At 40.4% G+C, this 143,281-nt stretch overlaps 9 protein-coding genes and 1 non-coding gene across 13 annotated transcripts in view; 6 read left to right on the top strand and 4 right to left on the bottom strand.

Annotated features, from left to right (window-relative positions):
* thsd7ab (thrombospondin, type I, domain containing 7Ab) overlaps positions 1–58,164 on the top strand; it is a 66,563-nt gene extending 8,399 nt beyond the window's left edge. The window contains exons 2-30 of the mRNA XM_030782186.1: positions 16,270–17,086; positions 20,090–20,338; positions 21,837–22,018; positions 26,472–26,540; positions 28,160–28,315; positions 28,900–29,107; positions 30,091–30,095; positions 31,073–31,258; positions 34,225–34,477; positions 37,627–37,742; positions 38,565–38,700; positions 38,895–38,998; positions 40,628–40,822; positions 41,096–41,359; positions 46,182–46,360; positions 46,864–46,869; positions 47,329–47,462; positions 47,779–47,932; positions 49,201–49,342; positions 50,197–50,312; positions 51,033–51,150; positions 53,824–53,969; positions 54,683–54,857; positions 54,990–55,163; positions 55,384–55,479; positions 55,830–55,912; positions 56,168–56,381; positions 56,764–56,851; positions 58,077–58,164. Coding sequence (XP_030638046.1) covers positions 16,270–17,086; positions 20,090–20,338; positions 21,837–22,018; positions 26,472–26,540; positions 28,160–28,315; positions 28,900–29,107; positions 30,091–30,095; positions 31,073–31,258; positions 34,225–34,477; positions 37,627–37,742; positions 38,565–38,700; positions 38,895–38,998; positions 40,628–40,822; positions 41,096–41,359; positions 46,182–46,360; positions 46,864–46,869; positions 47,329–47,462; positions 47,779–47,932; positions 49,201–49,342; positions 50,197–50,312; positions 51,033–51,150; positions 53,824–53,969; positions 54,683–54,857; positions 54,990–55,163; positions 55,384–55,479; positions 55,830–55,912; positions 56,168–56,381; positions 56,764–56,851; positions 58,077–58,164 — 4,853 coding nt within the window. The remainder of the gene's footprint in view (positions 1–16,269; positions 17,087–20,089; positions 20,339–21,836; positions 22,019–26,471; positions 26,541–28,159; positions 28,316–28,899; positions 29,108–30,090; positions 30,096–31,072; positions 31,259–34,224; positions 34,478–37,626; positions 37,743–38,564; positions 38,701–38,894; positions 38,999–40,627; positions 40,823–41,095; positions 41,360–46,181; positions 46,361–46,863; positions 46,870–47,328; positions 47,463–47,778; positions 47,933–49,200; positions 49,343–50,196; positions 50,313–51,032; positions 51,151–53,823; positions 53,970–54,682; positions 54,858–54,989; positions 55,164–55,383; positions 55,480–55,829; positions 55,913–56,167; positions 56,382–56,763; positions 56,852–58,076) is intronic.
* Positions 58,165–61,773: 3,609 nt separating this feature from the next.
* LOC115819675 (neurexophilin-1) lies at positions 61,774–64,739 on the top strand. The gene is made up of 3 exons (XM_030783177.1): positions 61,774–61,858; positions 62,284–62,300; positions 63,981–64,739. Exons 1-3 carry the CDS (start codon positions 61,774–61,776, stop codon positions 64,737–64,739), a joined length of 861 nt encoding a protein of 286 aa, XP_030639037.1.
* Positions 64,740–70,414: 5,675 nt separating this feature from the next.
* ica1 (islet cell autoantigen 1) lies at positions 70,415–74,722 on the top strand. 2 transcript variants are annotated; one of them, XM_030782595.1, is made up of 12 exons: positions 70,415–70,431; positions 70,529–70,700; positions 71,077–71,149; positions 71,343–71,466; positions 71,773–71,971; positions 72,322–72,447; positions 72,800–72,898; positions 73,192–73,295; positions 73,389–73,438; positions 73,669–73,920; positions 74,192–74,281; positions 74,601–74,722. In XM_030782595.1, exons 1-12 carry the CDS (start codon positions 70,415–70,417, stop codon positions 74,720–74,722), a joined length of 1,428 nt encoding a protein of 475 aa, XP_030638455.1. The 2 variants fall into 2 exon arrangements, with proteins under 2 accessions (XP_030638455.1, XP_030638454.1); XM_030782594.1 differs by having other exon boundaries at positions 73,183–73,295; positions 73,675–73,920.
* A 3,396-nt stretch (positions 74,723–78,118) lies between these two features.
* glcci1b (glucocorticoid induced 1b) lies at positions 78,119–89,133 on the bottom strand. Its single transcript, XM_030783175.1, has 8 exons — positions 88,785–89,133; positions 84,432–84,583; positions 81,537–81,620; positions 80,348–80,449; positions 79,717–79,857; positions 79,053–79,272; positions 78,585–78,705; positions 78,119–78,398 (listed from the first exon to the last, which is right to left on the bottom strand). Exons 1-8 carry the CDS (start codon positions 89,131–89,133, stop codon positions 78,119–78,121), a joined length of 1,449 nt encoding a protein of 482 aa, XP_030639035.1.
* A 1,925-nt stretch (positions 89,134–91,058) lies between these two features.
* mios (missing oocyte, meiosis regulator, homolog (Drosophila)) lies at positions 91,059–97,931 on the bottom strand. The gene is made up of 11 exons (XM_030782066.1): positions 97,894–97,931; positions 95,737–97,078; positions 95,425–95,523; positions 94,965–95,219; positions 94,165–94,334; positions 93,760–93,825; positions 93,381–93,539; positions 92,879–93,031; positions 92,475–92,679; positions 92,198–92,321; positions 91,059–91,959 (listed from the first exon to the last, which is right to left on the bottom strand). The coding sequence occupies exons 2-11, from the start codon at positions 97,034–97,036 to the stop codon at positions 91,869–91,871; spliced, it is 2,622 nt and encodes an 873-aa protein (XP_030637926.1). The 5' UTR covers positions 97,037–97,078; positions 97,894–97,931; the 3' UTR covers positions 91,059–91,868.
* A 3,784-nt stretch (positions 97,932–101,715) lies between these two features.
* prelid3a (PRELI domain containing 3A) lies at positions 101,716–105,177 on the top strand. Its single transcript, XM_030782677.1, has 6 exons — positions 101,716–101,747; positions 102,479–102,647; positions 103,346–103,435; positions 103,713–103,783; positions 103,982–104,084; positions 105,115–105,177. Exons 1-6 carry the CDS (start codon positions 101,716–101,718, stop codon positions 105,175–105,177), a joined length of 528 nt encoding a protein of 175 aa, XP_030638537.1.
* A 3,907-nt stretch (positions 105,178–109,084) lies between these two features.
* On the top strand, positions 109,085–109,166 carry trnas-aga (transfer RNA serine (anticodon AGA)). The gene has a single exon. It is a non-coding gene; the product is annotated as a tRNA-Ser (tRNA).
* Positions 109,167–110,506: 1,340 nt separating this feature from the next.
* On the bottom strand, positions 110,507–115,870 carry fbxo32 (F-box protein 32). 3 transcript variants are annotated; one of them, XM_030782152.1, is made up of 9 exons: positions 115,739–115,870; positions 115,030–115,142; positions 114,871–114,920; positions 114,678–114,770; positions 112,616–112,709; positions 111,696–111,880; positions 111,217–111,399; positions 110,751–110,894; positions 110,507–110,596 (listed from the first exon to the last, which is right to left on the bottom strand). In XM_030782152.1, exons 1-9 carry the CDS (start codon positions 115,852–115,854, stop codon positions 110,507–110,509), a joined length of 1,068 nt encoding a protein of 355 aa, XP_030638012.1. In that variant the 5' UTR covers positions 115,855–115,870. The 3 variants fall into 3 exon arrangements, with proteins under 3 accessions (XP_030638012.1, XP_030638013.1, XP_030638014.1); XM_030782153.1 differs by having other exon boundaries at positions 115,030–115,136; XM_030782154.1 differs by lacking the exons at positions 111,696–111,880; positions 112,616–112,709.
* A 5,336-nt stretch (positions 115,871–121,206) lies between these two features.
* On the bottom strand, positions 121,207–123,334 carry klhl38b (kelch-like family member 38b). The gene is made up of 3 exons (XM_030783316.1): positions 121,982–123,334; positions 121,759–121,864; positions 121,207–121,496 (listed from the first exon to the last, which is right to left on the bottom strand). Exons 1-3 carry the CDS (start codon positions 123,332–123,334, stop codon positions 121,207–121,209), a joined length of 1,749 nt encoding a protein of 582 aa, XP_030639176.1.
* A 7,519-nt stretch (positions 123,335–130,853) lies between these two features.
* lratd2b (LRAT domain containing 2b) lies at positions 130,854–132,215 on the top strand. Its single transcript, XM_030782722.1, has one exon. It carries the CDS (start codon positions 131,193–131,195, stop codon positions 132,015–132,017), a length of 825 nt encoding a protein of 274 aa, XP_030638582.1. The 5' UTR covers positions 130,854–131,192; the 3' UTR covers positions 132,018–132,215.
* Positions 132,216–143,281: the final 11,066 nt, after the last annotated feature.

Here is a 143,281-nt window from a genome sequence, read left to right as displayed (position 1 = left end):
ATATATAAAATAAAATAATAACACTCTGTTAAAGTGTGATGAATTATCGAATAAGAAAACACAAGTATAATTCAATGAACTTTTTCTCAAACTTTTTGTTTATGCAGCAGTATGCCACAATATTCTAAACCTGTCCCCATTTTAAGCTACGCAGCACGTCTCCACCCTGTAGCTATTCACCAGATCACATCTCTCGTTTTTTTTTGGGGGGGGGGGGGGGGGGGGGGGGGGGGGTGGTGCCAAATGTTTGGGATGTGAAATGCTCTGCTGTCAGTGCATTACAATCTGATGTGGGCAACCTTCCATTGCACAGCCCACAGCAGCCATCCCACTCAGTTCATACAGAGCATCCCTCTCTGTGTACCCCTTGCTCTTGATGGCAGTGCAGCTGGGCTTTAATGAAGATTGTGTTTTCCAGAGAACGGATTGGATTACATTGCTGTCACAGCTGTCAGTCATGCACAAACCCTTTTGCCATGCTGACAGCTGCATCCATAGCAACCGCAATATGATGGCTGTGTTATATTAAGCACTGCATCTTTTGCTCTCTCTCTCTCTCTCTCTCTCTCTCTGTCCTGTTCCATCTCTCCCTCTCTCCCTTTTCCACTCCTACCTACCTCTGAAAGACTATTGACAATCAGCAAATCTGCATGATAACAGCCCCCCATTATACTGTTACCAGTGCCAATATGTGTTGGAAGCACAGTTTTACGCATTACATATGGTAGTTAATGTTCACAAGATCTCTACACTTCTGCAGCTTTTCCATGGCAACCATTCACATATAGTAGTTTATATGTGTGACTGTCTCAGTCACTGCACACATTATTATGTGTGTGCATATGTGTGTGTGTGTGTGTGTGTGTAGTATGTAGGTCAGTCAGCGTCCCTGCTGCTGTTTTGCTGGCTGGTATACCTGCTCTTTGTTGCTAGTGCAACGGAGAAGGAATAGCTTTCTTTGGCCGGTGGCAAATTGAAGGGGGATTGGCGTTATTAAGGCTTCCTCTGTCTTTTCTTGTCTGTGAACGTGTGTGCATGTTGGTGTTATTGTGGCCCAGGGATACGAGGCAGCTGGTATTTACATGACCGCAGAGAGACCATGTGGATGAGCAAGAGAAAAGATCTACTGAGTGTGAAGCTCAGCTTGTTCATTTAGCCATTGCTGTGAAGGCTCCACCAACAAAGTCCTAGGAACCCTTGCATCACAATAAAAAACTCTCCACTTTGAGTAGAGGTTGATACAAGCTTTGAATTTCTTTATGTGCTGGTATATAGCTTCTTGCATGTCACTGAATTATTTCTTGGATATACTGGTTTTCCAATATTGAAAAAGAAATATATTATTTCATCAGACCAAGCTGTCACCATAGCCAGTGATTAATTAAGTAAGAGGATGCCTCTTTATTAAATCCAGTCTTCTGCTGCATTGCTCCTGGTTCAAAAATGATTAGCAACGCTCACTGCGAGAGGATATTTATAGACATCATTGGAGATGGAGTAGAGAAAAAAATGAAATATTGCTCATATATGTGCAACCAAGCCGATATTACAATCTGTCTGCTCATGAAAGTAGCCTTGCTTCTAAAAGGTTCATGTGGAAATGGACTCATTTGTTGATAACTACTATATGACTGAATCATGGAAAGGACAGCATGTTGCAGACAGCACATTGCAAAACTTAACAGTAAAATCTTTACTGTTGCATCGCTGCAAGTTTCTCTTGCTTTCATGGAGACAGCATGGGGTCTGCCAGTGTGTGATCCAGAGGAAATATGCTCTTTGGATGGTACTGATATTGAAACTGTTTGATTCTTCTTCTGCCCAATTGATCTTTAAACACTTTCCTTTGGGTTCCAGTAGCCTCTGACCCCACAGAGTTCAGACCAGAGTTCACAAACAAGCTTCTCTTAAAAAATACATTTTTCTGACCTGCCCTGTCTGACCATATTTGTACAGTTTTGTTAAAATCTAGAAAGCTTCACTGTGGTCAAGCCCTCCATTGTGAATATCTGTCATTGCAACAAATTTGTTTCTAGAAAAGAATATAGTAAAACACATCTGTAGTTCTGGGTTTTTATAACCATTGCATTTGTTGTAGCCTACATGTAGTTTGAAAGAGTGTAGCTTGATCAGAGGTGTTTAATATTTAAGTCTGATAGTCAGAGTGAAAAAAACATCTACACTGGTAATATAATAATATCTTCTCCACATGTCGGTAGATAATGACTCCCATTGACATATTAATATACAGACCAGTTATTGCATTTTCTAATGGGAATGGATTCTTGTGTCCTTGACCTCATTATCAATATTATCTAGTTCCTCCAGTACAGATTTTGGCTGGCGCCAATGAACGTAAAGTCCAGCATGAGGAACATTTGGTGATCTGCCTGCCTGGGCTCTGCACTTCGACACCATCATGTTGTTTAGCAGGTACTTGGTCACTCCCACCCCCCACCCCCCAGCCTCCCCCACCCCTAGCCCCCTTTTCTGATTACGGCTTTAATCCAAATGGAACTCCCTCAACCCTAACGTGACGTGATTAAATCTAAAATGGGGGAAAGGTCCAGATGTTGCGATGACTGGAGGACTGGGTAGGTGTGTTTGTGTGCCTCCATTTACAGAGATAAATCCCTGATTTCGCTCTCTGGCTGAGAAACTCCCCTTTCCTGCTTTCACGTGGAAAGCGCAAGGACATCCAATATATTCAGCTCCACAGGAACTATAAAACAACATGAGGATCTTAAAGGAAGTTTTTTTTTTCTTTCTCTTCATGTGATGAGTCCATCTTATGAAACCATCCCTGCACCTGGGAATCCACACAGCAAGTATTTAGTGTGGCTCAGTAAAGGAAAAATAGCCCACGTGTGATGAGAAATATGTGCGGGAGAGAGCTGGTATTTCTCATTAAACTGTGAAACCTTACCACTTGCCCATTGCGTTTGCTATTTTCTGCCCTACTTTGATCCAGAAATAAGGAAACAAACTAGAGAACCTGTATGTGACAAACAAGCCTATTATCTGTGAGAGGATGCAGAGCAAGGATTTTTCTGTGCTCTGTTGTTTACTCAGCCTAGCAGAGTGGTGAAATCAAAGGGCAGAAAAAAGAGAAAGGTACATTCATTCATCTCACCCCTGCAAATGGAGGATGGCAGCCTTTATTGAGCCCCATCCTGCTACGATTGCAGTACAGCAGCCTTGTCATCTCTTAAGAGAGCTGTGCCGTTCTCAAGGCAGCCAGCAGTCTAGAACTGCTGGGATCATGTCTCAAATATGGGAGGTCTGAATAGGGACTATTGGATAGCTGTTCAGAGAGCGGGTACACACAATGTCAACATTTCATGGCCTGATAAGTGGCTTTGGCGTGGTGCAACACACTGTAGCGAACAGATGTGTAGCCATGTAGGTAATTGGAAAATGATTAATGAAACTCTCTTTGCTGCGATAATGTAATTAAAAAATGTAAGATTAATTTCAGTGCAAATACAAATGGTCCCCAAATACAAAGTTCAACCTCTTTAAATTATGAGTAAAATTATAATCTTGTGCTAAATTAATGCTAAATGCTGATTATACTGATAGGGAAGCATTGTGAAAAGTTTCACATCAATAACCTCAATAAGTCAAATTAAGTAATTATATTACATGTGATGGGAAGCTTTGTTATTCCCTGTCTTTAATTTTGATATCCGTCATAAATTAGGATTTTCCTCTGTCTTGTTGTTCAGCTTTACGTGTAAAGATATGTATAGCTTTCATCATCAAGGATACATAGTCATCTATAGTTTGCGATGTGGAGCTGGCGAGGTACATCAAAATGATGAAAACCAAAAATATGCTGAAATCCATGATCTGATGTTCACAGATACTGTTCTCAGGCAGGCTGTGAATAGCATCAGTTATGTACGATCATGTCTCAAAGTCCATGTGAAATGCCTGCCTGAACCCACAGTCTAATTTTAATATTTCTTAAATCCCTCATGTTTCAGCACGACAGCTGATAGGTAAGGGACACAGGACTAGCAAGAGATAATTATGTACAGTAGAACTGTTGCATCCAAAACTATGGATCCAAAGAGATATATAAAAATATATATATGGGGCAATATATTTAAATACAGCGCTGACTTGGGCTGATTACAGAATAAAACATGGTTTTCGAGGCAGAGTTTCTCAATAACTCGTTGATCATTCTACAGATGATAAGACTAATGGTCCTATCTATTAAAATCTTTCATGGAACTTTCTTCATAGTGTACATAATTTCATCAAATTTTCACCATTTAATGAATAATTCATGGCTTGCTGGTGCATTATTAGCACCTAAAATAGAAATAAAAGAGTTTGAAGACATTATGTATACATGAGCGAATACTAATTTTGGTCATTAGCAATAATTCATCTGTGTTACATTCGCTCATGTTCTCAAAAAACAATTCTGAATTCTTCAAATGAATGTTACAAGGGATGGAATCAGTAGCAAAATATTCATTGCATTATTAATACAGTTTGACATCATAGAGATTCAAACCAGAGGGAAAAAGTAAACTGTAAAATTGTGCTTGTATGTATGTGTACTGTAGTTCACAGACTAAGCAAGATACCCACTGGCTAAAAGAACAACAGGGCATTCAGTGCCTTAACAGCATTGTTTAGGGAAGGTACTATTTAATGGTAAACCTAAATATTGTTGTTCTTACCCTAGATTGACAATGAGGATCTTAATATACTTCATTCTAATATTGTAATGAGACCAGCCCCAACAGTGAACCTGGCTAGCCACATTGACACTAGAGTCAGCCAGACCACATTATTATGTGGTAAATGGTTCAGGGATGTGGTTAGGTAGGTGGTACTGACAGTGATGGTGGGATCCTGGGATAAATCACCTCTAACAAAGGTCCAACATGCATGGATCTTTTGCTGCATATTTCACATATTCATGCCAGATTTCACCATTGCTCTACCTGCCCCATGTGTTTGACCTCTGAAACAATTGTGATACAGGAGAAGCAATGTACACGCTGCTCTCCAAATGCAAGAGGTTTGTAAGCAGACCTAAGATCTTTGAAAACAGATCCAACCCTATGTGTAACACTCTACAAACATTTATTTCTCCTCAGCCTGATCACAACTTCTTTTAAGTCATTCGGCATTCAGGCTTGCTCCAAAGTTCATGAAAGATTAATGATGGAATGTAAATAATATAAATGCAAAGCTCAGTTTTTTAAAAGTCTAATTAACATCAATTTGCTAAAGGTCTCTGACAGTGTGTAACACAGGATCAGAAAACACAATCAGAGAGCATCTGTCATGGCACAGTATTGGGCCCTTGGTTGTTCGCTAGCATAGCTGCCAAAACATTCCAGGAAATCACCTAAAACATACCAGGAAAATCCCTGAAAAGCATTTGGCAGACACAGGTGGAAGGCGAACTGAGCTTAGACATGGCAAAGGGAACTGAAACGTGATCTCCAGAACCATTGCCTCAAACAATAGAGATAAGTAATAAGATTTGTCTGTAGCCCCACGCTTCCTGATAAACACCCTCTATATCGGTGGTGATAGGACCATCTGGTCAAATAACAGAGAGTAGAGGTGTCGCAGGCTAAGCCTTGGAACATGCACTCTCAAAATCTCCGTCTCTCTCAGTTTTATCACCAGTCACATGCCTGCTATTTTTAGCTCCTCTTCTTATTAGAAGGTTCTGTTTTTTTCCTGTCAAGAACCTCAAATTTATTTCAAGAGAACTCCTGGGAGGGCCTTTTTTCTCTTCTTTTATTTCTAGATGAGGTTCTGACATCTTAATTTAGCACAAGTCATCAGATTCACACTCATCTGACACCCGAGAGAAATTTCGATGTGAGAAATATACTTGAACATTTCATTCCCCTTATTGCAGATGATCTTGTTTGCGTATTCTCCATTTTCTCAAGAAGTTATATGTAAACTAAGTTATATGTTTTACCAGATCCTCACAGAAAACTTGTTTGTATTTTACTGTTCAGTATAACCAAGGGTCGTAATCAGGAGTTCAAAGAGGATTGTAGGGGTGGGGATATGACCTACATATGTGCGACTTTGTGTAGAAACTCCACATCATATGAGTAATCTCTGCGTTACTATCCTGTTATCAGGATTGATCATGTTTCTTTCTGACACTTTTCTAGCTCTCATTTATGTATGTGTAAGCTTCTTGCTCAGTTTGCTCACAATACAATGAAAGCATTGATGAATTATTCATTAGTTTTGCTTCCAGTTATTGTGCTTGACACTGAGCTGATAATATCATTGGTTGCTGATGTCATTTAGTTCACATGGAAGTAAAGGCTTGCAGGACTTTTGCTCGACTAACATAATGTTGTCACAATGGCAGTCAGATCAGATTTCGTGTTTACAGATATCGAGTGATATTTTGATGTGCTTTGTTGCTCAAGCGAAAGAACAGACTGAAAGACCTCTACAACCCATATCTGTTTCTGCTGGTGCTAGAAGCAATCGCTTATGAAATTCATTGACAATTTGAACTGCTAAGTCATTGCCGCTCACCTGATCACAGTTGCTTGAGTTAATGAGGGGGAAACACTTTCTGACTGGACTTCCTGTACCTGCTATTGAAAACTCTTACAGATTTTTCTTTTTTTTTACTGTAACTACTACTACCAGTAGTAGTACTACTACTATTATTGCTACTGCTACTACTATTACCACAAATTATTATTATTGCTGTTATTATTATTATCATCATTATTATTATTGTTTGGTTCTAACATTCATCGGTGCACTGCAGGCTGATCTGAAGGTGAATGTATCTGGGTCTAACTAGTGTCTGGCCTCTCAACACATGGCTCGCTGGCACAAAGGTATTAAAGTATTTCTGCTAATCCCTGTCGGAGTCCCTTATGGATGGAGTTATTGTCTCTTCGTGGGAGCAAATCTTCACAAATGTCTTATCATCTTGAGACATGTGACTCAGTCCCTTATCCTTAAATCTTCCCAAAGTCAGAGTCTTAGTATTCATCGTCAGAGTATGATAAAGTCCAAGAAGTTCACATCACATAATGAATGTTGACTGTAATTATGTTACACAATGCAATGTTGTTTATTAGAAGTTCATTAATTGACCATGATTGGTGTGTCATGCACGCACTCCATTTTTCCAGTTCTCTTTTCAGTATTATAAGTAAGCGGAATTATATTAGCAAACAGATATTTATCTCACTAGAAATCTGTAAACAGCTTTTTGTGACTGTTCCACGACAGCAGACTTGGATGTCATTATCACAACAGGATTAGTCTGAATATTTTAATGTTGAAAAATGGAAGGAAATGAATTCACTGTGCTAGTTCAGAAAACATTCCCTGTAAATGCTGTCGCAGTGTGAAGTTTCAGCAGGTCTAAAATAAACCTGCCTTGAGCTATGTTTGGGCAAGTCTAATTGTATGAGATCAGTATGTCCGTGTTGGCCCACATTTAACACTGTGTATTCGGTGCACCAGTCCTGATTCACTCCCACCTCTAATACCCCCTCTTCTGCTCTTCCTGGGCTTTAGAGACATCCCCAGATCAGATCACATAATTCGGAACTGGTAGAGGATTTGTGTTTTGTTTCAGTCATCTGTGCCCTCCTATGAATGAGTTTATGTTTGTCCTAATGTAGACACTCCAGCCCTTAAATTGAATTTACTCTTGTCAGCTTGCTTTCAATTTACCACCTTATTTGTGGATACTATGCTTTACTTTTATTTATCAGTCAAAAGACAAAGGCATGGAGATCGACATGGCTGGCTGATTTTGTTTTAAATTTATGGTTTGTTTTTTGTTTAGTTTAGTTTTGTTTTTGTTTTTTTGCACAAAACAGTCCAGTGCTTTGACACAACTCTCAAAAATCTCAAGGCTGAGTGTCTCTGTTAAGCTAGTCCTCTGACAGACAATAGACCTCTGGTCATTTAACCTCCTGTGGCTGGCACCGCCTGCACCACCCAAAGCTAAGTGTTAGACCAATCAGGGCTGGGCAGAGAATAAACATTTTTTGTATGTGTGAATATGTTTTTATGCATTTACATTAATGTAACTGTGACGAATATGACAACAATACGCACACACATGCACACATACACACATACTCACACGATGTTGCAAGGCCAAAATGAAGGGTGTTGCATTTATACATCATTCAAGACATTTTAATGAATGAGCAAGTAAGAATAGAATACACTTTCCAAGAAAAATTGATCAAAAAATGGGGCGTGTATTGGATAAGATTACATTTTTCATGAAAAAAATGTATAAGAAATGTTAGAGCCCCTTGACCAATTTTCAACTCTAGCAGGTCTGTCCTGATGCATTTTAAAGGTGGCCCGCCCTAAAACACCAACAAGAATAAACTGGAAAGCACGTCTTGGATCAGCCACTGACCCTTCTTGTGCAAAAGAAGGCCTTAACTCACCTTTGATATTATCTAACCTTTGTGATTAGCCGGTTCCTAATTGGACTTATTGGAACGTATTCCCTCGGAGATTTAAAATTCACTTCTCTCTCTCTTCAGTAAGCCAAAAGCCGCTTGTGACAGCTGTTTCTAGAGTTTAAGGTGAGCTGCCTTTTGGATCGTAGGCATTCCATATGCTGCTTCTGTATTTACTTCTTTGTGTAAACTACAACTTCCTAGAGGCCGCACATCTAAATTATTTTTCTTCTGGTGCAATTACTTTCAGGTAAATCATGACCCCTGATAAAGAGATAAATGAACCAAATACCATTACTTTTAGAGGTAGGCATATTATACATGATACTATCAGTAAAATATTGAATACAGTATCGGTATGAAATTGACTTCCAGAGTGTTCTAGAGCTACAAACCTCCAAGATCCCAAATAAGTACTTAAGAAGGTGGCCGGCTCTCTGGTTTGATTCAACAATTTATCTCGGTAAAGTAAAGAGCGAGCTGTCAAATCTGTCACTGAAGCACTTTGTGACCCAGCATTTGCATTAACTCTTAAGAGATTCACTACAGCCTTTCTCTTATTACTTTTATGTTTAAGTGTAGGATTGAAGCCACTCTTGCTTTGCTAAAATACAAAGTCTCTCAATATGCGTTAGAGAGCTGCACAGTAATGCAGACAGGGTTAATACTACTGCGTTCCATGGTAATCTGCAGGTGTGGGGATAAATTTTTAAAAATAGCTGGATATTGGGAATCAGGGCTGGACTTTCCGGTATTCCCAAAGGAACGGTAATGAAGTGTATGACAGTTGCCATTTTCATTAACTGGTAGCTTTAAAAAAAAGACATACTTGAAGCGGAGAGTTCGCTTGAGTTTAGAAAATGTAAAACAGTGAATTACATGCATCTAACGTACATGTGAAAAAAAGACAGTGGTCCTGCTTCTTTCCCGGCACAGTATGGTTTAGCTCTGAATTATAAATATAAAACTACACAAATTTTATTGTAGTTGCACTATATCTGTTTAAACAAATGACACAAATAAGTAAACAAAAAGTCTGTTTTGTTACAAATAGCATTTTAATCAGCTATATTTCAATTTGGCTTTTAAGAATAGCAGCATATCTACATTTTGTTACAGTAGACTGATTTGGAGTTTACCACCAGGTCTGAACACAAGTTCTGAAGGATCTGAAGCCATGGGGATGCAAAGATACTTCTTTGCTAGCTCTCCCAGTGCACAAAATCTCTCGCCATTAAATTTGATCAAGATTAGTTATATATAGTTGTTTGTTTGTTTGTGTTGTGTGTTGTGTGTGTGCACGCGCGTATGTGTGTGTTCACGGTTAACCGTATAAAGATGTCTGCCTTAGGCGACTCCGTGATTGGTTCAAGACAGTGACCACTCTTAGCCGCTGCTACTTAGGACTTCAGGCCAGTGAGCTATGTGTTTTTTTGTTGTTGTCGTTTCCGTTTGTTGTTGTTTACTATGTCAGCCAAAATGCCCATCCCTAGTGAGATAGAGATGGGGTGCTGGGGGCAGTTGGGGATGGGGACAGAATTTTGTCCCTATGCAACCCTCAAGCATACATGTCACAGTATTTATAAAAAATTTAAGGGCTCGCTTTTTGAGAACATGAGTCATATTCCCATTTTCTCTCTGATCAACAAAATTTCACTCAGCTGTGACTAAATCAATCCATTTCAAGATGTTTCATTATCAGTTTCTATTACCAGTGAGAGGCTATTTTGAAAAAAAAAAGAAAAAAAAAAGTATGGAAATCAATTTCAATTTGGCATTGCGGATACAAATTTAAATTTTTCCGCGATGAAAGTACCATAATGTCTTAATCCCTGTCCTTTGTTGGACCATTGTTTTGCGCTCTGTGAGAGCTGTTTTAGTCTTGTCGCTGGTTAAACCTGGGTCTTGCTGGACACTGTGTTCTCCCCTGGAGCACCATCACACTGTGTTTACCAGCCAAAGCCACTCATGTAAAGCTTGTCACTCCGGGCCGCGCACAAACTAATGCCTTTTATCTAAAGGGCAGATTGGCTGAGTCTCACTCCTCTGTAGTGGTAAAAGGCAGCCCCCCCCCCCCCTACCTCCCCACAGAGCCCTTCTACCCCCTCGGGGAAGCCTTTCATGGAAGTGCCTTGTCAGATTGGCATCAACAACGTGCAGCACACTGGCACCATATTAATATTTATTGCTTTACCATGGGTCATATGGACCTGCTGAGATTTATTATTGCATCCATAAAAAAAAAAAAGGGAAAACAAGATAATGTGTGATGATGTTTATGCTTGAAACACATTTACTCTAATAGAACTGCTGCTTCCCCCAGCTGCAATGTTTTCTTTTTCAAGATACGCTCCAAAATATGTCATTGTTTCCACCAAATACCAAAAATACTGAGAAACGTTGTTTACTTCAAAAAGTATTACAGGAAAAAATTATACATGTACCATTATACATGTACCTCCTACTGATCTTTTCTTCATGCCCAAAGGTCAGACAGCTCTTTAAGCCTTTTACGTGTTGGTTTTATCAAAGATGTATTTCAATCCAGCCAGAAGCTTAATTTCTCTTCAACCTTAAAATTCATTCCCAGAAGCAACGAATGAGCCCACAATTAAGAAGCATCGTACCAAACAACAATATAGTGAGTTCTAATTGATCAATCCCACCATCTTCATCAGTTTATAACTGCTTCTCTTTTCACCCATTCATCATCCAAACTATATTTCTCTGTTTCTCACTCTCATCTGTCATCTCTCCCTCTCATCTGTTCACTCTTTCCTCTTCTGTCCCCCTCATATGCCCTGGCTTCACTAGCCTGAATACTGGAGTTGCTGATGGTCATCAGAAGACAGGTCCCCCAGCAGGAGGGCGAACTTTATTTCTCCCCGTGTTATTTCAAGCCCAGTGACTGCCCTAGTGCCCTGCCTCACACTGGCAACAGCATGTGCTACTGTAAACACATGTCTGGGCTGGCAGGGAACAGTACATCTGGTGTTTGTATAAATCTTTCATTGGGACCACAGCAATCTGGCTCATGTTCATTTGTTGGTGCTGCTCACCAGGCAGCCTCACTGCGGTGTTTGTAAGCCACTGATGCATGTTCCTTTTATTTTGTTTGCTTACCCAGAGCCGTTGCTTTTGTCTACCGCTTTAATTACATTCAGGACGGTGGAATACAAGCCTTTAAATAAGTGGTTACAAAGATAGTTGGGAAAGCATTGCTAACTTATCATGTTGACTGATTTTGTGGTTGCTGAAGCATTTTATCAATTTGTAGTGTACATAATTGCTGGCGGTGTATTCAGAGTCTGGAACAAAATTGGCGCTAGGTGTTCATATTTGAGGGAACATATGAGCACACAGGTTGAGTCAGACATTGCACATTAAAACACATTTGTAACCTCAAGAGCTTTAGCAGCAAGTGTGAAATTTTGAGTCTCAAACAGCTTAAGTGATCTAATTCTAACTTCACAACCTATGCCTGGAATGGTTTGAATGGTTGAATGGTTTGAACACTCGGGTAAATAGTGGAAACACAAGAGATGTCGTCCTGCTTACGGTCGCGTATTGAAATGGTGGAAGTGAGGGTGATTGATGGGGTATATGTGGTACAGGCTTCAGAGATGAAGATTGCACAACTAAGCTTTCTCATCAGGAACAGTGCCTACAGTGATTCTGACATGTACGCCTGAATGGATGATCATCAGCTCTGGTCAGCTGTAGTTGAAAGCATGTAATCCTTGACTGTGTTGTCAGTGCATTGGTTCAGAATGTAAGGCAAAATAGACAAGCATTTCTGACTGCACATATAAATCTAGGGTGTGATGAGAATGTCCCAGCAAGAACTGTTTGTCGATAACTTCACAGAGATGCATGCGTTGCTGAAGCTGTAGTTAGATATCTATGGGAAGGCTGTGGTATAGACGCCTTAAGCCTAAAAATTGTACATATGTGATTTAAGTGATTAATGCAGGTCTCCTGAGCATTAGACAAAGTTGTATGGTCATCAGATAAATCATCTGGCTCCATGTTCTGAACAAGCAGACAGGTACAACAATAGCCAAATGAAACTTCCAATTTTTCTCATCATTAATTGCTTTGAAAACTATGGATGAGTATGAAAGCAATGTAACCCACATGCTACGGTTCACAAAATTGTCAGCCACAAAATTGTCTGAGGACCTAGCTGAGAACTAATAGGAGGTTCTGGAACAATGCCTAAATCAGCAGTCTTCACAACCACAAAAAAAAACCCAACAACAACAACAAAAAAAACCTATAAGATGAAAAACATCATAATTTTTATTCGGAAATGGTGTTCCATCCATCTAGCTAAGATTCAGACACTTGCGTGCTCCAGGCCATGGCACATTGAGGCATTTCTGGTGATTCACTGTCGCCCCGTACTCCATTAGAACACATTATGCTATTATTTCATTTATTTTGGCAGTAACCCGCGTGTGCCTTGGCTTTTTCAAAAACTTCTTCAAAGCTTATTCTTCCCTCAGTAACATTTGTTCATGATCTACTTTACAAGGTATTCAACATATTATGTTGACTCTTTTAGTCTGTAAAAGTAAGAGTGTGGTTTTTTTTTTTTTCACCGCCAGTTCAAACTTGCATCCTATTACAGTACCCATGAGAAAAGCAACAGCACATCTAGGTCTTTTCAAAACATTTCATTTAGACGCCCAGCCATGCATTCAATAAAGCAGAAGTTCAGGGTAAAGTGTTTTGTGTTTTAGAATTGAGACTGGGGCAATTCAGCCTGGGTTACAGGGTGTATGTAACAGCAAAAAAAAAAGGAGAGCCTTTTCAGTTTTGAAAAACCAAATCCCATTTCATTATTGTTTATTACACCACATTTTATTGAAACATTGTAATATGAGATTTATCACTGTTTGGCTAACAGGTAGTATTGGTATGGGATAGAAATGAACATTATAGAAATGAGATTTCACATCAAGTATTTTCACAAGGTCAGCGTTTCAAAAATATATTACCACAGTTTGTACATAAGTGTTACCAAATCGTTTTGATCGTACAATCATGCCACGACGACACAGTCCGGTCACGGAATGCTAGTGTGGTCAGAGCATGGAAATGTCAGTTGTACTGTAGGCGACCAGAGCACATTAGCGCGGTCTACGGCCGGACGAACTTGAAGGGGCTCAGGTTTGCCCCTGACTGAGAACCCAGTGTCTGACAGCTGCCTCCCTGTGCACTCTGTCTGCTCTCACCTCAAGTACCTGTCAGCCAGCGAGAGCTTCGCACTTTGTCAGCCCAAATTACCCTTAACCTTGACAGCTGGCTGCGTGTTTGCTGCAAGAACGGGAAAGGAAAAAAGTACGGCAGGCTGTGATCGATACTAAGCCTCTGCAGCCATGACCACATGCGGCGTGACCCCCGGCAAAGGCCTCAGCATTTGGTGAAACTAAACCCAGAGGCTCAATGAGAATGGCTGCTCATTAAAAGAGTCCAGAGAAAGCAAAAGATCAGTGGCTTTCTTAGACAGTGGAAACGCTATACTTCTGACTCAGTCTTAATCTCTGGCTTAGGAACAATGAGTGCTGTGACAGCAACCCAGAGAGGGTCAGTCTCAGACCCTTAGGGAAGTATGGTGCTGGACTGGCTAATGTTATTACAAGGCGTTTGTCTATCCACTCCCACACTTGTCCTGTGTTTGTTTGGTTATTTGTAACACCCGTACAGAAACAAAAGAGTAAAAACTCTCCATTACTTTGTGGAAATAGTGACAGACTTTACTCCACTTGGAGGCATTATCTCTCCTCTAATTAGTTATATCTTTGCCAATTAATCTTTATGGAAAACTAATTCAATCTGTAATATTTCTGAGAGTATGGATATGAGAATGATATAGCAAGTCTATCCATAGGAGCATATGTCTTAAGAAAACTTAAAACTTAAGAAAACTGAGAATCGTAACACATTTAGCTGTTAATTGCTTTTTATGCTGTCATATATTGCCATTTCATCTCTGTTTGCAAAATCATTTGGTGCACATCTGTTTACAGCCTGCTTTCCAATTTGATAATAATTACAATAAAAAAGAAAAGAAAAAAAAAAACAGCAACGGACATCACAGGGGAAGAGACTTTAAAGTGAAAATCTAGCCGTTGCTGAGGCGATTGGGTGAGGATTGTATTGACTCAGGCTTTCCACAGTGAAGATTAGCCCCAGGAAGGCTACACTTATTTAGCTCCCCTTCTCTCTTTGGACAAACAGATTTCACAGAGCCATTAAGTCCATGTCCTTGTCTTATTTGTGCAGACATGGATGTCCCAACACCCCAACATCCCTTGGATTTCTGCCTCTCACATAGGCATCTATGGCACCAAATCCCTAGCCATTCTATTGATTCGTCGTGGGATAAATCGGGGTAGCTATGCGCATTGCTAAGTTAGACTTCACAAACTTTCTTTTCACATGATATGCCTTGCTTTTCCATCAGTAAAAATTAGAACCAATCTGCAGGGCCCCCACGCGTTCATGCAGCTGCTACACTCAAACACTTTTCATCAGAAAGAGGAGATGATCGGGTCTTGGAGGAAATATTGATCAAATAATGTGTGTATCTCTTCCTCTCTCGTTCTTTGCTTCATTATCAGTGACCCGTGGATAACCGTGTCAGTGTACAGCGTGGACATACATTATGAATGAGAACACTCTGCATTGCCCCATGTACTTGTATAACCTTTTATAGTGTAATGTAATGTCTTTAAAAGTGAACAGCTGCTCAGATGAACTACAAAGTCTCATTAATAATAACTACTATAATAACATAAATGTAGTTATTAGAGCATAAAATGCTGAATATGGGAAATGCCAAACGGAAAGGGCCATCATGAAATAGCTGATGTAATCCTGTAGTAATTTAGGTAATAAAGCCTGTAAGTGTGTGATGTGTTTGGAGCCCAGGCGCAGTCAGAGTTTTGTGGATAGTATTTGTGGATAGTATTGATTTCTATCGGTCTGGCCCTGGCGCCTGTGGATAAAGGCTAAATCTACTCACTGCCTCATCAGTTGACATATTTATTGTTTTAGATTGCTTTTCTGTAATCTTTGACTGGCGCCCTAATGCAAAACGAATGTGTTACCTTACACGTCAGATTGAACACCTAATGCTTTTCAGATATCCACTTCAAGAAGTATCATTGTTTGATTATGCCTCTCAGTGTCCTGGTTTGCAGCATTAGTAGTGTGCAGTCTGGCTGTATAGGCTGCGACTGCAGTTGTGTTAGGGCCCTTTGTTGTCAGTAAGCTGTACATCTCACTATCTCCTCATTTGAAATCTTATGCACGTTGCTGCTATTCTGGCAGTTGCACTAATCACCAGGTAATGAGCCGTGATTTAGCAATGACTAATTTCAATGGCTTACCAGCTCCACAGTCAAGCAGCTTAATGAAAAAACAGCATTGAGGTAATTATTAATAAGCAAGCAGCAAACACCTTTTCTTCTCATCAGAACAAGGTGGAGTTTTTTTCCTGATTAATTTTGGAAGCTAAGCTCTGGAATTTGTAATGTCATTTCTTTATTATCAAGCTCCCCAATAACACAGCATATGGGAAACTGATGTAAGGCTAGCTGTACTGTCCATGTGAACCATATCTTGGTGAATCTATGAACTGATATGAACTGATGAAACTCTCGGGCAAAAACTGTTTTTCATATGTCCTTTTTAGATGTTGCCATGGTTCTCTGACATTCCTTTTAAAATGAATCCTGTTGTAAATATATACTTAAGCTCTATGCTCAGATGTGCTGTATGTGTTTGTTTGCAGGGCCATGGGGCAGGTGTATGGGGAGTGAATGTGGGCCAGGAGGAAGTCAAAGCAGAGCAGTATGGTGTGCTCATGTAGAGGGTTGGACCACCCTACATACCAACTGCCTCCAGGCAGAGCGGCCTGCCAACCAGCAGAGCTGCTTTCGCGTCTGCGACTGGCACAAGGACCTATATGACTGGAAACTGGGTCCGTGGAACCAGTGTTTTCCAGTATCTTATAGGACTGGTGGGCGTGGGAGTGTGTGCACGCGGGGCGAGGAGGGTATCCAGACGCGGGAGGTGAGCTGTGTGCTTAAGGCAGACGGTACGCCTGCTGACGACGCCATCTGCGAATACTTTGAGCCCAAACCTCGGCTGGAGCAGGCTTGTCTGATCCCCTGCCCACAGGACTGTGTGGTGTCCCAGTTTTCTCCCTGGACTTCCTGTTCCAAGACCTGTGGCCTGGGCCTGCAGAATCGCTTCCGCAGCGTCCTAGCACCTCCCATGTTTGGAGGTTCGGCTTGTCCCAACTTGACCGAGTTCCAAACATGTGCGCCCAGGCCATGCGAGGGACGTGAGACCGTGTACAGCCTTCGAGTGGGAGCTTGGACCGGTTGCAACTCGCCCCCTGTCCGGACCACCAGACAGGCAAGGCGCAGGAAAGCCAAGGATAGGAAGGGTAGCATAAAAGACCCCGAGACACGTGAGCTCATCAAGAACAAACGCACGCGGAACAGGTTGAACCGACAGGAGAGTAACTTCTGGGACATCCAGCTGGGCTACCAGGCCCGGCAGGTGGTCTGCGTTCACAGAAATGGAAGCTCTGTGGCACTGAGGTGAGTTCAGCCGTATCACAATAGCATTTTCAGTTGAAGACGTGTCAGGCGACGGAGACGTCAGATTTCTTACGTAAACGCTGAAAGAAACAAAAAAAAAAATGTTAAAGCATTTAATTGGAGGAGGGCAATGTTTTTCATGCCCCACTTGTTGCTGTGCTGTGGCGCTGAAGGTTCATCTGTAAACGGCAGCTAAACGAGCTTCTAAAGTTGTTCTCCCCTCTTCCCTCTTGTCGTGAACTGACAAGCATGGAACGATGCTAACGCTTTGTGTCTGTGGGTCTGCAGTGTTGTCAGAACGATGGAGCACTCACAGTTTTTCATGTCTATATTTATGGCGGAGATGAATACTCTATATTCACCAGCACAGTTGGGTTTTTTTTGTGGCATGGCTTAAATCTTAGCCGACACCTAAAAAAAGAATCTTCTGTGTTTCTTAGTCTCTAACAAGAGTCATGATATCGGTCTCTTATTTTATGCGTCTAGCGTCTGAATTGTGCCACATACACAGGATTAGGATGAAGGGACAAATAAAAAAGACAACTCTAGAACATTTTTCAGGGATCCTTCAATAAAGGAGCCACAGTTTTTGTCTTTGCAGGAAAAAGACTATGAGAGTGAATCTGCTAAGCCTGCCATTGACCTGATATACTAAATCCTTGCAAACGTGCAGATTTATTTTTCAGTTTGTGCAAACTATGTATACACTGGCCAACATATTTGCACTTCATCAATCATTGATCATGATATTTGGACCTAAAATCAAGTGATATTTCATTGTGTTAATAGCATCACAGGCAAAAATAAATCAGAGGACACACCCCACACTAAAATACAATCAAACTAATTTCACCTTTCATTAAAACTGCATGTTCCCATTCTATCAATTATGCACAAAATCCATTCATTAATTCGTAGTTGACGCTAGTTTCTCTGCAGTGGCTCAAATATAATATTTCAAAGGATTTGTGAAAACAGCTCACATGCCCTCAGGAATATAAATATTAATCTTTGACTTGTTTATTTCTGGTTTTTAAAATATTCATGGTTGCTTTTGCGACTTTGTGAAAGTGGAACAAACTTTCCTCTGAAGTGATTGCTAGGTGACTCCTGCCAAAAGTCTGAGCATCTTGCTCTCTCATTTGCCATTTTTTTTGAAGTGTTGCTCTCTGTATTTACTTTACACGTTTTTTTTTTTTTATTTCTCTATTCCTCTATAGGGAACCTTATCAACTACAAGTATACTCAGCAATATTTCAGATTCTGTGTTGAAAGGCATTTCTGAAGAAATTGTATGTTCGTGTGATGTTTCTTTCATTTTTTTCACTAGAAAAAACTTAGGGTCATAGAGCATAGGGCATTTAGAACAGAAAAAGAAAACAGAAACAGAAAACATAACACAGGATTTCTGATATTTTGATTTTGCTTTTTCTTAGAAGTGTCCAATCAGCTATCACAGAGGCTACAGCTAAGTCTCCTTCCCTAGATTGCTTGAGAAACAGTGACTTCATACATTAGGTTGGGCTTCCTCATGGTCTCCTGATTATACAGAGCACCTACTGAAAAGCCACCCACAACTCACATATTCTGTATGATTTTTAAGAGCATTATTGCTATTTAAATGGAAATGGTTGTGTTTGTCCTCATTCTGTCAGAGAGATGAAAACGTGAGAACGTTTCTGTCTTCAGAGGCACAACAAAAGCAATAATGCATAGGGTGTAAGCCAACCCGCCAAAGAATAACACTTTTTTGAGGCAAATATTGCTGGAAAATTAGGTCAATAGCACCACTGGGCAACATTCCATATTTTTTTAAGAATAATGTCAGCATAAACTGACACATCCCCTTTTTACACATTCTTTTGTACAAAGTATTAAAAGACATCATTTTAAGTACACTCAAGTGTGACACTTCACAGTGTCAGAAGCACAATGCCAAGACATGAAATTATTATGTTGTCAGATTTCAGTGCATTTTTTTTGGAAATGTCTTAATCTGAGGGGGGTGAAAGTGGGCTAAAAGTGGTAAATACTTTGAAGTTGTGTGTTTAGGATTTGGATTAGCCTGAGGTGAGTGCAGCGGTAACAGCAGCTAAATGAGAGGCTGCTAAATGATGCTGAGCAGGAATGGAAGCAGGGTGTAATTAGCTCTAATGGCTTGTCAGCTGTGTTGCCTCAGGAGAAATGAGAGGCCAGACAAAGAGAAAATGCTATATTTTACACTTTTCAGCATCAAATTACTGGTCATTTATGAGGCTTAAAGATTGCAAGACTCACACGGTTATTATCCTTAATTGTAATTCTAGTGGCAGGAAATTCTGATTACTTTTGTCAATTGATCAGGATTTTGAGTGGAACGTATAATTACGAACTTATCATTGGAGACTGCAAGAGCACGGTCTAATTTTTTTGCATTAAAGTTAAACTAAGCTGGTTTGTATCCCAGAAGCGGTGCTTCCAGCTTGGCTGCCCTTCCACACTAATATAGTTGGCAGTTGTCGCAGGTGGGAATCCAGCGAGGAATTGTCTTCCCCATCACGGCAATAGCAACTCCCACTGGTAGGTCAGGGGCACCAGATTAGTGCTGGACAGAGCTGGGGCGCATAGCGTTAACCTCCGTACGCATTACAGCTTCCCAGAAAAGTCCTCCTACTCAAAAGTTCTGGTGAAAAGAAGCAGTCAGCGACTCCATATGTAATGGAGGAAACAAGTGGTAGTATATGCCCTTTCTGGTCTGCCTGGATGTTGTGCAAACAACAGGGTAAAGAAAAGAAAAAAGGAACTGGTGACAGCTACACTGGCGACTACACAAAAGGGGAAAAAATGGACTAAACCAACTCCAATGTTTTATACAAATGGGCTATAGTCATCAAGTTATCATGGCAGCCGTTATCTAAAGGCTATTATTGCTTTAAAAGCTGTTGTAATGATATATGTTGCTATTAATGGCATTAGTTGACTGATTAGCATTGCTGTAATACTTGTCCTCTGTGTCTGTGACAGTATGTGCCCTCACTGGACTTTGCCAGAAGTGTTCCAATCATGTCTGATGCCCAAAGACTGTCTTGTCAGTGAATGGGGGGAGTGGGGTCCGTGTTCTAAGAACTGCGTGGACCCGAGCCTCCCGAAGGGCAACCGCCTCCGGACTAGACAAGTTCAGCAGTTTGCAGTGGGTGGAGGAGCTGAATGTCCTGAACTGGAAGAGAGTGAGTCCTGTGATCCTCAAGGGGATGAGGCTCCACCCTGTGCCATGTAAGTGTCCTTCACACCCAACATCACCACTATCCTACCAATACCACTCCAGTTCCATCTGTACCAGTACTATCCTATCACTACCACTACTGTCCTGCCAATGCTACTAGTGTCAGAAAAAGCATATGCTAGCCACAGAAGATCGCTAGTTCCTTACATCCTTGAAAAAAAAATTACAATATAGGAACAACATCTAAATTCTAAAATTGAATTTCTTCCTCTTACATTACACTTTTAAGTTCCTCGGTAGAAAGAGAAATACTGTGGGAATGCTTTAGCCCGTATGCCTACATTAGCAATGGAGTAAGTATGCAGACGACATGAGGTAGATTACTGGCTCCTGCTGAGAGGAGGTTAACCCAGGCTGAGTGGGTGAAAAGGGTGCAGGTGAGAGTGAGGGTTAGAGCATATGGACAGAGATTGAAAGTGAGCGGCCTAATGTCTGGAATGGCACCAAAGGAGGAGCAAGGACAAATGAAGCTAGCCTTAGGGGAACTGTTTCTCTCCTCTAATCTCATCCTCACACAGATGGCCCTAAGTGACGTGTGTGCTTTTCCCTCCAATGAAATGCTGCTTTCTCTCTCCTACGCTTTATCTACACTAAAGACAAACGGTTATTTAAGGGTATGTACATTATGCCTGTTTGTCTGTTGTTTATCATTGGCCTAAACAGAAAAATTTTAAATTTCCCATGGCTCTTTAGCCCCCCCCCCCCCCCCACTCCCACTCCCACCCCACCCCACACTTAAATGTATAATTATCCCTGATCTCATAAGACTCCCCAAACAGCACCCACCTCAGTCAAAATAAATTAGGTTAGCACGCCCTTCCTTTGACACACGTAAAAACAAACCCTGAATTTTTTTTTGTCACACTGTAAGTGGTGTACCGTCATTGAGCATTAAGTACACTACACAGACATCTGGCCACTTGTGAGTGAAGCTGAGCAACAAGAAGGAGATCCTGGTTAACACACATACACAAACCAGACACCTAGCCATAGCCTGGATTCACACTATACCTCTGCACTAAATGAAAATACCTTAGCTGTGTGCACCGCATGGAAGGCCTATCATTAAGTCTTTTGACAACAGATGCAGTTTCTCCTTTTCTGAGTTTAGCCGTTGAAAATCATCACTTCCCAAACATCAGTCAGATTTCCTTTATCAAGGCCAGCATATTGCAGTACTTTGAGAGAAAAACAACTGATGGTATCATTTAAGTTTTTGTATAATTCATGCAGTCAGCTATAAATGGAAAAAAGTAAAATATAAGATGCTGTGACAGGCATATAGAGCATAAAGTTTGGCAGTGTTTTCATAATCACTGTTTCTGATGGAGAACGCGAAATGGAGGAAATCGCTTATCGTGAACACCTTTGTCCTTGACAGTCACAGTCGCATGAACCAGTACAAAAAGAAACAGACCATAATGAAAATGATAAAGACTTCCTAAGGTTCATAAAAATTTTTTTCTTCTTTTTTTTTCTCAATCACAGTTACACGTGGAGGACCACGGAATGGGGCGACTGCCGTGTGGAGCCGTTGTTAAGTCAACAGGACCGACGGCGCAGCAACCAGACTGGACTCTGTGGAGGTGGTCTGCAGAGCAGAGAAGTGTACTGTGTCCAGGCCAATGCCGAACTTCTCTCCTACCTCAGCAATATCAAAAACAAAACAGGTACAGCAACAGAACTGTTTGTGAATTCATGGTGGAGAGAAGCGCTCTAATGGTTTCAATAACCACATAAACAACACAGAGAAAACCGCAGAATTAAAGAAACGACCCCCGTTTCACCCCAATTTAAAATGTCTAATTCAGCATTGCATGTGACCTGCGTAAGTGAAGGAGGTGAGGGCTAGCCCTATGTTCTCCGATACGTGACAAGCCAGGTATTATTTCTTTTCACCTGCCAGTTTTTGCTCATTTTCCACATAGCATGTATGAAGACCCCATGCTATGCCCCTGTATTTTGCTGCAGACGCCCCACTGACACTAGCGGTTGCTTGCATGGTGCGCTGGCGGAGAGAGTGCTCTATCCTTCTGACTCTCTAAGGGCACAGCCAGTTTATCCTTTGAAACACCCAACCCATGCATTTCTAGCACTGAAATTCAAATGCACAACCTCAGCTTTGGTACACAGGGTAATATACTACTGCACCACCCAGATATTACATACAGGGTTTTAAAAGGCTATTGGACCACTATGTTAAAGGTTGGACCACTACAGCCGGCAGAAGAACTTCAGTGCAGCTTAGCACGGATTTAGTAGGTGTCCAGGGCTCTACTGAAGGGATTAACAGATTTGTCCATGAGAAATTATTTTATTTGGTGTTGATGGTGGTAGATAAGAATGTCTCAGGGATCCTTTCATAGCCTCTAATGGGTGTTCAGATCCATAAACAGAGACCACCAAGGCACATGGTTTACGTCATTGTCATGCACACTGAAGCATTCAGTGACCATTTGCGACCTGTCAATGGGGGCACTGTCCTTCTGGGAGAGACCACTCCAATCAGGAAGGAAATACTTCACCATTGCATGAAGATGTTCATCGAGCATATCTGTGCAATTTTTGGCGTTTACCCTGCATTCTCAAAGGGCTGGATGAATGTAAGCCATGCAGAGAAAATACGCTCCAAATCATAAGGAATCCACTAGATGCCTTTACCAAGTATTAAGTAGCAGGAGAAAGGAAAAGCCTAGCAACGACGTTGAACTGCCTAAATAATCCATCTGATAAAGTACTCCAACATATTTATTTTGTAGAGACATGCTATGGTGCAGCTGCTGCGAGATTTATAATCGACTTGTTTATTCACATACCCTCCAGAGACCAGTTATCATCCGTGTTATTATAGCAATACAGTCCTCAGAAATATCACCACACACAGCTGTTCTCGTTGAGTCCCAGAAAATGTCTCTCCTCTAGTGACAGGTATGAAATAATCTTTGTAAACAGCTCACATGATGGCATGAGTTTGATATGACTACTGAATTCATTGAAAAATAGACCATAAGCACTCAGGATTATTAGCTTCTGGTGCAAAAGGACTTAATACATTTAAAAGATATGAACTCTGCTGAGGACTATGTTATGAATTAAATATTCATGTAGAATAAGGTTCTGTTGATAATCCTAGTGTTCAACTACTTTGCATGTGTGTCCTACACTGACAAACTTTAGTATGTCACAAGGCACTAGTCCGATCTTACAATGTAACCTGAAAAATAAGTCATTTGACATTTGCCACAAAAACATTTATCTGATTCTTAAGAGTAGAGTTAGGAATGAAGTATCTAGCCATATGATGGATTTCTACTGCTCAGCAGCTCAGTGCCTGCTCTTTTTTCTTTCTTTTTTTTCCCTTTTTTTTTAAACAGCACTTCACTTTCAAATGTGTGTTTTGGGAGATAATAAGTGGTTTATGCTCTGCAATCCAACCTTAGTTTTTCTCTCTCTGAAACTCTCAATGGACTGTTATTGATAGTGCCTGCTCACGCCCCTTGACTGGCATTCACATTCCGCTGATTCTGAGTTGCTCTTCTTCTTTTTTTTTTGGATTCTGGTTGACCCAAGTTCATTTTCTTAAAGTTGTATGCCAACATCACACTGTTTCTCAGGAACAAACGATAATCTGAGCAGTTTTTGTAACTGAGTTTCCTTCTAGACATGCCCCAACAATACAATAACTCCTCCTTTAGCTCCACTGAGATCGTTTTCTCCAGCCACAATAACCAGAATAATGGGATGGGATGATATTTGCACACATAACTCACGAAAAACACCTGTGTGGAAGCAGCGCCTTTCAACATGCTTTTTATCCCTCATTTATTCATGTTGTCTCCACTTTGGCAGCTATCTACAGGCTTCTGTTAGGCCATACTTTGTACTGCAGCTTCACTTTGATTGTGTTTACTTTATATCAAAAGAGGCATGTTTTGATAAGTCCTCTGGAAAAATAAAATTGTATAAGTATGATGATGTATTTTGTGAATACTGTTTATACATGTAGTGAATAGCGGTATTGATTGGAGTTTGTTTAAGTGACTATGTGGGAATGTTCAGTTGCTTGCATGCAAAGATGTTGTGTGCATCTGATAGGATGTCAAGGATTAGTAATTCAATGGTGACATTATCTCAGCAATCCAAGAATGAGAGGATTAGTGCCCTACTTCATCACCAGTAGGGCACTGGGCAATGGATAAACACACAGACGGATGCAGACGTGTGTACATGCACGCACACGCACAGAAGACGAGCATTTACTTGGATATTCATAAATATAACATTCGAATTTTTCTGCACGCATACTGCATGAGCACATCTCTATACAGCATACATTTTACAAACAAAATTCTGTTCTCTCTCTTAAACTCAGGGCTCCATCACACGCATCTGTTCAAAAGCAGCACAGTGCAGAATCCTATCAAAACCCACGTGTTTAAACCCCACATTACTGCAGGAGATGAGCATAAATGATGGATGAATGAATGGAGAGAGTGGTGTATAAAACGCTGTTGAGAGGGGCTGCTGGTGGGAGTGGCCGGGATGTGGGGAGTAGGGATGCCGGGTCCTTATCAGAGTAGTGCAGGAATCCTCTCAGTTCATCAGAGGCTAAGCTGCACTGGCTGCCAGTTGGGGAGCGAAAGGCAAAGGGGAGGGGAAAAGAGGAGAGGAGGATATTTAGTAAGTTGTGCTGTGATGCATAAAAACAAGCACTGCAGGACTAGCGGGCGCGTGTAGCCCAGTGGAAGATGCTGTCTACTGAAACCTGATGGAGACAGGCATCTTCGGTGTAATGTACGAAGCGCAATTGCAAAGCTTCATTACTGAAGGTTGAGCGGCGCACTCACCCGGAGGATGCTTTGTCAGTGTTGCTAATTTATTTATACAGGGCTTCCCGACAAACTTTTGGCCTTTTTTTCAGTCAGCTGGCCATAAATTTGCCACAGTGACAAATATATATGAACACCCTGCCAGATTAAAAAAAAAAAAGTGCGGCAGCTTTTTTCCCCCCACAGCATTTCGTAACAAAGAAACCACTTGTGACAGCGATTTTTGGAAATTATGGTTTATTGGTCCTATTTTCTGGCAAATACAAAACCCTTGAATGCTTTTAGCTTGAACAAAAGACACTATACAGGGCTGCTCAATCGAGGCCCTTCAAACTCTGGTGCCTGTCATGATTGTGATGGTCGAATGAACGGCTGGAGAGATAACCTATTTATAATCAAGGGGGGATGATCCAAGAGACGGTGGACCAAGAGACAAGATTTTTTTAAAGAATGTTTAGACAACACATAACTACTATATACACGGGAAACGGTCTGGATGCCTTGCTGGCTTAAAATGTAACGCGTTACTGTATTTGGTGATGGTCAAAGGAGGGGGCAGCTCTGTTAGAACCTGTATGCTGGGTTGCTCGCTCTTGGTTATGCTATTGCAATCATTCACATCTTTAATCTCTGCAATCTATATAGATTGCAGTATACCAATCAGTATATTAAATGAGAAGTGCCCTATTACCTGCTCTAGCCTGTGGAAGGCTAGCTGGCCCACTGATCGCTGTCCTGTCTGATTGTACGCTGTGCGCTTTAAATGCTTTCCTGCCCCTCGTACGCTAGTGTTAGCTCAAAATAGCAAATAAAACCATTGCCTGCCGCTAGAATAGGCTATAGTTAATACTGTCATGACCACGATTTTCAACTCTTGCTTAACAACGTCACGTTATCTAACAGTTTCCAGATCTGGAAATTTCTCTGTCCTCAAAGAGTCATTCGATACTTCCAAAACATTCACGACTATTCTTTAAATCTTTGTTCATATTATGACACACATACAATTGGCCTGTTTAACAGAATATGTCAAAGAATATGTCAAAATGCAATCTGGCTGATTCATTCTTGGGAATTGCTTTGCCTCTGGAATTTCACTCCTGGAACTGTACTCCTATGTGTTCCCTCCCAATTCCACTCCTGTTCCAAAAGGAGTTTAGGCCTCCTATACCAATCTAGAATCCCCTGGAATTGTTAAGGTAGTATTAGGACCCCAGTTGTGTCGAAACCTTATCTTTGTTATAGCAGTTTTAGTTGTGTTTGTTAGAAATAGCAGTGTTTGTCTGTTTTGTAGAAGGACAGTCTCAGAGCAACCAGAAGCCAAGTGTCCCACCTTTTCTCTCTATCACATTTGAAATTACAGGTAAGGTCTAGTCAACCTCTTCTGTTCTGTTCTGTGCTGTTCTCTTCTCTTCTCTTCCCTTCTCTTCTCTTCTCTTCTCTTCCTCTTCTCTTCTCTTCTCTTCTCTTCTCTTCTCTTCTCCTTTGACGTTAAAGTGAATTATGTATTTAGGCATCATTGTGTGAACTCCCATTTTCCACGCACCAGTGACATTGTGGTGCAACCCTCCTGTATCTCTTTGAACAAATGCCTACCCACAGTGGCTTATTAACATATGTGAGATTTGCTCCCATGTGTATGTATGTGTGTGTATGTGTTTGTTTGTGCATATTTGTTAGTCCATAGAGAGCTCATTACATCTGTATTAACTGAAGCTCCTTCCTTTGCTTAAGCCGTTGTTCCCCCTGAGTGTAAGGCAACAGGTCGGAAGCATGATTAAGACCGATGCATAAGTGACTGTTCAACTCCAAGTTTGTGTCTTTAAAAGAAAGGATTAGAAGCTTTTTTTTTCCTTTGCATCTTAGCAAGTTTCCCTACATCAAAGATATTTTTTGTGTACATTTTATTATCCTTGACATGATCTCCATGATTGCTTAGACAGAATTTAAATTTTACATGACGATGGAACAATGCGCTAGTGATGGGACTATTTTTTTCTTTCAACCACAGGGAATAGTGAAAGATAGGAAAACAAGAAAATGTGTGTCTTGTTCATTATGCTTATATTCTCACTAAAATTTCCTCAAAAAGCACTCATGGTGTTTAATCCTACGTTGTCAGACTGGTGTATCATAAGGTCAGGTTGCTAATCCAGAAAAATCAAAGCCTGCACAGTATACTTATGTTCAGTTTAATATGTTAGGAGGGGCCTCTATGCTTTTGATGTTGAAACAAAACATCCATCCTACTGTTTGATTCTATATGCATTGGCACTATACTGTGTGTGTGTGTGTGTGTGTGTGTGTGTGTGTGTGTGTGTGTGTGTGTGTGTGTGAGTGAGTGCATGTGTGCATGCATGCGTGTGTGTGTGTGTGTGTGTGTGTGTGTGTGTGTCAGACTCCTGAGTTCTGCTCTGACAAGGAGGATAGACCATCTGGCAAATAAACAAACACAACCTGTGAAGTGGTTTGTTAATCTAGCTTTTGATCTGCCAGTCTTTAAATGGTGTGTACCTCTTTCATTTCAGGTCCATTAATTTGAACAACATTCAGCTCAAGTTTAATCAGGAGCTTCACTGGTGTCATTTGGTGCATTGATTTCCCCGTAGAGTGATATACTTATTTTGTCAAAGCAGGACACTGAGGCATTCAGTTGGGATTAGTTGTTTCATGCTTCTTCATTGTTTATGTAGTGACTATGAGTGCGTTATTATTTTGATTAGAAAGCTCATGAGAGATGGCATGTCTCATGTCAGTGCTACAGAGATCTATCTTTGGTGGTAGGAGATGATACTTCTTTGAAGTGAAATTGATCGTCATGTCAACTGTCAGTTAAACACTACAGCTTTCAAGCATGAGTAACATTTTTCCCTTCTGACTGGTTCTGTTGTCTCTGATGAAAGACTCCATGTTCTTAAGCTTTGTCTCTCTGCTGTTGGTACGTAGTGTGTTCTGAATGCAATGTTTTGTTTTGGCCTGCAGCATCACAACCAGTGGACAACCAGCTATGTTTGGGTCCAGTGCCAAATACGACTCAGCTGTGCCACATTCCCTGTCCCATTGAGTGTGAGCTCTCCCCCTGGGGTGCATGGGGGCCTTGCACATTTGAGAACTGTGATGACCAAGTTGGCAAGAAAGGTAAAGATCCCTTTGAGATCATTCTCTCAAAAGATTATGCTACATATGTAGAACACAACACAGCTATGTAATACAGGGGTACGCTCAGATGCTCAAAAGAAGCTATAAAAAGCGGATATCATATCTCTTTTTACGTAGGTTTGTTCTAATAGTGTCCCATGAGTCTGGAATTATAGGAAAACTTAAAAAAAAAAAAGCCGGGGATACGAATGCTTTAATTCGCAGAATGTACTCAATGTGTCCAGCATTATTTCTGATATATAAATCCAGACGGTTAGCAAGCACGTGTCAGGAGAAATGATGTCACATGTGCCAACAATGTACTGCTGCAAATGTTCAGCGTGCTTAATTTTCTCTGTGTAGACTAGCGCTTTCAAGTGACCCTAGAGATTCTGATTTTCTAGGGAGAATTGTCCGGAATTATCCGGAATCATTCATCCTTAGTTAGAAACATCATGGGCCTGCAAAAATAGGAAAAAAAAAATCGAATTAATTATTTTTCTCTGCGGTTCCCGACTCATGGGATACATTGTATAACTCTATATGCAGAGTGCCTACAGAGAATCCTCATCCATGTTCTCCAGGTTTCAAGTTTCGAAAACGGAAGATCACTAACTACCCCACTGGCGGAGAAGGAAACTGCCCCCACTTGGTTGAGTCCATGCCCTGTGATGTCCCTGGCTGCTATGACTGGCAACTGGTCCAGCTGGAGGAGTGTATCCCTGATGATGACATGGAGTGTGGACCAGGGACACAGATTCCCCAAGTCCGCTGCGTCAACAGTGATGGCAAGTAGTACACTGAAATTACAATATAAGATAACACTGAAGACTACACGCTCACTATTACAGTATGGAAGTTTAAGAACTAAAGAAGATTTTTTTTTTCTCTTTTTTTTCCAAGATATCAGTAATCAGCGTATTTCGAAATCAAAATATAGGTGGATAGGATGTTTATCCACTGGGACTGAGTGTGCGTGGCGTATTGCTATTTAAGATAGTCCTCCTCAGGCTTCCTGAGTCATTTCCATAAGTGGGGAGTGTAAAACATGTGTTCCTGAAGGTGACCAGGTCCATTAAAGGCCTCTCTGCCGTGCCAGTGTAATGCGTGCGATAATGGAGAAAGCAGCTCAGTTCTACCGTTGTTCATCAGGGTTGTTAGAGACTCCCCTTATAGACGACATCCATCCCTCAGCTCCATCATTAACGTTCTCCTGCCTCAGCAGACGCACGCGCTGCCCTCTGTCCTGCACACTGCAATTTAACACGTCTCGCTTTAAATCAAACTGTCCTTCTTTTAGCTCAGCTAGGCACACGGGCCCTGTTCACAGTGCACCCAATCAAACACACCTCATTAGTTCTCAGAGGACCCCTGCTTGCTGTATCACTTACTCGCTCTGTGGTAATAACTTGGTACCATGTACTAGGGCTGGTGTGTGTTCTTATGAAAAGAGAACTATGAGTAGAAAAATTAGACAAGAGCGATGTTTTTTTCATTTCTGGGTGAATGTCACTGTCCTATTTTGGTCCTTTAGGTGCATTGGTGGTCAGTTCAGATGACTTCTGTTTGAACTGGTTTGCAATTATATCTTAGTACAAAAACACGTGGTTAAGCTGCTCAATTCATTCAGTCAAATTTGAGAATTTGAATTTTCATCTCATTAAAGTTCTCATCAGATATGAAGTATGGCCTGATTAGTAACACAAAGGAAAACCTTAATCTGCTCTGCATCAGTCTCCTCAAGAGTTTTCTTCAATAGCGACCGGCAAACGTAGAGAACGTATGGGCTTCATGGTCGATATGTTACCCGTGACAAATCATCTGCAATTGGCAAGATATTACATAGTCAAGTGAGCATCAGCAGCGTCTCTCAGCGGAATACAAATATTTTCCTAATGAAGAGATATCGCCATGTGCTGGAGTGTCTGTGACGTAAGGCACGGGCGGCCTCCCTCTCCCACACTCTCTTTCTACCCCTGTGTTGATGGGAGCAGATTGATTCCATGTCATATGTTGATGAAAATTGATTTTTTTTTTTTTTGTTTGTTTGTTTCTGATCTGAGGATCTGATTCTCACTCCCTGACTTGCAACAGGGGCATCTCTAAAACAGACTTACAAAAGGTGACACTGCAGCTGCAGATCAATGTAAATATTGCGTGACCGTCTATTGTCAATAATGCGGACTTGGACTCTCAGTCTTTTGTATTGATTTTTATTCCTCATGTAGAAACAAACAAGCGGATAAATGAATAGAGGCAATATTTTTGCAAAGGTTTTTCATTTTTTTCCAATCCATTTAAAAGGCAAAATTGGTCCTTTGAGGAGGTACCAAAAAGGTAAACATCCTACAAATACAAGAGCAGCATTGTCTCTTCAAGTTAATCAGAGACGCATTGTACAGTACCGTCTGAGGCTGGAACTCACATATGGTCCATGTTAAAACGTCATTGATATGCAAATGTAAAATGCTTTGGACCCCTGGGACTCTCCAGTCTGTCTTATTCTATTTTAAGCTGATGTTTAAGCATTTCATTTATTCCAGAACGCACAGCCGGACTGAATAGAGATTGTTTTTATTCATTCATGTTTTTTGTTTCAGGTGGACAGCTCATCTTGGTAGCTTTCCTGTTCTTTGCGCATTCTGTGCTTCAAGTCATGTTGTCTTTTCAGTATTCAATGTGCAAATTAACAAAGACTGTCAGTGATGTCATAGATGACTCACTGTATGGTGTTTTATGTTTGCTTAGGTGACATAGTGGACAAAGAGCTGTGTAGTGATGCCATCTTCCCTGCTCCGATTCCCTGTGACGTGCCCTGCCCTAAGGATTGTGCTCTCAGTCCCTGGACCCCATGGTCCTCCTGCTCCCAGACCTGCTCCAGCAAAACCGCAGAGGGCAAGCAGATGAGAACGCGCTCCATCCTGGCGTATAACGCTGGAGAAGGTAATAAACATATGACATTTATGTGTTAAGTCTGCATACACAGTTCCTTGTCATTTCTCGGATTATGACTTTCTTTGGTTCCATACCGGCTTGCTGGTCAGATATTCTTAATCTGTCTTAAAAGACACCAAACAACTTGGTGAAAACGTTGCTTGTGTTTGTCCCCACAGTTACCTCAATGATAGTGGCATGGATAACAGTCATGGAGGGTAACTGTTTATCAAAACGTGGTGCTTTTTTTTTTTTAGAGACAATTAGGTTAGTGTCCTTGTAGCAGTAGCAATGTATTGACATAAAAATGTTTATCCATCCATCTGTCTGCCTTTCTAACTGCCTTTGTTTTCTGTTTGACGTGGAGTCATAGCTCGCTGAGTGCCATTCATGTGCCAAGAATGTCATAGACCCTGATTAGAGATATTAGTATTAGAGTTTAGTTGTCTTTAATTTGGTTGTGAATTGCTGTTAGCCGTGAATTCCCGCTCCCATTGTTTTAATTTTGTAGGCCAAGATGTACGCCATGATTTTAATGTCTGTTTATTCTGTCTGAAGGTCTTTCGAGGGTTCCAAAGTTCCCAGAGCTCTATGGTATTTTTTTTCCCTCTTCTTTCCAATTGAATTGGTGTGTAGATGATGTGGAGAGACATACATATGCAGATATCAATAAACTGTGTCTTTAGATGTGCAAATAGTCAGTAATAATAGCTGATAGTGTCCAGAGGACACTGTATCACACTCCGATGCACAAATTTAGTCTAGGCATCAGCCCAGATATGACTACAAGCAATTTTCCAGTCAGTTTACTTGTTTGAGCAAGTCTGTTTTCAGGAACAGAAATTTTCACAAAGTGACTGTCTACGTGTACGGAATAATGCCCACCAGAGGCAAGCTGGGTTTTTTTTTTTTCACCATTAGAACACGCTTTCTGTTAGTTTTCCTCAGCAGATGTCTGTATGTTTCCAAGTGTAAGAGGCATACTAAATGAACCCATCCATGCAGAGAGAGTCTTCATACATAATTGATCATTTTCAGGGTAGATTTGTAAGTAAGTCAAAAGAGTGAGGAAATTCATACGGATAACATAAAAGACTTTTTTTTTTCAACCGATGGAGTTGGGGTCCCTGGGTGACCCTAAAATGCTTCTGCGTACCATGCTAAGATGTTTGGACCTTGGTACTGAACCTCTGGAAATACAGCAATATTTGAACTTTGATTTCGGTGCCAGTGGAGTCAGACTCTAGATTTAGACAGAAGAGAGGTTCAGCACCTCAGGAAAATGTAGCACAGACATATGTTCTTACTATTTAACTTTTGGACAGCCTTTTTTTTAATGTGTTTTTTGAATTGTAATTTTTTGTTACTGAATAAGAGACACAAAGGCACCTTCAATAATCAGTTTTACTCTCACCCTTGATAAATAGCCATGTAAATTACAATTTGTGCATCACTCCTCCGTTGATCTAGTTAAGATCATATGATGAGTTGGAAAAGCTGTGGACACTCTGTAAAAAAAATACTGAAAAACTGAAGTGATTTACTGGCAATAATTTCACCAGTAGCATACTGTTTATTTACAATAATGGATTGTGTTGTAAAAGTGGACCACTTTAACAAATTCGTTACTGTATTTGAACAGGTTTTCTTCCTCTCTTGCCCCCCCCCCCCCCCCCCCCCCCCCGTGTCTGTAATATGCAAATCATAGCTTTACTTTTAATGTATAGTTACAGTATTAAAGTCCCTCATTGCAGCGCAAAATTTTTGAATCTACACCTTCCCCCAGCTCAGCTTAGTCGTGGCCACATTCCTTGTTTCGGTATTCCCCGTTACTTATGCAATTCTCAAAACGGCCAGTGAACTTGGAGATTACCACATGCAGCTGGCAACTCCACACGCGTTCTCTGAGGCATGTGGAGTCACCTGCCGTGTCTTTTTACCACAACACAGAGGCTTTTTCCAGCAAACGTCATGCTGCGCCCGCCGGAACCGTCCGGCTCTAATCCGGCAGATCCGCCGCCTCCGGGACACGAACCCGGGTCTCTACTGCGGTGGGCTAGCATCTTTTCTGCTGTGCCATGGTGTTTATTAATGCTTGCGTGGTTAGTAAATTACTCTTGGAGTTCCTAATAGGCTTTGCAAATAACAGCTAATTACTGTAAAGAAAAGATGTTTTGACAACTTCAACAATGAGCTTGATTTTGATCTCCCAGAATGAACCATTTTTCCCCCCTGAAATCTGGTGTATATAAGAAATGCTGTAGATTACAGTAAGAATTTAGCTGTATAATTTTTTTTTTTTTTGCTGTGCAGATTCACACCGTGTGAGTATATTGTCATGAAATATCATGAAAATTTCATTTCAGTTACATCACTGGCACTGTACTTGTGTAGTCACTGAAGTACAAAAACTAACAGTAGCAGTATTTTGCGATTTTTTTTTCACCTTATAAGCTGCCAAACAAGTCCTAAAGGAGTTGTGTCAGGCTGGGTTTTTTTTTTTTTCTTCTTTTCTTTTGAGGACACTCGGGTTGTCTGTATTCCATGCGTTTTTTTTGACTCAGGAGCAAACTTCTCCTCATTAGAGGAACTGCTTTCTTCTCAGGATGAGCAAGCTTAGGTTCACAGGCCTGCTGGGCCCCTCCATCATTCCAGAAACCTGTAAATGTCAGCAATTATTCACAGACTCTACGGGCTCCTGAATTCATCGTATTGACTGCCTGCCTTTTTTTGAGTAATGAGAGAGCAAGCGCAATGCTGAGTTACTGATTTCCATGAATTTAGGAGGGGGGGGGGGGGGGGGGTAGAGGAACCATCGCCGTAGGACTGATGTGAAAGTGTAGAAAATACACACTTGACATGTCTGACTTAAAGACCGATACAAAAAGCCGCGACCGATGGGATAACTCAAGGGCTCTTCCTGTATCCAATAAACATGTGTGTGTGTGTGTGTGTGTGTGTGTGTGCTCTTTCAGGAGGTGCTCCTTGTCCAAACACCACAGTTCTTCAGGAGGTGAGGAACTGTAATGAGCAGACGTGTACAGTGTACCACTGGCAGACGGGCCCATGGGGGCCTTGCATGGAGGACATCTCCGTTTCCGCCACCAACACCACCATGAGCACCAGCTCAGACAGCGCTACCACCGTCAAATCCTCCTGTGTCATGGGCATGCAGACACGCAAGGTCATCTGTGTAAAGGTCAACGTGGGACAAGTGCCCCCAAAGAAGTAAGCCCACTTAACGCTTCTTCATTAAAGCTGACAGAGCGGTCGGTCTGCTTGGTGTCATGCAATCAATAGAATATATTATAAATATTGCCGGTTCAGCTGAAGGATTTTTTTTTTTTTTTTTAAATGTATCAGAGAGCCTCATAGCTAGTGAAGATGGACACTTGTGTGTGTTTTGGGCTCCAATGCTTGAGAATGACTGACAAGCTGAGATTGCTTTAGAGAGACTGCCATTCAAACGCAAGACCTATCTCTTCACCGCAGGCAAACATGATGGGGGGGGGGGAGTAAATAGAGAGTCACAAATAGAATAATTAGCACTGGCTCAGTTAATGTGAGACGGTACATTTTTCCTTGATGACTGTGGCAGTAGTTAAGTAGGTTTGATTCTTAAATGCAAATTAATCACTGCAAGATGAGAGCTCCCCTATGCTCTACTCAAATAAAACATGACCAAATTTACATGAGGATTTAGTCTCATGTTTTGTTCAAGCAATTTGGATTTCTGTTGCAACTCTTATATCTGAAATACTTTATGAATGGGGCCCTTAGTACATTTGAACTGTTGCCCATGTCTGTATGGTGTGCAGTTATATAATGGTTGAATCAGACTTGAATGAAATATATCAATAATATTTTTCAATGTTTTGCAAAGCATTTGAATATTTCTGAAATTTGTGAATGTAACGCAGCTCTCATTAGTCATTCATTCCAGCGCTTGAATTCTCAAAACGTACTCTCCTGCACTGCGTGCGTGCGTGTGCGCGCGCGCGCTTCCAAATGCCTCTCAGACATGTTTTTGACATCAGGCGTGAGGCGTGGAGGGCCAGGTTCACTTTGAACTGTCTCAGGCAGGGCTGCGGGGCGGTAACTCCACTCTGTCACTCATGAAGGCAGATTGAGAGGGAGAGTCCCAAACAAACAGACAGCACGTCAAACCTCCCGGCCCAGACCTTTGATGCTTTTCGCAGAAAATGACGAACGAAGTTAGAGTCTTATTTTTTTTTTTTCCCCTTTCCGTTTGTGTCAGTCTTGACAGCTTGCTTGGCAGTAGCTCCTTGTTATAGTTTTTTTTTTCTTGTTTTTATGATTTGTTCCCTTCATCTACCCAGCCAAGTTCTCGTAGGAGATTATAACATTAAGAATGAGTAAGCGAGTATTGATGGCGTTCCTGTCTCTCTTTTTCTCACTGGCACTACTAATGATCTGCTTTTGAAAAACCCCCAAGTCAATGCGCCGGGTTCTTTTTCACATCAACAATTATGACATTTCCCAGAAATGGAAATATAATGATTGCATGAATGAATAGACGCAATTAGATTATCCTAATTATTTGTCGAAAGAAACATTTTTTTTTTTAAGCTGTAATGAAATATTTGTCCTCCTGGCAAATGAGTTTGGATGTAATTTTTGAGAAATGAACTCTAATTTGGATCATGTCACTACTAGGTACCATTAGCATGATTGAGAATCTCAAACGAAAGTGAATTTTGTCTTGAAACTTTGTATGTCTTCAATAACTCAAAAGAAAAAAGAATCCTGTGATTGATGTGAACGGAACCACAAGATGGATATAAAAAATTCCATAGAGATGTTTGTCATTTGTTCAAGGATGTCTTGGTTTGACATGCCGTAGTTTTACATTTTTGTTTTTGTTTTTTTTTCCTTTGCTTTTGTTTTGTTTTGCACAAATACGCAATATATTTCTAAGGTAAGACACCCAGAGCTTATACATTGATTGTGTAAATAGAGCTAAAAAGCTCAGCTCTCTCTGTCGTGCCCCGAGCCTGGCTCATCCTCCGTCTCACACAAAGTTCATAGTCTCCTGAGACAGCTTTGCACTAATGCACATAGAGGAAGAGAGACGCCACTGTGGCACCGTGGCCCTGGATTTGTTTCTCTGACAGAGATTTCCTGCTACTACTGGTATTAAAAATAAATCTGCCTCAAATACACTGTAGCAGCGTCATACCATATCTCTTCCGCTAGAAACACGATGTTAATGAGTGCCCGTGTACCAGGGCGCCAGGCTCTGTGACACAGCGTGAAAACCAACGCCGCTCGGCTGTGGAGGTCTTTCCGACGAGATGAAGAAACGGAGCCGCAAAAAGCACCAAAAGCTTAGACGGATGGGGTCAGAGATTACTGGGGTATCTCTCGTCTGGACAATTTGACTCTCTTTATCCAGTTGAATTTATAAAAGAAATAGATCCGTGATTAAAACACAGCTGCAGATTACTGCAGCCCTTGTTCGTAAATTGTGAGATGCACTTGAACTGATAAAGGAGATTATGGCTCAAATCAATAGAACCTGTTGGGGGAGAGAGTGAGTTTTATTCTGTGTCCGTTTCTACTGCTGTCAGTTTACTTTACCCCAGAGCAAAGGAGCAGGAAGACATTTATAGTGTGTGTGTGTGTGTGTGTGTGTGTACACACACACACACACACACACAAACACACACACACATATATATATATATATATATATATGTGTGTGTGTGTGTGTGTGTGTATATATATATATACACAGACAGAAAGAGAGGGAGAGAAAAAGAGTACCCGTTTTTAGGGTTCTCTCTCATCTGAGACACCACAGGTCACATGGTTTGCAATGGTTAGAGCAAAAACCCAAAACTGAACATTTTAATAAGTTGCTGTTCTGACTTGTCGCAAATACTGTCAAAATGTTATAACCGCATTTTAAATGTAATCTCTGTCATCCCTGTTTGTTGTTCAAAAAAAGAAAAAATGTGAGATGTTTGTTTAAAGCACACATACAACATTATTAGTCATTGACATTCACACTGCAACTTTTCCAGAGGGTTTTCCCAATCCAGCTTAAGTGCAAAGTTTCTCTTGCCTCCACCAGGTGACACACAGCACCTAAGCCTGATAATTAATCCTATTTGGATAATTAGGGCTTCAGATGGAGCACAATCTGCAGGCATCTCCGCTCCCTGAAGTGTTATGCTTCTGTCTGCTCTTTGTTTTGAGATTAAACAGCTTAATACTCATTGTCAAATTATTTACTTTTGATTATGTGTTTCATCTACAATTAGTATCACTTATCACTTAATAATATTTGTGTGGAGTCACAGTTTGTGTGTGTGTGTGTGTGTGTGTGTGTTTGTGTGTGTGTCTGTGTGTAGATGCCCAGACAGTCCACGGCCAGAGACGGTACGGTCTTGTGTCTTGCCGTGCAGGAGAGACTGCATAGTCACGCCATTCAGTGAATGGACGGCGTGCCCACAGTCCTGTGATACAGGTACAGTCTTTCATCTCCAACCAGAAAAGACAATTCTATTCTCTGCTTTTCTCCACAAAATAAACATATGTCTGCTTTTCAGTTCATGACATCATTATATCTTTCATTCGATAAACACTATTGCTGAGTAATTTGAATAATTTATACAATTATAGAATATTATCATTACAGAGACTGTACAGTTAAATACGCCATCTTAAAACACACGATACTGAAATATCATCGATGTAATGACTGTGAAGAATTCCCAGTCTTCCTTTCACACTCTGATATTTATGCTTTAATGAAGAGAAAACATTTTACTAGGTCACCTTCCAACAGCAAATTTGTTAAAACATCTAAAAGTGGAGGACACTGTAGAATACATAATATAGATTTATGGCATAATATCATCATCCGTCATATACTGATGACCTCTTGTGCCACACAGGCATATAAATCTCTTTCTCGTCCGCTCATAGTCTTGATTAGAGATTTATTCTCTCAGTAACTGGCATTACGTATGTACTGCCCAGATTTAACCCTGTGGTCAAGGACACATTTTCAAATGAATATATTTGTGTAGGCGTGTTTAGAATGCACAGTTCTCAGGGACAAGAAAAGATACAACTATCAGTCTTAGGTCATTGGAGAATGAGCCCTGTATTTGAAAGTTATTGATTGTAAAAGTACACCAAATGTGTTTATACTACATCACACGGAGATATCATGACAGCCGTAAGAACTGACTTTCCTTATTTGACTTTTAATTAAAAATTAAACCGTCACACCTCTAGGTGTCAGTTGGGTTCCTCAGCTGATGTGATATTTTTACACTAACAGGTGCTAATGCACAAAGGAGGAAGCAGTCTCGTTTTCGCGTCATCATCCAGCTGCCAGCCAATGGGGGCCAGGAGTGTCCTGCAGTGCTGTATGAGGAGAAAGACTGCGAGGCTCCAATGATCTGCCCTGGTTACAGGTACGTCAACCCCGCTCAGTGGTCGCTTCTGATGTACGCACAGCCTCTTTTTCTCGGTTTTATTGGTGTGAAACCGAATACTAACCACAGGAGAAATACTTTGTCTCCTCAGAGTGTGGTGTCACACTGAACATTAATGCTGCTGTCAGCTTTGTCTGAATGAAAAGAGGGCATTTTTGGTGACGATATTGCAGGTGGAAGACCCATAAGTGGAGGAAGTGTCAGTTGGTGCCTTGGACCATTCGGCAGGACAGTGCTGGGGCACAGGAGATGTGTGGACCAGGACTCCAGACCAGAGGTATGTTCCTTTTTGTAAACCTCTAATATACGTTAATCATTAGCATACAAGACATCATCACATATCAACTTACTGATATAAATAAAACCGTCAATAAAATGAGATAGCAAAACTGGCATTTTTTTTTGTGTAATTTTTGGATATTTTTATACCGTTAACCACCACGCAGCAAAAAGAACGGAAGAAGATGTGGGTTTTTTTTGTTCTGAGGCTTTATTTTAGAGGGTAAAAAAACCCCAGCTCTGATAGCTCTCTCAGCTGAATAGACCCACACACTCTCCCATGCTCTTTGGTTTGTACCGTGCATACATCATTAACCACTCTCATATGCTCTCTCTTCATTTTGTTACTGTCTATCAGTGTTACTGTTCTCACATGCCCCTCTTTCATGTAGCTACAGCCATTAAAACAAACTTCCATCACGACCTGTTGGGTGGTAGGCCGTCTTTTGTATTTGTCTGTGCTATTGAGTTAAACAACAAATAAGACTGTTTACCCCTTTGAGGTTTTTTTTTTGGTTTACCGTGCTTGGACTTTAGAAAGGGTTCATGGCTACGAATCTTGAGAACTTCTCGAGTTTATTGACGGTTTGACTTTTTCAGATGTCTGTAACCTTGAGGCTCTTTTGGGCAAGCTTTTATCCATGTTCAGAACTTTTTGAAGAAGTGTTGAAGTCACCTGCAGGATAACGAAATGGAACTCATGTGTGGGAATTTTCTGGTTTTTTTTTTTATATATTAAAGAAATTCGTATCCACCCACAAGACACGAAACAGATTATTCTTTGCTTGTGCCGAGCAAGGGCCTGCACAGTCATCAAATCATCAGAGTCTGCGTACTCATCATTGTTGAGTGGGAATGAAAATTGATTTATGCAAATAAGAAAAAGTATTTTACCTCAGGAATGGCATTTATTTCAAAGCCGTAATGAAATGTATTATCTACGTTATTATTTTCAGCCATAAAAGTAATATATTGTAGCAAGCGAGGTCCTTTAAAATGGTCAGAAACACGGTGAGGTCTGGCATTCTTATCCTCATCACCTCTTAGCACAGGCCCGCAGACTGAAGTGTTATTTGATAGGCTGTGAATGTGTCTATAGGTTACTGCATCTTTGCATCAGCCTCATAAGCACTGGCATTGGACTCAATGCTCCTTCCAGAATGACCTCACTGTCAGCAACTTGCATAGGTCTCAACTCTCAACGTGACACTGTATTTTAGCAGCTTACTTACAAAGTCCTAACCACAGAATGCCTGTACAGCCCCTAATAGGCTCACAGTCACCAACAGACCCTCGCTGTTCAGAAACCCTGGGTCATGCGGGGACACATTTGCACATCTTATCTGCCCCACAAAACACCCATTGTCCTTCATTTAATTGCGGGTATTTGAACAGGAAATTCACGTATGGAGTTTCCTGTATTTACAATATGATTAAGGTTTGTTAGCTGTCCTCGTCCTTTTCCTCGTAAACCTTTCACTCTTGGCAGCCATCCACCGATACCTGGAACTTTTGCTCCTTTCAGATGGCGTAATGCCACTGTCTGGATGTAGTCTGTTTGATCTGCTTGTGTCTCATTGTAATATTGTGTGTGTGTGTGTGTTTTTGTGTGTGGGGGATCCCGTAGCCGTCTCATGTCGGAAGCTGGACGGAACCGTGGCAGATGTGAGCCAATGTCTGAAGTTTGCCAACTCCATGCCCCCCATCAACCAGCCCTGCCAATTACCATGCAAGGATGACTGCCAGCTTACCAAATGGTCCAAGTTCTCTCCTTGCTCATCTGACTGTGTTGGCGTGAGGACCCGAAAAAGGACTCTCATAGGTGAGCAAACTCATTAGAAAATGAAAACTAGTTTGTCTAACAAAGAATAATGCAGTTAAATCTGTCTGGTGAATTTAAGAGTAAGAGACATTTTCTGATTTAAGGTATGGCTTGGCTAATAACTCATAGCAAAAGTAGATTGATTCATTAGCTGTATGAACAGCAGTATGCAGTCTAGGAGACACTGGATTTCAGACGCATAGTGCTAAGGTTACCTCAGTGTTTATGAGATGTCCTTCTTCTCTTATGAGATGTCTTCTTCCCGAATTACAGGAAAGAGTAAGAAAAATGATAAATGTAAGAACAGTCAGATGTACCCACTCAGCGAGACCCAGTACTGCCCGTGTGACAAATACAATGCCCAGCCTGTGGGCAACTGGTCTGACTGCATCCTGCCAGAAGGCCGTGTGGAGAGCATTCTGGGCATGAGGGTACAAGGGGATATAAAGGAATGTGGGCAGGGATACCGCTACCAGGCCATGGTTTGCTACGACCAGAACAACCGCCTGGTGGAGACTTCCCGCTGCAACAGCCACGGTGGGTCGCTCATGTCTGCAAACCCCCCCCCCCATCACTTCAACGCTCCTTCCATTCATACATCTGTCTGTACCTCGACCTTCTTTTCCCGTCTTCTCCCTGTTGTGTCCCCCCTGTCCGTCCGCTATGTCCCGTTACCTGTCCGTTCCTCCGCTAATCCCTTCTTTAGCCTAGGAGCGTGGTTGTAATAGCATCAAGTGGTGATCAGTTGGCGTTGACCTCTGACCCTGGTCCTTGTGGAGACCGCTGATCTGCAGGCAGAAATCCCCAGCTTGTTAAGTCTGGAGTGTATTTTGGAGGACTTGGCCTAATCAAATCTGACGTTGAGAACTACTCATTTAGATTATATAGAGTGCTTTTTATGCATTTGAATCAATAAATGTTTCAGCTAAAATGAAAGTTATGACACCGGTAACACGGCTGCATCTCATTCCATTGATTATGAATTTTGGAATCCCACATCATCTTAAGTGCAGGGCGCTAGAATAACATTTTTTTTTTTCGAGTGGCGGCATTGGTACATGCTAACCTTTTAAGCTGGTGGCAGCAGCACACAGTATGGTTACACAGAAACTTTGTTACTGCATATTCACTAATATAGTGTATTCTACTGAAGTGTTGATGTGTGTCTGTCTGATGCCTTGTAATACTTAAAGTTATGCATCTAAAGTTATGCATCATGTTTTCCGTGTTCTACATGGTTTTCCTTTCACAGAAACTGAGAGATGATTTTTTCAACCCATCTATTAAGACTTAGAGCACCTTCATTTGTTTTAGAAACCTGTGAGAGCAGCAGTCACACCTCAGTAAACACAGAAAGCCGCAAAGTATTATCGATCCTGTCGCGCCTCCGTCAATCAAACTCCTGAGGCCACAAGGAGCAGGAGTCAATACTCCTGCTTTTTTTTTTTTTTTTTTTGGCTGGTTGATGCTTTCTTGCCAGGGGCTTGTGTATAGAATATTTTGGTGCTCAGTGGCACAGGTGGCACTGGCACGGACATGGTATCAGGTGGTGAATTATGTTTTTTTGGAAGAAACCAGTCAATAATGTGCTTAAAGCTACTCTTGTCCAACTGAGCAGTCTCTGTATCTATCTCCATTGGGTTTCTGAGCACGGAGGATGTTGGCATTCCCGTTAGTGGAGAGAAGGAGTGGGCTGACTAGCTTACACAAAAGTAAGCGGTCCCAGAAGGAGCGCAGAGAGAAATTCACAATATATTTGTGAGATGATAATGGATACAGGCAACACAACTCCGTTTGTTTGTACATCTGAGTGAAGATTGGACGGAAATATATATTTTGCTTCTCTCCGTAGCTGTATCAGTACATGTTCTATACATAAAAGCTAGACTTTGCACCGATGGGACTAGATAGACTCTCTAAAAGCTTTCCTTTTCCATCCCAAAGGGAAATGAAAGCGTTGAAAATGTAACCAAATTGGTTGTAGTCTACACTCTGGAGCCCTTCTCCCTTTGAAAAATGAGGCAATTGATCTCTTCGTTTCAGTTACCTTAGTCAATTGATCTTCTGGTGGTTAGGTGCCAACATTTCTATAGCACCTCTGGCATGCATTTTTGGTGGTCCTGACCTTTTGACTTAAGAGGAATAGAATCCAATAGATCACTGAGTGTATTAGTCCATTTAGTGATTCTGTTAATTACAGATGACCGGACTCGCTTACTGAAACTTGCCAACTCCTGTTTCATGTGGCCTGTTTGAAGAAAGTGGCTTCACCTCCACATGTTTTCAATGCTTGGACTATTATATAGTGTCTAGTATTAAATGGCTTCAAAATGGATGTCTGGATTTAAAATGTTCATCTGTCTACTGCTGTTTTAAAAGTGTTTTTCCGATGCATCCATCTACTGTTCCTTTTGAATGCATGATATAACCACTCACTCAGAAAGTCAAGATGGAAGAATGTAAAACAGTTCACTTTTCTGATGTCTCTCTCCCTCCCATTCACCTCATTGGTTAGACAGCTTATGAAATTGTCCTCCAGACTTTACATCAGAGCACACACAGCGAGAGAGAGAGAGAGAGAGAGAGAGAGAGACAGGGAGAGAGAGAGAGAGAGAGAGAGAGAGAGGGAGGGAGGGAGGGAGGGATGATGTCATCAGCACGCTGCACCCCCGCTATGAGTCGCTGATGCATTGGCATGTCAGAACAGCAGAATGTGGGCGGGATTCTAACATGGCCCTTCGATCTTCACAGCAAGCCTCTTTCTTTTTCTCTTTCCTTCATACCTTTCATCCTCTCATCCTTTCCTCTTCACCTCTCCCCTTTCCCCCACCCGTATTCTTCTCCCTGCTCTTTCTCTTCTGCTCCTTTCTTGCTCAATCTCTTCTGGGTTTATTTTTTTCAGCATCCCTATGGCCCCCCCCCTCTCTCTCTCTCTTTCTCTCTCTCCCTCTCTTTCTCTCTCTCCCTCTCTTTCTCTCTCTCCCTCTCTTTCTCTCTTTCCCTCTCTTTCTCTCTCTCCCTCTCTTTCTCTCTCTCCCTCTCTTTGTCTCCCCACCCTGTCCCATCGTCTGGGTTAATCTTAATAGTTCATCTTAATGGGATGCTCTGTCTGACACGTTGCCTGGGGCTGTAGTGGAAATCAGCGAACACTCTTATCTCCTCTCATTCCCACACATCAAGGGAAAGAGAAAAGCCACTGTTTTATTCAGTATATCATGTGTAAAGCTCACCTTTTTTATTTATTGGCTTTAACTTTCAAGAGATATTCATTTCCGCTTATAAAAATTCATAAGATATCTGACTATATTTCAAAAGCATTATATCTGGTGTATGCAACAGGGTAGAATGCAATGTTCATGACATCAGTGTTCTTATGATGACGCCAATCGCAAGCATTACCCATTGTATCTGGTGTATGCAACAGGATAGAATGCAATGTTCATGACACCAGCGTTCTTATGATTACCCAAATCATAGGCATTACCCATTGATATTTTGTCTCCAATACCCAGGCACATTTGGAGAAGCTGCAAAGAAGATAGTAGTCCATGCAAGGCAGTGGAGTTGCAGCAAATCTTCACAAATATTCCCAGCGTAGTTTTTTTTTTTTTTTTCTTCTGTAAAGACACCCATAGCGAAGAGATGTAGCTTTGCATAGCTCACTCCGTCGTGCTTTCATGTCCCACTCTTTGTTGATCTACTAAGAGAGGACTCCCAGGGTCAGGATGAGACATTGAAAGGAGGAAGATGATGGTGATGGAATGAGGCCATGTCGATGAGCCGGTCTCTGAGGGACGCCGTGAGCATGGACCTTGTAGTGAAGGGCAGAAAACTTGGGGGGGGGGGGGTGGTGTAGTCACTGACTACTGAGCCTGACTGCGTGGTTTCAGAACGGCACACATGCTGGGCCAGTAGATCAAGGCCTGGGCATTTGGGAGGACGTTTGTTATATTAGAAGGGATACGCTGAGTGAGTGCTGTGAGTGAGTTTTCGCAGCTGGGCGGATGGGGGTTGTAAGAAGTAATGCTCAGAGACACTGTGTGTTTGTGTAATGGGATGTGTAGGCACCGCTGGGGTCTGCTCAGCACTACTCAGAGGGGGCACACACTGTCGACTTTCCTCTGCTCCGCTGTCACAGTGGAACATGATCTCATTAATCAGTGGGTCGGCTGCTCACAAACAGGAAAGGCCATGAATCTTGGCCTATACCAGAGCCTGGACTTAATTGCTTCGATTTTTCAATTAGAGCAACTGCCCAGAGACCCTTAAAGGAATCTGTCATGCTGCCGCATTCTGTTTACATACTACCTCCAGTCTGATTGGCCAAACTTTTAAATGTCAATTTAAAAGGACACCTCCAAGCACCTTTTGACCCCATTTAGGGGTGGGGTGGGGGGGGCAGTTTACTGGTGAAGTACTGTTTAAGGAAAGATTTGATGTGCCTCTGATTAAGGTGGATTAAGTTTCTTCTCAGACTTGTATTTTAGAAAGGAAGTTGAGGAAGCACCCATATATAAGTAATGAGGAATTACAGTTGCGTAGCTTCTTTGCTTCAAAAAGAAGCTCATGTCCAGGGATAAAGAGGTCTCTGCCATGCAGATTAAACCAAAAATCCAGGTACTTTGAACACATTCTTAACGCTCGTGTACGCAGGCCTGGTTCCCTGGTGGTTCCTCTGACGTTCAGCGATCTGCTGGAAACCTTGACCATGCCGTGACCTTAGTATTCTTAGAAACAGGAGATCCTCTTGATTCGGATGGAAAGAGATCAACTCGGGAATGGATCAGAAGCAGTAATACATACTGTGTTAAATTCTTAAGGCTGACCCATTCACATGTGTGCTCTGTTTCTAAGCCATGTTATACGTTTATTGTAAAATCCTACTATGTAGGTTTTTATTGTCTTATTAAATGTGCTTCACATGGCCTGGTGTATTTCTATTTTTACTGGGTCAAAAACCTATAGCCACAGTGCATTTAAGAGTTTCTTTCACACATATTGTACCACAATGAAAAAAGCTATTGGAAAGTAAAAAGAATGTAAGGGATGTTTCTTTTTTTTAACACACTACATACTATATGGGCACAGAGATTCAAAGAAATTGCAGCTCTAAAGAACCACAAAAAAGACCCCATTAAATTCAATTCAATTAATTCAGTTAGATTCATTAGTGAGTCGTTATATGGTGGATTCATTTTGATTCTATTCACAAAAATGAACATGATGCTAAACATAAGTTCATTGCTACGCAGTGATTCAGAGGGACTTTGTATGAGTCTAGATGAATACACTCCACAGTGTATTTATGCCCTTTATAAACACAGTTCTGATGTTACTCTCTCCTGGCATTCCTGTTCAGGATACATAGAGGAAGCCTGCATCATTCCCTGTCCTTCAGACTGTAAGCTCAGTGAATGGTCCAACTGGTCACGCTGCAGCAAGTCCTGCGGCAGCGGGGTCAAAGTTCGATCAAAGTGGCTCAGAGAGAAGCCTTACAACGGTGGACGACCCTGTCCCAAACTTGACCACATCAACCAGGTAAAATGCACCTTTTTTTACCACGCAGTCCACACGTTTGTTAAAGTAAAAAAGTTCATAGGACAGTTAATTATTTCGTATAAAGTTTGCTAGCAGCCAATTCTGTGTAACGGAAATGAATCAGCGATTAAAATCAGAGAATCAACAAGTAAGAAATGAATGAATTACGGTAAAGAATCCAGGTGAATACTGAAATACTCAATGGTTCTCAAGTTCTTTTTCACTGTCTGTAACCAGATTATCAGGGCTAGATTGAGGTCATGATGATCTGCATTTGAAATCTGTACTCACCCAAGTCTCATACCGATGTTTGACCAGGTCATTCACAGCATGGTTATCCGCCTAAAACTGGATGGACCCAGTCAGCTATTGCCTCTGTACAGAAAATTGTTGTGGTTGCAAAATTCTTGCATGATGTATGAAATGTATTACTTCATACTCCTTGAGAACATATTTGTGTATTTTTGCTTTTCCAACATGCTGGAAATGATGGTTTACCACAGGCACAGGTAAGAGACCCCAGTCCTCATCCTCACCCTATTCATTCTCACCGATTGACATTTATACATTTTTTTATCAATTTAATAGTTAGTCAAAGGAGATTTGCGGTCATGGTTTAGATAGACAGAGAATCATATAATGAATGTTATCATTTCTCATTTATTCTGTCTGAAAAATGTATGGTTTTGTAAATTATTAGCTTTCTTTTGAGTCACTTTGCTGACCTGCATTTCTCTGCTGTAAAGCTGTGGTTTGTTTTCATTTTGGGTTACATGATAAATTAAGACACATAAAGTATATTGTCTCATCAATTGTATGGTAGTTCCACTTGACTGACACAGGAATATATTGTATATGTTAAAGTAAAGGCAAGTTATAAGAAGATAGTTCCCTAAAAAAAAAACGTATTGCTTTTATGTCTGCTGCATCTTCCCACCAGTTTATGTGTATCTCCCAAATGGATGCAGGTATATGAGGTGGTTCCCTGTGTAAGTGACTGCAGTCAGTATGTGTGGGTGGCTGAGCCCTGGAGTGCCTGGAAAGTCAGCAGCGTCGACCTGAAGGAGAACTGTGGAGTTGGGGTCCAGACCAGGAAAGTCAGGTAGACCATCAGCATCACCCGATTAGACTGCGCAGTCATAATGTCTGCGTGGGTTCAGTGAATCTCATTTCTAGAATGCTTATACGGACTGTTTCACCTACGAAAAATCTAAATAGACCATTTCAGCTACTGAATACTTAAATGGGATGTATTTTCCATTCTTAAAGGTAATTGTTTCCTACCGTTGTTTCCTCTGCACATTTAGTACGGTTCAAGTTTGTGCTTGATCAAACGCTGTGTTTTATAAGCCTAAAGAACATCTCCTCTCTATTTGCCCACTGAGCTAACAGCATTGTCTTTGATGTCTTTCTTACAGATGTATGCTTAACACAGTCGACGGCCCAACAGACGCAGTGGAGGACTATCTGTGTGACCCAGAGGACATGCCTTTAGGAGCGAGGGAGAGCCGATTGCCCTGCCCTGAAGACTGTGTGCTGTCTGATTGGAGCCCGTGGACTCCCTGCACCCTGGTGAGAACTTTCCTTTAATTTATGTGCTTTTCATCTACTTCACGGGGTTACTGACTGAATTAGTACCACAGGGAGATTCAAACAGTCAAAAAGGATCATGCCCTGAATCTGAAAAAGAAATTGGATTAAGTGCATACATTTTTTGGAATCAGAATGGAAAAGTGTCACACTGACCACACAATGTGCCAAGCATTTGAAGATGACCTTACTGCACCCTCCACTCTCGATTGCTTTTAAATCTTTCACAGCTACTAGACTTTGAATCCTAAATTGGAGTTACATCAGTCAAATACGGGCAATGAAGGCTAGTCCAGAACACGAGAAAAGTGAGTTGGTATTTGGAGGGGTGTCTGTTGAATTCTCTGACATAGGGGCACTGCCAAGATACCCACGAGAAAAGCACTTATGCCCACGAGAGTTGCTTCCTGTCTCTCAGAACCCTCAATATCTCTTTAAAAGTGTGAAATTAGTTCCCAGCGAATTTGCCCGACTCAGTGAAGAGCTTAGTGTGTGGTAGGTTCCACGCCCGATTAATATCCTCTGAACTTTGAAGAGAGCCGTAATAGACACAGCAGGACGAGTTTGTCGGTTAAGAACAATCCTTCTTCGGTCTGAATCCCCCGTTTGTTCAGTCAAACACGTGGGTATTCCAATGGTCTTATTCTGACGTTTTACCCCTTTAGCACATGGCACAAAAAAAAAAATGTAAAAAAAATCTGGACTTCATCTGATCTTTTTCCTTTTCCTCCTGAGCCATTATTAATCATGCACCATTCACTTTGAGGGCCTGACACACTGACTTTCCACCAATTTCCATCTCGCCGTGCAGTCCAGGCAGCACCTGCAGAGTCTGCCTGATGTGTTATTCATGCTGGGCTGTGGGCAGAGGAGGGAGGAGGTGCTTACTTAAGGCTGCGGCCAACGCTTGTTTAAAATCTTCCTTTTATCCTACAGAATGCCTCTCGTTTGGGTTGTGCCAAAGGGGGAGTTTGTAATTTTGGGAATGAAACATGATTCCCGGGTGAAAAGATGCGCGGCACTAGGTCTCGAGAACAACAGTCAGAGCGGCGCGTTCTCTTATTCACACATAGTTCTCCAGCACACGTGACCGGCTTGAAGGCAGAGTAGAGTTTTTTCTTGGATGTGTCAGTGCTGAAATGTTATCATCCATTTCCTTATGTCTTTGCGAGTCGATTCAGATATGAGTAGGCTCAGTAGCATGTGTGTACGGCATCTGTGCTTGTAAGTGAACGATGTTTCCGTTTTAGCCGTGCACTGGAAGAGGCGATCGAGAGAGGACAGCCTACGCCATACGCCTGCCCGCGGGAGGAAAAGACTGTCCAAACAGCATGCAGACAGAACCATGCCTTTTAAACAGGAACTGCTTCCATTACAGCTACAACATCACAGGTACACAGAATACTAAATGGGCCACACTTCAGCTGAATAACGAGTCTTGGTTTAATACTACATCATTCTTTCAAAACATCGGTTTAATATGAACTATGGATGTGCCATATGCCTCCACAAACGCTGTATTTCTTAAATACTTAACGGCGCCCACTTGACCCAGATTACCTACGACTGTGTTGAACTGTTCTGGTTTTCTGGTTGTCTTAATCTGTTCCCTGCACAGACAGCGTTTCTGTTTCTCTCTCTCTTTCTCTCTCTCTCTCTCTCTATCTCTCTCTGTCTCTCTCTCTCTGTCTGGTTTTAGCATTGTTCTCTTCCCACAGGCACTGGGGAGTTTCAGGCAATATGTACATAATGCAGGAGCAGAGATCATTACTGGAAAGACTTTTTAATGTTGGTTGTCCCCTCAGTGTTTCTCAATTCAGCTCCCTGGGGGAGTTCTAAATAGAAAATTGCATTCAGTAAACAGAGCTAAAGCTTTGCTATAAAACCACTTTGTCATGGGGTTAGAGGCAGGAGATGATGAAGTATGTGTGCAAGGCCAACAATTGAACCATAGCCTCTTTATGACATGTACTGTTACCATAGAGTCAAACTGTTCTTGGAGCCAATCTGAATAGCCTCTTTATCTGAAATTATCACACATGTGCCTTTGTGCATTCAAATCTTCCTTTATAGCTGCTGGGGGGGTCCAGTGAGTGCTATATTCTTGCCTTCGCTGGTGGTTGGTTTCCATCATTTTTTCTTTGTACACTGCGCCAGCATTGCATTTATGTGTGTATGTGTGTGTGTGTGTGTGCGTGTGTGCGTGTGCATGTGCGTGTGTGTGTGTGTGTGTGTGTTCTTTTCAGACTGGAGCACATGCCAGTTAAGTGCCAATGCTGTGTGCGGTTATGGTTTTAAGACCAGGATGCTGGACTGTGTGCGGAGTGATGGCAAGTCTGTTGATCTCAAGTTCTGTGAGGAGGTGTGTTTGTGTGTGTTATGTTCTTCTCTTTAGTATTCTCAGAAAACCTTCAGAAAATTGCAATCCATGACTTACTCCTTCCACAACTAAGAAATAAAGAAAGTTCCACTTTGTTCATGTTTTTTTAATAAATGTCATGGAGGCCTGGGGCCTGAAAGTGTTACATGCTAATGTCAAAGAATTCATGGATATATCATGTTCATAGACATGAAAATAAAAGGAACTGAAAGTAAACTATTTGGTAGATGTAGCCTCTCATGCTCTTCCTGACCGACATATAGTGATGATTGAATCAAAGGAAAAAGAAGTTATTCTTAGACATGTTAAATGGCGGGTTAATGTGGCCACTGTGACAGAACTGGTAGAAGATCAGTCAAATGTGCACATTTCTGGCCATTTTTAATTGGACCCTTTGGGCAATGCAGAAGAGTCAGCCTCACTGCAAATTAACCCCTTAACCCACTTTTTAGCTGGTCTCATTCATTTGCGCGGTGACAAGCACTCTCAGCGTCTAGACCGTCCTTGGCTGTGGTGCAGGTTTCTCACCGCTGAACGCTCTTGTAATGTCATGTAATAAAGCACAGTGTTCGAATGAAACTGATTTTCAGCGGTTCACGTCCGACCGCCCAAAATTTCTCCAGATGAAGGAATGAATGAATGAAAAAAATGAATTGCGATGTCGTTGTGAAACTAATAGGCGCTAATTGTTTCTTGCTGCAGTTGCGCCTGGAGAAGAAATGGCAGATGAACTCGTCCTGTATGGTGGAGTGCCCAGTCAACTGTCAGCTCTCTGACTGGTCATCGTGGTCAGAGTGCTCTCAAACGTGTGGCTTGGAAGGTAAAGGCTTAAGTCATGAAATTTCATCACCGGACATCTTTAACATGTCAGATTTCTTCACACAACTAGGCTTCATAGTTTCTATCAGGGCATTTATTGATAATATTGGAAAAATGTCTCTGTGTTTGTGACGCCTGCTCTGTCCTGCATTTGAATTCTCCTCGCACGAGAGACACGGGGGGATGTCTCTACCTGTTGTTCGGTGAGATTGATCCCCGTGTGCAGTGAAAAATAAGACTCATCAGTTCTGACACTCTGATGGAAACACGGGGGGGAAACAGTGATTAATCAAATGCTTTTAAGTGGAGGGTACGCTCATCCTGCATGTCAAACCTTCCCTCCTGCATAACGGAAACTGCCTAATGAATACAAATACCTCAAGCCAGAGCCAAGGGCTGACAACCTGCCTGCTGTGAAACCGCAATGAAGGAGTGAGAGATAAAAGAGAAAAGGAGCGGAGAGCGAGAGAAAATCTATTGCGCAGTTTTATCCTAAACACATGCAGGCTAAACAGAATAAATGGCCTAGCTGTCAGATATTTTAAGTCGGCTTTGCCGGGAGTTGGAGGCTATTGTGTGTAAGTGAAAGAGCAAGAGTGTGTGTGTGTGTCTGTGTGTGTGTGTGTGTGTGTGTGTTGGTTGTTTTTGTGGCATTGTTTGGACCAAATATCCCTGTATATATATATATTAGTATCCAAAAAAAAACAAACAAACATCTTTTTAAAGATGTTTTTTATTAATACAAAAAGGTGACAAAATGTTTCTCTAGGTCAGTGTGAAGTCAGGGTTAGTTATAGTTATAGTAAAATTTGACGGTAACTGGGAATTCCGGGTGTAATATGGGAATATGTATGTGTATGCAAAGAGGATGGACAAAAATGGAAACATCCATCAGTTTATGAATATTTAGTGAGTAGTGAGAGGTTGGGCCAAACCTTACCCTCAGGACAGCTCAGCACTTCTCCGAATGCTGTTATACACATTTCAAAGTGTTTCTCTTGAGATATCAGACCGTTCCTGAAGAAAGAGAATCTCCATTTCTTTGAGGGAGATCTACTCTTTGCTCTAGAACTTTCCATAAAGGTTCAGCAGTGTTACGTGCTGATTATGGTCGCCTTGGAGGACATTTGATTCTAACGGTCATGAAACCAGTTTTGAATCCGTTTAGCAGTATATATGGGGATGTGGTTTTCTTGGAATACGGAAATATTTGGATTTAGCAGTGTTTACTCCATAGGGTGCGCTTGGTCATCTGACATGGCTTCTTCTTCCTTGCTCATTATTCTGCTGTGCAGAGCTATCACTGGACACAATAATTCCCATGAGACGACTGTCCATACCATTACTGATCCACCACCATGTTTATACCTGGTAACGGGCAGTGTAGGTCGAATACATTATTTGGCTTTGTCCAGAAATAAACCTCATTTAAGAAAAAGAGCTAAAAAATTGACTCAACAGAACACATGTTTTTTTCCATTATTCATGGATCCAGTGCACATAACACCAAGTAATATTTTCTTTTTGCGCATTGGGTTTGGTTTCAAGATGTTTCTGTTTGACTTGCCTACAATAAATGCCAGCTTCTTCTCAGACCATTGTTTCTTGGCATTTTGCACCTCGTTAAGCATCCAACTAGTCCCACCACTGAGCTTAGATGTGCATTCATTGTTCCTGTGGATTTTTCTGGTTTGACATATACTGTCAAAGATTATCCGCATTGGTCTCTTGGCCCGTTAATTAATTTCGCAATGTTTGTGACAGATGCACCTGTAATTCATAAACATACCATTTGACCTCTATTGAACTCAGCTAACATCTCATGTTTTGAAACGTAGATCTCTTTTACAGCAAACACATATTCTCGATTAATATTCAGTATACTGGGGTTTCAGTCGTTTTTGTCCATCCATTGCATGGACAGCCATATACTTCTATGTGAGGTGTGGGAAGGGTCTTTGAATTGGAGCCCATGCCCTGTGGTATGTTTCGTGGATTTGGGCATGGCACTCCTGTGGATTGGGGATGACACTGCTTCCTCACAGACAGCGCTCTGCACACTGTACTGCTGCTTCTTCCACTGCCTCTAGCTGGAGACCTCAGAGGGCCTTCTGATCAGACCTGTTCCACACAGAGCGGGTGCGAGGAGGGAGGTTATATAAATAGAGAGACGTTGGCACCGAGAGAGAGTCAGAGAAACTCATTTTCCTTCCAAGCAAAAGCAAATCTTGCCCTGTTTGCAGATATTTCTCAGTCTTGTTAAGATGTTTTGAAGGTCACACTCTGTATTATATAATGATGTAGCATGGGCTTGGATCCAAAGTCATTATGGCAGAGTGTGTGAGCAAACAGACAGTAGCTCAAGACAGCTTTCACTTAAGTCTCTCAGCTAATAGCACTTTTTGAGGAAATGTCACATATGTCCAACCAACAACTCTCCAAAAGCACTCTGAAAACACTCCCTCAGAAAGCATTTTATTCCGAATACTAAATCAGTATGACAGAGTAGGTGGCACAAAAAACGACAAATGCTACTTTTTTCTTTCTTGGCTTTACGTGCCATATGGTTCACTGAGGCTTCAATGGAGAACCCCTCCATCAATGTTTTCATTCTAACCATTTCCACCCAAATGTGTGTGTGTGTGTGTGTGTGTGTGTGTTTGTTTCTCTCCAGGGAAAATGTGGCGGAGGCGCACAGTGGTCCAGGCTCCTCAGGGGGATGGCAGACCCTGCTCTCCACAGATGGAGCAGTGGAAACCATGCCCTGTCCGGCCATGCTACAGATGGCAGTACAGCCCCTGGTCAGAGTGTCGTGTTGAGGTAGGTTCCTCCGATTGTCTTTTTTTCCCTCTATTTCTCTCTCTCTTTTTGTTCTCTGTGCCTCAGACCGAACCTATGTATTGCTCTATGGGGTTTGTGAACATACAGTAAAAAAAAAAAAAAAAAATGTAAGAACATAAGTGATATTGTGAATACAAGATTGCGATGTGAGTTGCATTTTGAAGGGAGAATAAAAGAATAGTTCAAAAATATCTGTATTTTGATGGGAGAATAAAAGAAAAGTTCAGATATATCTGTATTTTGATGGGAGAATAAAAGCGAAGTTCAGATATGTCCGTATTTGACGGGAGACTGTGTGAATTTACAGTGTATTTGACAGCGGGGCAGCACCAAAGTGTGTGAGTGAACCATCATGTCAGAATTCACGATCTGAGCAGGTGCTAAACTATTCATAAGTCACTGGGCACAGATGAGGAAAAAAGGGGGAGGAAAAAAACCCCCCAAAAACTTAACACCCTTCACACAACAGTAACACTCTGCACCAAGCCAAATACAGCAATACAATAGCGGCTCACCACTTTGTCCTTTTGATCTGGTATTCTGACTTTCTCAGTCTCTTTATCACTTCTTCATTCTCTCGCTTCCTCTCCCACTCCGCCTCCCAGTTTCTCTCACTCTCTTTCTCACCCCCTCCCACGTTGACTTTAATTGTTGTGTATCTGACTCCTGGCTGAGGCTGTATTATGCTGTAGGAGGTGGTGTGCGGTGAGGGCCTGCGTTTCCGGAACCTGACTTGCTTTGTGTCGGACGGCTCCAGAGAGGGCGAGAGCAGCCTAGTGGAAGAGGAGCTCTGCAGTGGCCTGGAGCAGGCTGTGGACGGAGACAAGGACATTGTTCTGGAAGAGACCTGCACTCTACCTTGTCCAGGTAAAAGAACAGTTCATGTGTGTGTGTGTGCGCTTCAGTGAAAAGGAACCATGGGCGATGCGGGAAATCCCACAACAGGACCAACCCGATTCTCACTCCACCACTGCTAACACAGCTTTGCGCCCTTTCCAGGCGACTGTTATCTGATGGAGTGGTCGGACTGGAGCCCGTGTCAGAGCGTGTGTGTGAAAGCCGAGCGCCTGGACTTCGGCCCCGTGCAAGTCCGGTCTCGGGCGGTCGTTGCTCAAGAGCCAGAGAATCTTGCCCAGTGTCCCGAACAGGAGTGGCAGACCCGAGCTTGCACCGGTGAGACGCGCGGCCGTCGTCCCTTATGACATCATCATAAATAATGCTGTCTGTAGAACATCACGTAATTCCAGTAAAGAACAGACATGTCCTTGAAGGAACGCGTGGTTTCTTTGGCACATTTGTAACGTAGCACTTTTAAATCAGCAAGGTCATGTCACCAGTCACTTGACTACTGATACCTACTCCTCACACTCTTGGCCTGTCCTGCCGTTTTTAGATGGGGACTGTTTCGAATACATGTGGATGAGCAACTTCCAATCGGGATCGTCTCGCGTGGTTTGGTGTGAACGTTCTGATGGAACGAATGTCACAGGTATCATCCTATACTCTTGTTGTCTGTCTGCTGTTCCTCTACTAACTAGATGTCACGTTACTGACACTGACACACAGTGTCAAGAAACACTTGAAGATTTGATGCGGTTAAAAGTTTTCTCTGCACATGTTGTCACTTCGACAACATGACGTATTAGTGAGAATATATAGTGCTTAATGGGCTTTCAGAGGGTTTTTTTTAAGTCACGGATTTTTCACAGAAACTGAGATCCCTTTAGATTAATACCTTCTTAATACCTACTTAATACCCTCTAATTTATGGGGCTGCCTGCGGAGCTCAGGGTTGTGTTGCCCAGGTCATTAGGAAGACCTTTGATCTCTGACCTGTAGGTGGATGCCCACCCACCAGCCCCCCAGGGTTAGGAGGATCATGTGACCAACTCTGTGACAAACCAAAGTCGTTCTGTTCTGAGGTAAGACGAAAGAACTTTGGAACATTGTTCTTTGGATCAGTGAATGGTTGATTATCCATAGCAGGAATTGGAAGACACCCAAAATTCAGTCAGAATTGCTTAAAATGAGCAAACACAGTTCATAAGATTGATAGGTTACCATAACCTCAGACATATCATCATCCTCTACCCTCTGCATTCAGACGTTTTGCATTCTCAAGCATGTTTGGTCAGAGATTGCTGGTGACGACTGTGTGCCTCTGTTGCCCCCTGCAGGACGGCCTGTGTATGTGTGAGGAGGGATACACACAAATACTCTCAGCAGAGGGACTACTGGAGCAGTGTGCAGAGATCCCTGTGCTAGAGATCCCCACTGCTGGGGACAAGAAAGCTGATGTAAAGACCAGTCGAGCCATTGACCCCACCCTGTCGACCACCGCCCAACCAGGCTGGACCGGACGAGCCTGGTACCTTCAGCCCTTTGGACCTGGTATGCGTGCTTTATCAGGCTAAAAGAGTAAAGACAATCCAATCGCATTTTTTTTAAAACATCAATACAGTTTTATTTATAGGTATCATACAGTATCTGCCAAGAGCGTGTTCTCATTGATAATACACTTATGAACTTTTTTTGAGGTCAAACTGAGATGTTAGGGTTTGTTTTATTTCATCAGTTGAAATTTGAAAGGTGAAGGGCAATCATCGTTGATAATCTTGTTCTCTTTAAGTCACTGCCTTTCCAAAACAGATGGGTCTCCCTAAACGTGGATCTGAATCTGTTCGCACTGAATAAATGCAGCACATTAAATATTCAGACAATCAGTTCCTGAGCAGTGTAATAATAGGGTAATGCTATGCTCTCTTTCCTGTAGATGGCAAACTGAAGACGTGGGTGTATGGTGTTGCTGCAGGAGTTTTAGTGCTCCTCATTTTCATAGTGTCAATTATCTACTTGGCATGGTAAGCAGGCTCTTGTTTTCACCCCAGTCTTGGCATCATCATTATTCATAGCTATTTGTTTTATCGTTTTCCTTTTGTTTTCTTTTACCCACCCCTCCCCACCCCCCCCACCACCACCTACGTCTTTCTTCTGTTCCTTCACCTCATCCATGATGAGCAGCAGTTATTGTGCCATCCGCCACTCCCTTGCAACTCCTGACTCTGCCAATGGGACGGTGGTCTGGATGGGACAAAATGCACATGAAATGACTTATACTTGCCCAGAGTGCCAGCAGCCCGCCGAGACTGCCACTTAAAGGCCAAAGGCGGCAAAGCAGCAGCCGTCGAACGCTTGACCCCTCCCCTCCCCCCGCCAGTGTCTCATCTCCTGCCTGGCCAGCTGCATGGTGCTGCCGGAGCAGGTGAGCCTCTGATTGGTTGGAAGATCTAGGCTCATTTGCATTGTCTAATCAGAGTGTGGTCAAATATAGGAAAACATAGTGTGCTACTGTGTTTGGCCGCCATCAGATGGCTTTGAAATATATGCAGCCTAATGACAAGAACGTCACAGTCTACATTCAAATTTCAGAGATATTAAAATACGTAACTTTCCACTGTGATGACTGGCTCACATGGCAGGTATCATCACTTGTATTAAGATGAGGTTTTCATCATAAATTTTATGATTTTTTTTTTTCAAGCTGCATTCTTTTGTCAGACATTTTACCATTCAAATCTACTGAATTCTTTCATAAATCACTGTACGAAATTCCATAATCATCCCTTCTTTTTTATTTTTTTATCATTTTTGTTGCAGTTTCATTATCCATCAGTCCTATTTCTGTTAATATAGTCTTCTAAACATACTGATGTAGCATAAAGATATCTTTTAAACGTGTTGATATAGCATAAAGATATATCTTTATATACAGCATGTATATACAGCATGATATGGTTCTGAGTATGAATTCAAAGCTGTAATGTTTAGAACAGAAGTGCCTTTTTTTTTATAATAGTCATCAAAACTAAAGACTACAGAACCCTCATGAGGCCATTGTTTCTTCTGGAAAATATTTTAAGCTTCTTAAATAGATGTTTTAGACCAGTCCCCAAGCAAAGAAAATGTAAAAGCGTCTGGCAATACATTAGAAATTCCATTCCACTCAAACAAAAAATGTTATGAGCAAATATTGGAACAACATGTTATAAATGATGATGTGATGCAAATTCATTCTTTTGTCCTCAGTAAAAAGCCAAAGAAACCCCAGAGAAGACAGAACAATAACAGACTGAAACCTCTAACCCTGGCCTATGATGGGGATGCTGACATGTAGCCCTCTTGGAAAGGCTGTTGTCATAGAGACCCTGTGAGGATTTCATAAACCAACCATATGCCCAGAGCCCACACACCCGCCATCTCTGGGTAAACAGAAACTTTTTTTTTTCCAGAAGAAGCTCCGTGGACATGACAAGCTGAGGATTTCGTTTTTTCCGTCTCCTTTTTTTAAAAAAAAAAAAAAGAATTTCGTCTCAAAGAGCCTTGACAGTCTCATAAAAGTGAAAGAAAATGCCTTTGTTTTGTTGATTATTTTATTTATCTGTAGACAATACTCAAAAAGATATCGTTTCGATAACTCTGTCTCCAAACGTGTTCCACGAGTAACACGTCGAGTGGTTAGTGTGTGGGGCTTGAATTACACAATGCCAAACATTGCAATAGACAGCAGTAAGAGTTTAACAGAGAAAAGCACGGACGTCATTACTCAGTGTTTAAATGGATTTCTATTCACTGTCTTGGAAGCAAACGAGATTTGCTCGTAGGAGTTTCTGGGTAGCCGCGATTCTGTGGAAGGGCAATGTACAGGTCTGGAACGAAGTCAGATGTTAGTGGAGCTACTGCCTGCTTCCTGTGTCTTGATACCAGGCGCTAATTTTGCACTATATTAGTGCAGCATGATATGCACTTAAGTCCAGTTTTGCCATAGAAAATTGCCTTCAGGCAGAGGGGTATGTAGTTGTATGGTTAAAAAGAATTTAAAAAAAAAATAAGAATAAAGAGGGGAAACAGAAGATATTTTCTATGGAGCACACCAATGATGACAAACGATTATTGGATATTGTAAAAGAAAAAAAAAGAAGAAGAGGAAGAAGAAGAAGAAGAAGACATTCTATCACAGAATTGGACTCTGTTTACAAAAAAGTGTAAAGCTATTTTGTTTGTCACAAATATATATTTTTAGTTCCTTGTGGGGTATACTTTGTCTGATGTGTTTCTTTCCTCTGCGGAACAGATTTTGAATTGTAATTTTTGCTATCGCTTCTCATGTTGACATTTTTAATTATTACTTGTTGATATACAGACACATGTGAAATAAGGTTTAATTGGTTGTATGATATATTGTGGAAGGCCCTATATGGTTTGTACTTACATGATTGTTTTGTGTGATCAAAAAGTTTGTTACATGCAAAGACCAGCAGTATCTGCCTTATTGTGTATTAGAAGACAATGGAAAATGTTTAAAAACTGATATCAAATATTGCCAATTCCACAAAAGAAAGAGCAGATGTTGTTATGGTATAAATGTGATTTTTAGTACAATATCAGTTCTGCTGGGACAATTGGGCTTGATAGTTTATATGTTTGGGTTTTTTTAACATGGCTCAAACAGCAGTATGAAAATGACAAAATCAGCTAAAACTGTAATTAGCTTTTTTCATTCCAGCAACTAATACAACTACTGTTCATTAGTTTTTGAAGTCAAATATGTACACATCATATCTGCTGACTAGGTTCATGAAACAAACCAAGAAGACTGATAAAAATTAACTTAAAAAAAAAACAGTAAGGAATTAGATTTTAAGTAAATGACCCATATCGTAAGCACCCACCAAAGCAGACAATTACTGATAAGGTTATTCATCACACATAGGAATGCTAGATCTCCATTAATGCTTTGGTAGCTTTTGAACAAATTTACTTCAGTTTCTTCCTATTATCCCCTCAATTACTGAAGCTGCTGTTAGCATAAATTAATTTCATTAGATCATCTCATGCTTGCAGTTGAGGAAATGAATGTTTACTTTTTTTGTTGGTTTGACTGGTAAATAATGACTTTTTTATTTTTTTAAACATGAATATGAAATGTGTACATTTCTTTTATATTGCACAAAACTGTTTAGTATAAATTGCAAAGTGGTATTGCTTATCTTTGTTCACAATGGTTAAGTTGACGTTGTAAAAAAAAAAAAAGTAACAAGTTTAAGTCATTTTTGTACAGATTGTTTATGTATCTGAATAATATTAAATAATAAATGACAATAATTACAGATGAATTAAAGGTGAGCTACTTCCATTTAGTTACTATATATAAATCGTGTATGTTTGAGTCCATTCCTATTTTAGGGTGATAAACTACAGGTTCAGGTTCTTGGATTGGAGGCTCAGGTTGTTTCCAAACAATAGGCACTAGAGATCACAAAATCCAAAGAGATCTTAATTTTCGAGTTACCTTGTAAGAAGTATAATCTATAAAAATGTGAGACAAATGTGATTCTTCTTCACACACCATGATACTGAGGAGATGTGCTGCATTGATGTACACTGATGCGCAGATGTGATTATACGTTTAAAACCCTGCATTCATGCGGTGACCGGACAACAGAACAGCTGACTGTGCAAGATACTTCTGTAGAAGCTCGTGTTTGACCTAAGTGCTAACTGGTTTCCCATGGTTGATTCGACACTTGAAATGCATAATGTTTTCAAGGTGGTTCGCTCTTTGACATCATCTCAACTCACCTAGCACGGTCCTCTTTTGTTCTAAGTTATCCAGCATCCCTAATGTAGCATTTCTTTACAAAATTCACGTTAACATTCTAGAGATTCAAGATCCTACTTTACAGATAAAAATTGCAGTACACACTTGGGGAGGGCGATACGCAATTATGGCTCAATTTCACTCCGTACCACCAGTACTTAATTATATCCCCCTCCCTCCCTCAAGTGTGATGAGCTCAGTTTCGGGGCACGCGCTGTTCGCGTGACCATACAACGACGCTGTGTTAAATCATCCTTCCTCTTCAGGTATCAGGACAACCATACGTAATTATGCACTTCCAGTGAAGATTTTCGAGAAGCAATATACAGTTAGCATACATCACCTAGTAGTTTCACAAGAGTTTTCCATTATTTTGTTATAATGGAGGAAAGAGGAAGAAAAGTTATGAACGCAGAAGCCGTCGTAAAACTGTTTTTAACGTGTTGGTTTACGTTTTTCATGGCATCGCATATCACACACGGGGTAAGATATGTTGTTCTAACTCGATGTAGTTTATAACTGACAGGAAATGCATGATATCTAACAAATATGGGCTTGAATAATCTATGTGGCCGACTACGTTTGCAAAAAATGTATCATTTCAATGTATTGGCGGAGAATGAATCATTCTTACGTTTCGAATGAAATTTCAAATACGGTTGAGTGCATTATGACTTCTTGCAAACCAAAAGAGACATTTTGTCATGTTTGATCGTTTGGATTTGTTGAATTTTTTTAAAATTGCCACCTTTCATGACCACTAACCATTCTCGTCAGAAGGCTTTCAGCACCTTGGATAGCTCCACGTGACGCGTCTTCACCAGTGTTCGTCGTTTTAGGACCTAACTTTGAGTTTCTGAGTTTTAATTCTGTAACAAGAAGTAGGTATATTCTAAACAACTGAATTTAGCACAGTACTTAAAACTGTTTTGTCACAGAATTGCTTATCAACGTTTTATCAGCTTTGTGTAGACCTGACGAACTGTACCAGTTATTATTGCAAAGTATCCCATATGGACACGACTACAAAAAGGTAAATAGAGTGGATGGGTATTCCAGAATTCTCTAAACCAATTTAACTTCTCTTAGAGTTTTTTTTTCATTAGATATAGCTCACAGCTCAGGATGGCCATCGATTTTCTTTTAACAGAATTGAGGTGCGACAGGGTGCCAGTGACGATTACTCGCTCTTTGGGTTTAGATAGTGCAAGTCAGTCTCCTGAGATATGATTGCACTTTAGTGCAATTGAATGCCTGTTCTAAAATGACAGCGCTGTTGCTTTTAGAAAAGCTCTGTGCTGTATCTTTCTCAAACTATATGTCATCTCTTCTTCCTTCTTCATCCCCATGCCAAAATAATTCTGTATTTCCTCTACTTTTGCCAGTTATTTGACTTTTCATACCTTATTGTTATTTGATTATAAATGTGGCATATCTAATTGATTCTTTAATTGCACACTTCAAATTTCATTTAGGCCACTGAAAATCAAATTTCCCATTTCACTTTTTCCCATTTTACCTTGTTGTGGAAGTGGCAGTAACTCTCTACTAAGCATTTATTGTTCAGACTGATCCTGCTATCATTTTAGAACAGGGACTGAGGTGTTTCCTCTGTGCTCGCATTTCTGTCTATAGTGTCTGAGAAGCGTCTGGTATGTGACTTGGTATATAGGTAAACACAGCTGTCTCAGACATTCACTGACACCATGTAGTCAATATGAGAGCAGCAACTAATACACTCACACGACACCTTTTGGGGTCCAAAACAAAGCAAATCGCAATGTCTTTTTTTAAATATTTAATGTGGCAGTGATTGATGCACTGATTGATGTATTGATCAACTTTTAAGGAAGTGATAGTAATATCCCATGTATATGTAATTAAACTAGCTTTGATCTAATTAACTTGCAAATTACAAGGGTTTTTCAAAACCACAAAAAAAAAAAGGTTTCCCTAAATTTATGATCAAACTTTACACCTCCAAATCTGCAACAGACAGCTACAAAATAATGTCAGGTGCAAGATGAAAGTTAATTAGTTTGCCACAGCACTTTGACAGCATCACAAAGGTTCATACTGAGCCGTTGACAACAAAAAGTCGTTTGAAAAATGTAAATGGAGGATCATAGATGAAAGGTTTCATGATAAGACTTTAAATGATATTACTCTGCTGACACAGAGGACAGGAAACAATAGGTATGTGTTATAAGATTTGTCACAGATGCTGTGTGTGTGATCCTTCATCATTTTGCTTTTGAGTTGTAAACCCGTCCATTTCAATCCATGTTTTAACTTGATGTGTTTATGAAATTCTCCCTCAAAGAGTGGTATGACATCAGAGGGTCTGAAATGCAAAAGATTATGAGATTATCCCAGAACTGAATTTGAATTGGATTTATTTTCAGTTCTAGATAATTGCCATCGCACACTGATATTAATTTAATTGAATGAGTTTGAATTGAAAGGACAACGAAATGTGAAAGGGATGCATGAGCTATAAATTTCTGGTCACACTCTTTTATCACTAGAACTGAGGTGATAATAAGTCCTTAAAATGTATCATTGTGTAAAAACTAATTTAAGTTTTATACTCAAGAGGTTGAAAGGATAATATGCGTATTATCATCTGCTCATATGACTAGCACACAGTGGTGGCCAGTATAGATAAGAGCTGTGGATCTGGTTACTCTAAGAAGTTTCTCTGTTGTTTTATCTGCAAGGTTTTTATTTCTTGTTGTGCCATGGGACCTCAGGCTTTGTGTAAAAAAAATTTACTTTAGGCACTGCATCGAGAGAGAGAAAGTCAATCGGTTAAACTCATGGAGATGTAAAAAAAAAGCACCGCTGTGTATTACCCCTGGTTGTCAGCTGTTATCATTGCAAATGGGCCTGTAGTCCTCGCTGTCTGACAGTTTGTGAGGCAGACACGGGACTTGTCTGAGATTGCCTCTTGCAGTTTTGACATCAGAGACAAAGAAAAGGAGCTCATTTTCGCTCCTCACTTTTTGCTGAAGGACAAGCAGATGTCTTTTTATGTTTTGGCTACGTTTATGAGAGTCTTTCTATGTTACAAAGGGCATCCTGATGAATGATGCATTCTAATACTATAGGTATTGATCCGTGATCTACATTAGAAAGCACAGCAGTTACTGAAGACAGCTCTGCTGTCTTGTTTACTCTGTTAGAATCAGGAAGGCAAAACCACCGCGTAACTGAGAAGCGGAGTGTCGTGAAGGGTGTCATGACAATCTGTTTTGCTATTTCATCTCAGTTTTCAGTTCCTATTTTCATTTTAAAAACATGTTCTCAGTGTTGCGATTCTGTTCCCACAGACCACAAATGTCAAAGCATCCAATCCGGATCGGTCCAGCACACTGAAAACGGAACCACCCGTGTCTCAAGTGAAGCTTTTTTGGACTCCCAGCTGCAACGCTGTGTCCACAGGCCGTCTGTTTTCACAAGGTCACAGCAGAGAGTCTGGTTCTTCTCTAGACATTTATTTTGATGAATCTAGTCCCCACGTTAAGCAGAAGCTTTGGCACAGCCAATCAAACTCCCCAGTCCCTAAGCTTCTTAGACAGAGAGCTAAAAGGAGGCCCGTGGTCAAAGCAGCAAAATTTAAAAAGATGTTTGGCTGGGGAGACTTTCAGTGCAACATAAAAACAGTGACCCTAAACCTACTAATAATTGGTAAGATTGTTGATCACGGAAATGGAACCTTCAGCGTGTTTTTCCGCTCCAATACCACCGGACAAGGGAACGCTTCCGTCGGACTGGTCCCACCCTCTAAGATGGTGAATTATGACATTTCACAGCAAACTGTTCTGGGGCCTGCGGAGTCCAAGCTTTTCAACTGCAGGGCAGAATACGAAAAGGTGGAAAAGGGAACCAAGAACATGCGCTGCAGTAATGACCCATCAAAAACATGTCATCTGGAACTGACCCAGGGTCAGGTCTCCTGGCTCTGCTCAAAACCGTTCAAAGTTATCTGTGTCTACATCTCCTTTTACAGTACAGACTTCAAGCTAGTACAGAAAGTGTGTCCAGACTATAACTACCACAGTGATGCACCCTATTACCCCTCAGGGTGAACATGTAACCTTCATTGTTTGAACATTATGAAATGCTTAGAGCTCTAAGAGGATGAATCTCTTTTGTTCTTGGATCTTCATATTAATTTGTAATTAGAGGTCTTATGGAAACGTGGGGCTCTCAGTGTCCTCCGGCAAAAAAGAAATACATGTTTTTCTAATTAAAGAAATGGAACATTCCAAAAGCTTCCAATCAGACCAGAGCTTAAAAAAAACTGAAAGGCTTCCATGTCTCTTATAGCTTGACACTGTGCGCTGTCAAGGAATCACAAACTGTGAAGGCCAGATATTATTTTAATGAAAAATTAGGACTACTAATTGTTTGATTGCCTTGGGGCTGTAGACATCTTTGTAAATTCATTATAAACGTGGTTGTTCTCATGTGCAAAACCTTGACAGGTAAGTGAGTCTCTGGATATTTCTCTAACCTAACATTGATGCATCTGGGCCGTTACCTTTTTGAGAGTGCATTAAAATGGAGTATCCTGCTCCTCGCGAAAACTGCAAGTTTCGCACCAGTTTTACTACCATTTGTTCTCTCCCAGTTTAAGTCATATCACTGAGCATATATTGGCATCATGTTGCTTCATAAAAAAATAGTTGAAATACAATTTCGTTTCTAATATCGAGAATAACTGAGTGTATAACTGATGTATACTTCTACTTTACAATATTTAAACAGTACTCTAGGCATACATTTATTGGACAGACTGCTGATGAAAGTTCCTCTGTAGTAAATTGAATTCACAGGGAGTTTTTGAACCTCTTTAATTGCATTCACTTTCCAAAGAGAACACTCTCTGCACTGTGTCAGTGGGATGACATTTTTCCACTGAACATATCATGAGTCTCACAGAGGACAAGATAATTTCATTATCCAGACTAATTTCCCCAAGTCACATACCAGTTATAACAATTACACATCAATTAACTGAGGCTGAAAATATTCATAAGTATAACCATAGATCCCATTAAATGGCAGGGTCACTATGTATATAATGTAGTGAACACTTTTCAATTTTCTGTCAGCTTCATATCATTTTTATTCATTTTTATTAATTTGTACAAATGAATTTTTATTCATTTAATTGTGCAGACTCATCCCATACCACCCCCCCCCCCAGGCTCTCTGTCTTGTTCTTCCTCTCCCCTTTCCTCTCCTTTTCCTCACTGTCATTAGTATAAACATCACTAAGAGAGCCTCTAGAGGTTAAGCGTGCCTCATTAGCGTTTATTAGTGCACATGTATGATTGTATCAAACTAACATACTGAAGGTAGGGAAGTTCTTTTACACTCCATTCCTCGTTTCTTAGTTTTTCTGTGTATAGTCTCAAGGTCTTTGCTTATATATGTACTGAACGTCATCAGTTTTTTTTTTTCCCCCCGGAAACCGATTCGACGGTAGCATTCCGTTCTGTGCCATCTACTTGCTTTTAAGGAACTCTGACATTTTATTTTTCCATACTTTGGGCACTTGCTAAATTATCTCTTAAGATACTGAAATGGAGATGAAGATTTAATGAAGAGCTATTTTGAATAACTTCTAGGTTCAGTGTGCATTTTGCTGAGCTGTAAGTAGAGCCATTCAAGGTAACTGTGTTTTGACTGGATCCTGACTGTCAGGTAAAGTTATGGTGATAACCAACTGCTGTGGGTTTATGGCCTACCATTCACCGTGATCCGTAACTAAAGCTTGTCTAAACCATTGGCACAACATTGTAAAAATCACATATCTTAGCAAATTAGTTTCTTGAATTTTTAGAATTGCTTTGTTTATCAAATCACTCGTTTGTGAAAGAGCCATGTCATAACCGATGTGTAATATGTCTTGTAGTCTGAGCTTGTCATTACAAGAACTTCTTATTACATACTGTCAGCTTACTCTTATCAAATTGGGTAACCCTCAGAGAGAGTCAGTTCCATGAAGAATAAAATAATCATTTTATGTGCTCTATGTATGTATGTATGCATGTATGTATGTATGTATGTATGTATGTATGTATGTATGTTTGTATGTATGCATCTATCTATCTATCTATCTACTTAACATTATCGGTCTAATTAATATTTTGGTCTGATTAAAGCAGAGGTGTGTAAGCAGTTCTAAATTTGATATATTAACTTATTTCTGTCATTAAATCAGTATTTACTTTTGTATTGTATATGCTTTTGTGGCTGCAGCTGTGTTGTCTTCTCATGCAGAAACAGAAACATCCTGAAAAACTGTCTTTATATGAAGCGTGTGATGTGATAAAAAGACTGCAATTTAACAAAAAGAATCTATTTATTTCTTAATAATACGTGTGTAAACATGTTTGACTGTTCTTGATCAATACAGTCCATTTTAAACCATATTCCCTGCTATTTAGGCATGTGAAATAATTTAATTTCCAGCCTCAAGAGATTTCATTACTGGTTAACTGACTGATTGAGCTCACTGTTTCAAAACAGATTGCAAAAAGATTCAGTAATGAAGCTTTAATATGCACAATATACTTGATGAACAGTAGCTGACTGTGCCAAAAGACATGAAATCAGGGACACCTAATATGATTATGTCTCTTACTGACAAACCAGCCTTTGTACAATACACTCTGAACTTCAGGGCCAAAAGAAATCTCCTTAATGATTCTGTCCTTGAGTCTTTGCTGAAGGTTGTGGCAGTAACTGTGACAAACACAGGAACTTTTTCCTATGGAACACAGACTGACAAACAGATCACTTTTATACACAGCCAGAGCAAAATGTATTTTGTGTGTGTGTGTGTGTGTGTGTGTGTGTGTGTGTGCGTGTGTGTGTGTGTGTGTGTGTGTGTGTGTGTGTGTGTGTGCGTGTGTGTGTGTGCGCGTGTTGTTTTGTTTTGGTCTTGTTGGGTTTTTTTTCTTTTTTTTTACCAAATTGGTAATATGATTGCCACATTGATATTGATACGAAAACCTCACAAACTACAATTATTCCAAGGGAAGGAAACACCAACTGTGTAGCTTAATTGAAAAAAAAAAACTGTTATAGGTTCACACAGGGAGGTGGTTGAGATTGTGTGCCTCCAAAACACCCTTGGGCTATACAGATTGAAGAGCTAAACTACATACCCCAGATTCAAAACAATGGAACAGTCTAGTGAAAATGTTGCATTTTTACTGCACATCCAAAATAGATGGCATTTTTCACTCACCCTCGCCTGGTACACCTGTTTGTTTGTCTTGTCTCATTCTCTACATTTTTTTTAACAACCTGAAATAATGCAGTAAGGTAGAAAAAAATGGTTGTTCTGTTGAGATTAGTGGTTGCATAACTTCTAATTTTACTGATTGACTCCTTTCTCATAAAAGTGTAGTCAGTGAACCCACTTGTCGTCATTTAACTTCTATTGCGTAATTAAAAAAAAAAAAAACTTAAAGAGAGGAGTTCAAGGAAACAGTGGAAATTGTATTTTAACACGAGGGTGATATAATGATACTCAAATGTAGCTTGCACTGTGTAGAGCTTCAGCAAAGCTCTACACAGTGCAAGTCAACGAGAAAGTCACGGTTTTAAAATGTAATGTCGGGAATCAGAGAAAACATAGGAAGTATATGGTATGAGAGTATGAGGCTGATCCCAGCAGATGTAAAAAAAAAAAATATGAAGAGCTGGTCTTCTAACTAATTAGTATTTCCCACATACATTTAACAACGGAGCGCTTGTGAGATCCTTTGAGGAAAGGCTCACGCAAAGCAGAGCTGGAGAGAAGAAAGAGAGCTACTAATTGCTGTATGATTTGTTCCAATGCACTGCATCCAGTCAATTCATTAAGTTAATTATTCCAAATTCATTTTAAAGATTAAAGGAATCACAGGCCACAATGGACGGTTGCTGCCATAATCCGTTGCTGCCATCTACAGGTAAAATGACATATTACAGCTTGATATCAGCCTTTGATTGTACCGTGAAGGAATCAAATATCTAGTTTTGTTTATACAATAGTCCTTTTAACTTCGGTTACTTTTTGAAACACTCCATACTGTGATAGATGAAAGAGATATGTATAGGTATGCACGACAACGATGATAAATACAAGGGCTAGGATAGATCATTAAGCCTTAGATCAAATATTTTGAGCACGCTGAGGTGAAATGGAGTGATGTGGTGCACTCCCAAGACCAAAGTCCTGAGACCACTTTATACAAACTGTAACCAGTAAAACGCGCAACATTTTCAGTGCAAAACAAATGACAAACTTGATTAGTTCTGTGGTGGTTATACTAGGATGATTACACACGACATAAAAAGAAAAGTGGCCGATAAAAATGATTCAAAAGTCGAAAACAGTCTAAAGTTACACCCTGTTGTGTTATCTATGTAATATTATGCTATCTTTGAATAAATAAATGACAATCAAACGGCAATCAAGAACCTTGAAATGCGAAATTATTCAAATTAGGGCTCTTAGCGGTTTTTAAAAGGCTCTTGTTTCTTAATGCATATGTTATGAGAAGGGGACCGATCTGAATGGAGCTTCCCTGAGGGCGTTCAGAGAGCCTTTGTTCGAATTCTGTACATCCTCACCACTATTATACATGTCTCTACAATTGACAAACTCTTGGGAAAATATTACATTTTAGTAGACCTAGTGTGTCACAAGACATATTTGACAACCTTTTATAAACATTTCAATTTGTGTAGCTGCTAATTTCAGTCTGGGTGTTGTTCATATTTGTCTGACTGAACCCTTCGTGTCTGTGTGACGTCATCGTTCATTCTGCGCAATCGGCATCCTCTGCAGATTGAAGGCGGTGATGGTAGCGCACTTGGCGGCGCTGACGGAGGACATGAGACACATCCATATCCATATCTTAAACATTCAACTGGTATCATTGAAACACGGTAAGTTTCGTCAATTCATTATCTATGAAATGTACTCTACATTTTATTCCATGAAACCACCCAGAAAAAGAGAGCATTTCTTCTCCATACCAGGTATAGCTCTCTGCAGTAAGATGTATTGGCCGGACGACCATTATTGTACATGCCTGAATTGTTTATTTTGGTGCGGCAGCACATAAAAACTGGATGTTGGAATTATGCCCGTGAGAAATGTAGAAACCTCATCAAACAGTTAAAGCCTGCTTTAGAAATGCGCCATATGACGTGCGTGCGTACGTTCCTGGACAGCGTATGCGTGACTCCACTCATCGCATGGCTCAATTGATGTGTTTACACAGCTGGTGCATCGATTGTTGAGGCTGTATGTTGAACTGTAGGCTTCGGGCCTGGTATAATGATAGTAAAACCATCAGTCGTCTACTTGTTGCCGATTTGGAGAAAATCTGGGAATAATTTTGGTGAGTGTAAATTTTAGTGTGTAATTGTACATTTAGTGTTGTAATGTGTAATATGAGAGAACGATTGAGGAGGGTGATATGATGACTAATCGTTGTGTGTCATTACTATCCAAATAATGTTATAGGTATCGTCACTATAACTGCCAATACTTTTGTACAGCAGGATATGAACACAACTCTAAATAACCATCCTCATCAAAATATGTCCAGACTCATACTCGTCCATGCAATTATCAAATAGAGTATAACACTGATATCGTTTTCTTAAGTATCTCTAAATCTATTTAACAATTAGTCTGAGAACTTTTTTATTGTGCTCTAATTCTCTGTGTCGCAGATCATTTTAAATAATGGAAGGGGGAAACTGGTGAGTATACATATACTGAGAAAAAAAATTTTTTTTTAAATGATATGTGTGATCACTGTTAATTTACTGGTTGATTTCTTTTTAAAATTTTTTGCAGTGGATATTCTCGTGAGTATTTTGATCGCTTTGTCCAAAGCCAAGACTCATCTGTCGTGAATAAGTTTCAGCAGAAGTATTGGAAAACAAAACAGACACTCATCAAAGTCACAGGGAAGAAAGAGGATGAACATGTTGTGGCGTCAGATGCAGACCTGGATGCTAAACTTGAGGTGGGAATGAAAGCATAAGGATTCTATCTGAGTTGCTTTTGGTCTTTGTTTTCCATTCATGACATGTCAGATGTGAAAGAAATATGAAGTGCTCATATTGTGGTCAAAAGAAATGTAAAACGAGTTTATTTTTCTGCATATCTTGTATTTAAAAATATTTGAGCTCCAACTCTAATCCTTTTTAGGCAAAACCAAAGGAAAAAAAATATCTGTTGTACCTCAGCTCACATGTACACATTTATCTGCAGTCTTCCCCTCATTAAGAAAGTTGACTCATGTATAACTTGTATTCTCAGTAACTCTGGACATAGGATGTCATCGTTATTACAGACACTGCATCAGTGTGATGATGTGTTTTTCTCTGGCCTTCTTTTAGCTCTTCCACTCAATTCAGAGAACATGCATGGAGCTGCTTAAAGTGATTGAACAGTATCAGAGAAGGATTTGCTGTGCGTACTTTACATTACAGTGTCTCATTTACTGTTATTTGACATATTTGACATTCCAGTCCCTGGCTATCATGAAAACAACACTTGAGTGATTAACAGTAAAATATTCAATACGCTACCTCACTATAGTCGAGTGCAGGCTAATATCACAAAAGAATCTAAAACCCTAAACCCTCCTCAATATGTCTTCCAGTGTTGTCCCAGGAGGAAAATGAGTTGGGACGATTTCTGCGTTCTCAGGGCTCTCAGGATAAAACCAGAGCAGGGAAAATCATGCAGGCCACAGGGAAAGCTCTCTGTTTCTCCTCACAGCAAAGGTCTGAATTTGTCCGAATTTAATGATGTGAAAATGTCCACCTGCCATCAGCTGACAATACTGTTAAAACAGAGATGTTCTCACTGTCTCCCTTGACTGTTAATGTAATTAACAGTCCTGTTCTGTAACTTAATGAGGTGTCTGCTTATTCATTTATGTAACACATCCCTCTGAAAGGATTAACGTAGGTCGCTAACTGCCCGATATAATAGTTAGAGCACTGGCCTCAGTTATCATTTCTCGTTGGGAGTCTCTATGATAAGAAGTTGTGGTGAAATCAATATTCATTTGCTGTTTTCTGCTTAAGGCTGGCACTGCGCACTCCGTTGTGTCGTCTCTACCAAGAGGTAGAGACTTTTCGCTACAGAGCGATTTCAGACACTTGGCTGACAGTGAACAGGATGGAACAGTCAAGGACAGAGTACAGGGGTGCACTGCTCTGGATGAAAGATGTGTCCCAGGAGTTGGACCCAGACACGTACAAGCAGATGGAAAAGTTCCGCAAGGTAATTGTCACCGATAGATGCTGCCCTTTCTTTAGCTTTATTATTAGACCAACGTTTCCGTGGTTTGATTTAGAATGTGTATAACTATCACCAGCAGATGGAGTAGCATTCCATTATGTTATAGATCAGTTCTACATCACATGAGTGTGGCATGAGAAGATTACAATAAGATACTTCTTTGTGTTAGCACATTATACAATATTTTGCTATGTGACAGCACTGACTCTTAACAAGCATAGAGTTTACTTTCTCAACTTTCTCTTCGTTCTTTCTTGCTTTGCGGCTTAGTTTTATCAGTTTGAATCATAGATTAGACGCAAAGGAGTTAGCTGTTTATTTGTCGTTGCCAGGTTCAAGCACAGGTGCGTCTCACCAAAACAAGCTTTGACAAACTGAAAAATGATGTTTGTCAGAAAGTAGATCTGTTGGGAGCAAGCCGATGTAACCTCCTCTCCCACGTCCTGACAACCTATCAGGTACATCAGATATTTATGCTTCCATAGTCTTAACACAAAACAAGTTTAGGCAAACAAATTCTCAGAAACTGTCTCTCGAATACATATTTGCAGATTATATACTGTTAAAGTTTTTCTTATCTGCAGCTTTGGCAGCATTGTAAAAATCCCCAAAACCAAACTACAATGACTGGCCTGAAGGCAAATGAATGTTATTAGCAGTATGTATGTTAACGGCTATTCCCAACATGCTGCAGCTGTTTCTCTGTTTCTGTATGGAAAGAGCAGGTGTGTAACAGGCTGTCTGTTGAGATGACAAATTTGTGTATATCCGCTCATGTTTGTCGTCTCTTGAATTTCTTATGAATTTCAGACCACACTCTTGCACTTCTGGGAGAAAACATCTCACACCATGGCTGCTATACACGAGAGCTTTAAAGGCTGTCAGCTCTATGAGTTTTCAGCTCTGAAGGTGAGCGTCTTTGTTTGTTTTAACCAGTTTTATATCCACAGAAGGATTTGGAGTGGGTTTTGATCTTTGTAATTACTGCCAACTTATACTTACACTAAACGCACTAAATGTGATCTAAACATTCACCATACTGAGGAACACAAGTGAAATGCATTCAGTGACATGTATACATTTTTTAAATGACACATCAAGTTCAGTGATTGTTATAGTGATAGCATTCATTATTAAATATTGAATAAACCTTGTGGAAGTCCACTACCTAGATACCTGTTTGATGTTTTTAGGGCTTTCAGGACCCCATGAATAAAGCCTCTGATCAGGGGACTAAGAAAAAAGGGAAAAAGAAATCCAAGGCAAAAGCGGAAGATGAGGAGGCATCTGAGACTGTGGATGACCTGTAAGATCGTGTTGTCTCACCCATTGATATGGGATAATATTGCATTCAATGAAAATATGGCCTGATGCTGTGCTTATGTTTTATCTACCTCAGACTTATTTCAGTGAATGACGAGAATCACAATGAAGACCCCATTCAAGAAGGTATGGTTACAGTCACAGGTACAGTCACCCGCTCTTAGAATTGCAGTAAATCAGGAGTATCTGTTTCTACGAGTTTATACTTTTTAAAATGCATTGTTTTCACTGCTTAAGTTAAAAAATAAAAACTTAATCAAGCACTATCAATGTTTAATCATCAATTCTAATCAATTCAAATGTCAGTGATAAGCAGGACAATGCATGTAATACAGCTAGCTGTATTCTGTTTCCAGGACAAGAAGACTTGCTTTCAGCAGCACAGGACAAAGATGGCATGACACTGCTGAATGAGATTCTCGGCAGCACCTCTTTAGACGACGGGGATTTTTCCCACGAATGGCGAGAGGTGTTTGGAGAAGACGAAGCGGCTAACAGCGCCGCTAAAACTAGCCTAACAGAGTTCCAGTTAGAGAAGGAGTCTTCCTTCTTTCTGCCTTCACAACTTCTGGACCAGAATATGAATAGCCTGCAATCTGCAGTCTCTGGTAAGCAGGGGGAGAAAGCTCAGGGAAAAAAAAATTTGTTTTGACAAAACAACTGCCTCATTTTTTAAACTTTTAATCTTGAGAACAATGTTCAGAGATAGGAAGTGTTGTAAACATTCAGGAAGACCTAGCTATATTATGCTTTATACCAAAGTCTGATCTAAGTCTTGTCATGACATATTCAAAGGCATTGAAAGTATTCCCTTTTTATGGAAGAGTTACTGATTAACTAGGTAGAACCAATGGCTCTTAAATGACACCCTTTTTCCAGGTTGGGCCATGAGCATTCCACAGACTGTCTCCCAGGCAACAGAGCCATTAGTTGGAGCCAATCAGAACACTTCCAAACCAGCAGTCAGAGGTACATGCCACAAAGCATGTAAAAGACCTAGTAACATATTCAACTTTATCGAATAAGAGACCAGACCAATAAAAATGACCACAAAAATGTGTTTGGAATGTAATAAAAATTCTTCTGAAAGACAAACTGTCAGCTCAGAGTAAATACTGAGATTTGACATTTGACATTTTTTTTATTTACAGCAAGGGAAGACTTGGAAAAACTACTAAGCTGTTGTAACAGTTTACCAGATAAAACTATTTAACACAACAAACAAGTCCTATTTCTGTGTGTGATACAGGTTCCCTGTCAGTAGCCCTTTGTGTTTTTGTACTTACAGAAATCACAGAGCCCTCAAAGGACCTCTCAGCCTGGTTCAACCTGTTTGCCGATTTAGATCCCCTATCAAACCCGGATGCAATTGGAAGACTAGACAAAGAGCATGAGCTGCTAAACGCGTGAAACCTCAGTCACCTGCAGTTATATCTAAAATATGTACTTTCGTCATGCGAAAAGAAGCATTTATGATGCTTGCCAAATAATACTAGTGATAATGATTCTGTAGATACTTGCATTATTATTTCATTAAATAATCTCCAATACGTATAATCCACAGCTTATAAAATGAATCACCATTGATTTTACTTGTCTCCCTTCTGTTCTTTCTATAAGTTATTGCTGTTGTGTTATTTGTTGCTAGTTCATATCTAAGTTAAATATGTAAGAAACATTTGGGCCTTGAATTTTGAAAAATGAGTACTATCATAAACCACTGATGGTCTGTATAATTTTATACAGACCTGTTGTAGTTGCACAGGTACAGTTTGGAGCAACTGGCTCATGACTGATGTATTTACACATTTGTAGTGTAAACTGCTCCCCAAATTCTACAGATATAAACAATATATTTTGATATTGTAAGTCGACCCCAACTTTCAAAACTGTAAGGGTATTGATATTTGGCAGTTTTTGCTCATTGCTCACAGCAAACTCTTATACACTAATCTTAAAATATCATTTTAATGAAAGTGTCTAATTGTGTTCAGTGCATGTTTTACAAACCTTTTGAATGTTTTAGTTCTTTTTCTCATGAGTTAGCGATCAATGAGCGGTAGCAGGCTGGAGCAAGCAATGCAGAGTTTAGACTACATATCTTATGGTTTTTTTTTTTATTTAGATGGCTACTACTAATCTTATAAAACTGATGCTGCATTAACATGCCTTAACTTTAGAGAAATGTTTTGATTAAATCTGTGTTTAAATATATTTCAAACCTCTATTTATGTCAACTAGATCTATTGTCTCATGAGACCAGTGCAGAAATGCCTTGTTTGGCTGTAGTGAAAAGAAAAAAGCAAATATTTGTCTCAAACATTCCTGTGACAATTTTCAGAATCATTGTATTTACTAGTGAAATATATTTACAGGGTGATATATTTGTAAAATATATTTCATGAGTGACAATAAAGATCTTGTTCACATATTTTGTTTTTACCACATTATTATATTGTAATGTTGATGTGCACTATCATTTGGTTGTTTTCTGGCGACATAACATGGCTTATGTACCTGGTATGGTACCTAATCTCACAAATAATTCATGACTTCTTTGAAAAAAAAAGCAGGAATAAGTATAAATACCTGCAGTTTAAAGTGAGATAAACTGAGTGAACTTTGCATCACTCAAACACTATAATAAACACACGGCTTCAAGTGAGTACATTAAACGAAGAACTGCTGCTTTCAGCATGTGGAGCTAACAGAGGAGGTAAACCCAGTGCTCCCAGTGCTACCCGACAGACTTCATGAGTCGTACACTGCTGGAATCAATTTCTAGAAAACTCTTCTGAACAAAAACCCCACATTTATGAATCAGTAAGAAAATACATCAGACAGACTAGAAAATGATTGTCATTTCCTTTATTGAAACAACAAGTTGTAATAAAGTATAAACAGGTGACTGCTACAAGTCTACATTACAAAAATTGACTGAATTGCTCTTGCCAGACACAAACCCTAAAAGCCCTAGATCTGAGATTTTCAAAGTCTTAAACACCTTTCTGAAAATATGGCCTTGTCTAAATATATGATTTCTGTCATGACATCTGAAGCACAACACCCTGACATCTTTTCTGTCAACTTTAAGAACACAACCATTCAGTGCCATATTCTGGGTAACCACTGTTATTGTTTTCAATGACATTTCAACTGATTTTTTTTTTCTGGACACATCTTTTTTTTGGTTTTGAGACATGAACGACGGGAAGATCATTCTCTATACTCAAAACCAACTGCGATATAAAAAAAAAAAGAAGAATTTCTTTACATTTATTTGGATCTCAGGGGACTTGGTACTGAATGTTACGGTGATTATTTTCTGAAACAAATGTCTTTTAGACTGTTCAGACATGGTATATTGTTACTTTGCTAATATATGGGTGGGAAGAAGTGAAGCGTCTGCATTTAACCCATCTTAACACCAGTGTGCACACACATTAGGAGTCAGGAGGGAGTCAGGTTTCTCTCCTAGTGCCTTGGTCAAGGTCGCTGACAGGAGCACGTTTTTGTGGTTGGAGGAAACCAGAGCACCTGGAGAAACCCACACAAACATGGGGAGAACGTGCAAATTCCACTTGGGACGGCAGGGATTTGAACCTAGGACCCTCTTGCTGTGAGGCAACAGCGCTAACCACTGAGCCACCGTGAAGTCCAAGTGGTTGCAGTGGTTGGTTAGGAAAACACAGAAGTGTTGACCTCATTTCAGATTTTGAATGCCGCTTGCAACAGATTTACTGTCAACTCTGTTTTGAAATCGATGAGAAGTATTTTAAGAAATGGAAAAAAAAGCTTGTAAAAAAAAAAAAAAGAAAAAAAAAGCTTTTTTATGATTTTCTCAATTTTCTCATTGGTCCTAATATTTCAGTGCTTTTACCTAAAAAGTGCAAAAAGGGGGCAGTGGTCGTCAGGGTAGGCACTTTCACCAGGAACATGAAATATCACATAAAAACTCATTACAATACAGGCAAAAAAAAAAGAGAATTTTCCCTTACTGTGGACCTTACATGTCCTTGTGTGTTCAATTCAAGGAATACTTCCATGTAACCTGAGAACATGCATTTAAGGCATGTGAGTGAATATTGTGCTAGGTACCTCCTGATGGACAATCAGTTCATCCATTTTGTAACCTGCTTAAACAGACATTCACACCGTACATACTGTGTATGATGAATTGAATTCAGATATTATTCTAAAGCTAAAATAAATACAGAACACATAGTGGTTCATTATCCCTAAAACTGCTACATGATAACATAGCTAAGTTGTGTAAAATTAAGACCGTCTGTGGTGACTGCTACGTGCACTGAGTAAATAATGCCCGTTGCACTATCTATATAAAGCTTAATCATACCAACAATCTAAAATCTGAATACAACAAAAAAGCTAGCTTTACCTGTGCAATAGCTAATCTTCCCTATGGAACAGCTGATGCTAGCTATCATGCATCCCAAACATTGTCCCAATTTATCTTCTTATATGTGACAAGAATTAATACTTAATTCACCTTGAAGAGAATGTTGTTGAAGCAAGACTGGTTATAAACAGTAAGACAATTTCAATAAAGGCTAGTACGTACAAGTTATTTGCGTGAACAAAACCGACAGTATTTCCTGGTTCGATATACGTTGTAGCACTCTCCAAATTCTATTGTAGATTTAAAAGAACAAATCTATATCCAGTTAATGTTCCAGATATCAGACTACAGAGATTCCAGAAATTCCATGAGAACCTCTGAACCTCGCAGCTGAACAATGCTAAGTGGTTTGTGGGCGAGATTACTGCTATGGTTGCACCTGGGCACTAGCTGAACAGAAGGCACTGCTGTGTGGTACACGGGTCACAGGTTACAGGGTGGGGCAGGGAATCATCCTGTTCGCGAAACTCTGTGGGGGGAGGAGGAGGGGAACTATGCCGGACAATCGTGGGGCTGCGTGAGTTTTGAATTGCTGTTGGGTTAGGCACAGAGTAAGAGGTGTAAAGGGACGAGCACAGGAGTTTAACTGGACAGAACGCCGATCCCGTCGGAGTGAAGTTCACCTTGTTTCTGTCAGGGCAGGAAAAAAGAGGGAAGCCATTCGATCTGGCAGACCTAAAAGGTGGAGGGTGGGGGGGGGGGGGGGTGTGGAAAAAATCTCAATTGTATTATTTCGTCGTTTACAGATATGTGTATGTACAAATACATTTCATTATACATGGAAAACGTATAAAGAGCGTAGTTAGGGGCTACGGTAAGAGAACGTGATGTACCGGAATAAAAATGACTTACACAGTTTCTTCAAACACCTTTACCCTCTCACAGCCCTCAGGGGGCTCCCGTTTAAACATGAAGCTGTTGTTGGGCTTAGGAGAGGTAGAAAACGTTGGGAGCGGTGAGCTGCTCCCACTATCTGCATGAAAAAGATTGTCAAAGATAGTGTCAGAACAGTGTTTCTTTTCTCTCAGTGTAAACGCTATAGTTTATGGCAATAGCTTTAACAGCTTTTCACTGATTATAAGTCATGTATGGTCGGGTTTGATTGTACAAAGCACCATGAATCATCTGGACATCCAGGAAAATAGCAACTTTACAACATTTTTTTCCCCCCTCTTCCCAGGCTTAAGACAAACGTGTGCTGGCTATGCACTGTGTAAAAACCATAGCTCAGTCATTGGTAGCCGGCAGCATCCAAGTGCAGACATGTTACAGTGCTGCAGTTCATTGCATCGGGGGCTGTTGTGGATAAGAATGTCCTACCTCTATCGTAGTCCTCAGCTGAGCAGGGTCTGCTACTCTGGGAGTCTGACTGGCTAGTGGGAGAGGGGCACCACCACGGACTGGATCCACCACTGGAAGACACCTGGCTATTTGTGCTGCGTGTATGGATGTTACCATGGTAATGTGAGGGTAAAGGAGGGTGCCGCCCATCCAGAACATCCATTGCCTGAGGGGATGAGGATTCGGCTTTAGGTCGTGACTACAGAACATGCAAACCAACTGGAACATGGAAGTAAGCTTTATGGTAGGGACTGGAAACCTAATCCGTAATTTGATCAGTTTATCTATCCTCCTCCGTAATGAGAGACAAACAAAAAAAACAAACATTAACCCCAACGTCATGACCTGGTGACATGCTGTATTAGTTCAACTTTAAGCAGACATTATCTCACAGTTCCCAGCATTTTTCCGCTCGAATTGGCTTGTTTGTTTCAGTTTGTTTGTCCAAACTTCGTACCAACTGTTAGCAAAACTGCATAAATTATGTAAATCTAGAAGATAAAATCATGTTCGCCTCATGTTGCAGCTGCGCAATTGTGGACTAGTTTCGACACATTTTAACTATTTAACAGTTGCAAAGCTTCTTTGTTTGTTTGTTTGTTTGTGTGCGTGTGTATGTGTATGTGTATATGTGTGTGCTTACCTTCATTTCTTTTTTCTCCAAGTCATCATCGAGGAAGACATTCTCCAGCTCATGGTTAATACCCTCGATATAGCTGGGCACTCTGCATATGAGGGCTTTAGACTGTGTTACATTGGATGGAGCTGCTGGAAGCATTTTGGACTGAAATACAAACGCACATACCATGCAGGCCCAAACGCTGATTATTTTAATGGCAAAAAAAACATTCACTTTCCTTTATACAAATGAACACAGAACTCTCTGCCCTCTATGGTGAAGCCTCTTCAGGTTCATCCTAGACTAATAAACACAGCTATACAACTGATGTCGAAAAAAGAAGCTAACTAGCCTGTACAGCATACATTCAACTACTCTGCACCTATAAATGGTGAATGTAAATGTTACAAGCACATAGTTTCCACTGCTAACAGAGCCCACATTGTGTGCTCAGTTAAACTGCAGAGAGTGCCTGATAGTGTGCTTCTGCACCACCTCTGTTTGATAGCAACAGACCATAACCAACCTGGGCTTGGCTAGATGTGATGTATGTCACTCTCTCTCGCTCTCTCTCTAACTCTCTCTCTCTCTCCGCACACACGTATACGCACACGCACACACACACACATGCACCCACACAGTAGCCATAACCCACCTGGATTTGGCTTAAGATGGAATGTGGTCCTAGCTCTTTGTCTTTGCTCTGGCGACTTCCCTGTTTGCCCCGATGCAGCTGTTGACGGAGCCTGGCAATCTGCTAAGGAAACAGGGAAAGGATAATACATAGTACAATACACACTGCAGTAAATTACTTCTGAATGTTAGCCAACGCAAAGAAAATGTTTGCAGTTTCCTAACCGTCAATACCTAATTTTACTCTCATAGCAATAATTAACTGTGCTTCTGCCTATAATTAAACAGTACAACAAACAAAAGCGACATTTAAGAGGGGCAGCTCTGGTGTTGGGTTTCATAACCGAATGTCTGGTAAAGTGAAGTTGGTCTGGATTCCTCAACTGGTTCTGTAAGTGCATTAGAGTCAATAATGACAAGTCCAGACACTCTCTGTGGCTACGTTTCAGGAACATGAGGGGAAAATGGGCCAGTGGAAACAATTAGGAGCACCACAGTCAAAATCTACAGAGAAAATAACACAAGAGCCCTTGCTTTTGTTGCCTAGAGCACCTCATAAATCATATAAAGCAATATTTTCATGCGAATACAATGACTCGTGAGAAGTAGGTATGTTACATAAAGTAAAAAGAAAAAAAACATTAAAAATCAGTTTGAAGACAACACTACAACGGCTCTACAGAACTGCGCTGCTCTGCTGCTCTTGATAGGAGGCCAAACTGTTCAGACTTTCAGTGTTGGTTTGGCTTTGATGAAAGATAACGTTATCACAGGCTTTCCTTTGACCATGTTTGTCAGCCAACCTGACAGAGAATGATACAAAGCATATTTATGACAAATCAGGCCCTCTCCAACAGTTGTGAAGACAACAAACCTCAGAGACAGCCAAGACAAAGCAAAAGACAAATTCACAGTGTGTTCAGGTTAACACAGCAAACTAATGTGGTTATCACCTGCCCACAAACTCATGTGTGTTATCTGAGTAGAAAACCAGTCAGTCAATCATTTGCAGATTGACAGTGAGGACGGTTTAAATCCAAAAGAAACAAACAAACAAAAATTTTGCATAGTTCCCAAGGCTGTAATAACAACACAGTGAGTCACTGCAATCACCTGAAAGTTTATTTTAGTCATAAGCATAGTGGAGATCTCAGATGATTTCCATGTATGATTGATGAGGGTTGCGTCTGTGTGTGATACAGATCAGATACCTCTCTAAGATGGTCAGCACTGCCCCAGGAAGCAGACCGCTTGTGTGTGTTCAACTCTACATCTTCATTCCAAACACCAGGGGTCTAGAGCAGGAAACACACGGAGAATACACAAACACACACACACACAATTAAAAGAGCAAAAAACAATAAGGCTATACACACAAACATGTGGCCATAAAAAAAGAACAGCACACACATACACCATCATTTCAGTTAATAATAAACACACCCACATTGTTCTCATGCTCTCTAGGGTATGCATTAACAAAGGAAGTCACGCAAGATAATATTTGTATGGATAAAGCTGATACAAGAAATTTTGGCAAATGACATCATTGCACTCCAGTACAAGACAAAGACGCGGTCCAAAAGATTTCACCCCATAGCACTGTCCTGCTTTAATGTATTACCAAGTTAAAATTCATTTAAAATGAACTATATGACCCAACATGCAAAGGGTTAGAGTGCACACACACACACACACACACACACACACACACACACACACAAATGTAATTCTTCTTCATATCCGTAATTGCAGCGATATTATGTATTAAATGGCTTTTTCAAGAAGGCCTCGGACTGTAAATGTCACTGTTTTCTGGCTGCCTGCAATCTGACCTCCCATTCAAACAAAAACCTCTCTGTAAAGCTCAATATGACATGAGGGTTAAGTGGGAGAGATCACAGAATCTTTAAGGCTATGTGCTGTCTTACAGTGAGAGAGAATATTCAACGGACTGCATAAAGACACCACTGTGCTTTAGAGCGCTTCATAACGGACGTAATGTTCTTCATTTCACAGTCCTGTGAATGCCAACACAAGTATCAAATAATTTTAGATACTGAATGATGTAAAGACAGAAGGATGTCTAAAAAGGTCAAGACAGGTTAAAGGATTAAAAAGTTCATTCACAAAACAAGGCATTTTTGTCGCGACTCCAAAATCCATCAGTTCCTCGTATGCAAATGTGATATTTCAAACTACGTTACATAAAACTGCGTTCTGTGACGACTGGGTACAAACTGAATGGATACTTAAAGGTTTAACAGTTACATAAGTTAGTGTGGATGAATGACAAAGCACCATGAATGATTACTTGAAGGTTAATGTGTTTAATATGTTGTTGTTTTTTGTCTCTTGTCTTCCTTATAAGATTTTTATTTTTATTTATATATTTTCTTTTATTCATACTCGCCTGGTAACGGAGGATTAGCAAAGTAAGGATTCTATTGTGCAGTGTAACTGCCTGTTTTGCTGTGCACATGACAATAAAACTCTTGAATCTTGAATCTTAATTACAATGTTGTGCTGTATCTGGAGATACTACACTGTGCAATGATTGATTTCATGTCTTTGCAATTATGACTCATGAATCATTAACAGAGTGCACGTAGTTATGTAAAAATCATCTGATTTGCTTTCTCGCCTTCTCTCCTCAGCAAGCAACCCACCGACACGCAGTTCTCAAAAAGCCCTTGTGTGGATGAAACATGAAAGGGAAACAAATCAACACAGTACTGATTAGTCATAACACTCAAGGTCCTCCTACTACTGCCTTCCTGTTTACTATTCAGCCTGAAGTATCTTGTTAAGACTTGAACTTCCGGGCTGGTGAGAGGGTGTGTGTGTGTGTGTGTGTGTGTGTGAGACAGAGAGAGAGTGCATATGTTTTGTATGCACTGTGCCAACTGCTTTACTTGATAACGTGCGATATGGTGGGTGATAGCATCTACAAAAGAATCCACAACATCAAGGTACAAAAACCAGATAGTTACAGAGGTATTTACGTTGAGGAATAATTACTTTTACCGAGGGAACACACAAAAGTTCAAACCATGGCTCTGATACTGTTTTGCCAGCATTCCAGAGTGAGAGCGGATAACCACGCCGCAAGGGTTGTCCTGCCCTCAGCGCTTTCCAAGACACGCAAAACTCCACAAACCATCTCCCCTACGACCGACAAGCTAATCAAGTTTTACACACAACTTTGAACCACGCCACTCAAGTTCGCTAATCTCCAAAGGACAGCCGTGTCCTGCTATAGCGGGCACAATGGCAGGAGAGCATGTTGAGAGCTCGCGGGCTCCAGACATTCCTCATGTTGTGTGGGGGGGAACCAGGCCCTCACTGGGCCCAGCCGGCCTGCCTGCCTGCCTGCCTGCCCGATTAGCATATGTATGGCTCTCACTGCAGGCTGCTCCACACTGAGACACAAAAGGCTGGCAGAGAGGGCCAGGTGGTGAGGCTGGGAGCTCTCTCTTTGGCCTCTCACCATGAACACATACAGTACCCCCACTCAAAGTGGGACAGGTGCAAACTACCACACCTCCAAGCAAGAATGAGCTCGAATCCACACGAGAGAGTATTTTTCTACGCCTTCAGAATGTGACTGCAAGATTTGAGCGCGCTGCTTTTGTTTTATCTGTTGGTTTTGGGAGACAAAGCGGTTTTGAGTGAAAGACCAGGTAACAGCTTGATACCAGGGTAATTTTCACTTGTATCAGTAAACCATACATGCGAGAAAGACCAAACACACGATAAATAATTAATTGGCTTTAAAAAGGCCAGATGACAACCAAAATCAAAATGAAATGTTTTTTGTCCACAAAAGGTTGTTTACATCAAACCATTTGAATGCATGGTATTTCAAGTGTCTCAATTATTAATGCTGTTTGACTGGAATAAAAAGAAAATGCGTATACATTATAAATATGAACAGTCATTACGCAGACAATGTCAAGTGCACATTTTTACCATATACGGAACGGTGACAAGCAACGTTACCCCTTGCACATGTAACAAGTCACGTACATGAACAGATGACCTCGGAAATCTGATAGGCTCCCTGTAATTTTTATCGTGACAGCTGTAATATTAGAAGCTCTTACCTGTGTGGATTTATCTCTCATGCAGGTAAAATGAGGCAAATGATGCTCTCGAGGCCACTGGCCGCTCAGATACTGGCCGGTCACGGTGTCCAGGGAGGACGTCCGGCGGATGGCAGTGGAGGCACGCGCTGCCTGCAGCTTTGACCACTCCACTGAAAGACAAACAGAAGATAATTAAAGACGGCGTACTGACTGAACGTTTTTTTTTTTTTTAAGGAACACACGCGAGAAAGGAAAATCAGTCGACGTAACGTGCGCAAGGTCGGTCAACAATAAACGGTTTCCTTAAACGATTTTGCATTTTTCAGCATGCCGACCGAACGAGCAATCGCAGAGGAAGAGTTTTAATATCCTCCACGCTACAGCGCAGGACAGTATCAAGAACTTAATGTAATAACATGTAAAGAAATAATAATAAAAACAACAACAAATAAATACAGTAACAATGAAAAACAACCACTCAAGGCTGAAAGAACATTTTTCAAGTTAGAAAAATGTGAAATTGAACAAGTAGCATATCCCCTTTTTGTTGAATTTGAATGTGGAGACAACACCTATTAAAGTGCCAAAATGGTATCAGCAGTAAAAATAATCATATCATCATTGCTATCGTCTATGTTGCCTTAGTCATCACTATCACTATACCTATACACATACACACAAGGGCAAACACAAAAACCTTTTTAAAAGAGACTTTGACACTTTTTATACTGACAATCATAGATATATGGCCACTGATATGTGTATACACACACACACACCCCCACACACACACACACACACACACCCGTATACACACATATACATATATACACATACATACATAATACACACACAGTTAGATGGATACACAGATGATTCATCTATTCAAGTTAGTTATCAGTAAATGGAAACACAAGGCAAGGTCATTTCTACTAAAATAAAATGTACTCCCTTTTACTGATAACTACCAGCTTACACAGACATTCTGATTTGGGTGGGATTAGGGATCATTATTTTAAAGACAGTATTTGCATCATGTCTGTAGGTGCGGTGGGTGGCTGCACTTTAACGTGAGTCTAACTGAGGAAATGAAACAAACTGAAACTGTGCAGCATAAACGTTTTCACCGACATGCACAAAAACCCACAGTGAAGAGTTCACATGTACCTCCAGCTGAAACTGTTTCACAAATACCAACCCACATTAAGTAGTTTGCATACATCCAAACAACACAAACTATCCATGCATGCAAGAGCTGCAAAGCCATCTGAAGATGTGCAATAAAAAAAGTCACTCCATAGACCAGTAAAACCAAATATGTCAGCATTGTGTTGCTTAGTAGTTTCTCGGCATCTCAAAGCTTAACCATTGTCCACTGAAGACAGAAGAACTGTTGTACTCTATTAAAAGCCCTCCAAATTGTCGTCTCTGTGTTTTGTACTGTATTATTTAACACAGCAGTGAATACAGAATATGCCTCCATCTCTATAGAGGTACCTCTAAGTCTATAGAGATGTCTGTCAACATAATCAGCACACACACACACACACACACACACACACACACACACACACACTCACTCACTCACTCACTCACACACACACACACACACACACATACACAAAAGCTGAATAATCGCTTGGGAAATACAGGATCTGTCTGTACTGTACACACCTCTGTGAAAGGGCCTGTCTGAGGACAGCTGCATTCACTTGCAGATTGCCATGCAGGCAGCTGCAGGGCCTTTGTGTTAGCAGCACTGTTTCAAATGCAAATTTTCCACTAGCATCTGATATTCAACAGTGAGGAGGAGGAGGAGGAGGAGGAGGGTGTAAGGAGGAGAATGGGGAGGGGGAGGAGGAGGAGGAGAGGAGAACTCTGGCCGTCTAACAGACAAACAGGTAACATTAAAACACACAGTGCGATCAGAGAGCTTGCCCCCTCCTCGTCCTAGTCTCGGCCACTAAGAAAAGCCGCCTAAATATGACTGGCTCAGCAAAAAAAAACATGATCTTGAAATATAATCACTTAATGATAAACCTGTTAGGGAAGTAATGATGCAATGCACAATCGAGGCATATCTAAAGGCCATCACTTATTAACTACAGTGTAAGTGCACTGAATGTTAATAACATCTGTCAGACCATGAAATATCTGTGAAGGAGAGATTTAGGATACTTAACAGCATACCTGTGTGACTGTTTCATTCAGGCAACGGTATGGTAGATTGAGATCACTCAGTGTGGCCTGGGAATATTTCTACTGTTAGACATGATTAGACATACTGTATTGTTTAACAAACACAAACGAAAAAGTGACTTTGTGGTTGCAGATTTAGATAGTGCAGAAGTACCACAGATAAAGAAAACAAGTACCTGTGGAAACTTGCCCAAAACAAACTGTTGTTGAAACAGTGCATCTGACTTGCTAAACCTCTCCTATAATCTATGTTTCCTGATCCCTGTCATCGTTAACTAAAGGCCTACAAGACTACAAATCTTGACAAAGTTGTGAAATAAAACATGCATTACATGAAGTTACTCTTTAACTGTATTCAAAGGTAAAGGTTTTACTGGAAAATTCCACAGAGTTAGTTTATTATAAAGTGAAACTACAAGTAAAGCACCTAATCTGTGTGTAGCCTCCTTATGCCATAAAAGAATTACAAGTTTTCTGACTGTAGGTCAGAGAGCATATTAAGCACGGTAAAAAATCACATCAAACAATGGCATTTTGCAACAACAGAAGTATATAACCACTGCATCAACAGCATGCAAGGAAATCAGATGTTTGACATTCAACTGTTTAAGATTTCGGGCTGATATTCATTCAGTTCACAACAATATTTTTTGCACTGAGGAGGTATAGTTGCCATCTGCTCACTAAAAAGGGGTGGTCTTTGTTAGAGGGGGTCTGATTCTGGGATGATGTCATTATTTATCCACCAGGAGGTCATTTGGTGGAATGTCACCTTATTTGTATGCTTTTCTACGTCTATCGGCACAAGACAGCTTTTAGAACCAGGAGCGAACCAGAGCGTAGAGATAAAATCGTCTTAAAGGTCAAATATACGTATATAAATTTCAAGTGCTTAAATTTCAGAGGCGTATTTGCCGATCCACAATATCAGTCAGTCTACCTATCTCAGACACTCTACTCTTTTAACAAACACTTAACCAGGCATTCATTTCCAGTATGGCACTCTATGAGGGATGTAATAACAGTTGTTTTTCCTGTACCCGGGTTTAACCTGTCACATTCCTGTGGCTGCTCAGTTAATGTGGGTGGTTGAACTCTTGGGAACAATTTCAGATTTACACTGGAAGGTCAATAACAAAGGACTTAGGTCATGTTCCAATCAGAATCAACAATTCATTGACAGAGACAAGGGACACCAATTTTGCGTGTGCATGGTTTCGCTGTTTTTAAAAGCACACTTTGGAGACACAAAACATCTGCAGTGCAGGATGGAGAGGGAAAAAGGTGCCATTTTAGAAACAGGCATAGGCTAGACCAAAGCTATTATGTGTATGTGATGGCAGACAGTACTTTGAGTGCAGAAATGGAGTCATGAGGATTTATTGTACCTTTGTGTACTAACACTAAGAAAACAGTCAAATTTGTGTTTTATGACATCCTTAAAAAAAAAAGAAAGAAAGAAAAAGAAAAAACTTACATAGCACTCACTCACAACATGAATTCCCACGTATTCCTGAACTTATAACGTATAAGAATGTGGAGAATATCTCAGCTGATAACATACTAGCTAACTACAAAAATTCACAGATGGTGTGTTGTAGTCAGGGTATGTGTATTTGAAATGACAGTTTTCATCTTTAATATTCCAGCGTTGTCTTCTTATATGCAATATCTTTGAATAAACTTCTAAATGGACATAAAAGATTATATTGAGCGCCCAAAAAGAAAGCACTCTAATCACACAAACAAGGAGAGAAAATATTTTTCCAGGAGCATCTTAGATACACATATTTAGACACACGGCGCGCCGGGGTTAAGCGTCCAGGCCAAGCAGAAGTTGCGCAGGCCTTTGCAGACATTTCCCCATTGACTTATTATTAAAGATTATCATATGTGTGTTCATGAGCTACCAAAACAATCATATTTGTTTTGCCTAATAACAGGTGCTTCTGTAACGGTTATCACGTGTAAAAAGCACCAGATTTGTGCATCCTCATTTTCCATACTCATACATCTCTCAGGTGCACATACAACTTTGAAACAAAATGCATACCTTGTCTTGAGTTAAGTTTAACGCAAGTCTGATGAAATTATTGACGGTCTGCAAATTAATAACTACAATTTCATTTTTCTGGCAAGATATATATGACAGGTAATTCAAAATACTGTCACCTGTGCAGAAGCCTGAGCCGGGATGCCATTCAAGCAAATTCTGTGTGTCCGGTGAGAGGCTCAGCACCGCGGCTGATTTAGGTTCCACAAATCCATTCTCGACTTTGTCGGGGCAGGGGGGACTTTGGCTTTGGTTGACTGTTAGCGTTGAGGCACCGTTTCCCGAACCAATACAGAGAGACGAACAGACCGACGGGCTCTGTTGACTACCCCGCAAGAGCTGGTAAGGAACCGTGGCTCGAACAGGCTGTAGACGGGTGCCGTTGTTGTTTGAGAGACCAGGGGAACTCGTATTGATGAGGCGCACTCGTGACTGCTGATGAAAAGAACTTGCAGCTGAAGAAGACATGATGGCTTCAAAACTTTAGCGAAAATTTAACCATGGGCGCAGCTACAAAATATTTTTTTTCATAGGTAGCAAAACACTTTCAGTGTAAATTGATTATATTTTCTGCGGTTCCATTATGCACGAGCTGTAATCCCAGTTACAGAAAGTATCTTAAGTGAAGTTACAGTATCCATTAGTCGGATCCATACGTATTAAAAATTTAACATGGCATTCAGTAAAGCCTTGGGTAGTTTCCTCCAAAACCCTACCCTTATCCACTGCTAGAACTGTACTCCTTTAACACGTGGGTGGGCAGTGGAGCCTTCATAAACTCCAGTCATGTGGTTGGGCAGCAGTGAAACAATATCTTTTCTTATTGGCTGCGTCTATGTCACAATTGTTCAAACAGCCAATAAATCCATTGAATTTTCATGTTAGGAATAAATTAAATTTACATTTTACAGAGAAAATGTTCTTTGGTTGATTTTTTTTGACAACGGTAGCCAATAATATGTTAAAAGTCTTCTTACTAACACAGTCGAAGGCTAGAACGTACAATATGATATGGGAACACTGCATTAAGAACAAATATGTCAATGAACACAAATTTGAAGAAGAATACCGAGAGTGAATTCGTGAATAAAACAGGATACATGTTTAAATTTTTACAAGCATTAAATAGGTGATGTTAATTGTTTTTAAGGACCTACAGCATTAAGTAAAACGCTACAGACCACACAACCGAGCAGCAAAATAAACTGTCACGGCACATGCTGCATTTTAACTTTTAAAATGGAAATACAGCAAATATTCAATATGTTTACGCATTCTGTGAATCTCCATAGACATCACAGTAACCCTGTTCAGGTTTTCATAAAAATAAATCACCGAAGAAACTAAAGAAATTAATTCTTCAAAGTACAGTCTCAACTGCCTAATCAGTTCACCACACCGGATTCGCTCTTACGCTATTGCAGTACAGTGTTGAGAGAAATGGAAAACAGAATTAAAAACCTTTGACAGTGCAACAATTGCTAATGATAATGAAGTTTATTTTCGACCTAATTTTGAACAGGAAACATTGCGTGCCTTCGCATGCCTTCTTTGAGTCAGCAGAGCAGTGGCAGAGGAAATTTTTTAGTGACGATTTGGTGGGTACATGTGTTGCTATGAGGGCTGCGTTGTGCAACATCTTTTTTTTTTTTTATCAAACTGCGGTCACGGCACGAGAGAGGCCTGCACCGTGTTTGTTTGAGCAGAGCTCAGACTACCACCCAGCGGCGGCTTTGACTAACATCTTAATACGGGGGCTTCATAACCTCATTACCTAGACAAACCGTTTGTAACTGTGTATGTTTTGGTTTTGTGAAGTGCCATGGTGTTTTTCTTAAAATGTTAATTACAGTACATAGGTAGTCTAATAAGATCATAGATATAATGAGATGTTAAATTTAAGGCTCAATTGTTTTTATTATTGCTACTCAATGTATTTGTTATGAATTAAAAAGAAAAAAAAGCAGAACTCAACAAGGAGGCTTTGATCATTTTTTTTTTAACACAAGTGATCTGTATTTTTCAGTGAAAATATATTCAAACAGAGAAAAATTCAAATTCCTTTCTCAAAAGTCAACTACCATTAAATATAATCAGAAATTGAGTTCATGATTGTTAAAGAAGCTTGTGCATTAATGGTGCCAAAAATGAGATTAAAAATCTCATCTAAGGTGTCTTCCTTCCCTGTGGTCTAAATACACCAGCAGTTTCTAGACTTCCAATTACACACTTATGCAGATTTCCATTAGATGTTACGAAAATACATATAAAAATAAACTAATAATCTGTGTGGCCACTTAGTATGAGCATATTTCCATTCTGAACTTGAATCAGAAAGTACATGTATGCATTTCATTTCGGTGACGGTATTAAGAAAGTAAATTCAGTTTAAAATGAGATAACTTTTGCTCCCTTTTATAAATAAATGCCCTAAGAGGTTACCTTCCTCTGTGATAATCCTAAAAAGATAATCTACCATTCATTCTAACTTGATTAAAAGAGGATGTCCATAAACTGAGTAGAATTTGGTAGTGAAAAATGACACACTTTAAGTTAATGTGCCATTTACGTGTGTACAGCATGTAAGGCATATACCAGTGCCACTACCTTGTGCCTAAAAGTAGGTGATGGTTGGAGACGGCAGAGTTTGATTAAACAAGATTTGGACAAATTCACACTTCTGTTCTGAAATTTAAACCCTAACCTAGTGGATCACCCAGATACCAAAGAAACCACTCATCTCATACATCAAAAGTGCTTCATAGTTTCAGGTGTACAACCACGACCTAAAAGAGAATACATGCTAAAACATTTATATTTTTCTGCTCACAGGTTTCAAGTCACTGATGGTGAGGTACTCAAACATAGTTGCATTTATTCAAAAACACAATTTTGTACGCATTGCTTTTTTTTTTTACCCCGTGCTGTTACACTTTCAACAACAAGGCGGACAGCAGCAAACCAGTGTCCTATATCAAAATTCGCCTACAAGTGTCTGCTCCCGCCCACAAGAGCCGATGCAAAGACTGCAAAGACCTGACTTCATACAAACTTTAACCACACTAAATAGGGCAATCCAAACAGCCCTGAACTGATCAGTCGTCCTCCAGTTTAACACCTCTGTTTGTTCCAGAGGGCAGTGTGAATCCTGCAGTGGGTGCATTTCCTCTGGAAGACCATGTAGTGTCTCAGCAGAAAGACATCTATACACTGTCTGAAGGCACAAGGTTGCCTGTGGTGTCCAGCTGCATGCATTTACAGGTACAGGCAGAGACTGGACATTCACTGTGATCCCTGGGGGTGAAACAGGAAGGAAAAAAAAAATGTATAACCAGTACCAACATTGCTTAAAAAGCTCAAAGCAAAGCACTGTTTGTAACTAAGGAGAAAGCAATCATATTCCTTTTACTTTATTCATTTTATTCTGATGAAAATAAGCCATACACAGATACATAGTTATACTGTTTATCAAATGGAAGTACAAGATTTTATACATGCCGTAAAAAAAAAAAAAGGATGGAAACTCTCTTACCTAAACCAGCTCAACATGTGACCTGCATGGCCTCCGTGACGACAGTTGTGACACCAGGTAAACCAGTTGTTGAACTGAGCGAGCTTCTTGTCCCTTGTGAGGTCGACTTTCTCGTCTGATTTCCCTGTGTCCACACAAAAGAGGAAAAACGCCGGCCGGTTCAACAGTTATGTAAAAGCCTCGTGTTTTAGTTGTTATTTTACACCAGCAGTATGGCTGTGTGAGCATTACTGTGAGTTCTTTGGCTCTTTGAGTTTTCTCACACAGATATTAGTACCTGGACAGCTGGATACTGGGGTGCCCATGTTCATCAAGCAAAGGGCACAGCGAGGGAGGGGCTTTCGGCAGCCTGGGCAACTTGTGACCTTTGATTTAGTGGGGGAACCACTAACGCCGTACTGACTGAAACCACGGCCCTGGTGAGGCATTGCAGAGCAGCTATAGGATATGGACTTTCCACAGAAGTTACAGCTCACGAACACCTGCGCAGAAACACAGGAAACGTACATCCTTTTTAAAACCTTACGACATGCAGAGCCGTCAAAGGTCAAGAAAAAACAAAAAAAAACAAAAACATGATGAAATATTTAGTAAAAGTTACAGCTGACTCATGCTGACCTCAATAGAACACCAGTGAGCAGTTAGGAAACACAAACAAATCACTGTTAAGTTATTGCTTACCTGAGCAAGGGGCTTTGAGCTGGGGTCTAGTTTACTCCTGTGGATATCAAATTCAGCCCTTTTGTGCCAAAATCTCCATGCATCCAGGAGGTTTCGATAGTTTTCTATCCAGCACTGAACACGAGGATCCTTCACCACCTCTCCTGGGGAGCCCTGAGGAGCAAACACCAGCGAACATCCACTCCTTAACATACTGAACGCACCAGTATACACCCACTCCTTAACATACTGAACGCACCAGTACACACCCACTCCTTAACATACTGAACGCACCAGTATACACCCACTCCTTAACATACTGAACGCACCAATATACACCCAGTCCTTAACATACTGAACGCACCAGTATACACCCAATCCTTAACATACTGAATGCACAGTCTTACTGTTAAAACTGATACTTTTGCGATCAGTCTAAAAACTAAATAATGTTATGCTAACTAATATGTTTAAAACAAACTTTTTTTTTAAATATTCCTTTTCATTTTGAAGATGACAGCACCTTAAGCATGCAGAAGCTGGCCGTCTGGACATCTCCAGTGCGGTCTACGTAGCTCTCCATCAGGTCCACTCCATCTTTAGTCAGACCTGTCAGCAGGATGCCCTCTAGATTACCTGCCTCCTTCATCTCACTGGTCAGCTTGTCAATGTAGCGTGGTAACTTCATGAAGACAAAAAGATAAAAGGAAGATGGTTCCTGAGAGTTCTAAACTGAAATATAATAACTTAATTTAATAAAGTATGAAAACTCAAGGACATGCAGTAGAGTATGCAGTACAGTTCTTTGACATTCAGAACTAAAGGTAAAAACACATCAGCGAATGTTTTTTGGTAGGAAAGAGGTCGAATGAAACTATACAAGACGAGCGATGAGGGTTTACCTGGGTGTCACTGAGGAACATGCAGGCAAATGCCACCCTGTCCCTCACTGCCACGCTGCTCTCATACTGTGGATAAGAGACAAAAGGTTTCTATGACCACCCACTCAGTTTTGTTTCACCCTGATACTGCAGATATCTGGAAAATGCACAGGCTTCACACATTTCATATCTGCATATAAAATTGTATTTTTCATCATCAGAGATATTGCTGACGTGACCAGTAATACCCCAAAGGTCACGTTCCCTTTCTGAGGTTATACCAGTGTAACATCTCGCTTATGCTAATCAGTCTGAGTGAGAGTTTCCATTTTTACTACCACAACAGTCAAAATGTCTATTTGGCAATGTTGCTTCAAAGTTTTTCAAAATAATATGAGCATCCTGGTTTAAAGACGACCTACGTACCAACACGCCATCATAGGCCCCTGGCTCACTGGTGAGGAAGGCAAACATCACACACAAGTATGGTTTCTTCAGCTGAAGTCTCAGACTACTGCACATCTCCCTCCACAGCGAATTCTTTTCGTCTGTGTAGCCAGAGAGTGCCATGGCAACCACATTCAGGTTCAAGTCACCTGATCAAAAGAGGAACATCGCTAGTTATGTTTAGCCGTTTAACATGAACAAGCCCCTAGAACACTACTGTTTTTGCTAGGTATAAAAGACAAGAAAATTAACAAAGTCAAGACAGTTCTGTGTTTTTTTCTCACGAAATAGTAACCCTCCATTAGCAGACATTGGTATTATCCCTATGTTTAATCCTCACACAAAGACATCATCAGTGAACTATTTTTGACTTTGAGAGGTGAACCAACAGTAAGCTGAAGACTCTGTTAACACCTTGCCTCTAATTACTCTCTCAGAATCTATTCATTAACACACAGAGAAGAAAGCAGTCCACAAACTAGCTGAGTGCTCCAGCCATGTCATTGTTCCAGATCGTTCTGGATTCAGCAACTCTAAAAAACTGTAAGGAGTTTTAAGCTTGTGTGCATCCCACTTTTAACCACATTAGGCTGAAGCTGAACTGTAAAAAAAGTTAAGTGCACTTTGCACCAATTTGATTAAAAAAAAAAAACAGTAATATCTTCTATTTAGATTAAAAATGTTGCGTGTGACTCTTTTCAATATGGTAATACTTACAGTCTAACAACCACAATAAAAACCACAGGTGAATGACCGAATAGCACAGGTCAGTACAGTACCTTTCTCAGCAGAGGCTCCTTTGTTAAGTATCTGGATGGCTCTGCGGATGTCTAAATTGAAGAGGGCCACAGCAGCTGCTCTCTCCCATTCACCTTCCTGCTCCAGAGACTTGAGGAAGGGCTCCACGTCGATGTCCGGACCCCGACTGATCCAGCCACACAGCTGTAGCGCCAGAGTCCTCTCCTCGCTATGGTAACGTGGCACATCTGTCTGTTTGTCAGAGCCCGTCCAACACCGACGGATTTCTGTCGTCCCTGCCGGAGCGCGGGAAGAGAAAGAAGGCATTACTTGGATTAATGCAATGATTTAATATTAGATTAATTAATAAAAATCATATCAAGGGTCCAAACTGCCAGCTAACATGAGGAGAATGTCTCAGAGTTAAAATTGATTTAAAACATGGCACACTCTAATGTCACTCAGAAAGGTCATCTGTTGATGTCATTCTTGGCCACTCACCAGAGCTGGACTTGACAATGTTCTTGATGCCTGAATAGATCAGAGACTGTTTGTTGCCCTGTTGTCTCTGCTCTGTGTCTTCGGTATATTGCTTCATGAGTGAGTCACATATAGGAAAGTTTAACACAAAGACTACGCAATAACATCTTTATACAGGTTAGGGCTTAAATTCTTCTCCTTATTTACATTCATACATCACCTCAATTCTTACCTGAACCCGTTTTTTTTTTTTGTTTTTTTTTTACCATAGGTGTAAACATTTAAAGGTGTCACTGGTCATTTACAGTGTAGCGAAAGCACAGGAAAGGATATAATGCAGGGTGTACCAGAGGGACTTCAGCTGAGGGTCGTCTCCTCCAGCCAAGACGTGGTTTCTCCAAACCTGCACAGTATCGTGCCCGTACCGTGACTGGGCACGCTGCCTCATTTTGGTGGCAATATCCCTGTCTGCAGCGTTGGCCTCCTCTGAGCACTCATACAGATGGCGGCCACACGCCCACATCAGGGAGGTGGTGGAACTCCAGGCCAGCGAAATGCGTTCAAACACAGTGAAATCAGTCATCACCCTGTTGGGCGACACCACCACCATTCGGTTTTGAGCGGACGGGTGCCAGGCGAAACTGCTGATAATGCTCTCGCTGCAGGGCTGAACGCTGCGTTCGATGATGGTGGGTTCCGTCTCGTCCCCGATGGGGGTGGGAGTGTGTTGCATGTCATACAGTCGGATTATGTTGCTGTCGCGAGTCAGTGTGGCCAGCAGACCCATGCGAGTGGGGCACCATGCCACTTTGGTCAGTGGTTTAGGCTGCTCCGTCAAGGTGAACACGGGCTTCTCAAATTTACGCAGATCCCATATGGCGACCTGACCCTCAAAGAATGACGCCACGCGGTCCTGGAAGTGCGGGTCCACGGTAACACCTTGGATAGCTTTCGTATTGACAAAGGTTTTCTGGCTGGTGTTCCTTAGGTCGAAGATGGCCAGGTTGCGGTGCATACCAGCCAGTAGCAGCTTTTGATGGTCACGCGGGAGCCAGCAGAGGGACAAACAAGCATCATTCTGACCCAGCTCGTATAGCGGTTTGGTCACAACAAGGCCTGAGTCCGTGTCTCCAGATGAGAGACGAATCTTCTCAGCAGGGACTGAGGCCTCGGGGGAAAATTTACTATTGATGTCCCATATCAAGACTGAAAAGTCAGCCCGATGTTTGTCCAAACCAGCCGCTAGCCAATTACTGTCCACCGGGTTCCATGCTAAAGTGTTGCATTGTCGCGCATGTTTAGGCACAAACTCCTTACCCACTAGCTCTTTGCATTTTGAGTTATGGCTCTGTCCAAGGCTGGTAAGGACCACTCTCCCATTTGCCTGTCCCACTGCCAAAAGACACTCTGGTTCATGTTTTGGGTACCAGGCCACACACTTCATGTAAGGGGTGTCTGAATTGATAGCAAGCAATGTGGCTGCAGTCTCCTCAGACAATGGGAGAGTTCCAGCCTTAGTTTCTGAACTCCCTACTGCCCCAATTCGGTATAAACTCAGCTCAGAGTCACAGATCACGTATCGGTCCACATGATGTGGAGACCATAGAATATCTGGCTTGGAGCCACTCATCATGGCAAGAGAGTCAAAAGTATTCCGATGAGTCGCTGATACCTGCTTTGTGTTTTAAAGAGAAATTACATTATACAAACCGAAACGGTACACTTACTTGCACTTCAACAAACCCATGGTGCAAAATGTGAATTATTTTCAGTCGTTTAAAATAAAGAGTTTATTTATGAGTGTATACTTACAGTTGACAAAGATCGTGATAATTTGCCTCTATTTGACTAACGTGCACGCAAAATCCACCAGTTACGCTTCCTGCCAGAAAGTCTGGCTGACTTAAAGTGACTCTCCTGCAATTATAACTATGTTGCAATGAGCTATGAACTATGAGCTAATGCTTTCTCCGCATTCTCAACGATGGAACCATTCTGGGGCTTGTCGTTTAGCTAGACAGAATCGCCGTGACAAAATCATAGCCACTGCTGTTCTGCAAGTACATATTATTGACCAGGGTAGAGGAAGTCGACTTGCTAACATAGGTTAGAATGAGAAGGTGCTATACTTTGGACATTTAGCAAATTGACTGTCTTGAAGCCTCACAAAGGTGTTACAATAGTATGAAATACAAGCCGAGCTAATCATTGAAAATGTAGTTACTTCTTTTATCTCAGAATTCGTCAACATAGTAATGCCGTCATCAATAACTGAGAACTGCTAGTCACTGCGGACAGTTAGTGGAGTGAGTTAGCCTGCTAAGTAACCGTTGCTAGCAAACTGTATTGTGGCCAACTTACTTACAATTAGCAAGTAAACTGGATTGAGCAAACTCGATGTTATGTGCATCATAAACATCTGATGGCGATCTCATTTTAAGTTAATCGTAAACACGATTGTATCAGACAAAAATATCACAAAACACTTACACGTACATAGGGACATCATGTTGAAGTATGCCATCTTTACAAAGCGTGAAGCCAGCTCTAGTAAGAACCGTTACAGATGATCACCAGAGTGGCGCTATTTCAAAATAGTACTCCAAATTAGGGTATGGTAATCATAAAAAATTAAATAGGTCTTGGATTTTGTCTCTCAAAAGTATTTAAATTTATTGTAAATATCCACATTTGATCATAATCGTTTAAACTGTCGTTAAAACAGAGGTAGCTTTACCATTGCGGCACAAAAAAACAAAATTTACCATCATGCATCGGTGACAATGCCGTATGTCAAGCAGTGTTGCATGTTTGATGATTATGCACGTGATCTCTAAGGGAAAAACATGCGACCTTGCAAAAACACAAAAGATAGAGATACCAGACAAACTAGGAACTGGGAGGAGATAAATAATACGCAAATAGGATTCCCTACGGGGATCAATAGAAGGTACTTCTCTTTTCTTTTAAATGTCAAAAAAAGACTGCAGAAAACAAAACAGCAGATGAGTACAATTTACTCAGGAAAGCAAATTTTTACATAATAATTCAAACAACTTAATAAAACAACGACAACCTCCCAACTCTGACTAATATGGAAAGCAAAGTGTTTCTCTATCACAGATCTAGCACAGACAGGTAGGGTATGCACGCTCAAAAAATGAGCTATTGCTTATGACGGGTGTTGTTAGATGCACCTGTTCCACTAAAATGTTTTCCAGACAATTAGGAAAAAGCAGAGACATGTAGAGATATTGGCACTAAACTTCAGTACAAAGACACATCATTTGTCTTTGAGTGTCAAATTCGTCTGCTGAGTGTCCAAAATCACATTAATGTCACGTTAGCCTATCAGACCCTTGAGATGTTCAGACACGTCTTAATAACGTCCATAATAATATTCTTATTGATGTCAGCATGTACCTGTAAGAACAGACTGAACTAGAACACCATTGTATATGGACTCCAGAACACTACATTTCATCCAGAATAGCTTTTGAGCACAAATACAGTGCATCTTTAGAGCGAGGCTCTTGACATTCATTTAGCCTGCTGCCACTGATTCTGAGTTAGATCAGACCTTTTCCTGTATGTGGCTCATTCTTTCCCTGATGAAACATTTATACATTTGTTTCATTCATTTAAATCTACAACATCATTCTCCTCAAATTCGCTCTGCTCGGAGTCTTGGCTTATCACCATAGTATTACAGTCCCCAATAATGGCATTTTCCAGGTAGGAGCCTTCAATCTGGACGGTCTGAGCCTTCGTTGAGTTCTGTATTGCCATCTGCTGATCACAGAGACTATGTGCTTCTGAATCTGTACCTGTAATAAATGAAGATCATAATATGATATCTCAGGGTGGGTAGAAATTCTGTAGAATCTGTCTTTAATTCTCTTTTAACATTTTTTTTCCCACAAATTCTACATATTATTATTCATTTATTACATGCTATTAAGGGAATGCTACATGTTTACATGATTATATGTTAATAAATGAATCAAGAGATAAAAGTGACTTGAATGAACATGGATATGGAAAAGCTAATCCAAATGTAATATTCATCCATTTTTTACAATACATTCATATCACATTTTTGCATATAACTGGAACACACTGAATAATATAATATAAACTTATATGGCTTTAATTATTGGCTAGATAGGACATTCATCAGGACACTTTTGTCACTCTTACCAGGTATGTAATCTTCAGTCTGAGAGAGGAGAGATTGATGTTCATAAACTATGTGTTGCTCATTGTTATTCCCAATAATACATTTGGACAAGGTGGAGTTGTGAATATGTATGATGTATGCAGGCAGATTGTTCTGTCTCTCTGTGAAAAGCAAACATGATAGAATGAGGAAAAACAGAAAACCACTTTGAGCTATATATTGCACTATCAGATGAGATAGTGGAGAACAATTCGTCTTGCTATATTAAAACATGTGTTTTAGTCGCAGTTAACATGCTAATGTCTATACAAGCACTTTAATTTCTCTTAGAGGTTACGTTAATTACATTTCACATGAAACTGCTCCAAAGAAGCATTTCCTGTAAATAATTTCACCAGGTTCAGGTGGTATAGTCAGCAGTTTCATGACTGCAATTATGACAAACACAGAATTAATTGTCTGCTATCTTCAGTTTTGTATTGTTTTTTTTTTTTCTGTTGGTGTAGGCACTGAGGTGATAAAATAATTATTAGGGAAATAAAGCCCCTCATACCTGAAATAATATCTCTGTCCAAGTGATGATGGTCCTCATGAGCTAATTCTGTTACTGAAAGCAATACAGATTTTCGATTAGCGAAGAGTACAAAATGTATAACACATGTATATATACACATGTATACCGCAAGGGTATACATATATTTTCTATAGCAGTTTTATACAACGTTAGCAACCTTTTCGATACAAAAAGTTTGTCTGAGCACTACAAAAAATATAATTAGAGATTACTTTTTATGAACTAAACTGCATTTTATGAGCTAAACAGCAAATAAAAATCGTAAATGTAGGTTTATTGGCTTTAAATGTAGACTATTTAGATAACTAAGGGCTACGGGACAGAACGAGATGACAGCTATGTTAGCTATAATATATTACAGAAAAGTTTTAACCAGCGCGTGGACCTACCTCGAGATCCTGTAACTTTCTCAAATAGCGCTGGGTTACATATACCGAGGCAATCGAAGAAGCGCTGACAAGCACTCCGGCCTTTCCGAATGACCACCTGCATCAGCTGAGATGCTCTCTGTGTATCGGTGACCCGAGACTTGATCACCTGAACCTCAAACTCCGTGATGGTGCGCGAGCGGCACAAGCAGCAAGACATTTGTTCCACCACTATGGATGACATACACTTGGAGAGCGCCCGAAGACTGTGCTGTAATCGCTTTTCTTTTGTAAAAATAAAGGGGAAAATCAACTGTAGGTGTCTGTTTAAACGTCATGATGAAGAATATTATGCTATCAAATTGATATTTTTGTATCTACAATAATACTTCCGTGTTCCATTTTATTTCCAGTTTGTAAACCAAGTTATTGAAATGATCTTACCCGGTGAGATAACAGAAGTCACGAACTGGTTAGAAATAGAGCTGTCCATATGAAAGTTGTCACAAATTCAACACTTCAAGCGTCAGTGTGTAACTAGCTCCACATTAAAACCTCAGTAATATTAGCCACTTTTGAAAAGTACACTTGAAGTGCGCGTGCGCAGTATCGTGTGTAGTTTCCACTAGAGAATTCCCCTAATTCACCAACTAAGAAGCACTTGTTGTCACGCCCGACGTATAGCAAGCAACACGTTATTTTTCAGCAATGTAGTTTACAGAAGATTCTGTATAAACGAACAACTAAAGGCTACCAAAACTACAACACATTTTGATCATAGGCTAATATAAAACAGATGTCCTTTACAGGCTGCCGCAGCTGCAGCAAAAATATGAGCATTGGACGGAAGAAATTTTTAGCCAACATTTAATGACTCGAAAAAATAAAGATAATCCACTCGTGAGATAAGAAAGGGGGAAAATCCTAATTATGAGGTATGCACTTGCTGACGCAATTTGGATCTGCATCAAAGCACCACCAAGCGTCAAACTGGTCAAACTGCTGAACTTACTATCCATTGGTCGTTGTCATTGCAGGCGTTTCTGTGTCATTAGAATGGATGCAGGGATTTCTTTGCAGACAATTATGATACCGGCAAGGGAAAAATCAGAAACGCTGTGAAAATATTATTTATTACGTTATTATTTAAACTATATTTTAGTTGATATGAATGCTGGATTCATTGTAAAATGAAGATCTGGAGCACGGAACACATATTCAGGTAGCCTGTTGTCCGCCCTGCCTCTTTACAGGGATGCGTTATCCTATCGCTTCATCGCTAGTTCTGCTGCATCACTGTTATCCAGATATTCATGCAAATATCTTACGATCCACTGCGGTAAAACTGGCAAACGATGAATATGATTTAAATGTACTCGACGGTTTCTCTTATCGTGCTAAGGTTTTCGAAGATTACCGGCATTTTCATCCAAAGGCCCATGATGCTCATTCGACCATTAAAATGTATTGACATTAAATGTATGAACTTGTGGAGATACGCAATCAACGAATTAGGGCAATTTTATGGAATACCCAGTGGTGTCTCAAATTTCTGTCATTTCATCTAAAATAATTGTTCGATGACAAAAATCATCAGCTTATTGTGTAAAGAAACTTGTTTGTTTCATTATGCCTTTATTTTGACACTAAACCTTTGAGGAAAAGTCACGATGAAGAAATAATGTATTTAAACTAAGTGGGCTACTATTATTAGATTGCTGAAGTAAGAACTTCCCCTTTAAAGTGTAAACAGTGTCATAGCATACCAAATGTGTGTTTGCTTAATGGCAGAAGACTGTGATCGCCTACGACCTCCTTTGTAATGATAAAATTCCTGATACCGTCCACTTCTTATTTTCCTACCTATAACCACTAGTCACAAGAGGAACCGAGACTGGTGTGTGGGTCTAAAATATTTTCTCTTCCTCTGCTCTGTTCCATTCATCTCCACAGTTACCCATGGGAGACAGTGATCAAAGCTGCCATGAGGAAATATCCAAACCCCATGAACCCCAGTGTTGTGGGGGTGGATGTTTTGGACAGGAATTTAGACACAAATGGTCGTCTTCATAGTCATCGCCTGCTCAGTACTGAATGGGGCCTACCAGGCATTGTCAGAGCGGTCAGTAGCACCTCATTGTTCTAGCTAATGAACTCAATCTTAACATTTCTAATTGTAACGGATTTTAGATAGAGGAGTATGTAACTTGCTTATGTTTGATCTAATGTCATTAATCATGAAAACTAAATCAGGGGTTTATAAATTATTCCTAAATCATGTGATCTAAAGACAACAGGAACACAGAACGCAAAACTGAATCTTCATTTTGAAAGTAATAACATGACAAGTCAAGTCATTACGCCGGCATTGCATTTTCTTCTTGGCCTATTTCCTTCTTGACCTTGACTTTCTTGGCTTCACAGTGGCTCAGTGGTTAGCACTGACACCTCACAGCAAGAAGGCCCTGGGGTCAAATCCTGGCCATCCCAGTTCCTTTCTGTGTGGAGTTTGCATGTTCTCCCCGTGTTTGTGTGGGTTTCTTTCGGGTGCTCCAGTTTCCTCTCACCATCAAAGACATGTATGCTAGGATTAGCACTCCTGTCAGTGACTTTGACCGAGGCACTGGCAAAAAGACCTGAAGGTGGTCCCTGGGGCACCTGCGGCTGCCCATTGCTGCTAGCTCCTAGTGTGTGTGTACATGCTCACTGGTGTATAGGATGGGTTAAATGCAGAGACTGAATTTCACTGCTCACTGCTCCAGTGTGTGTGTGTGAGCAATAAGAACTTCTTCTTCTTCTTAATTTTCACTTTTGTTTTAGATTTTGGGGACCAATCGAACTATCACCTACGTGAAAGAACACTCCATTGTGGATCCCACAGAAAAGAAAATGGAACTTTGCTCAACCAATGTAAGCAGATAATTAAGAAAAATTATATAGCTGATATTTTGTCCCCAAACTTTTTTGTATATCAATGCCCATGCATGTTGCAGAAAAAAATTTAAGGTGCTGCTCTTCTAAACTACATCATCCTTTGTATTGTTATCCTTGACAGTAGTCTCAAAGGATCATTGTACCTGCAGGCTGCAAATTTAGACTTTCTGAGACAAAGCTTAAAAAGTCATGCCTGTCATTAAAATTGTAACAAAATAGAAAAGGCACTTAGGAATTTACTTTGACGTTTCAGATAACTCTCACTAATTTAGTGTCTGTTGATGAGAGACTTGTATACAGACCCCATCCAGAAAACCCAGATGTGTAAGTACAGCAATAATTCAGTTTGAATTCAGAGGTCATTTACATGTGGTAGCAGTTGCTTTAAAGTCAATGCAAAGTTAAAGGCATTGATCACAATAAGTGACGTGCATATCAATTATCTCTGCATGCTTCTCCTGTTTTCTCACCAGTTTTACTATGTCATCATCTTTTTTTCTCCCTCATACTCTTGCTTGATAGCACTATTCTTACCCAAGAGGCGATCATCACAGTAAAGGGAGTGAGTCTAAGCAGCTATCTGGAAGGTCTGATGGCCATTAGCATGTCAGCTAATGCACGAAAGGTGTGTGTCTATAATAGTTGATTTCAAAATCCGGTTTGTTATTATGACTTGGAGGAGACCATTTTCATCGAGAAAACCTATTCTGGATCATTCTGGATCATTTCTATACTATAAACTAATAAGCTCCCAGTAATCGAAGTCTCATTTTGGATTTTATGTGATCTCTATCTATCTATCTATCTATCTATCTATCTATCTATCTATCTATCTATCTATCTATCTATCTATCTATCTGTCTATCTATCTATCTATCTATCTATCTATCTATCTATCTATCTATCTATCTATCTATCTGTCTATCTATCTCTCTGTTTTTTTATTTGTTTATGTCAGAGACTATAGCAAAAGTAATATGAGTTGGGTGAACTTTTGTGTTTCTCAAATTTTAAAACATACTCTCGTGAGCTGTCATTTGAAAGTTTATTTTAGCCCTTGGACTACCCAAACATCACATGATTGCAACATAGTTCAAAGAGACTCAAAATCGAAAGTTTGAAAAGCTTTTACTCATACATTGACTAAGCTTGATGATAGTTCCCTCTTGCTGAGATTACGCAACTGGAAAACTCCAGCAAATAGTAATTTGCCAAACAAATAGGTTGACTTTCCCTCAAGCTTCCAAAGACATTTTATGCCCATAGTTGGTCTTTCAATGGAAATTAAGTGGAACAACTGGAACCAGTTCGCAGCCTTTAATGCACAGTAGTTGTTTTTTTTTCTTCATTTTATTTACACTGTAATAGTGATTACTTGATTGATATTCAGAGTGTTGTGTGTGACCAGGCACTTTTTGTCTTGTCTAAGCAGGATCACTGTGTTGTGTTTTGTTGTAAAAAAAAATAAAAAATGCTTATCCATGTTAAAATTGTTTTTGATTTGGATTATTAATACATAGAAACTTGCATGCTTACCTTTATTTAGGTAGGCCATTAAGTTTTTATGGCAGCCTGTATCCAGGTAAGCAATGTGTTTCAAAAGAGAATGAATGGAATCTTAAGTCCCTTGTCTGTCATGTGTTTGTTTCCTGTAGGGATGGGATGCTATTGAGTGGATCATTCAAAACTCTGAAAGGGAGAACATTCTCCCTTTGTGACCTGTGGCTGTGTTAAACAGTGGGTAACTACAGCTCTCTTCTCTTTCATGATAAAGTCAGTGATTTGTACATTTGTTTGTGGAGTAATATGGTTTATTTAATCTCCAGTGATACTGATTTCCCTGCCACATTTTTCTCTTTGTTTGTGTTTCTGTGTATCTGTGTACATGTGTGAACACATATGAGTATAAGGGTAAACATCCCACCAAAAATGATATGAACTTATATTAGTTGTATTAAATGAGAACATAATACTCATATATTAGGAGTATATATTTTTATGTTGTTATGCATATTGACAAGCGTTTTTATCTCCATACATCATTTGGTTTCATTGTGAGAGGTCTATGCTTACAAATATGACCGTTTTGTGCCAATTGTGCTACAACGCAGTCAATGTTATTTTACATACAATGTCTGATTTGTTATTTTAAGGGTAATGTGTGATTTCAGGGCTCAAGGGACTGGGACACATGGTCAGAAACCTCAGCATCAGCAGCTTCTACTCTGGAACGTGTAACTGACCAGACTGACCATCCGGCGTCGTTTGTGTGTTTGGAATATCTGTGTGTCAGAGGTAGCACAGAGTGACTTCACTAAAAGTTTCTGTTGTGAAAAGTATGTCAGTCTGAAGTCAGTCTGCATGGTTTCATATGTGAATTGTAAGATGAAGAGTGCAACACTACCTCCCAACAAGATCTTTAAACAAGATGTGGAACAGTTTGATATTTCTATGTAATTCAGAAACTTAGATCCAATGAAATAACAGAACAAATGTTATTTTCCATGAAAATTATACCACATAATTTAAGTTTGCATGTGAATTTCTAGAATGATTTGATGAAAACATTTCTTTCAGACTGTAGATTGGTTCCTCTGCATAGGAGACGTGACAAAGAGTGCTTCTTTTAACTGTTATCGTAAAATAATGAGAAGATGAAGAAAAAGAAGAGTGTATAAGTATTCCTTGCTGCCATTTGGTTAGAGTTACTATTTGAGACGCTTCTGGAAATGGTGAAATGCTTCCATACATTGTATTTAAAGAACTAATGCACTAAACATTAGAATTATGTAGAATTATGTTAGTGAAAAAATATATATTGATCTTTTTTTTTTTAATCTGGGTTTGTTGAGGTACGAATGCATGAAAGATGTTTACTTCATGCAGTTTTTTGACTTGCTCTTTTGCTTCTCTGTTGGTGAAAATGAAATGTGCTATATGAAATGCATTGTTTAGAACAAAATGTTAAGGAATGGCTTTGAATAGTAGTGAAATACCATGGACATATTAAAATCTTTGTGTTGAAAGAGTCCTCAAAGCAACGTTAGTGTGAATGTTTGAGATTGTTAATGAAATTATGCGTACATATCACTTGTGTTGTTCAGAAAAATGTGTCTCAATTGTACTGCAGAAGTCAGTGTAAATGGCCTTGTGTTGAAAAGTAATTGCAGTAACTACTGAAGGCAAGACATGAAACCTCTTAGCATACTTTGATTAAGCACTTTTTTGTAAAACATTTTGTTTGCAATAGGATTTGAGTCCTGTAACTGAGACATCTTGACTTCAAATCGTATTGTTCAGAATTTGTAATGTGAGCCTGTCATATTCATGCAAACTGTGTTTGAACTTATAGTTGAGTTTCTGACATAGTACTCAAGTGTCCCTTTTGCGACTCATACAGGACAGACAATTAACATTGATTCCTCATTTACAGAGCTAAGAAATCTCAATGGTCTAAAAGACCAGAACCAGGTTTTGGGATTTCTTCTTGTATCATACTATGCACAATCATCTGTACTGGAAAAAAGTGACACAGTTAGAAGTCGTTAACAGTGGCAACCTTCTAGGTTTTCCTGGCATTCTGAAAATGATGCTGCAAATAATGTCATTGCATTAAATACATGTTGGGAAATATTATTAATTTAATTTATTTAAAGCTGAAATTGACATTTAAACTCAACATTTCTTTGTGTAGTTGACTTGAAAGATTGTTCAAAATTTTTAAAGTTTACTGATAACAATAAATCCATTCCAAAACAGAACAATTCCTGAACTTTTTCTTTTTCAGTTATTGAATCTGGTGTTGGACACAGATATGAAGAAACTAAAGCTATTTAGAAGCATAATAATGTACGTAAGACGATGTAGCTGTGCTAATATAGAGTTTTATAGTAGTACCTTAGTGACTCTTATTTTTGACCTGTTCTAATTGTCTCTGAATAAATAATCTTTACAGTGAAGGAGTAAAATAATAGCCTGTTGTTCTTATAGGGGCTGCTGTGCCTTTTCTGTAAATGTTAGCCTATCCTGTCGCAACACTAATCTGATCCTCCTTCTTCATCATTCCGTGTGATTGGTTTATTCTGTTTATTATATAAGTTTAATTATACCACATTTATTCTGAAATCTCAGAAATTTTCTCAATTCACTAACACTCTCTTTTTGGATAGGCCAGAATAACAGGCTTGCCGTAGACTTTTTCAGTTGTCACCACTAGTGGTCAGGCTTCAGTGCCTTAATACCTTTACTTGGATAAAATGGGAATTCTTTGTGAATACTTCATTGATACAACACAAAATGTATATTTTTGATAATATGCGGGCTGCTGCAAAGTCGTGGAACACAGTTTTGGGTTGCTAGTAATTTATTATAGATTTGTTTTAACTACTCACAGAACAAGTATATGTATCTTTTACAGTCCTTATTTTTCTACATAATCTCAGTCAACTTCAACAGCCTTGCTCCAGCAAGAAACAAGAGAATGTTTCCCATTCTGCTATCAGCTGGAATACTGCACTTAAAGCTCTGCCCTTCTCTTATTCAGTAACCTCGTTATCACTCCCAAAGGTGTATCCATGGGTGGCGTCAATGAGGGCTCCAAACAGGTGTAAATCTGATGGAACAAGATCTTGGGTGTAGAGTAGGGTGGGGAGAACAGTCCAGCTGAGTTTTGTGATTGCGTCCTGTGTTTTCAAACTTATTCATGATGGTGTGTCGTCATGTTGAAGGAGGATTTCGGCCGCATTTTTATGAGGTTGAACTCTCCTTTTCTGTAAGAGTGCGAATCTTTTTGTAAGAGTGTGAATGTACAGATTTCAGTGACTGGTTTAATCAGGAGTAATGTATAATGTCTACGTTATACCTGCCAGGTATAATGTCTACCAAAAATATGCCTTCTGCATCTCCAAAAGCAGTTGCCATGACTTTCCCTGAGGAAAAGACAACCTTAAAATTTGACCCCACAAAAATGTTGCTAATATTCTCCTTCCACCTGATTGCAGCCCTCAGATCCACAGGGAAAGGTTTGGGAGTGATGATGTGGTTATTGAAGAAGTGGATGTGAGTGTAGGATTCAGACCAGTACAAAAGGGGATCCAGGCTCTTGTTTGCTGTTGGTGCAAGGCTTTTGCCTGAGATTAGAGAAGAAGAAGTAGAAGAAGAAGTACTTTACTGGTCACACACACACTAGAGCAGTGAGCAGTGAAATACAGCCTCATTTAATACATCCAGTGAGTACACACACTAGAAGCTAGGAGCAATGGGCAGCCGCAGGCATGCAGGGACTGACTCCAGGTCTTTTGCCAGTGCCTCAATCAAGGTACTAATCCTAGCATACATGTCTTTGATGGTGAGAGGAAACTGGAGCACCGGGAAGAAACCCACACAAACACAGGATGAACATACAAACTCCTCACAGAAAGGACCTGGGACGGCCAGGATTCAAAACCAGGGCCTTTTTGCTGTGAGGCAAAAGTGCTAACCACTGAGCCACTGTGAAGCCCACGACATAACAAGGAGTGTGGCGAAAACATTTGTTTATTCTCTTCAATATGTTTGAACAATTTTGTAATCACTACAAATTTTGTTTAAAACCACTCTGTTTAAAACTCAACATCTTAGAAGCAGGTTGTTGTGGCCGAGTGGTTAAGGCGATGTACTAGAAATCCATTGGGGTCTCCCCGCGCAGGTTCGAATCCTGCCGACAACGTGCCTTGGCATTTAACCTGCTGCCCACTTTACATATGTCTGGTTTGTGTGATCCCCACTGGGTTAAATGCAGATGAGTTCACTGTTCACTCTGTGTGTGTGCATAATCACAGGGACTTACATTTACAATGTGGAACTTCATAATGTCAACACGTGCTGAATAATAACATAATGTCAACACGTGCTGAATAATAACATAAATCAAATCTTATGTCCCCATGTGTGTATATGAGATTGGTCAAAGAAATTCAGAAGGCAAATACTTAATGCTTTATGGTTTATTCACTCAACAGAATTCATGACACTTGATAGTTCCTAGCAAGTACTGTTTACATAGTCAAAGGAAACTGAGCACATTTGTACTTTCGTACAAGCTACTCACTTCCCATAATCAAAAGTAAGGCAAAAGGCTTTTCAACATGCTTGTGGTCATAATGAATATTTTGAAATCAGTTCAAATTAGTCATTATAGAAATATCATACAGTAAATGTAGATTCATACCATTGAGGTTTCAGGGTTGCAATTCTGACACAGTTTTGGTTTCTGTTAGCAATCCTCTAAAGATTGAAAAAAACTTTTCTTTTTTTTTTTTTAGCAGTCCTCTAAAGATTGATAAAATTAATACAAACTTTGTACCTGTGAACTTTAAATTCATATCTGATCAGTGAAAAGATAAGGCACCTTAAAGTAGTCTTAGCTTTAGCATTATAATTTTCTTACAGTGCACTTGAGTATCGAAACTATTGTACCTGCAGATAAGCACATTTATACACAAACCACTTAAAATATCAAATGTATAAAAGTGAAAAAAAAGAAAAAGAAGGTATATAGAAAAAGTATCGCATGCCATTTTGACAGCCAACTTTGGTAAACACACCTACTGGATGTAGTTTCTCACATTAAGCACCAACATGCTGTTTGTAATCCAAAACAATCCTACAGTTCAGTACAAGTCCTTAAAAGTCATGACGGAACATTCACTGTGGTGTAAATGACATTCTCGGAGCAAAAGGGCAATCCTATCCACATAACAGTTATTTGCTCAATTCCACAAAGCAAATTATCGGTATATAATAACGGAATCTTCTCAGATAACAGGAAATAAAGCCCTTTAGATATAAATAAAGCACTCTATCATTCATGTCTCCCAATATAATGTTCTTCTTAAATCTCTCTTTTTCACATTCACTTTTCCTCCCTGCATTTCATTCCTCCTAAAACATCCTCACTTCTGCAGCAAAAACACAATAGTATAAATCCCCCCCCCATCCCCAGTTTCAAGCCGTCCAGGAATCCATTGCACTATTGACATTATGTACATGACAGCAGCAGAGCGCCCCTCAGAACTTGAAAAGGTTGATGAAGCCTTGTGGGGACACTGGCACACAGCAGCTCTCTGCATTATTGGCTGTGCAAGGGTGGTTAGTGTCCTGTGGAACAGGAAGAGAACGGAGGAAATGGTTTAAGCAGGAGTTATGACGACTGTGTGTCTTCTGTTACCGTGTATACATCATACAGCGTACTGTATAATGTGAACTTCAAAGCAATCTTTTGTGTGTGTGTGTGTGTGTGTGATAGACATACCTTCCAAAACAGAATGTGGCAATGCGTGCAGAACTGGAGTGTGTCTGCATACTGTTCCTTATGAGGATGGCACCGGCACAATTTAAAATACATCTTCTTCCACTCCAGGTGACCTTTATCCGAGACAATAAGGCGCTTCCGGATCTGGGAGGAACAAACACCAAAACTAAAATCTAACTGTTTGAATATGATCCATTAGATCAAAGCGTAATATTCTGCTTACAAATCCTAACTGAAAGTGGGGAAACCTTCATGGGTTTTCATATAATGTAGGTTCATATCCTCTACTTGATACGATCTTGGGATGACACGCAACAGAGAACGCTGTCTCTCATGTTTACGTATTTTAACTTATATTTGAGAGATTGCATCAATCAGATGAACTGAAGGATTTGACACCATGTCTAATCAGAGCAAATCATTTTCCCTGCGGCTAATGGTCTACGGAAGTCCTTCACACTGGTACCTGTCGGTCTGTGAAGTGATACTGGCAGAGATTCTTCCACAGTAGGCGATCTTCAGCCAGCACACTGAGGTCGGGGCACACTTGACCAAGGCTGACCAAGTCTCGCCCGTCTGACAGACGCTGCATGATGTTCAGCTGCAGGCTTGCCGGCAGGTCCAAGAACGTCATCCCTGTCGTTGTTGGCTGTGGTCACATAATAGTAAAAAGACAGGTCAGATACAGTCACTCTTACTACCCATAAATCTACCTGACAAATCTCCTCTGACTCCATGGGCCCTGTATAAAATGATATTACTTTTAAAATTTCCATAAGGTCAATGGTCATCATTTCAACTTTTACCAGTCCTACAATTTCCATTTTCGAGGTCAATGTGGTAATGTGATTTTTACAGTAGGTATAGTTAGGGCGGCCGCTGTAATTCATTCTTCAAATTCACCAGTAACGTCACACCCATCTATTCATGAGCTGTTGAACTTACCCGGTTAATCTGAATGTTGTCCAGCTGCTGCTGCCACTGCAGGATGTTTTCCATGCGGTGCACCCAGATGTTAATATTTCCCACAAGCACAGACTTGCCCATGTCCTGAACCAAACTGCACAAGGACACATACAAAGTCTGCAGCAGTTCCTTAATGGGCCTCACATTCTGCTGGTCCTCTAGAACTAACAGAATTCAGGAAAAAAAAAAAAAAAAAGTTAGCTTTGAGCAGTGTCAAGCAAGGCAACATACATTTGAGAGGGGGGAAAAAGTGCCAAGACCAACTCATTACAGACTATGGGGTAAAACACAGGAGTATTTTCTCTTTCCCATTTCAGATGCTTTGACTTAATGACCAGTCGGTACTATTAGCGTTGCAGTGCCACGCTATTAATATTCCTTAGTGGCGTGTAAAATAAGCAAAATGTTGGTAAATCTACAAAATATTTAGAGTTCATTAAGAGCAAAATCATACCTCTGGGCATGATCTGTAATTGAGCCCCCACCCCCCCACCCCCCTCTCAGAAAAGTCCTCCCCCCCTAACAGCCTTGACTTCTGTTTAGCTTCGGGAACATTTGGTTTACAATACCCATGAGGTTCCTGTTTGTTCTCAAAGGCCTGTCATTCTTTCCAGCCCTAACAATTATGAAATTCCCTTCAGCTCTGAAAGACGCCATGCACAATTGAACAAGTTTGTCGAGAGATTGCTGTCAGATGAGTCGGGCGAATGCTTTCATGTTATGACGGTCATTTGTTTGTCCTATCTCGCTTTTTCTTTTTTTTTTTTTTGTTCTATTCTCCAACAGTGGTGCCACTGAGGGAAGCTATTCGGGATGTTAAGTCAATGAAATATTATGGTCTGCATGTTTGTATACAATGAGTGAGGAACAGGGTGTGAGAGGACAAAATTTTCTCTTACCTTTCTGCACTACTCTTTCCAAAATGTTCATGTAATTTTTCTGCGCCACTCCACTCAGAGACGGCAGTTGAGACTTGGCAATCAGTTCCAGGAGCTGAAGCAGGAGACATAAATTTAGAATGCAGACAGACTCGGAGACTCTCTGTTCCCCCATCACTTATAGTGTGCTATGTTCCTTACTGGGCAGCATTAACAATAACAAAGACTTGTCAAAATATAACTGCCCCCAAACACACAGCACACATTTACTGAAAAACAGCTCCCTCCTGAAAGTATTGTTTTCCTATTCAAATATACAGTGAGATTAGGACGGATTCCAAAAAAACAACAAAAAAAAAAACTTTGTGTCAGCGGATGTAAGAACTTTTTGGGGGGTGAAGTTGTTGTTGTTCCCTGACTACACACTGCAGTAAGAATAATTCGGTAAAACAGGACAGGCGATGGAAAATAGTGAAGGGACAGACTTTTGTTCCCACTGTGCACCAGATCCAGCAGGTTGGCACGTCTGGCATGTAAGTGCTGTACCACTGACATCATGGAGCAGTACTGACCCTCTCATGACCCAAAAGCATGTGAGCACCCATTTGTGACCCCATTTGATAGCCTCTAAAGTGCCCTCATGTGGTGTTTAAGCAGTCTTCAACCTTTCTCTCTACCAGAGGATTCCATACACTGCTAACACCTCCTATACCACCTTTCCATTACACTCTCTGTAACCCATATATATTTAGTAACACATCCAAGTGGCTATTATCAAAACCGTGCCATTGTGCCACTGATAATCACTTAAAACAGATTATCTCCTACAGTTAACTTAGCATGCTAACACTGTCTTTATGAGCAGTGGTTACCATACTATGTGACGTACAAACTTTTGTTTTGAGAGACGTTAGGCAATAGGCACTTAAAGGTAACCTAAATAGCTGCATTTGTCTTGACAGATTATACCCGTCATCAACTGCCGTAAATTATGAAAGGCAGCGATGACAAGAGGCATGCAGTGTTTCTGACAGAATGTGGGCAGAGTCTGCGTCTGTTATTGTGCTGTCTGAGAAGCACTCACTCCTGCTGCCTCGTGAGGCTGTTTTTCCATTGCACTTTAAAACCTGATCTCTGTAACTGAACTCCATACAAATACCATCAGGAAGCTTCCAGTATGCTGGTTTGCAGAAACCAGTCAACCTGATACCACTATGTTAAAGTCTCAATAGAGAACACTGGCTTCCAACCGAGAGCCCCTGGACAACATCAAAAAAAAAAAAATCGAGGGGCATTAAGTGAGTAGGTAGGAAAGGTCAAATGTCGCAAGATAAAAATTGGACTAACTCAACAAGATGGATCAATTTGATTGACGGGTTGTATCAGTACTGACAGTTTCATCGGTGAGGAGATCCTAAGTCATCTCAGGGAAATGTTAAGAATGATAACAGGGCCAACTAATCACATGAAGGTTTGGGGTGACACTTCACAGCAGTGGAGTGTAAAAGGCTTTGAGTGCGACATTTGGGGGGTGGGGGTGGGGGTGGGCAAGTCATTTGACTTTCCGGCCTGGTTTCATAATGGTCTTGATCCAAGTGCTGTGTCATCTCTCAGGACACTGTCTGATAGTGACCCTTTAATCTTAACAGTCTGTGCTGATCCTGTCTCAGACACTTTGACCTCTGACACATGGCACAGACATCAACCGAGTTTCTAATCTGCTTTCATGCCAAAATTAGTTTTCTCATCTACCAAAAATAAAAATAACATTCTGTGCACTTCCAACATTAATGTAATTAATTAAACAAGATTTATTGTCTTATATGCATGTTTAACAACCCTTGAGTTATAGTTTAACTTGTGGCCCAAGACTGAGCCAGGAGACAGTAGTTATACATAAACACAGCATATAAGCCACCTCTGGCTCATAGGAAATATCTCCACCGAGCCTCCTGTCTGGAGTGAGGTGATAAGGCCTGAAGACAGAACTACCCACCCACAACTCAGAGTTGAACCCTTTCCTCTGAATAATCTCTCTGTTTTGACAGATCATATGTTTCACAATGCAATAAGGAGAACTCACCCTCACTACATAATTGAAACGTCTGGTGTCCTTTATGGCACTGCAGAAGTCCAAGCGGTTAAACGCTTCTCCCAAAGTACAGTATCCATGTCGCTATGAGGTCCACATAAACATGAGTTAGTTCTACACTTCTCACGTAACAGAGCATCAGAATCAGATCACTGATGAGGAAGATACAATTGGAAGACATTACCTCTTTGGTGCTCCCCTTGTGTACATAAATCCATTTGTCTCTGTGGAAATCTTTGTAAGAGAGAGAGAGAGAGGAAAAAATAAATCCCAACTAATGTCTTCGAACAGTTTTGGAATAATTCTCCATTAAAGTAATTCACTGTAATGCGTTAGTACTTACAAGGAATCTTTGTGCTGTTGTTCAGCAGATCTTTCTTTCGCTTCTTTGCAGCTACATCACAACTGATGGAAAGAATCAGGTTCTCCTTGTAATATTCCTCCTCTTTGCTGTAGCTAAAACGGCAAATTATCTTAGATGAGTGTTACATCATTAGAAAATCCCATCATATCCTTGAAGAAAAAACGCTTGTCGAATTTTTTCTTAGAGAAATAACGAGACCTATCTTTGGGTGGACATTTTATACTAAAAGTAACAGAATTATTATAGCGTTGTCGTAAGGATGCTGCACACAAAAGCTAAGCCAATCTACTCACTGCTGTGTTGTAATTTGAAACCTAGCTGGCACAAAACGCAAATGTTCTTTAGTCTGCTTCGCATTTCATATGCATGTTGACCTTGGTTTCAAACCGCAGTCGAAAATACACACATATAAATAGACGAATGAAATTCAATTAACCCATAAGCATGGAAAGCATCCCTAAAACAATGGGAATCATTCCACTATTCGAGTCCAGACAGAACAAAGTTAACCTATTGCGTCTCGGAGATGTTGTGTTCCCCGCAACGTGAGGCAGCAGAACCCTAAGGATATATATCACCGAAGGCTGTCTGCATGATGCTGCTTTACAGAGTGGTTGAAAAGACAACAAACCACTACATCCAGTCGGCATACACTGAGAAAGTGACGACAAAACATTTGAGCACTGACCTCTTCAAGTCCGTGACATTGTTATTCGTTTCGTCTTTTGTTGTTTTTTTCCAACCATCCTCAGTTTTAACCCAGTTTTGACCAGGTGACCGCCAGTCCTGTCCGAGAAATGGCATTTTTTGACTTTGGGAAAACAAACACGACGAAGCAGTACAAAGATTCCTGTGGATTGCTATAGAAGTTCGCGTTCTAAATTTCTTTTATATAGCTTTTTCCTGCGTCTTGTGAAAAAAGGTCTGCTGAGCTAAGTGCGCAGCTGCATTTATACTCTCAAGCGAAGAATCCGGAAATGCTGTCGGACCCGCCCCTTTGGATAGTGTCCTTCAACACGTGGCTTTGTTTATCATCTTCTTCAATATTGCAAAACCCTTCTGGAAACACTACCGCCCTCCGTGTCGAATGCTATGGTACACCTGTCCCCCTCGAACTTATGAAATGTCACCGAGCGTCAGTTTGTAATGATCAATTCTAAATTATTTTCATACAAAGAGAAGAGATATACTTCTATATATTGAAAAAATAACAATAATTTTTCAGAAGTTTCGAGTTTCCGGGAACCCCCTTAGCTTGTACATTCAAAGGACAAAAATATGTTGGTGACACATCCATGGATTCTCCCCAACTCTCAGTCTCAAACAGGTGGTCTCAGGACTTATGTTTATGATATAGGCCATTATGTTTGTATTGCACTTACCTTCGGGGGGGGGGGAGCTTGGGTGTAAAAATGACCTTTGTCAGTTCTGCTTCAGCACTGTCTGCGTGATGAGTGTGAGGAAATGGGTCAAACAGTTCCTGGTTAGCTATTAAAAGATAAGCTCGTTTAATACAGATGTGTTTCCCTTAAGCAACATGACACAAAGTGATTAAGGTTTTAAACACACTGCAGTGTACCTCTTCTTGAGCACCATCTTTAATGTTTTCAAAAATCTTCCAGTACAAAAGCTGTTGAGTCTCGCACAAACACATTAGGAAAAGCAATTACATCTGCACCAAGACTGTTCACTCAAAGAGCTGGTTATGGTTGAATTGTCAGGTGCTTTAGAGGCCAGAGGAGTGTTTTTGCAATACGCAACACTTGAACATTAGCCTCAAGTTTATACACACTTCTAAAGGGAAGTATATCTGCATGGAGAAAAATTCATCCTGATTTTCCATGATGAAAACTGATCATTTTAGAGCTCTTATATGAGAGAAAAAAAACTATAAACAGATCATACATCTAACACCTCTAACAACAGTATGAGGCTCTAAACATGTTTTTCTGACACACTGAACAAAAGGCAAGCATTGATTACCTGCTCTGTTTTGGTGTACTTTTGCTTAGCTCATCAGAAATGGCAGATAACTACCTGAGGAGGAAATATTTGACATTAAGACAGTCAATAATGAAAAAGGTCAATAATCAATAACACCCTTCACCAGGTTTGTATTATAATGAGAGAGCGGGTGAGTGCATCATCATTTATAGTAGATGAAGATAACTATTTAGTTACCAATGCTGCGATGCTGTCCTGGAGCAAGTTTACTTAAAAGTGATATTGTTGAAGTTTGTTCAGTAAACCCTGTGTTTAAATGCTTGCCGTTAAGATTTTCAGTAAGACTGTAACCATGGCGTTTCTGTTTGTTGTTGTTGGTTCTGTTTATGACATTTCATTACCAGGTCAAGGACAATAACCATAATCAGAGCTCACAAATCCTTAGACCGGTTACGTATTTGGTGTCACCTTCCTTATTTACAGTATTGTCCATTAAAAAAAAAACTATGTCAACAGCCTCGCTCTTCCAAATCATCTTTGTGAGACAACACATTAGTCTTTCTGATTATGTGTATGCATGAGCGCGTGAATAAAAATATTAATCACCAGAGTGGAGCTCATTAAAGATGTGTTTAACAGTTTACCTAAGCCTGGCTCCATGGGAGGAAATCAAATATGCCCCAGCATGAAATCTCTAAAGATAAAATGTTATTAAATATGAATGCCCAGTCGCACCTTACTTTTTTTCCCATGTGCAGCGCAATTACAAATTATGAAGCGCAGGCCAAAAATGTGTTTCCTTATCCACATGCAATGTCTGAGCACTGTGGGGCATGTGGAAGCATGTCAGGACCTTGTGTTGACTGCTGCCCCCTATCATCCCAGACATAGAGAAGTTTGAGTGCTGGAGCAGGTGTCTTTCCATTGCCTGTACAGTACCATGGATTGTCCTGTTAGGAAAGAAAAGGCTAAAGTTCATGATAGCACATGCACACACTCACAAGAGTATGAAAAACATATCAACAAGACCACATGATATGACGTCTAACCAATAGAGTTATGCAAAGATACACTGCATTGCCAAAGAGGTACGGTTTTGATATACGGACTGATATATATATAGTGCTCCCCCATCTCTTCACAAAAAACGCAGTCCCATAAGTTTGTTTTACCAAATAGTCAGGACTGGTTTGCATGTGAAAAATGTATATATATGTACATATCATCATATATATTTTATATACGTGTCTAAAATGTTGGATTTTGTATATTCAATATAAAGACAAAAATCAAACGGACAAATAAAACTTGTTCAGTTTCAAGATTCTGTGTCCTCTCGTGTTTTGTTTCTGACGACATATTCTCTCAAAACACGGCTAGTCCAAACAAGCATTAGGGGACTATGCAGAAGTTTGATCTACTTCCAAGAATTTATTTTTATGAACAACAGTCTCAACACTTGGGCAGACAGCCACAAGCTCAAATAACCAAGGCCTCTTCTGTGTTGTTCACTCTAAATATTATGAACAAGATGATTCCATTTTGTACCAACAAGCATCTTAAGTTTCCAAGGGTGTTAGCAGCAGACAGATTGCGGGATTGGTTCGGCCATGCAAGCTAGCAACATTCAACAGCATGTGACATTTGTTCCTGTCCTAAAATATCTTTTCCCAAGCAATGGTTGGTGTTTGGCATCCGGTACCAAATCTAGGAAGGGGATTTCCTAGACATCTATGTGACTAATTCCACTCAAAAGTGAATATTTTAACGTCACTATGGGTCATGAGTCACGACTTACGTGAATGTGTGCGTGTTTATACATTCCCATTCACCAGTCAGATATAATGCCGGTTAATCCACAGTCCAGCTGTCTGTTTTTTATTTACTTTTTATCTGACAGGTGAGGAAATACAGAAATGAGAAATCAGAACAAAAAAAAATAATTTGACATGTTGATGTTACTATATGAAAGGAACATAAAGAAACATGCAAACAAAGCACAACGGACATGACTGTCAGGTTTCTCTTTCACTGTTTTTTTTTTTTGTTGTCTTTGTCAGGCAACAGCTGACAGCATACATACACACACACACACACACACACACACACACACACACACATACGCACACACACACACACACACACACACACACACACACACACACACACACACACCTGTTGCTATTCTTCATCCACAAATTTCATCATTCCCTTGGTTGGCCGAGGCAAAATGTTTCAATTTATGTGCTAGGCTGTCACATCTGCAGCCTGGGCTAGCCACATGATTCTGGGGGTGTTATGTTCTCTCTTGTTTGTTTCCAAAAATAACGTGAGATCACCTTTAGGGCCCAAACCCTGCAACCCTCAGTCTGTATTTGCTAACATGAATGACCTTTGGCACAGAATGTTCTGACTTTGGAAGTCATGTAATCTATTTCCATAATTCATAATATAATTCATAAATCCACATTTGAAATCTGGTAAACTAAAATGGCTTGCGGAGGCAACGTGTGCTTTAGACAGTGTCAAAATGCTTGAGCCGTGGCATGTTGACAGCTGTGAGTTTCTCACCTTAAAAACCTTGAATGAGTAAAGCAACATGGGTTCAAAGAACATCCAGACAAAGAACTTAACGGTTTGGACCAAACATAACTATATCAATTCTCTCTTGAATTAATTTTTCTTCTTCAATAAGGTATGATTGGAACTTATGTTATGAATACAACTCAAGTCAGTACCTCAGTAATGTTGACTGAAATGCAGTGTACCAGGTATGCAGATGAGAGCAATAAAGACTCAAACACCCGTGTTGCTACTGTGTTGCGACTGAATCTCAGTGAGACTCACAGGATCATTTTGGGCCATGTTCAAACTCTCCGGCACAACTTCAAACCGCAGCCACGTCAGGTGACACAGCACCCTATCCTTTCTTTTAAAAAAGTTCGTTAATTTACCTTCACCTGTCCTGTAAAACACGGGGACTTATTTCTCCACAGATTTTGTCTGAGTAAAAAAATCAAAACATATTTTGTTGATGTATTCTTTTCTGATCTGAGGGGGAGCTGAAGTGGTGATCATTGGCATGTTAGATTAAATTGCTAAGTGACGTGTCCTGAACAGCAGGAACCAAAGCAATTGTCAAAAACTCTCTAAGAGGCCAGGGTTAAACAGATGGAATTTGTTGGAGCAGTACCATACTTACCGTCTCACTAAATTACAAGTTAGCAGTTAATTCACAACAGTTCAGTTTTAGGAGAATATATGGGCCACCCCAGAAATATAATATGTTTGGAAACAAAAAAAAAAAGAAAGAAAACAATCAAAACATTTATTTTGTATTCATTTTGATTTATTTATATTTATTTGAAAATAAAAAGTTGATTGATTTAGGCACACACCATTTACTGTAAATAAAACAGGACACTGCAATGCAATATATTCATACAAAAAAGTAAAAAAAAAAAAATCAACCCACAACATGTAGTTTTGTTGTTCAAAAGCGCACACTTTTTCCTAAGTTGGGCAGTGTCGTGAACATCCAGTAATCAGCAGAATTTGGTGGATTTTTTGGAAGATTTTGGTGAACAGATAAATGTCACTTCAGAGGCATATAAAGAGAACGCTGGAGTTTTAACACTTGACAAAATTACACTTGCACCAGAGGTTTCTTTCAGAAACATGGCAAAACAGTAGCTCACGGCACATGGGGTATGAATAAGAAGGTTGCGGTAAAATATTGTTTTGAAATTAGAAATATTCTATCAGACAGAAATAGTGTTGTTTGTGTAACTTTGTTGAACAGTTAAAAACTGTAGAGGAATGTTTTATATAAAAAGTGCATGGTTAATCACAAAATTGAACCTATATGGCATTTTCACCTAAGTACTTTCACTGAAAGAGAAAACAAACACTGTCCAAAATTTGTTTGCTCCAGGAAACTATTCATGCTAAACTTACCTGAGGTAAATCAAAACAACCTGTTGCTCGATCCATGCACTTTCACCCCACAATACTGAATGGATATTAAGCAACAAATTTGATTTAAAATCATGTCGCCAAAGCTCCACCGAGCGCAGGCACTCACATACGGTGTCACACAAATCAGTATGATGCCACACATTCCCTTTGCTTTGGACTCCAAAGGATATTTTAACTTTTTTGGTTTCAAACAATCAATTTTAATCTTACTCTAATTTGTTCTTGTGAGCCTTGTCAAGGTGAATTTGGTTTGTTGGAGACGCAGACTAAGGGAAGTGAGCCGTGATCGAAGAGTTTGTAAGGCAACGCTCCTTTTGACCTCCACGTGTCAGTGCTGGGGTCATAGCAGTCAAAGTCATCTGAGTCTTCAATAACATCATTGCCATTAATGTATCGGCCTCCTGTCACATAGAGCCTGTTGTTGATCACTGCTGCAGAGTGGTGCATCCTCCTCTCCTTCATATTTGAACATTTCACAAACCTGTTGGCTTTGACGTCATAGGCTATCACTCTTCTTGTGTAGCCTAAGAAAAATGAGATACATTTTTATTTCCTCAAATATTTGGGATTTGAAGTATCAGGCAGGTTTTTATGTCGTTGGTTTTCGACATGGTGTTGTTTTGAAAGTCAACATAAATCCATGGTCATTGTTTATGTCAGCCTTTGAAACTAAACTATTGAGACTAAACTATTAAGATCCTCATGTACATGATGATGTTATGACCTGAGGTCACTGAAGGAATTTGTCTGTGATTGCAAATATTGTAATTAAATAAACCACAATACCTCCTATAATGTAGATTTTGTCATCAATAACTGCAGCAGGTGCACAAACATTCTTGACTGTCCTAGTCTCCAGGTTACACCATAAGTTTCTGCCTATGTGATATACCTGAAAAAAAATTGAAGAAACTATTCACACCGCATTTATACGTTAAAAAAACTCTTTTACAGGATAAGTATAATGTAATATTTGTTGGTACATCTTTAAAATCCTCAATTTGCTCACCTGTATTAGCCTTACTGGAGTCTGCATGGCATCCTCTCCTCCAAACACATAGATTCTCTGATCATGTGCTGCCACAGCTGGGTGTAGCACAGCTGTAGGCATGGGAGCCATTGCCTCCCACTGGTTGAACATGGTGTTGTACCTCTCAACTCCATTGGAGATCTGTTTGTCAGCAGTCATTCCACCCAGCACGAAGATGTAGTGCAAGTAGGAGACGCTTTGGTGGGAGTAGTGGGGGGCCATCATGGGCTCGGCAGTCCTCCACTGGTTGGTTCTGAGAGAGAGTGTGTAGACAGAGGCACTGGGGATGCTCTCGCTATCCGCTCTCATGACCAGTCCACCCAGAACATAGAGGATGCTGTGCATGCAGACGTAAGAGGCGCGGTAAAGACGCACGGGGAGCTTCGCTAGCCACTGCCACTCTTGTGTCTGTTCATCGAAGAGCAGTGCCTCGCGAGAGGTTTGCTTGCTGTTCTTACGACCGCCGATTAATACCAACGTCTCTTGACATGTGTGCCGTCGCGGCGCTGCCCAGAGTGGCTCCAGGTCCCCTGGGCACTGGGTGCCGGCAGAGAATAGCAGACGGCGCACAGACTCGATGATTTCTGTGCACAGCGTGGAGGACTGGATCAAGGGGTCACTGGCAATGAACTGGAAGAGATACGCTGGGTGGATGTGCCTGAGTCGTACTTGTCTGAAGAGGTCATGGATGGTACCACTGCGTGCAAAGGGGTCATGGTGTATCCAGGCCAGGAGAGTCTCAAACACTTGCTCCTCCTCAGCACACAGCCGATCATCCTCCAGGTACCCCACCAGCTCCGGTAAGGAGAGTTCGTGGAAGTCCTCCGAGGCGGCTACGTCAGAAAAGCTGCTTACGGCCATTTCCTTAGCCTTCTCCTTCAGACTGTCACAGTGCAAGATCTCCGAGAGGCGGATCATGCTAAGGCAATTGTCTGGGTGGAGTTGTGCCTGCAGGAAAGCAGAGCAGGCTTCAAAGAGTCTGTCGTATTGTAGCATGGATGCAGCTTGCATCAGAGGGAGAACTAGCTCCATGGTAATGCTGATGGCTCCGGTGTAAACATAGTCGATGATGCTACTCAAAACTGCAAAAGTAATGTCCTTTAGGTTCACATGGGCCTGCCCACGCTCCTGGAAGTTGCTGCAGAACATAGCACGGAAGTAAGGGCTGCTGGAGACCAAGACATTCCTGTGACAGGGGATCTCCTTATTCTCAGAGCAGAGGAGAACATCAGTGAGGATTCCCTCTTTTCTCAAATTGTTCAGCTGTAATAGAAGACCGGACACCAGGTCCTTGTCCTTGTAGTGTAGCACCTCCATCAATGGCCCAACCATGCTGAAAAAGGAATCGACAGGGTTGTAATTGTAACTTCTAGATACAACGTGCAACACTTACAGTATCCTCTGTGTGTATAATCACCACAGATTTAATCAAAATCAACTCTTCAGTTATAAGGTGTGGGCGGAGTAGTTTGTCCCCGGATGACCTGAGCTGACAAAGATCATGTTTTGAACAAAGAGCGGAAAAAAAGTCTTACAACATCGTGTATTTTAAACTCGTACTTAAGGCATTCCCTTGCTTTTTCAATTAGATTGTTACTCAGCTGTTTTGTTGGACTGTTTCATATCTTTGTCTCATCTCTTCTCTCTAGTTCAGTTAGCCCTTGATCAAAGCTAACTTTACCAAAATGGTTACATCATGAAGCAGCTGACAATGCCTCCTAGAGAGATTTGTCCTTGTCCTTTCAACATTGTGACACAAACAATTTAAAGGATTATCATGATTAGCACCTGGTTCTGTCTCTTTAATCCTCGCACAAAAGCAGAAACTGATTTAATGCCAGGATGGATTATACAGGAGCCATATTGATCTCCATATTGTGGACAGATTTTTGTCAGTATCAGCAGATATGACCAGATATACAGAATGAGAAGCATATGAAACCAATTAAACCGGCTGTGTTTTCCATGTTTCTCTTTTAAAACACACACACACACACGCACGCATACACACACACAGACAAAATTATCATGATACAGCAACAGCATGAAAGCTAAAAACATTCACACAAATAAATAAATAAATAAATAAATAAATAAATAGCAGGAAAAAGCATGCTTTTAAAGGATGAAAAACATTTTATTTTGCAATTGCTGGCTAAAATTCATGATACGTCATCATGCATACACCTCTTTTCTCCACGTGCTTCATGTTTATGCAGAGTGGCCTCAGTGACACGTGCTGTTGTAAAATGGCCACAATAATAAAAAAAAAAAAAGTTCAGTGCGGTTGCTGAGGGTCCCGGGGGTTAAGACACTGCCTGGGAATGCAGCAGTGCATCCCATGTCTGGGATTCACATTTGGAATCCCAACTGTGCCACACCTGCCGACTTTGGCCGTCTTCACCGACGGTGAGAGACGGCCAGGGTCCTTCTCACCCATCTCGTGTCTATCTGTCAAGTGTAAAGTAAAGCAATCCACATTCTGCTCCAAGCTTGCTACCCTGCATGATGATACCATGCACCTCGAGGAAAAAAATGAGCGATCGGCATCACAAATGATGGAAGGAACCGCAGGTAATGTGAGTGAGCACACCAAATTGGGATAACAGTGATGAGAATAAAGATATGAACCTTTAGCATAAGCCGGCATTTTTTAAGAGATTCATTTAGCTAGAGGCATTATAACATTTTTTTTTTAAATGCCCTCCATGTAGACTTCTTTTAAAACCTGTAGTAGCTTAAGCATCTTTCAAAGCGATTTACATCCCTGTTAACTGATTTAACAAGTCCAACGTACCTGCAAAATTTCCTGCATGTACATCAACTCAATACAATGTGTCTGGCTCATCCAATATTACCCAAGCTATGACAAACGTGTTAAGTTATTATTTACATTACGTTCTTCTTCTGTTGGTTCATTCAGTCCCTTGGAGACAGTGGATAACAACCGACTCTGCTGCATACCTTACCTTGACTCAGTCCACTTGTGGCACGTCTAGTTGGCTCTGTTTCAGCGTCGGCAAAACTTCAAATAGAGATAAATAAATAAACATCCTCCGTTTTGCCACGGTTTTTCTGAGTCGTCTTTGTATCTTTGTAGCAGTCTGAAAGTTAGGCAGGTGCCTGTTTATAGAGAAACGTGGTGTGTTGTTTGTTGTGAAGTGCTCCTACCACGAGGCCTCTGTGTACATTCCATTCCCTAAAAATAGTCCCCCCCCTTCAGCCCCTGCAGTAACGGCCCACTCCACACATGATCCCCTCTCCCCCCTTTTTCCATGACATGAACTTCTCCTCGTCTGCATATCTTGTCTGTGTGTGTGTGTCCGTGTGTGTGTGAGCGTGTGTATGTGAGTGTGAGTGTGTGTGTGTGTGTGTGTGTGTGTGTGTGTGTGTGTGTGTGTGTGTGTTTGTGAGTGTGTGTGTTTGTGTGGGCATTAATTCATGTCTATGTATTTATGAAGTGTGTAAACATTGCCTGGTGGTTATTCAAGAGGTTGGCTGTGAACTTGAAAAGCTTAGTTCTCGAACTTACTATCACCCAGGATTGTGTTACCACAGCAGCAGCATAAACACGAGACAGGCAACGAGACAGCTGAGGTCTCTGCAACCACATTTAGCATAATTAAACAGCCACCTCCCAGTCACAAAAGCCATTGAGTCTGGCTAGTGGAAATATTCTATGTGCCAATTCAGTATTTAGAACCATGATGTACTACCCGGATCAATACAAGCTTAAACTGGAGACCATCCATCCACATGTCTGAATACAAAGCAGATCACTCCTGTCCCTGAATATGTATTTACTGAGTACACACACAGCTTTCCTGCTTTTCACAGAGATACTGAGTACATTGCAAGCTGAGCAGTTGTCTGTTACATCACAAAATCATGGGTAAGTCAAGCTGGTGAGCGAAATAATTAGTTACATTTTTTTTTTTTTTTTTAGCAAAATCGCCAACTGAACCTACGAACAATTCTAAACATTTCATAGTCGACCCAGTGTATCCACACGTCGTACATTACTATATTTGTTTCAAAAATGGAATCCATGATGTGAGGGAATCTAATTATTACTACTCTATATCAGGAGACTAATAAAATCATTTCAGTTATTTTGATGAACAGTTCCACTCTAATTGTTCCAGCGTGTCAAAACAGATCTGTGAATTGGTTTAACACTGCCATCTGATGTTGCTGGTTTGTTACTGCCATCAGGTGAGCAGCTCCACTTTGGAAGACATTTGCTTGACAGTTGCTGTTATTAGGCTAGTATTTGTTATGGTCTGTCCAAAATAGTTTATTAATTTGCTCAAATAGTCCTTATGGCACACAGTCTTTATGAAAACAAAATATGAATTAAATATGGTCTGCTTGGACATAATTGTTACATTTTCAGTCTCTATTTTTCATACTGTGGAGCTGTTTGCCCTTTGTTCTTTCTTAAGAATTTTCTGGGGGTTTTTTTAAACTGCCACCACCTAATGACCTGTTTTGCTTCTGTAATGTCACTGCCATCATCATGTTACAGAGTCTGTGGTTTTGACAGAAACTGGTGCACTGACCTGAAGAACCAGAAAGTTGAGGTGAGATGTATTTTCCATATAAAGAAACTTCAAACATCATTTGAAAATGATGGTTGCAGCTGATTTGACATCTGTCACACCATAAGCAAATATAACATTACAATAGCTCATATTATAAATGATGGCCCACGCCTATATCTATAAATGTAATTCGAGCAATTATAATACAAAACTACCCGTGAATGTAAGACTGAGCTGTTACATAAATCGTTACCAAAAAGGTAAGGATAGCATACAGAACTTAATTTGTCAAAAAAAAAAAAAAAAACCTAATATGTTACAAGCTCAGAACTCTAGTTCCTTATATTATATTCTTTTACCACTGAGCCACCCCTTTAAATAAACTGAGGAGATCACATTGGGATCTGGATGGATGCAGTTCTATATCTATGCATACTAGTGCTTGCTTAGCCTTGCTTAGCCTTAGGACAGAGTGTTTGTGTTGCCGTTAATTATCTTTTGCTAATCGCATGCTCCCATAAAGCCTATGCCAAAGGGATCTCATTCTCACTGATTAACATCGCTTATCATCGGATGTGGAAATGTAAGTGGAACTTACACCCAGCAGTGGGAGGGGGGGGGGGGGGGGGGGGATTTCTTCTTCTCTGCAGACGTTCTGTTGACTCTGTTTTTGTCTGTGGCATTGTCTGTGTGTTTCTATCCCCATGAATGCATCAGCATGTGGACATTAAAAAAAAAGAAAGAAAAAAGCCTTAATAATTGCAACGAGTGCACTTGCTCTTTAGAGGCCGGTCCGTGGTGTACATTAGTAGAAAAACAGACAGCGGTACTTGTAGGACAGACAGACATGCTTTTTGAGAAAGATAAAGGAACAGTGTCAGATATACGCTGAGGAGGGCTAAGTGTTCAATCCACAGCAAGCCTGAGATCATCTCACTTTCATCTCTTAGTCTCAATTATGGCTCCTTTGTGTTCCTCCCGAAGCATCCCCTTTGAAGTGCTGCATCGTTTTTTATAGAGCCCCTTATGAACCCAGTACTTTTGTCTGCTGAAGAGGAAGGTAATGTTCCTGATATTTTATAAATTGTATCAAAAGGATTTTCATGTAAAATGTCTAACAGCTGAGAGATATTATAAGGAAGAAGATAACATATAATGAAACTCAATGTACCCCATTCCAAACTATACTTCACATCTGTGCATTGATCAAGTAACATCTTGTTATATTCACCAATCAGTTATTGCTAAACACTGCTGCAAAATTTACTAAAATATTGAAAATGAATATGATTGGATCTCGTGAACTGCTTGCCAAAAGGTGTGTAAAACAGATATTGGAAGAGCAGTCCGGGCTTTGTTGTGTCAACTCTGGGTGACCTACTTTTTGGGGGCCTTTCTGTGTCTGTGTGTCTGTGTGTCTCTGTGCCGCTGCCTCTGTGTCTGTGTCTGTGTCTGTCGGTGTACGTCTGTCTCTCTGTCTCTCTATCTCTCTCTGTGTAGTTTTATGATTGGATCCACTAACCCAGCAAAGGTTGTATTGAACTCAAGTAAATAAGCAAAAGGTGTCTTGTACCAGGGAGGATAGCAAAACTGTACAGAACAAGTACAGGTAGCACTGCACAGTCCATCTCCAGTTTTCATGACAAAACCAGGTTTCACTGTGAGACTAATGAACAGGTAAAAAAAAAAAAGAAAAAAGCATCGTGTTCATGGCCAGGTCACATTTGTCAATAAACACTGAACCTGTACACAGTCAGTATTTAAAGGTGCTACATTGTTCCACTAGAGGTCAGTACACATGCAACAAATCTGAGAGGACGGTTAAGCCTACCTCCTGTTTTCACCTGCCCTCATCTGCCCAAAAATGCTGGGAGAGGGAAATACAGAAAAACAGAGAAATTACAGAAAAAAATACAGAAAGAAAGAAGGAAATAAAGAAAGAATGGAGAGATACGTTATGGGAAGATGCCTGCATTATTTCATCTTTACCTTGGTCATTCAGTGGTCTGTTGGGGAGGTTGGATCGCGGAGTTTAGATTTTCATGTTTCGTGTTTCATTTTTACTGACATGCTGAGAAATAGAAAGGGTGGGTAGAAGTTCATTGCGTCGGACAAATCTGAAGACCTCTGATTGGAACAGTCAGACATCTCTCCGCCTATCACATTACTGGAAAAGCTCTGAAGCTGGATAAAAGTCAACTATTTAAAGTTCAAATACATCATTGATGACAAAGCAATAAAGCCAACTGGTCAGCATGACTGTGACAGGGACACCTTCCCCTGGAGGTCAGGGTACGTCATTACAATCAAGCAAGTACTAGGAAGCTCTGGATGATCTGATAATCATCTCATCCTCTCTGGTTTTTCCTCTTGGTGGGGTTTACACAGGTATGCTTCCCTGGTGCGACACAAAGAGATACACGGCGAGCGCCTCAAGCTGTAATCCACCTTTGATGGAGTGCAGTCCCCTTTGGAAACCTACTGAGAGAAAGAAGGGTTTTAAGGGGCTTACTATTAGCTGCTTAAAATTCTTCTGATGTAACCAGAGTGCACCCATTTGAAACAAAAAGTACACTGTGGCACATTTTTCTGTTTTGTTTACTCATGGTTCTGTTTTGCTCAGAAATTAAGGGTTTTCAGTGTTTCAAAAAAAAAACCAAAAAAAAAAAAAAAAACCCTGAAATGTCAGCTTCTTGGTTTTTTTGGGGGGGGGGGGGGGGTTGAGTTCTCTCACTCTGTTTGTGCTGAAGAAGGAGGTGGGGGTCTTTGTTATTATTCTGCTCTCCGTGGTGGTTGGCAGCCTTAATTTGACATCACAAGCAGAGTGGTACAAAGCAGTGTGACATTAAGAATGGCCTGAGCAGAGGCAGTCAGGATGTGAGAAACACAAAGTTGGTCTTTGTGGAGATTTAATACTCTGAGGGATTCCTGTGGTTGAATGGAGGGATGCTGAAATGTCAGGCGAGTTTGGAGGAGGAGGGTTAGGAATTCCTATGTTTACCCAACAGAAGAGTAGAATAAGGGTGTATGTGGATCTTTTTAACAATCATCTTGGCAGAAAATGTCACAATGCTGGAGACTGTTTGGTAGACCCTAAGAGGTATGGAACTGTGTATGAAACACTTGCATTACTAGCATTACAGATCAGATAAGCGGCCCCCTCCTACGCAACCCCCCCCCCCCAAAAAAAAACTTGAGCCCTGCTCACCTCACTGAATCAATACAATGGAAGTGAGAGTGGCCCTTATTGCACATGCCCAAGATTATACTTCAGCACCACATAAAATTACTTAAATGACTGAAAAAATATTATGATCTTTAACAACTTTTCATATTCAAACAAGGACAAACCAACAACAGCGCGTGCGCTACGAAATACTAAAAGAAATCTATGCAAGCAACACTGAATTCACTGTTGAATCTTTAAAACGCATGAACAGGTGTGTTAGGTTAGAGTTAGAAGATTGGGGTTGGGGTCCTGGGAGATGGGGATATGGTATGGGGGATGGGGGGGGGGGGGGGGGGGAAGAGGAGGGCTGATATGCCTTGAGGCGACAGGCAGACACTCTAGCACAACTCCCTGCGCAGGAGTAAACAAACACCCCACAGATTCTCTGGCCAGCTGTTGCAGGAGGTAATTAAAAATTGGGGCACGCTTCTGTAGGTGGGGAGCTTCTGTACTGAAGGTGACTGACTGACAGCGAACAGCCAACTGGTTGGCACAACACAGGGCCAGAGATTGCAGTGGTGTGAATGCCCACCTGTCGAGACTGGATACCATGTGTTGCATTATCTCTCTGAGGACAAACCCTTGCTCTCTGAACCACTTCTCTGATGATTTTATTTAACACAGCATTGCCGGATACAACAATAGCCTAAGGCAAACATGGAATATAATGAGGATTAGGAATTGTGATAAGTATACAAATTGGATTGTTTGAAAAAGAAAAAGAAAAACATGAGAAGTCTTGAAAACTTTTCAAGTGTTTTTTGTTTGTTTGTTCTTTTGTGTTTTTTGTTTGTTTGTTTGTTTGATTGTTTATGGGGGATTTTGTAACTCAAGCTGTCTGAAAGATACATGAGATGGCCCAGTCAAAAATGTGCACTGTCTCTTTAAATGGAAATACCTTGCGTAAATATTCTACTGGTTACTAACGCCTCTCGCACGCAGCAGTTGGTAGAACTCCTAAGAACCGGTGTGGCTACAGATAACCCTCATTGCAGCCAAAGTGAAAGAAAAGAACCGTGGTAAAGCTCTTCTCGTTGAATCTCTGTTTGTCACTCTTTACCGAACTTCTGTGAACTTCTCGTGCATTAGACGCAGCTTCGACTCAACTACCTTTATTTCCAGTGTCGACCAGGAAGCGAACAGGTGACATACACCTGTTCAGAGCAAACGTTTGTTCATGAACAGTATTTGAGAAGAAGTCTTTGCGTGATTAATACGGATATCACTTTCTGTCTTTACTTGGCTAATCACATGGGACCTATTTTATTTTTTGCAAAGCTGCTTTTCAGCATGGATTGGCAACCTTTCTTACCTCGGCTTTAAGTTTGCTGAAGGCGGATTACGTTCCACGTTTTCAGAAGCCTTCGTCCCTACGCAGGTACAAGTGTCCTATTACGAACGGGCCTTTGAGAGTGATATGGGGAATCAGGTGGAGAAACTGACTCATTTAAGTTACAACGAGGTCCCTACGGCGGACCCTAATGGGTTTGACCCAGAGGATGATGGTCCACGGATCGGGGTATCCTATATATTTTCAGCTGATGATGACGAGCAAGAGGAGCAAATTGATGGGCCAGAGGGAGATTCGAACGAGGAAGAGAAACAACAGTATGACACGCATGACGAATTAGAATGTGCAGTGTATTACCGAGATGAATGTGTGTACGAGAGAAGTGCAAAGTTCATTGAAATGGGAACATATTCGGCCGAGAATTTGTTGAATAATTGTAAGCCAGGCGACATAGTGGAGTTTGTTGCAGTTGGCCAGTACCCACAATGGGCCGTTTTTGTTGGAGATTTCCAAGTGGTTCATTTGCACAGGGCTGAAATCAAAAACAGCTTTCTAACTGACGCATGTCAAGGCAAAAGAGGCAGAATTGTAAACGATCTGTTTAAATATCATTCGCTTAGCCCCGATATTGTGGTGCAGAATGCAATGGAGCAAGTCGGAGCAAAAGACCAAGACCTTTGTTGGAGAAACTCTGAATGTTTTGCTGCGTGGTGTAAGTATGGCAAGCGTGAATTCAAAATTGGTGGCGAGATCCGGATCGGAAAACAGCCATACAGGATGAAAATTAAACTCTCCGAAAAGAAAAGCCACGTGTTGGAATTTCAGAGTTTAGAGGATTTAATCATGGAAAAGAGGAGAAACGACCAAATTGGGAAAAACGCTGTCATTCAAGAGCTGGCGAATCACCTGAATTGCGTTGATGAAATCAAAGATGAAAAGAACTGTAATTGATGGTGATCGTTATTGGTGTGTCAGGGAGCCCGTAATGGGCTTAAAGAAAACTCTTCAGAGCAAGTTGTCAAACAATTATATTGCTGATGATTCTGTATTAAACAATTGCTCCGACTATTTACCAAATGCAGTTAGGTAAAGGTTATATGACTGCCTATTGTTTATCTATGGGTCTGACGGAGGCATTTTGTGTAACATTTCGATTGTCTTTATTGACCCACCTCAATATTTTGTGTGTGTGTGTGTGTGTGAGAGAGAGAGAGAGAGAGAGAGAGAGAGTTTGTGTTAGTGTGTGTGTGTGTGTGTGTGTGTACGCGGGGCTGCGTGCCTGCGTTTTTTCCCCAGTGAACTGACACTCATAAATGAACTCAAAAAAGGGGTTAAAGTTTCCAAAGAAAACACTTTAATGTGCTTTCTTTAGAATTATTGTGGCACTACAAGTTGACTACATTGAATTGTTATTGATCAATAAAACATGTATTTTATTTTCGTTATTGGAATTTTGTCTTTAACTAAGCTCCACCCCAAGTAGGTTAACATTTATTTGCAATCAACTATGTACAGGGGTTATTAAGTTCCATTTTCTTTATTTTATGATACACACAGAGCAATGATAGCAACCGTGGAGAGGATCTTTCCATGCTTGATTCAGACCTATCAAATATGGGCCATTGAGATGTTTTGTTTCCCATTCAGCCATTATTTCTGTTTATGAATGATGTCAGGCACCATTACATAATAGTAGTTGTCTCTAATTTGAAAGCCAATATTGAAATGTAAACAGAAGTAAAATTGAACCACCTGTTTTGTGTTGTGAAAGTCACAACTGCAAGCACATCAGAATCCATGTAATAGAGCTCACTCTTCAGCAGAGGATATGATCAATCATTTCAACAAGTTCGGTTGTTAATCATTTTGTATTCATTGAGAGGCCGTGCTGTTTGATCATCTGAAATATGCACCGCATTGCTGTATATGTTATTTAAGGACACATATTCCTGTTCTCCAGAGTAGTCTGTGTTTGAGCATTCCACACCCCCAATAGCTGTTATCTGTTCCCTGTTAATTGTATGTAGGCCAGACCTTAAACTTGATAGACAAGTTCAAAGTGCATTTGTGCATGCAAATATCCTAGTGATCAGTCCAGATGGTCTTCTTCACTGGGTTTCCTCATCTACATAGTACGCATAGTTTTTATTTTTGAAACACCAATCTTTCAATACCCATTCTCTACTTGCCAGTTTGAGGACACTGTTTCTTACTTTTGTCTAGCAAGATCTTGCAAGTTGATGGGACACCTCAACTGGGGGAAATTCAGAGGGTCTCTTTCAAAAGAAACAGAAAAGTAAGAAAAGTCTGACATTTATACATATACTAAAAAAGCACTCCTGGGCTTGTTGATATCAGATCAAGGTTTGGCCTGTTTTGAATATTTAGAGTGTTTTGAATTTTTCATATCTTGTCTTGTGCTCCAGAGCCTGCAGGAACACATTCAAAACAGTGTATCTAAGACGTAAGGGATCTAATGCGAAGCAAGATTGGTCTTTTAATTTAATAATATGGAACCAAAAGTTAAGACTGTTGAATAGAAATGTTTGTGCCTCCTGTGTTATTGCACTGTTTTGACTGTTGTTTTGTAGGTAACTGACAAACACTACTTTGAAGAACAACCCAGTGGTATTTCTCAGAGCAAGTTCAAGGCAACGTTTATTCATTTTACTTGGTCAGTTGTCAGATTGATGTCAGGTATTTCTGGTTGTCATACTGATTATTAATCTCAAAGCCTTTACGACCAATAATGTTTGTTGGTTTGTATAATGTATGTCAGCCATTAATCATGGGTCCGGTGATACTGTGATTTTTTTTTTTTTGCTATTAAAATTGCAGATTTTACCTAGAGATGACGGATTTATTAAGTATTTATGAACATAAATGTCAGCAATAAGGTTGGAGTTTGATACTTCGGAGGACAATCAGACTATTATGTTTAGTTCAAATTTATCAAGACTACTCCACTAATAAATACCTTGGTCAAGCACCATGTTCCCGAGTATTGCACAGTTCCATTTGCATGGAGTAATTGCTATTGGTTGTTACAGCAGGAAAGGGGAGATTTGGCAGTGAATGATTTAGGATGGCCCATTGCAAGCAGACTCTGTAAAGTGATGTTGCCTAGGGATATCTCTGTTTTGCTAAAGAAGGGAGGATTTGTTCTTTGCTGCTGGAAGAGTTGACTGTGTTCTGAAGATAAGATGTTCAGATGCTCAGGAAAGATAACAATTGCTTTTATGAACTATTTCAAAGTTAAAGAAAAAAATCTTATTGAGATTTGAATCTCAGCTCCATCCTCTTTAATTTTTTTCATCTAATATCTTAAGATAGTGTATGAGATCAAACTCTTAACCAACATGCTTTTATGTATTTATTGATTACATCAGAATTCTCATCTGCTTGAAAATAGTAACTTCACTTATGGGAAAGATTAATTACTATGGGTTTTTTTTTTATATACTCATATTCTCTTCCCTGTGGTCCAAAAGTCCTGCTTATCTGTTTACCGGAGAGGAGTCCAACCTTCTTAAACCTAACTCTGCTGTTGCTGAAGAGCTTTTGACACCACAGTTCTCTTGCTGATTGACAGTGTTTGTCCCAATATGTTTGGGAAGAGCCCTCTGCAGGTATAAATCTGTCTGCGCTTTGCAGTGGCTGCACATCAAAACACAATCTGCTGTCTGGTGAGTTGACACATACATATTGTCAGACTGACACGTGAGTTATGACTCTGTGGGCATAGAATTGTGTCACAGTTTGCCTCCCTGAGGTGACATATACCATCCATACCATCAAGTGTCACTCTGTAAAGAATTGAAGTAGACGAGAGCAAACGTTTTTTTATGAAACTGCTTTGAATCTACGTGACGTGCATTTGGCAATGAAAACCATGCTTTGCCTAAAACCTATTGTGAGTTGAACTGATTTTTTTTTTTTTTTTTAAGTGGTCTCAAAGTCATAAAACTGGGAGGAAATTCTTCTCTTAATAGCACCACTCTTGAAAATCCTTCCTGTCACAGTCTAAACAGAACAGATAAGAATCAGTAAAGGCTGGCATCCAGAATGACGTGGAATAGAGCTGAAAGACTTTTGTACCACAGCCATACAAGTTCATTCATTTTCATGGTTTTATTTACATAAATAAATAATAAAACAGAAATAATTAAAAAGAATTACAGCATTCCTCGGGGGAAAAAAAAAATGTTTAATGCATGGTCTACAGAAATCTTTAAGGACTTTTATTTCTTAAAAGAACAGATTTTATTTGTGAAGAGTAATCAGCAATGAACTCTAGAGTCAACCCAGAGGTATTTTCCATAATTACCAGGGAGTGAAGGGCAGACTGTGTTCTCTCTACTTGAAAACACTCCCCATGTCCTCTCTTTCAGAGACTGAGTTGGTCGTGATAGTAACACAGCAACCCAGCTCTGTCTTCACTCCCCACGTTCATGGAAACGCAGGGTATTTACACTGCAAGGTCCAATGATTTCCATCTCCCATGGACACTTCAGAAGTATAGAGTGGGTAGGGTCAGTGCAGCTGACCTGTTGCCCTTTGTACTGCTCTCAGCACAGAGGCTAACATGTGCATCACTGGAAAAGCTTGAGTTCAATGTGGGTTAAACCAAAATTTAGTGATACCTTCCAGTCGTTACTTTCATACCTTCAATAAACTGTCATAGAAGTACCATGACAGGTCCCAGAGGGATAAAAGGATAGCTACAGCAAGTCTGTGGAGTGATGTATACATTAAAAAAAATAATAAGAGATGACATCCATTTATGTCCTATTTCACGAACATATTTCCACCATAGCATTCATAGATGAGCAGATGCAACGGCTTATATAATTAAACAATTTGTTTATTTATCCATAGTTTGCTCAGAAAGGGTTAAACCCATTTGTGCGGGGAAGATTCCATGTCAGTCCGTTTTAGCAGACTAAAGGAAAGAACTGCGACGCACTTAGTGCAGGTAGTGAACTAATTGTAGGCACTTTAAAATATTCTTCACTTTTAAATTCCTTTTTTTCAGCACAATTATTTACAGGCGTTTGATCTGATAATTATCAGCTCTCCTCACACTCATTCCATTTCGGTTTGACTGCTCCCCTTCCGCAGTTCAGATGGGTAATTGTGAATATAAATCAGCACAGAAAAAGGATCCCCTTTTTCAATAGCATTATGCTAATTGGAAAGTAACCTCTCCTTTATGAAAAAAAGCACATGAAGAGGAATAATAAGCCTTATTGTCCCTATGATATTTTGCCATTTCTATTTCCATTGCCACTGAGAGCTTGAACTGCTCTGCTTCAGCTGGAATTTTAGATGAGTGCTCCAAGTTCACCTGACAACAATGGGTGTAATCCTTTGACAGACGCTTGTGTGGAATTAATAAGCTCCCGAAGCTAAATGCTTGGTTGTGTGAGTGAACCTCACTAATCATAAAATTCACATTTCCTCCCTCTTCTTTTCAGGCGTTTCACCACGCAGCCCCACAACCACACTTACCGGAACGCGGTAAACAGGAAAAAATAGACCAAGTATTTACAAACTGAAATATCATTATCCTATGTGTGGGACTACTTTTCAAGTCTTCGATAAAAAAAAAAGGAATTACACACGTTAAATTCATTAAAGTAAACTCAATGGCGTGTGAAATAGACAGAAGATATATTGTGTTGACTTAAACTTGTCCTGAACCAAATAAAAGCCGATACTCTACCACAATGTCAACAGAAAAGGAGAAAAGTCAAACAAAGTGTCTGCCCACGTCTAAGAGATCACATGGTGAATTTTAAAGGTTATCACCCAATGCCTAAACGGAGCATTTTCATTACATGGTCTGAGGACCTGGAGGCAAAGTAATCCCCCTGAAAACTTTTTTCAGTTGTACTGTGAATGCACAGACCTCCAAAGTTTTGCCAGCTGTTACCTAAATTTTGCACATCGTCATAACATGGAGGATTTGTAAGAGTTTGAAAGACAATACATTAACAACAGCCAAATACATTAAAATGTTGATACCACATGTAAACTGAGTCCCAGTTTACTTGTTCATCTAGCACTGGATCCCTCAGATAAATTTGTGCAAGATCCAGCAAGGTAAATTTGGTCCCTATAAGACGGGAGAACTTGGCTGAAGCAAATATCTAACAATAAATAAATAAATAAATCATGTAACACATGTATTTTGATCACTCTATTACCCTCATGCTGAACATTCCATCATTTCTCTTGTATATCTGTTGCTGAGGCAGGTGTGCACAGCAGCATTGGTATCACCTGCTGGGTCAATAAAAATATGGAAATATGAGGAGTTATGTTGTAAATAAAGACATTAACCACAATCCCTATCTCATTTGATTCAAAAATTGTCATTGAAACCTACGTGTGATGTGACATTCTACATAACGGTGCATCATAACAATGCCTAAGAATTAATAACGTGAGTAATTATTTTTCTTTACCCTGCAATCAAGGAAATGTGTCAGCATGCGTCAGGCCGTCGTACCTCCCCACATATAATGGCTCTATATAATCAGTCTTTAAATTTGCAATCAAATTTCAGCCAACACATCAGGGGCAAGATTGCATCTCTTGTCAATGCTGAATCAGAATTTATACCTGGGGAATATTGCTCATGAAAAGTTTACTGACAATCTCTGACCACTTGGCTTGTGTTCCATACATATTCACCGGATTGTGCTTCAGGAGGTACAGAAGCGGTGGCTGTTTAAGACACTAAAAAAAATATCTGATCATAGCCGTGGTTTCAGGGTTTGGATGTTTAATAAGAAACACAGCGTGACCGAGCGGTTAGGGAATTGGAGCAGGTGCGGATTACTTCTGATGTGCCCTTGAGCTGGAAGCTTGACCTGAATTACAACATGAAGTTTACAGTTAAGACTTTTAAATGGAAATCGGAAGTTATAAACTTGAGTTGACATTTTCAGTCGAATTTCAAGGGAATGTTTTCTCTCCAAAGCCGAGGAGGCTGACATCTCCCATTCACATTGATGACAAAAGGCAAAAAAAAAAAAAAAGAGTCAACATCAAATACACATTTTGGTCGTGTTTTCTTTTGTTACAGATGGTAATGGCAACACTCAAAAATAACATGCAATACAGTTCATTCAAAGTCTGTTAAATTAACATTGAAATGTTCGCTGTTAGCCAAGGATAATATTCCATCATTCCCAAGCTGTATCCCCCATGAGTACTATCGTTTATTGCATTTTAACTGTTGGACTAATTGCATGGGATCATTACAACCCCGGCAGCAATCAGAGCTTTTAGCTCAAGTAAACCAGAGATTAAATTCATACCATGTTCAATGAAATGAGAAAGTAGGTATGGAAATTAAGCTTTTTTTTCTTCATCCTTTTGAAAGATCTTTTCATAAAGTTGATGTACGCAGAGCAAAATTTGTTTTCGCAGTAAGAGGTACTAAGAGGACAGTGTTAGATGCGAATGAATTAGGAAGTAAGCTGTTTTAAGGCCTCCAAAGTTATAACTCCTTTGGATGGGGTTTGTTCTCTCTTCGTTTCATTTTAGGTACTGGGGCCTTCACATTTTATTCACATGGCTTTGCCCCACCTTTCTTCCTGTGTGTTGTCTCAAGAATGCTTTTGGTGCTTTCTGTTTCTGTAACGGTAAGGATACATAAAGGGTAGCTGTCTCTCTTTGTTTGTTTAGATAGAGAGCAGCAAACCAGAGGAAATCCTCCACCCTTCCGCACAGACCCTTTTGAATACTTAGAATAACACAGCACAAAGTGTAGCCAAGATCGAAACCGCTGGTGAAGCCAGTAAGAAGCAAAAACTGGCCCGGGCAGGGGGGTTGTAAAATAATGAAGTTGAAGTAGTTAGAGAGATACAGAAAACCAACTTCACAATTATGAGCTTTACACTGAGTATTGCTTGCGTCTAGTACAATGCAGTACTAAAAGCAAATTTAATACACGAGTGAATAAACATTGAATTGCACAGATAAGAAAAAGACCATCACAAAACATATCTTTATCTCCGTTACATGCAGCTGGTTTTGATGCATCCTTACATCAAAAAAGATTGAAGAGAAGATTATGAAGTTTTTAACGAACTTTTCCTCCTACACAGAAAGATAACATTGTTGTGAAGCATAGTTTTGTCTGTGTCTGCTCACCCTCCAGGATTTCCTTGCACCGACACCCCCCACCCTGTCTTTCCTCCTTAACGCTTGTGTAACTGCGTTGCAAGCTTTGACTGAGCTTTACATACAATGAGTTTTCAAGCAAAAAAAAAAACAACAACACAGAAATCCATAAACTGTTTAGGTCTTTACGCTGGGTTAGCGCGGTCTTGTGCCAAATTTGTGCATTTTCCTCCGTTCAGAGTGTTCATTTCTGTAATGCTAATTATAGCGAGACGACATTAAAATACAAAAGCTATACGAATGGGTTGAAAGAAAAAAAGCTCCATTGTGCAATGTCACCTAAACAAATGTTGCCCCTGGTGTATGAGATGCAGCATGTGTCCAGTGTTTGTTGCGTGCAGGGTCCTTATAAAAACCTCAGCCATTCAATTATAATATCCCTAGCACGCTGCACCTCCGCCCCTAACAAGCATCACAGGAGCTCTTTAATCCATCCATCTCTCTTTATTCTTCCCGTGACACTCATCTCTCTCTTTTGTGTCAGATCCTGAACCTCCTCTAATCCCCCCTTTGCTGTGCACCTCAGCCGTCCACCCGGACCCCCGCGTGTCCCGCTTGGCTAATTTGTGCCCTTCCACTGGGAGGCTATTGATGTCCAACAATGATGAGGAGCCGTGTTGACTCCCTTTTTTATTATGACCTGGCTCTTAAAATCTCTTCCATATGAGATAGAGAAATTCAGTTAATGATCCTCATACTCAGGTCTCATTATATAACACTTCTGCTCGAAGACTAAGCAGCATCAGGCCGCTTCTTAACCTTTTCCCTCTTTTGTTGTACCGTCGGAGCTTGATTTATGCTATATCCCGATGTTTGCCATGGGTCTTTATGACTGCTTATGTTTGTTCCAAGGCAATTTTCTTAGCCTCACTGTTATCAAGGACATAGCCATTTGTTTGCTCTTACACATGTATGGAGGCACATGCAGACAGAGAGGGAAAAAAAAAAAGAGAGAACACTGAGGAGACTGTAAAGGAAAGAAAGAAAGAAAGAAAGAAAGAAAGAAAGAAAGAAAGAAAGAAAGAAAGAAAGAAAGAAGAGAAGAGAAGAGAAGAGAAGAGAAGAGAAGAGAAAAACAAGTTCACATTAACAATGGACATAGCCCAAATGCTGTGGTAATGTCTGGAGTGACACTGGTGTAAGGAGGGAAGAGTGGCTGACCCCGTTCCCAACTTGTCAGTGACAGGGGCTCATTGATGTGACACGCATTAGCCCTGTGTATCTGGCTGTGTCTGCACTCACCCAACCCTCTTCCACTGACTATCACAACAACATTCTCCTCCTTCATCCCGCCATCCACACAGAAAAACACTTCAGTAGGTCGGTAGCTTGTTATATGAGGCCTTGATGTATATACCAAGTCAGAGTATTACACTGAATGACATATGGCATGACTCAACACTGACCCCAAATGATAACAGCATAACAAATGGATACAAATGTCTCTATAGCACTTTCGTTGTCCTGTGGGCTTAATGCTAATGTTGAAGACAAATCACTATGATCCATGTTATCACAGAAACATAAGATCTACGTTATCATTCTTGAATCATTAAACTGGATGGGTCAAAATTGAAGCAAATATGATATTTTGGTACTTCATCATTGTTACCATGGGTTGATTTTTCAAATGGGCTGTTATCTTACTTAGCTATACGTGCAAACCACATAATGGTTATTACTCCATTGAAAATGTTCTCCCACCAGCCATGAACGGTAAAAGATGGCTTTTAACCATTGAAAGTTTTAATGTTAAACTGACCTGATGCCAAAGGGCTGTGTTGGATTTGATACCAGACTCAAATCATTGAGCCAAGTTGGCGCTCATTCTGAGGCTAGGGAAGGGCAAGCAGATAACAGACAGAACATAATTAAAAATGATCCATGACTTTTACAACGTTGCATTTATTCAGTTTGACATAGTCAGATTATTGGGAAGTATTTGGCATTTAGTTCAATTATGCATTTCAGATGGTGTTGTGGTTATTATGACATTCTAGAGATAAGAACTCGATGGTTTTCAGGAACTTGTTGCTCATGCATTCAGGAACGGTGTCAGAAATGCCCATCCATAATGGATTTTCACAGAGACAACCAATTAAGTGATAGCAAAGATCATGTTTATCAACACATATACGAAGCAATTTAAGGAAAAGATAACAACATATAATTAAATTTTTCCATCAAGGCTCGATGGCATTTCCCTTGGGTTAGCTGCGCTGAATGGAGAATACAAAGCAGTGATCACTGCCTCACAGGACATTTCATCACATCCCAGAAACAAGCTGTATACACTGGAGGATTAACAACAAACTAGTATTAACAGTGGCGTGAGCATGCTGGATTTTAAAACAGCTTAATTTCTTAAACTAAGTAGTGCTTGTGTGGCATGTAAAAGGTCACAGATCGATTCCATATAGCCAATTCTCTCTCTCTCTCTCTCTCTCGCTCTCTCTCTCTCTCTCTTTTTCCTTCTCTCCCCTTCTCTCTTTCTCTCTCTCTCTCTCTCTCTCTCTCTCTTTTTCCTTCTCTCCCCTTCTCTCTCTCTCTCTCCCTCTCTCTCTCTTTTTCCCTCTCTCCCCTTTTCTCTCTCTCTCTCTCTCTCTCTCTCTCCCCCAGCACACTCTCACTCTATCTATCTTTTTCAGTTTGTGTGGCATTATTCACAGACCAAGCATTCCGCATTCTGACAAGGGCGAACGCTCCCTCCCAGCCTGAGCCCTGCAAATATCAACAAGCCTGGATTAGTTTATGTTCATGTTTTAAATCCACAGGAAAGAATAATTACTTTGATAATGAGCTTCAACCCTGCAAATTCCACACATATGGAATTATTCAAACAGTTTAAACAGATTACTGTTAATGTTAGTCGAAATTTAACAGCTCTGTAGAGATTTTTTAGGGGAAGTACGTAAGGCATGGGGACTTTACAAAATCTTATTTTTGGCCCTTGCTTCCCTAACTCAGAAAAAGGTTAGAAAAAATAGATAGGAGATAAAACAAGGGCTGTCATTTGGGATTAACTGTCAAGACAAAATTGGCCTACTCTAGTGGCCAGACTGTATCCTCCCCCACATTCTCTCTCCTTGCTCTAAATGTAAACTAAGTCATAGCGCTTGAATGCTCCTCCTCTGCCCAGAGTTCACAATGGCACCGGACAGGCGAATCAAATTGTGGAGAAGGGGAGTATTATTGTCTCTGAGGACAGCTCAGTATGTGTATGTTAAACCCAGTGCCAAAACATTATACTTTACAACAAACCTGATAATAATTTATGTAGAAGAACAGTGGCAAAATGGGATCAAGGGCTTGATGATTGCAGTAGAGAAGAGACTATGTTTTTAGCTCAATCAAATTAAATTTTTTTATTATCATTATTATTATTATTATTAGATTTGGCATTTTAAATGAAATTATATTGAAATCCCTCCGGGAATATGCGTTTAATTCTGATCTGATTTGTTCCTGTGGATTGACTTACAGGTTAGAGACACAATGGCTTTGATTCAAGAGGCTTTTGATTTTAAACGTGTCCCAAAAAAACCTTTTAATGAAATTCTAATAAAATTGCTTTACAGCATAATTAAAGGGAACTGAAAGGAATGTTTGTTCATCCATCATGGAACCAGTCTGACGCGTCGGCATTCTGCCATGGTCAGTGAGTCAGTGACTTTGAGCTGTTGCAATGTGTGATGGGAGAGCAGGGAAGACGCAGCTTCTTAAACATACGAATTTTATTTCTTAACTCCTCGTTTTAAAATAAGTAATAAATTGTGCCAGTGTTTAGCAACTCCTTAAGAAAAAAAAATGAGAGGGTGTTGTGTCAGTTTGACCAAGAGAATTTTCCCTCAGCAAAGATCAGGATGATAGCAGCACTGATTACACTACACTCCCTCCCTCTTTCAATCTCTCTCTCTGTCTCTTACCCATGCACTCTCTCTTTCTCAACTGCCTCCTCCCTCCATTCCCTCCCTCGTATCTTTTTATCGTACAGATTCCAAGTCTATGAAGCATGGGCT

This window comes from Chanos chanos, chromosome 8 (genome assembly GCF_902362185.1).
Source record: "Chanos chanos chromosome 8, fChaCha1.1, whole genome shotgun sequence".
NCBI classification, from domain to species: Eukaryota; Metazoa; Chordata; class Actinopteri; order Gonorynchiformes; family Chanidae; genus Chanos; species Chanos chanos.
This window is presented reverse-complemented; position numbering and strand designations above follow the sequence as displayed.

What these genes read in the sequence shown, in the direction of transcription:
- LOC115819675 (XM_030783177.1), top strand. Translation starts at nt 61,774, where the DNA reads ATGGCCATCGATTTTCTTTTAACAGAATTGAGGTGCGACAGGGTGCCA.
- ica1 (XM_030782594.1), top strand. An exon ending in TGAAGACCCCATTCAAGAAG is followed by an intron (nt 73,439 to 73,674) that starts GTATGGTTACAG and finishes TTCCAGGACAAG; the next exon opens with AAGACTTGCTTTCAGCAGCA. An exon ending in TTCCAAACCAGCAGTCAGAG is followed by an intron (nt 74,282 to 74,600) that starts GTACATGCCACA and finishes TTGTACTTACAG; the next exon opens with AAATCACAGAGCCCTCAAAG.
- glcci1b (XM_030783175.1), bottom strand. Translation starts at nt 89,133, where the DNA reads ATGTCTTCTTCAGCTGCAAGTTCTTTTCATCAGCAGTCACGAGTGCGC. An exon ending in GTGCTGACCATCTTAGAGAG is followed by an intron (nt 80,450 to 81,536) that starts GTATCTGATCTG and finishes CTGTTTCCTTAG; the next exon opens with CAGATTGCCAGGCTCCGTCA. An exon ending in TGGAGAAAAAAGAAATGAAG is followed by an intron (nt 79,273 to 79,716) that starts GTAAGCACACAC and finishes CATGTTCTGTAG; the next exon opens with TCACGACCTAAAGCCGAATC.
- mios (XM_030782066.1), bottom strand. Translation starts at nt 97,036, where the DNA reads ATGATGAGTGGCTCCAAGCCAGATATTCTATGGTCTCCACATCATGTG. An exon ending in GCTCAAAGCCCCTTGCTCAG is followed by an intron (nt 92,680 to 92,878) that starts GTAAGCAATAAC and finishes GTTTCTGCGCAG; the next exon opens with GTGTTCGTGAGCTGTAACTT. An exon ending in CCCAGTATCCAGCTGTCCAG is followed by an intron (nt 92,322 to 92,474) that starts GTACTAATATCT and finishes GTGTGGACACAG; the next exon opens with GGAAATCAGACGAGAAAGTC.
- prelid3a (XM_030782677.1), top strand. Translation starts at nt 101,716, where the DNA reads ATGAAGATCTGGAGCACGGAACACATATTCAG. An exon ending in AGCACGGAACACATATTCAG is followed by an intron (nt 101,748 to 102,478) that starts GTAGCCTGTTGT and finishes TCATCTCCACAG; the next exon opens with TTACCCATGGGAGACAGTGA. An exon ending in TACCAGGCATTGTCAGAGCG is followed by an intron (nt 102,648 to 103,345) that starts GTCAGTAGCACC and finishes CTTTTGTTTTAG; the next exon opens with ATTTTGGGGACCAATCGAAC.
- fbxo32 (XM_030782152.1), bottom strand. Translation starts at nt 115,854, where the DNA reads ATGCCATTTCTCGGACAGGACTGGCGGTCACCTGGTCAAAACTGGGTT. An exon ending in ATCACTTCACAGACCGACAG is followed by an intron (nt 110,895 to 111,216) that starts GTACCAGTGTGA and finishes TGTTCCTCCCAG; the next exon opens with ATCCGGAAGCGCCTTATTGT. An exon ending in GCCACATTCTGTTTTGGAAG is followed by an intron (nt 110,597 to 110,750) that starts GTATGTCTATCA and finishes CCTGTTCCACAG; the next exon opens with GACACTAACCACCCTTGCAC.
- klhl38b (XM_030783316.1), bottom strand. Translation starts at nt 123,334, where the DNA reads ATGGTTGGGCCATTGATGGAGGTGCTACACTACAAGGACAAGGACCTG. An exon ending in CTCCAGTAAGGCTAATACAG is followed by an intron (nt 121,865 to 121,981) that starts GTGAGCAAATTG and finishes ATTTTTTTTCAG; the next exon opens with GTATATCACATAGGCAGAAA. An exon ending in CAAAATCTACATTATAGGAG is followed by an intron (nt 121,497 to 121,758) that starts GTATTGTGGTTT and finishes CATTTTTCTTAG; the next exon opens with GCTACACAAGAAGAGTGATA.
- lratd2b (XM_030782722.1), top strand. Translation starts at nt 131,193, where the DNA reads ATGGGGAATCAGGTGGAGAAACTGACTCATTTAAGTTACAACGAGGTC.